At 34.5% G+C, this 144,179-nt stretch overlaps 6 protein-coding genes across 7 annotated transcripts in view; 3 read left to right on the plus strand and 3 right to left on the minus strand.

The window, feature by feature from the left end:
• The first annotated feature begins 1,906 nt into the window (after nucleotides 1-1,906).
• On the plus strand, nucleotides 1,907-12,770 carry LOC110100406 (probable serine acetyltransferase 2). Its single transcript, XM_020827899.2, has 8 exons — nucleotides 1,907-2,312; nucleotides 2,803-3,000; nucleotides 3,122-3,181; nucleotides 3,706-3,801; nucleotides 3,906-3,930; nucleotides 5,796-5,890; nucleotides 10,023-10,189; nucleotides 12,558-12,770. The coding sequence occupies exons 1-8, from the start codon at nucleotides 2,211-2,213 to the stop codon at nucleotides 12,646-12,648; spliced, it is 834 nt and encodes a 277-aa protein (XP_020683558.1). The 5' UTR covers nucleotides 1,907-2,210; the 3' UTR covers nucleotides 12,649-12,770.
• A 1,082-nt stretch (nucleotides 12,771-13,852) lies between these two features.
• On the minus strand, nucleotides 13,853-19,056 carry LOC110100407 (small nuclear ribonucleoprotein SmD3b-like). The gene is made up of 5 exons (XM_020827901.2): nucleotides 18,822-19,056; nucleotides 17,860-17,912; nucleotides 17,724-17,790; nucleotides 17,495-17,551; nucleotides 13,853-13,987 (listed from the first exon to the last, which is right to left on the minus strand). Exons 1-5 carry the CDS (start codon nucleotides 18,978-18,980, stop codon nucleotides 13,928-13,930), a joined length of 396 nt encoding a protein of 131 aa, XP_020683560.1. The 5' UTR covers nucleotides 18,981-19,056; the 3' UTR covers nucleotides 13,853-13,927.
• Nucleotides 19,057-26,759: 7,703 nt separating this feature from the next.
• On the plus strand, nucleotides 26,760-101,303 carry LOC110100400 (phosphoinositide phosphatase SAC7). The gene is made up of 21 exons (XM_020827890.2): nucleotides 26,760-27,064; nucleotides 32,651-32,818; nucleotides 37,588-37,671; nucleotides 37,897-38,024; nucleotides 38,110-38,201; nucleotides 46,356-46,410; nucleotides 55,397-55,453; nucleotides 55,537-55,570; nucleotides 55,662-55,742; nucleotides 55,917-56,023; nucleotides 63,329-63,415; nucleotides 63,540-63,617; nucleotides 64,105-64,175; nucleotides 64,252-64,350; nucleotides 72,084-72,183; nucleotides 79,623-79,731; nucleotides 79,861-79,933; nucleotides 96,598-96,691; nucleotides 98,459-98,551; nucleotides 99,075-99,141; nucleotides 100,861-101,303. The coding sequence occupies exons 2-21, from the start codon at nucleotides 32,659-32,661 to the stop codon at nucleotides 100,989-100,991; spliced, it is 1,800 nt and encodes a 599-aa protein (XP_020683549.1). The 5' UTR covers nucleotides 26,760-27,064; nucleotides 32,651-32,658; the 3' UTR covers nucleotides 100,992-101,303.
• Nucleotides 101,304-102,514: 1,211 nt separating this feature from the next.
• LOC110100416 (cancer-related nucleoside-triphosphatase homolog) lies at nucleotides 102,515-109,091 on the plus strand. 2 transcript variants are annotated; one of them, XM_020827913.2, is made up of 6 exons: nucleotides 102,515-102,666; nucleotides 102,807-102,894; nucleotides 102,968-103,058; nucleotides 107,214-107,298; nucleotides 107,392-107,548; nucleotides 108,631-109,091. In XM_020827913.2, the coding sequence occupies exons 1-6, from the start codon at nucleotides 102,622-102,624 to the stop codon at nucleotides 108,744-108,746; spliced, it is 582 nt and encodes a 193-aa protein (XP_020683572.1). In that variant the 5' UTR covers nucleotides 102,515-102,621; the 3' UTR covers nucleotides 108,747-109,091. The 2 variants fall into 2 exon arrangements, with proteins under 2 accessions (XP_020683572.1, XP_028554908.1); XM_028699075.1 differs by having other exon boundaries at nucleotides 102,554-102,666; nucleotides 102,788-102,894.
• A 5,470-nt stretch (nucleotides 109,092-114,561) lies between these two features.
• On the minus strand, nucleotides 114,562-115,758 carry LOC110100388 (protein EXORDIUM-like 5). The gene has a single exon (XM_020827866.2). The coding sequence runs from the start codon at nucleotides 115,699-115,701 to the stop codon at nucleotides 114,667-114,669; it is 1,035 nt and encodes a 344-aa protein (XP_020683525.1). The 5' UTR covers nucleotides 115,702-115,758; the 3' UTR covers nucleotides 114,562-114,666.
• Nucleotides 115,759-134,960: 19,202 nt separating this feature from the next.
• The window catches only part of LOC110100412 (SRSF protein kinase 2), a 16,402-nt gene continuing 7,183 nt past the window's right edge, over nucleotides 134,961-144,179 (minus strand). Inside the window, exons 3-4 of the mRNA XM_020827907.2 lie at nucleotides 135,837-135,884; nucleotides 134,961-135,761 (exon numbers count right to left, since the gene is read on the minus strand). Of these exons, the coding sequence (XP_020683566.1) occupies nucleotides 135,459-135,761; nucleotides 135,837-135,884 (351 nt within the window). The 3' untranslated portion in view covers nucleotides 134,961-135,458. The remainder of the gene's footprint in view (nucleotides 135,762-135,836; nucleotides 135,885-144,179) is intronic.

Consider the following 144,179-nt stretch of genomic DNA (forward strand, 5'->3'; position numbering starts at 1 on the left):
TTTAATTTCATGTTAAATATGAATAAAAATAAATTAAAAAAATATAACAAAAAATAAAAATTTAAGTGATCACAACTCGCAAGCAGCCCTTAAGGGCTCTCAAGTTCTGAAGCTTTCCTTCAAATGTTCACATTTATATAAGTGGATAGTTTTCAACGACTTAAGTTTTGTTTGAGAATCCTTTATTACTGATTTTTAAAATTATTTTTTATTATAAAATTAATTTTTTAATACTATAAAGTTATTTTTAAGTAGTAAAAAAGTGACCCCAAATGGAGCTTTAAATCACTCTTTTTGTATGGTGCAGCTTAATAAGGATCAAATGGCCTATTATTAGAATATCCAATTAAAAAAAATGTTTACAGGCCTGTCAACAGAATTATAAATATTAATAAGTTTAATGCTTAGCCAAAAATTAATCTCTAGTAATTATTGATCTTTGTAAAAATAGGAGAAAAGGGGCGGGTTGGGTCACACATGCTTGTATAAATGGGCGGAACCCCATTGGGGTCAGGGGGGGCAATTGCCCCCCCTCAAAAAAATTTTTTTTTTTAAATTATATGGTTTTTAGGTAATTTATTTCTCTTCATCCATTTTTTAGTCTTTATTACAAGGGTTTTTTTGGCAATTGCCCCCCCTAAAAATTTTAAAATACTATGGTATTTAGGTAATTGCCCCCAACAAAGTCGCGAGCTTTGTGAATATCTTTCTTACATCTGGATAAAGCTGACAACAGTGTACATGGCCGCAATGTCGGCTTCATTCATCCAACAGCCAGATCTCAACTGGGTCAATCGTGCCTTTCTTGTCTTACTCGTTTCCTTCCTCTCGTCCTTTTGTGAAAAAAATTAGAAGGCCGAAGGCTGATCATGCAATTATCTTACTGGCTTCATTAATTTATATAAGATTTCAATAGAATCTCTTCTGCTTTTTTGTCTTTGAATGGATGTTTGATTTAAAAAATATTCTGAAATTTATTCAAGCATTAATCTTAAAATAATTTTAATAAATTTTAAATTTATTTTCAAATAATTCATATAAAAATAATTTTAAATAATTTTTTAGATTTATTATAATCAAGAAAAATAAATTTATGAGTAATTAAAGAATATTTTTTTTTTTTGGGAATTTAATTAAAGAATATTTGGAAAGTAATGGACTAAAGATTATATTAAAGAAAAGTCAACATAATAGTTTTAAAGTTTATTGAGAAAAAAATGGATTTTATTAAGGAGTATGATGTTTAATTAAATTAGGAATACGAACATAGTATTAAAAAAATTTAAAAAGAAGCATTAGCCAAACAGAATGACGCATTCCATCAAATTTACCAAATTGTTTGACATATTTAAAATGCGTCAAATTGTTTGACTCATTGCTACAATATTTTTAAAATTTAATTCATCTGAATGGTCTAAATGCTTATAATGCACAATTTTGTTTGATTAGTTTGTTTCTTTTTAAAAAATTTTAAACACATAATCTTATTTCTAATTTAAATTAAACACTATGCTCCTATTTATAATATTCCGAAAAAAAAAATTGACAATTTATGTATATAAATTTAATGTCATAAATATACAATAAATGACTTAAATTTTTTGGATGAAATATAAGATATTATCTAATTTAATAATAAAGGAGTTTAAATAGTATTTCATAGTACAAATTATTTAATTAAAAATATTTATTTATTTAATATTTTTGATATATTTAAACATTTTATAATAAAAATCGTTTATGTAATATTTTTCAAATAAATCTTCATTCCCTATTTATTTATTTTTTTAATTATCAATGATAGCTGGAAACTGCTGGTGGGCCATCCTGCTAAATTATGGAGATTGTGGTCTCTTTTCAATGCCCCCACAAATTTTGCGTCTTCGAGTCTCCGCAGCTGTCGAGAGTCCAGACGACGAGCGTTTTGGTGCTGCGACGATCTCCTTTAGCTCTCTATCTCTCTAGCTCTTCAGTTCTTTTCGTCAATTGAAATCCTACTCTTCTCCTTCCCAAAACCCTAGAAATTTAAGAACGATGAGCAATAGTTTGTACTTGTGCCGTGTGATTCAATCTTGATTCTCTTGGTCATCCAAATTCCTTACAGACGTTACTTATATTCTTCAAGGTTTCAAGTGCGAGGGAACAGAATCGAGCCTTAGGGTTCTTCCTCTTTCTCTTCTTCTCTTCTTGCTCTTGTATTCTCATATTAAATGGCAACTTTGAACATCGACTCCTTGGGGAATTCAGATGATGTTGTGATGCCTGGCCGAGACCCCATTTGGGATTCCATTACAGCGGAAGCCATGTTGGAGGTTGCTGCTTCTGCTTTATTTTTTTTTTTCGTCTATTTCTCTCTCATTCTTCGATGGGGTACTCTAGTTACTGCACGTTAGAAAAGTCAAAGGGTTGGACTTCAATAAGCTAGATATGGTTGATTGAGAAAGAAAACGAAATTCTTTAAGAGTAAATTTCAAACCAGGCTTTTGAGGGTTTACATTGATTCTGGGTTATTGTAATTTTTGTCCTAAATGTTAGCTTGTTACCGAATGAAGCATCAATATGGTCTTCAAATGGCAGTCTGATTGCCGAGATTTCGCTCTCCTCCTATAGAGCGCAAACCAAGTGCTTTCGAATTTTCTACTCAACATTTCAAAAAATAAAAGGGAAAAAAAGTTCATCAACGGACAAAAGTTGTCTTGTGACTCCTTGAAATAATTTTTGAAGTTTTACATGCTACTTTGTAATTTACGATTCCGTTGATTTTCAGCTTTGTTACTTGCTATCTTCTCGTGAAATTGTCAGGCTGAGAAAGAACCGATATTGAGTAGCTTTCTGTATGCTAGTATTCTGTCTCATGACTGCTTAGAGCGAGCGTTGGGTTTTGTACTTGCTAATAGGCTCCATGACTCAACGCTGCTGGAAACGCAACTTATGGACATTTTCAACTATGCTATGATGAATGATAGTGGTTTTCAGCATGCAGTACGCCAAGATATTCAGGTTATTTGATTATAATATCAACATTTTTTTGTCTAGCTTATTCTGTATTAGCGCTGCTGAGGATAGATTGGCTTTAAGAATTATTATTTTTATCATTCGAAATGTTTTATTTCGTACGCAGGCCTTCAAAGATCGAGATCCTGCCTGTGCATCATACAGTTGGGCTTTATTGTACCTTAAGGTGCATTTTTTTATCACTTTGTTTATCCTCACCATCTCAAGTTTTGTCAGTTTGTGTTTTTTTCTTAGTTTCGTGTTTTGTGGGTGCAGATTCCGAACGTAGAGGATTGTCTGGAGGCTGCGTATGAACTGAATATGGACTACATATGGACTGTTTATTTATAAATGTGCAGAAAATACTCATTAAATACTCAGTAAATACTTTCAACTAATGATTGGCTTAGTATTTGCTTCATATCTATAAATACGCGGTCCATACTCAGTTCATACGCAGCATCCGGATGATCCTCTACACTCAGAATCCGCACATAATAAATTCTCGTTTCGTGAAGCTTTTTTTGGGCCTTCCATGGTTAATCCTTCTCTTATCTCATTTATCCTACATACCAACAGTTGCATATGGTGTTTACTTGAGCCGGGCATGTTATTTAGTTTGTATCTTTGTGCAGACTAGTAAAACTATTAAGTGATATGATAGCTGGCTAACACATAATTTGTACCCAATCGCTGCAAGTTTTATTTCAGGGATACCATTCTTTGGAATCATACCGTGTAGCCCATGCGTTATGGAATCAAGGACAAAAAGTTCTAGCACTGACACTGCAAAGTAGAATTAATGAGGTAATATATACTTGCAGAACTGGCGATGATGGTTCTTATTTAGGAAATATAATCACTTTCTTCTTTTTTTCTATTTCTTATTCTCTCGTACATGCATTTTATAGGTTTGGGCTGTGGACATACACCCAGGTAACATTCTATTTATTTTCTTACTGATCTTTTGTATTTGGTGGTACCAAATATAATGATTTGATTGAAATTAACTTGTTACCTATAATGGTTCTTTGTTCTCCGGTTGATCTTTGTGCTGGAATCATGTTCTTGTCAGCAGTAGCTATTTGATAATAAAGTTGAGAATTTAATGTAATTATTTGTATGACTATCAGTGGTTGGTAAGTTTCTGTAAAGGTTTTTAATGGTTACTGATATTCAGATCATGGGTAGTTTCATCAAGGTATTATGTCCGAATTCTTGGAGAGTAACATTCACTAGCTATCTTTCTAGCATGCCTGTAACGCTTTTATGTCTTTTATCTATTTTTGGTTCTAAATATGTTGATATATATATATATAATTAAATTGGGATTAAGGTGGATACAAGGTTTATTTATTATAGAAAGAGGTCTATAGATCAAGTAGGGTGTCTAGAGAGCTTCATTGTAAAATTGAGGGTGTTATTCTTTTGGTCTTTATTTATTTGATGTCTAGCTTTGAAATTTATGCATCCGTGTGTGCTCGCCTTCTCACTCATGCATCCTTTTGCTTGCTCGTGTACCCTTGCCTACTTTCCCACACGCTCTTTCCTGCTCACCTAGGTGCCCCATCTGCTAGTATACTATCCTTTTCAATCATGTGCTTTTACTAGTATACACCCATGTGCTTACTTTCCTACTCGCTTGCACACTCACATTATTTTCTATTCTTATTTGCTTAGTTGCTCGCCTAACATCTGTATATTACTTGCATAGTTCACGCAAGCCTAATCCTTTATGCACTCGCCTAGTTACTCTTGAACACTTGCCTAGTTTTCTATGTAAACTTGCCTGCTCGTTGTAATCTCTAATCTGCAAGCTAACCAATTTTGATCACCCAATTTTAACCCAAATTCAACCTATCACATCCTCAAGTTTTTAAGCGATTTGTAGGGCTTCATCATCCAAATTAGCCAAATTGAAAAAGGAATAGCTGAAACATACTTGCTTGTCTTTGTTGAGAGACCTTTGTTTCTTCTTATTAAGGAGTTATTAAATTGGAGAGAGAGGGCTCTTTTTTAACTTGCAATTAGTGGAACATTAGAATAATGAAGAAAATATTTGGAATATAAAGGGCTTGGAATTAGTAGATTAATTACTGCTATATGTTGTGTAATTTGTGTGTGATCTTAATAAATATCAATTATTATTATTATTATTATAAGTAAAGTGATACCTAGATGTCATTTTTTTTAGTATTTTTTATCTTTAATGTAGAAGAATAAGAATATAGTTGAGCACATATATAATTATGATTGGATTGTTAAAAAACATAAGTGCATAATAAGTATTACATTTGAAGAGCATAACTTTAACAGAAATTTTATTAAACTATAATCAAGTGATGATGTTGTATGGATATGAGGGACGAGCGGTAACTTTCGCTAAATTAAGCAATTTGTGGTCAATGTACACATCCTAAATAGCCTACGGTTTGTTCATTTTCACAGTAGTATGTTGAACAATTTTGTACTGTAACATCTTGCGTTCACTCACTTTGGGGGGAAATGCGTTTGGATTACCCATGCACTCTATCCTCATTGATGTGCTGCTTTAACAAAGAACTTGAGAATGCTGATGGGTAGAAATTAGAAAATAGGAAGGGGTTTGGAATGCAATATTCATTTGTTTAAATTAGAACCAAAACTTATTTCATTTAGTCCAACCAAAGCAAGGTGTTTGGGTAGAGATGGTGTAGTAATTCTTATGGAACCCCTTGGATTCTGTTATTATAATATTCATATCTAAAACTTACTTTCTTGTGTATGTCAGGGAAACTTCTTAGTTTTTTATTATTAAACAGCTGCAAAAATTGGAGAGGGAGTTCTTTTGGATCATGGAACTGGTTTAGTTATTGGTGAAACTGCTGTTGTGGAGAACAACGTTTGTTTAATGCAGGCAAGTATGCATCCACCTATTTTGATTCAGAGATTTGTCATATTTATTATGCCTTATGATTCTTGGAGTCTATTATCCACAAGTGCACTGAAATATTTGTCTGAAAAACAACATAATGCCTATCAAAATTATTACTTTTTCATTGTTTTGGGTATATCAAACTTCATGTTGTTTAAGATGGTCAGTTTGGTTAAAAAATGTTGGTATATAAATTTTTGTACTCTATAAAAATAGATCATCTGTGGTAAAATGAGTAGGTTAAAAAGGTTATTCTTGCAAATTAAAATGTGGAGAGAAGAGTAGAAAATGGCAGATTTTACACTTGATTTTTTTAATTACAGCAATAACAACAACATCAAGCCTTTGTCCTACCATGCGGGGTTGGCTACATTAATCATTTTTCTACATTGTGTATTATTAAGAGTCAAATTCTTATTTAAATCTAATTGTTGACCTCCACTCAAAGCAAAAAAGAGGAAAAATATACATATGTCGCAGCTCGCTCAAATCCTATGTAGCCGGCAGCCATCCCCTGCAAACGACGCCGAACTGCTCGTCTTTTTGCCCTGGATATCTTGCTCAAATCACACGGTCGTTCACTCTGCTCGCATTAATAAAACAAGAATGAAACCAGATGATAACAAAATGTGCATACAAATCTTTATCTATGTGCATACAAATTGTGTTAATATTCAATCGATGAAGAGGAATAAAATAACTCCACAACGGGCTGAAGATTTAGTTTATATTCATACAAATCTTTCTCTTCTATCAAGAAAGACCCCACTTTATATGATAAATGATAACAAAATGTGAGATGTTGCTGAAGATGGGTTTGAGTCCCTTGATGATATGAGAATATTGGAGATTGCAAATCTTTCTCTTGATGAATCAGAGTTGGAAGCAATGATATTCAATGATGATGATATTGAAGGTCAAAGACAAACCTCTGAAGCTAATCCTATCATTCCGTCTACTGAGTAGTTGAAGTTTGATGTTGTACTAAATAGTGTTTTGCTTATATTTTGTGACTGTACTAGATATTTTGTACTAAATATTTTATATTATAAGCTAAACAAGTTATCATGACATTAATTTATTATTGTTTGTCATTTCTAATATGATATTATCTTAATTTCTATATATTACATTACAAAAATTATTATGCCGCGTCCATGCCGCACCCGTATCCTATATTTAAAAAAAAAAACCTTGTCCTGAGTCCGTGTTGTGTTGTGTTTGTGTCATCGTGTCCATGTCCGTGCATCATAGGGCATAATGCACTCTGAGAATTGGCATGACACATTTGTATAAATGGCCCATAGTAAATTTGTGTGATAAGCATAATGCATCTACATGATGATTGGTGTATTTGTAGAATGTGTGTAATCCATTTGTATGACGCGTTTAAATAATGCACCTATAAATTTGAATGATGCATTTGCATGATTGATGTGTTGCATATTATGTTTGCACGGTACTTGATGCATTTGCATGACATACATATATACATTTCAGTATGTATATATAATGCACTTGCATATGATTCAATGTCTGTATGGTATACTTGCATGTGGTTTGATATGTTTGCATGACATTTGTATATTGTATGTGAGCATTTTGGATATTTGCATTTGCATTTATATATTGTTTATCATATGCGCATAATATACTTGTATTTGTATAATGCTGATAGGAAACACTTGGATTTACAAGTGTTTCTCACCAAAACCCAAAAGATCCAAGAGATAAAATTGTTGTCCTCTCAGTAAATACGGCAAAAACAGTAGAAAATGGGAACGATGGAAGAAATCGTAGGGAAAAATACTAGCAAACGATTGTATTCCCCTGTATGATGCAAGAAACAAGCAAGATAACTTTCCTTCGATTCGAGAGGAAGGAAATAACTCTCCAATCTCTAGCCGTAGTCTAGAGCCCAAAACAAGAAAACCACAAGAACTTCAAGAAACTTCAAAATGCAAGATAACCCTAATCCCTCGCTTCTCACTTTATTTAACCATAAAGGAGTTTTACAAAAGACCTCACTACCCCAAATATTTCAAAATATCTCTAAAAAAAGACTCCTAAAACGCCCTATCACGTCGCGCTCCTCCGCCTGTTTGCGCGCGGTTCCGTCGGGTGAAGACCTGGACCGGTCCAGGGTGGACCGGTCCAACCGGCTCCAATGCCGGCTTAACAAATGCACTGGTAGATAATGCATCTGCATGAATCTGGATGCACTTGCATGAATCTAATATATTTGCACAAGGCATTTGCGAATTTATATGATAGTTGATGCATTTGTATGATCAATAATATGCATGCATATTATGTAGTGCGCCCATATGATTGCCGGCTTACATGCATGCCACTTAGTGCTCGTAAACAACAACAATCCACAACAAAAATCCAAACGATAGTCTCCATCTCCCCTCAAATTTTGCCAATGACCTTCATCATCTCTCTATGCAGAGCCATGACCTCATCTCCTCTTTCATGAGTTAAACAACAAACCACAAACCACTACTACTCCATTTCTTCCCGTCTCTCTCTTTCTCTTGCTCATGCTAAGTCTCACAGCTCCCTCTCACTTGAACAACCTCTGCGGCTCTGTCATGCTTGTCGCTGTCTCACAGTGGATTCTCTCCATCTCCGATGACAACTTCATTGATCCTTATTGAACTCCAAGCCTCGACTACCTCGCACCACCGTGGCCTTGAACCTTTGTATCTCCTTCCCCTCTTATAGTCCTTATAGCGTCCCCAACTTAATATATATACTGGCTATGTATATTTTACTTGACTTGTGGTTTTGTTCCCAAAACAATGTGCCGCACTATAGAAAGGTTTTACCAGCCGATCCCCCTTTGTACTGTATTTTAGGATCACCAAATGAATGCTGGCATATATTACCATTATTCTAAACCTATATTGGCTGACAGCAATTCATTCCAAAAATATGTTGTCGATATAGTCATACATGCCTTCTTTAAAGTTATCTTCCTTAAATGGGAGTACCACGGGAGGTAATTATTTTTTATCTTCTTATTGGCTTAAAGGCTTCAGATGGGCTGAACAAAAGCTTTTCGTCAACTGGGAATATTCTTTGATTTAGTTATAGGATTCATCATTGTCTGCAGTGGACTTATCCCAACTAGTTGGCACCCTTTATAATCATCCTTTTAGTTAACTTCCTGTTGACTGCCACAAGCAGTGTTAATTCTAGTTTATTCGGCCATGGTTATTCAAACTAATTTGTACTTTGGATTGAGGTTTTAGATGTTCTACTCAAATAGAGTTTCTTAGGAATTCATTTAGCTCAAAAATAAAACAACATGAAGGCAATGGGAGCCGAATTGACAATCATAGTTGTGTTTGGAAGCTCATTTTCTATGGAGAAGTTGGCTGGGTAGGAGTTATTATATTTCTCATCATTGTCATTAACTTCACTACACTACCACCAATCCACCATCTTCGTCATCATGATTATATCTCTATTTGATAATATGCTTTATCTCCGGCTTTGATGCTACGTGAATAGTTAAAAGATTTATTATTGGCATATACTGATTTTTCAAATGATTGGTCAAGCAGGAAACTAACAGTATTGAAAACTGAATGTAAACGTAGCAAGTGTAATACCAATACATTTTTTATCTTGAACTTCACGGTGCATGCCGGGTGAAAATTTGACAGAAGGAAAGTGCTGTATTTACGATATTAAGGCTTCGTTTGGGACGGCTTTCTTACAGCTTCTTAAAGTAGTTTTCTAGTTTAAAAATTAAAAATTTTGAACAAGAAAACTACTTTAAGAAGCAGTAAGAAAATCGTTCCAAACGAAGCCTAATATTCTGTTAAATAATCACTTTGGGCAGGTGGGAGTCCCTCGGTTCACATGCTGATGGGTAGGTTAATCGAAAGAAGAAGGCATGCTCTCTTACAAACCAGCAGCTGATGTAATATATATAGCCTTCCACCTAGCGGATTGGCCTGTTAACTAATAAAGATGATGGTTTTTTTCTTCTATGTTATTATTATTTTTTTCTTTAGAAAACTTCATCAGGATTAATTTGCATGATTAATGGTGTGATGTCCTTGTCAAAGACAGTTTCTATTTCTGATATTTTTTACAGGGTGTTACATTAGGAGGAACAGGTAAGCAGACTGGATCTAGACATCCTAAAGTCGGACAAGGTGCTCATATTGGAGCTGGGGCCATAATCCTTGGAAATATAACAGTTGGTGAAGGAGCTATTGTTGCTGCTGGCTCACTTGTTTTAAAGGATGTGCCTCCTTTTAGGTTAGCTCCAATTATTTTTATCTTTATTGAGAACCGCTTACTTGGTATTGTGCTCCGTTTTTTGAAGTAAAATGTGATAAATGTATAATACCTAGTATTGCCAGCATGTTCACGTTTGAAAATTATCTACACTTCTTGTTCTTATAGGTTAAATTGTTATTGAATTGCAAAAGGTTTAGCTAAAGGTGGGTTATTTTTTTCTGATGATAACTGGCACTGCCTCGTTTAGTCGTTTTCCTTGGATTGTCTTAGCTTACCAACTTAACTTTTTTCTCATAAAAATTCTGCAACAAATTTCGAACTTTCCTTCATACTTGTGGTTTAGAAATAGTGATTTGCCTTGTGGATTTTTGTCCAAAGCTCATGATTTAGGAGCAATTTTTATGGTACTGCTAATGGCCGGATCATTTTGGGCAACATGGGCTGTTTCTAGGCAGGTCCATTGCTGATTAACAACTGCTATTGTTTAAAACCAGGCGGCCATCTTGAAGCTTGGCCTAGGTCAAAAACATGAGGACCAGGTTTACTGTTAGGGAATAAATCAAAGAGGGATCAGAATTGGCAATATACACTAGTGGTCAAACTCATTTTCAACCAAAAAGTTTAAGCTTATGGATATAGGCATTAACATTTTTTTATGTGGGACTATATTCAAAGCCTCAAGTGCCTTACAACATTTGTCTCATATGAGAGCTCTTCACATCGGCTATCACTCCCTCTTCAATGGAAGCTTTTCAATGTTGTTAAATATCATGCACCAAGAGCCCACTCAAGCATTGAATGTATCGTGCGAATCACCGGCTCTTAAACTTTGCTCAGTCATGATTGAAGGCATTAAGAACCTATGAGAACCACAAATAAAATGAATTACTTGATATCCCTACCAAATCTTTGACTTTGATACTGCTTGTTAGATAGTAAACCCAATGGGATTGATGTTGGGCTAAATGCATTGATGATGAAACTTATTTTCAACCCAAATTTTAACACATGAGTAAAGGTCAATCACTTTGCATTTCTAAACAAATATATTTTGCAATAATCTTATATGTGAGCTTAAACATTGAGTCTCACATGACTTAACATCTAATCTTTGAGAGCATGCTAGAAAAGTCCAGTCGTTCCTTGTTCATTTGAGAAACTTAAAAGATAGTTTTCAATTCTGACAAAAGATGACAGAACTATACATACATTTTTTTTTTGTTACACTAATATTTGAAGCTTAATCATCTTCATCCATTCAACATCAAGTATGGTCAGCTGTGGCACTATGTATAGGTTATCTCAATTTATTTGATTTAAATAGTAGATCCAACACAAATTTCTATATAATTTCTCGAAATTTGTTTTCTAAAAAGTTCATTCATATTGACAATGGCGTCTCAAACAAATATAATTTGATAGGATATAAATAGATCTTTTTATCGCCATTACCCTATTTGATCTTTCCTTCACTTTAGTAAAATTAGTAAAATGGATGAGTTTGCTGGATTTTTTTTTTATTTCGATCATCACTGCACCTCATATTGATCCGGGTTGCTAACTCAACGGTAGAGTACTCGGCTTTTAATTGCGACTATGATCTTTTACACATTTGGATGAAAGAATTCGTCTAGACTATTAGTAAGGTTTATAAGATTGCTACTGATCCTGGAAGGTAATGAATGGAAAGTACCTAATCTATGAAGGGTTTTTTTGGATAGTATATGGTTGGTAATCTAAAACCATTTGCATGCTTATACAGAAGTGTGGGTGCATTTGCTTATGGAAAAGCTTCTAGTAACAAGAGAGCTTTGAAATGAAATTTACATGGCTTTTTATTTTGATGGGAATTTATTCTATTTCCAGAAAACGTGAGTTCATGCAAACAGAAGAGCAATAATTTTCAAATTCCTCCACAAGCAAAGTTTTAGGGAGGAGAAAAAAATAGAACTGTGTTATCCACTCAGACTTCTCATATACATGAAAATCGTATAAATATTTATAATTTGCCCTTAATTGCTTAGATTCAAGCTTTATTTCATGTTTCAATCCAAGGTTTATATCTGCAATAATAGCTTCAGCCCCTTTTCCTGTAAAATGCATAGGTTCTTTATCTTGTTTAACGTCCTCTATCATGTACCAAAAAGTTAGACTTCCACTCTAAACTGCATTTTTCATTGGTGTAACACATCCACTGGAATGTTATTACAGCCAAAATACACAGCTTACGTGTATATTTATCTCGTTGTAAGCCTTTCATCGTTAGTGAATGAGCAAACTTATTATCTACCTGTTTACCTAATTTCCATTTTGTAACATTTTAGCAAACTATAATATATGCACCATCCCTTCTTATGAAGTGTTGATTTTTTTTTTCTCTATAAAGCATGGTAGAAGGAAATCCAGCGAAGATAGTTGGAAATCTAGAAGATGATGATCCTTCTACAACTATGAAGCATGGTCAGACTAAATTCTAGTTTTAGTACAAATTTCATTTAATTTTTAGATTGTATTCATTGCTACCTGAAGGTTTTGAAAACCACCTTAATATTTGTAAAACCTAAACACTGGGTACACTTTTAATCTAGAATGCCTATATCGTTCATACACTTTCTTTTTTCGTTATTTATATGTACTCTCTTAATATGTTAATGTTCTTCCACTCCAAGATGCCACGAAGGATTATTTTGAACAGCTGAGGGTGCACTATAAAGGATAGATGAGTAAGGGCTGTCTTTTTGTTATACCTTAATTTTGTCATGTAAAGTCTGACATTTATCTTGCAATTAGTATTTGACTTGATTGCTTTAGATTTGATCACTTGGTATAAGCATACAAGGCTTCAAAATTTGTAAGAACACAAAAATAGACATGCAAGACATGCTACTTAATGCAATTTGTTTCACCACCAGCAACTAATATTGACGCCTGCATATGTATGGAGAACTATGCAACCTTTGAGCCAAGAAAAAAAGATCTTGTCTTGAGAGAAGAAAATTATTCAACTTAAAAAATTCTGCTCATCACATCCGATTTCCGAACTCAATAATTTCTCCTTCATCGAGGCCGAAGTTGCTTGAGCTCCACCATTTTCTTTTCTCAGGCATATTTTTTTGAGTAGTTTGTGCATTGGAGCCATAACAGATTGCCGAATCTGAGGTAGAGAAAAGGATAGCGAAGGAGGAAGTATAGGGCGCATCAAACTTTATTTTAGGAACTTGCATTATCATTATGATATTTTGCAACTGATGACAGCAAGCAGCGAATTGGGTTTACAAAAAAAAAAAAAACGTATAAATTATTTTTTTAAAATTAATAAGCAGATATATTTTGTTTTATTATTAGTACATACGTGGGAAAACTTGAATTTTTTTATTTTATTATATAACAAATTATACTCATCATTCAATACAAATTCACAAATCTGATCGTTATTATTATTTTCTAAAGAATTTATGGAGCATATAAGATCAACAATCAATGATGATCTTATTTATTAGTTTTTACCACTTTGGTGAAATCATTTTTTTAACTTACTATTGTCAACATAAGGCAAAAGCTTTCAACACTCTACAGTCTACTACACTTCCCACTTTCTTACATCAATTCAAACAAATCCTTCATTGATATCGGTCTTCAGCACGAATAAAATCATAACTTCGTTGATATTTAGTTTAACTTAATCAGTACAGAAATGCTCGTTGGGCAACAGTCAAAATCTGATGAACAAACTTTTCATTCTCCTGCTAGAAATATTTACCTTCTTACTGGAGGCGCAGCACCTCGACCAGGGGCGCCTCGGCCAGCCGCTTGAGCCTAGATAAAGCCAAAACCATAAGAAGATCAATTCAGTTCTTCAAAGGGAAAAAACATCAAACTTCAACAATGATCCAACTTAAACGTTTAAAGAAACATGTAAAATACGTGAGAAAATGCATGAGCTTATGTAGAGGTAAAGGCTGAGCACCAGAAGCCAAGCAGTTCCTTACAACATTGATGACAGAATTGGGAAGTATTGAAACCTTCAACAATGCTACATTAGACTGTTAAAAGAGTAAGATATGGTTGAGTGAAATGATTGGGATGACCTTATGTCTTGTCATTGTGTAGTCAGTTATACTTGGATATAGAGCTTACCTTGTTCAAACTGCCTTTAATGTTCTAGGCATATTCATTTGAATATTATTATATCTCTAGCTAGCGAATCGGCAATGGGCGAAGGAGTGGATGAGGTGGGAGCAGCTCCGATTAAATTATGCGATTGCTTGTTTTGTGGGCCAAGAGAGCCAATGAATCATACTTTAACTTGAATCTTGCTTCTATGGTGTAGAACTTTTGCAACCATGTCTTGTTCTTTTTTTTTTTATTATTATTATTTTATTGAACTTTGCTTCAATCTTGTTTGTTTTTTAAATCATCACAGATCACTAGGCCTAACCATAACGCGCAAGGGGCTAGAATTTAAAATAAGCCAATGGAAATGGGGAATCGGCTATGTTTCCCCGTGGATGGACCATAGGTGCCATGGTAGCAATGTTGCTTTGACACAAAAAAGGAAAGAAATTTGAGAGACCTGGCGCAGAAGGTGAGGCAAGGAGATTATGAAAAATTAATGAGGAAGCTCCGTTGATGATCATAATTATGGCTTGCGGAATCTTGCAACTCTGTAGATTACAAGAGATCAATGGACTTGCTTTTTGCCATTTTGATTTGCTTTCAGTGTTGATTTGGTTTTTATCTTCTATAAAATAATAAGTAGGACAAGTAGAAGCAAACAATCCAAGGATGTTTAGTAATAATGAATGATCGACAGTTTTTAGTGTTAGATTTTTTTAATTTTTTTTTTTTTTATATGTTAGATGATAAATTATTATCCTTTTAGCTCATTCTGAATTTATAAGGTATGTAGGTTGAGTTAACTGTTTTTACTGCTTAAGAACTGGTTTTATGATGAAAATTATTTGTGTCCATTTAGTGTAGTTATTTGTGTCCATGTATAATCTTGTAAATTCTAATAAAAGAAAAAAGTATGATTATTAATCTAAACTCAATTAAATCAAAATCAAAACAAATCAACCAAACTATATCCTGTTTTGGTCGTACAAATAATTTTTTTGTTTGATTTCTGAATATTAGATTTTAAACTAATTGATTTAAGAAATTGTCAACCAATCCATTCAAACAAACCAAAAGCAAACTCATACTTATAGCATAGGTCTTTTCCTTTGTTTATGCACTCTAGGCACAAAATATCATTAGTCATGTTTAAGATGAAAGACTAGGAGCATCTTTTGATGCTGAGGCTAGCATAATTCATAGGAAAAGGTAACCCTTTAGAGGCTATAGTTTGGCTTATACATATTGAGAAGGCATTGGAAGGGATGGACTGCCGAGTCAAATAAAAGATTGCATTGGCAGCCTACATTCTAACATGAGATATCAAGCATTGGCGCAAGAAAGGCATATACTTAGGGATCATCCAAACATCATTTATTTCTTGGGAAGAATTTTTGGAAGTTTTTAACATGAAGTGCATGTTTAATGATGCAGCACTCGATGCAAATTGAGTTCAATTGACTAATTTAATGTGACATGATGATAACAGAGTACAAAGTCAAGTTCACAACAATGGCATGATGTGTTTCGCTAACGTCATCTTTTAAAAAAACTGGAGAGAATCCACTCGGCGTTTGTTAATACCAATACGATTGACAAGCTATGAGATGTTAGTGGAGAGAACAACACAAATAGAGAAAAGCAAAAGTTAGTGCAATCCAAGTCCTAATTTTGGCATATGTAGCCCAAGTGTGCGAGATGACATAGCAATAAATGGTACTTGGAGACATGAAAGCACTTTCAATGCAAGACATTAGGTAATTTTGCATGGGATTGTCTAAAAAATCATTTGACAGTATGTAATTATAATTTTATCTTTAAGGTTTTGCTTGGAGCAGTTGTAATTTTTAATAAAAGTGATTGCATAATTATTGTGAAAAAAAAATTGAAAGCTATTGTGGGTATCATATATATATGTTGATAACAGCTTTATAACTACTACTACACTACCATATATGGTTATAAAAAAATTTCCCGCCATAGAAATTTTTAGAAAGCCAATGAAAATAGTAACCAAATGAAATTATTACTACATTTTGAAAAGTATAGTCATGAAAAAGCTACCCCAAATAGCCCTAAATTTCCATGATACTTTCATCACATAACACACCAACGTCACTTCTCACCACCAAATGCAAATCTAGGAGTTAAAACCTCATCAACATCCCCGTTCTTCTATGCTGGGTACCACTTGATCTCCAAGAAGCATTGACTCATAATTATCAAATTCAAGCCCAGCAAAATTATATATCACATACTCAAATCTCTATTTTATTAATCCTAAGCCCCTTATTTAATGAATGCTTTATCAATTGTTTTCACTTTTCACTTATTTTAAGGTTTTAACAAAAGACTTACTAATTAGAATTATATCAAGGACTTTACATGAATTCTTCATAACATATTCAAATAGTGCTTACATATTTGTTTAATATACTACTAATAATTATCAATTGAGTAGTCCACCCACATCTACCTATATCCCAATATTAATTTTGTAGGGCTTACTCCAATCCAATGCAAACATAATCGTTAGCTATATTGATTGTAGTTGACAAATGATTTAATCAGTCAACTACTAATCATGATCACCTCCCTTTACATATGACATTTTATTTCTTGATCAATTATTCCCTAACCATCCTATGATTATTCCTTCCACAAAAAAGCTTAACATTTTCCCATGCCATTTTGTATTTTTACTTTTCACTTAATTTATTATTGTTTTATTTATTCTTCTTCATGAAAAAATGAAATCATGTCCACTAATTCTCAAGATTTTTCTTCCAAAATAAACAAATATCCTGAGTAAATGCAATCTTAATTTTGATTGGAAAAAATAAAAAGCATGTTTAGGAGTACTTAGGCAAATGGTTAACAAAAATCTATAAATCCTTAGTTTCTTAGAGTGGTAAAAAATGCAAAACATATGTAGGAGTAATTAGGCAAACTAATTAACAAAATTCTATAAATCCCTCACTCTGATTTAAGCTTAGCATGTCCCATATTTGAATAATAGAAAACATGCAAACTTTTCGACTATGAATGCAACATTAGAACAACCTTCTCCTTTTTCACAAAAATAAGATCACGATAAATATTTCGAAAAACTAAATTCATGCAAATAGTTTCAATAACAAGTCAATGATTGGAAAAACTCAATTCCTTCAGTTCTCCAGTAATTCAATCTTTTTAAACCAAACTTACTCTTGCACGCATAGCCACAGCACGACCACGACCAACACCAAGAGCCGAACCTTTGCCCTTCATCAAATAAATAGAATCAATGAGACTTCCTCTAGCTTAACGATAACATATATATATATATATATATATATATATATATATATTATTAGAGCTACGTGAAACTTACTCTAACTTAACAATAACATGTGTAAAATGACTAGAGCTAAGGAAACAAGAATTTATTGCATACCCTGATTCTTGCATCCAAACGTTTGAACATTGGAGCATTTTTTAGCATGTCAGGTATGACCATAAATCTGTAACAGTTCACAAATTCTTCAATCTTAAGAAAAAAAAATGTCACAAAAATTGACAAGAAAACTGACCTTACTTTGCTCCCCCTAATGAAAACATGCTCAAGTTGTGATACTTTGCCATCCTGCGAATCAGTAAACAATTTAATATTCAAAACATGAGCATCCATAAGAGGCAGGGACATCTTATACGAGATGCTGACATAGATTTAAAAGAAAGACATTAGTCCTAATAGATAGTGCAAAGGATGAGAAAGGTAAAATCACACAAACTAGTCATTTTCCTGACCATGTTTTAATTGTTAAAATTTTGAGATGACATAGGAAATCAAGCTTGATCAGTTAACTACAATGGAGGAATGCCAATCTTTTATCTAGATGAAAGGGCGAGCATAATAGATTGATAAAGCTTCTTACATTAAATAACATTTGATACAAAAACAACCTTGAAGCATGATTAGAGCAAAGAAGAAACTAACGAATATCTACAAACGAAGTATAATTTCACAACAGCAACCGCTGGATAAGCAGTAAAAAGCTCCGAGAAGGACAAAAGATTTTTGTATCAACAAAACCAACTCCACTGATGGGAAGACAAATGTCTCAAAACTCCTAAAATCTTACTGAACGACAATCTATGGAGCTATGTAAGGGAAGTGTATGAAAACATGTAGCAACTATCAAAAATATGGAAACTTTCTACTTACGTTCCTACAAAACTATCGTTCTCCAAAAATTATGTTCAAGTAAAACGCACCGAAAGTATCACAGAATAAAGATTGAGAGAATTTTTTACGTTTACTCAAACGTTGTAGCCCTCCTAAATCTAACGATAAGCGGTCGAAACTCGTCAAGATTACTTCTTACACCAAATTTGCAGCATCGCCCAGTAGAAACCACGAAACCTATTAATCAAACAGAGAATAACAAATTCGGTGGGGGGGAGGAAGGACAAAATAGAAACCCCACCCCCGCCCCGCATCCGATGCCAGAGCTCGAAGAAGAATTAGAGATGGGTGAAGAAGGAACAAAACCTTGGCGGTGTACGTGATGTTCTCAAGCTGGCAGTTCCAATTATCCTCGCATTCGATCATGCTGCCTCGATAGAGCTCACCGCTCTTCAGCTCCACCGTCACGATGTGGCCCGCTGCCTCGTGGAGAAGCTTCACCGGAATCCCTAGGCTCCGGCTCATTATTTGGTCACCTTCGCACAACCTGGTTCGGCCCTAGCCCCTTGGGACCGTAGTTATTTAAGCCGCCCTAAAAACCTAAGGATGTTTGGCCATAAGTGAATCCTATGAGGAACACAAGCTCATCTTGATATGTATGACTTAATATCGTACAGTACGAATAGTTAAATAAAAATTCAAGCCATAATTTGATTAACTATATTCTGGAGGAAAAAATATGTCAAATTGTATAGTACGTTTAGATATCGTATAGTACGATTAGTCCTAATAAAAATTTATCACTCTCCCCCTGTGTGCGAGTACGGTTACTCAATTACAATTACACTTGCTCAGACTCAAGAAATAAAAATAGAGATATACAAACTCTATTACATGAAATCTGATTCTATATTGTCTTAAAGTCTTCATCAATCTGGAGTAGTATATGATTTCCTAGAAATGTTAGTATACACATAAACAAACAAAAATATCTAATATATGCTAGGAGAAATAATAAAATTAGAATACTTATATTTTGTTATCAACAAAAAATCACAATCTCAATCTTGATTCCTGATTTGCAACAAGACGGTGGGATCACAACTCGCTCATCTTGCAATACTTTCTCCTACAATACTACTAGTGATGTTATGCTGGCCTCTTTCATGTTCTCGGAGAAGGAAACTTGGTCCCCTTTTACCCCCACCATTTAGGAGACATGCTTGTAGACCCAGATTGAGTAGGATTAGAAATACGATGGACGAAATAAGGTCAAACACAACCGAGCAATGAGTAGCTCATCGAACGTTTAGTTTGCTTGCAACTCTAACTTCTTCTAACAATGCTATCTTCCTAGGATGGTTAATGCATCTGCCTTGGTTCTGATCCCCAAAACAAGTCTTGCAAACTTTGTTTCTGACTAAATATCTATTTTCTTTTTACAATTTCTTTTATAAAATCATTGTTAGAATTCTGGCTAATAGACTAAATCCCCTAATGACCCTTCGTTTTCACTCCTAGTCAAGATGGGTTTATCAAAAAAAGAATTTCCACTTATAAGATCATATTAGCTGTTGATATCCTTAGTGAATTCAAGCCTCCTAAGGCTAAAAAGGCTATTTGTGCCAAACTTGATATATTTAAAGCTTTTGACATTATGTCTAAGGATTTTATTCTTAAAAGACTTGAACAAAAAGGTATTCCTATTATATTCATGTATTGGATTAGAGTTTGTATTGATGATATGCATTTGTCTATTTGCCTCAATGGTAGCCTCCAAGGTTTTCTTCAACTCCTCACCAGGTCTTAAGCAAGGATTCCCCTTATCTCTCTATCTATTTTGCTTTTTCATGGATGCCTTCTCTAATCTTTTAGAGGAAAATTTCCCTGCTCAATGCTTCCAAGGGATTTCAGTTGGTGGTCAGATTATTTCTCTTTTATTATATGCTGATGATGTGTTAGTCTTAGGTAAAACTTCTACTATAAATACGAACATTCTAAATTCTATTCTAGATAAGTTCTATAACTTCACTAAATTGAAAGTGAATAGGGAGAAAAGCTCTATTCTATTTGCTCCTCATTTTCAAAACTTAGAGGTGGTGGCTGATATTCTTAATATCCCTTTGGCTGGTGGTGTCATTACATTATCAGTCCTTCATATTTTTGTTAAATGTTTGCATATTTCTGACTTTCATCCAAAAAATCCCCTCTTTGCTTGAAGGTTGGAAAGCCAAACTTTTATCTTTTGCTTGGAGACTTCAATATCTAATGTTTACTATATGCAATTTTATCGCTTACTAGATTAGATGAGTGATGAGGACATCGGAGATCAACAACTACGATCTTGAGTTTATTTATTTATGTGTTTTATTTTATTTTGTTGTTTTTCCTTTTTACCCTTATGGGTGATCATGTAGTGTTGTAACCCGAAGGACATTTTAGTCTTTTATTTCTTTTCTCTTCATGTGGCCTTTTTATAGGCTACTTTCTTGTAATTGAGGATGATGATTATTGAAAATGAAATTCTTCTCTTTGTGTTCTCTTTGTGAGTTCATATTTTCTTGATCTCTTGGTGAGTTCAACTCTCCTAGATCTCTGTGTGAGTTCTATGGAAAGCCCAAGGTAAGGGCAAAAGCAATCCCCGCCAGTCGTTGGAAGCGCCCTCGACTCGTGGTTTATTTTATCTTATTGTTTTCTTCTCCAACTCTTGTTTTCCTCCTCCCCACGCCAAGCCCTACCTGAGATCCAATCATCCACCGCTTTATCCACTAGCTTCCTCCACTACAACTCAAGCTCCATCAAGAAACCCCCAAACCCGACGGCAAGCCCCCTCTTCCTCCTTTGGCCGTCGGCCACCACCTTGCCCCAAGCCATGATGAAGATGTCAATCATCATAATGACTCCTTGATTATGGTCTAGCAATAAACAAAGGAGTTACCGATTTTTTAATTTCAAAATTTAAAATTAAAAAACTTTCCATATTTGCAAAATTCCGAATAATGAAAGATTTTAAATTTGAATCCAATTCAAATTTCATTGGGAGTGGAGCTATTAGTTTCCCTCTTACTTGATCTCGCTTATTTGGAAAGCATTGAATCTCCCCCCTAACCCCTTTCCCTCCTCCTCATTGCCGCCGGCCACCTAAGGTTCCTCCCCATTAATGCCACTTTAATTCCCACTTTCTGTGCTTAGAAATAAATCCTCCTCATGCCAGCCGAAACTCTTAAAGCCAAAACCTTTAATTAAGTTTCCAAAATATGATAATTGGAATTAGTAAATACTCCCTAATTTCCTCCCAGCTTCCCGCCACCCCTTATTGAATTTTCCCAAAATCTGTCCACAGGACAGTACTCACCTTTGGGAAGATTTTTGAAGAGCAAACCTGGAGCTGGCCGAGACCTGCAAAGGCTCTTCTTCTTGCCCGAGAAAGCTCCCCGCTTCTTCTTTTGGAATCCTTTCAAACCTCCTTCAAAGTTCTCATTCACGCCTCCCTCCTCTTCCCGCGAAGCTCTTGTTTGCTGCCCACATTTCAACAAAGTGTTTTCTTTGCTGCCTTGCACGTTTTGAAGACTGCAGTTTGCTGTCCAGAATACTCCCAACACCTTATAGCTGCTGTCCAAGGTTTTCCCAAGCATCCGAGGTAGCTGTCAAGAAATTTCCAAGTGTCAACGCTACTGTCCAGCCATAGTAGCAATCTTGTATTGCTATTTTGCTGGCCTTAAAGTTCAGAGTTTTCCAAAGTGCCAAGACTGTTGTCCAAAGGATCCTGAACCTCTTATGCTGTCTTTCCAGCCGAACTGCTGTCCCCTTTCATTTCAACCTTCCAACGACGTACCCGGATCGCGCATCTCTCTTGGTTTTGGGTAAACTCCTCCCCCGACTTTTTTATCTTTGAATTGCTTCTCAATTGTGGTCTAGTAGATTCATGACGATCACATTAAGGCTTCTCCGCTAAAGCCTAATAATTAGAAGAGTTGTGTGAAGGATCTTCTTGTAGAGACTAATCTCACTGTTAGTTTAGGGATCCATCGTTGAAAACCAATCATGTACGCATCGTTAGATTAAATTGAATGTTTTACGATCTTAACTCCTTTGTATGTGATTTAGCCTAAGCTTTTCTTACCGCTCTGTGTGTTTTATTTTGTCGTTTAAAATCAAATATAAAAGATATAATTATTGTGGCTTCTAAAATTAAGCGTGCAAATTTTCTTAAGCAATTCATTCATGCAATTATGTTTCACATCAATGAGCTATTTTACCTAAGTCTTGCAAAAATTTTATTGATAACCTATGTGCAAAGTTTGTATATGGGGACATGAACTCGAAGAAGATTCACATAATTTCTTGGAAGAAAACTTGTCTTTTTAAAAAAATTGGAGAATTGGGCATTCCCTGTATCAACTACTTATATCATGCCTTTTGTTGCTCTCTTATAGGCAGGATTTATAATTTGAATGGTTTACTGGCTTCTTGGTATATAATGAAATATCATTCCCAATGGCAAATTCTCTCTAGGAAACTCATTGCTCACTAGAAATTGATTTGTATGGTTGTTGTGATTACCAAAAGGAGTTTCACTTTAACATTCATTCTCATTGAAGTGCTTCTCTCATCCAGGATCCATGATGTTCTAGTAGTTCACTTTATGACATTTTGGATGCTTCCTCTCTTTCCCTTATTCCTATTCAAAGCTCCTACAGATGATGCTTATGAAGGCTTGCAACATCCTATTTGGTATTCTTTTGTTTGGTTCATAAATTTTGCCCTCATATATTCAACATATACTGGCTCTTTTTAGTTGGTGGTCTTAAAACAGCATATACTTTATCTAAAAGAGGACTTAAATGCTTTTCTTATCTAATGCTAATAGTTTCTCACCTATTTTTTGAAGGTGATGTCTCGTATAATATCATTTGCTCTTTATTTAGTTTGGTGAATTGCTTTCTACTTAGGTCAAATCTGATGCAAACTTTTGACTAGGGTTTCTTTTGGGACGACTTTTTTATTGCTTCTTAAAACAACTTTTTAATACAAAATTTTTAATTTATGTACTAAATAGCAGCTTTAAGAAGCAATAAGAAAACCGTTCAAAACGAAACCTACATCTTTATCTCCTCACATTTTAGTGCCGCTCACAAAAAAGTTTTTTTATTTACCTAAATGTTGTTCACTATATCATATCGGGAGGGAAAGGAACTACATACTTTTTTATTTTCATTATCATAGCAATACTTCTATAGTTCTTAACATTAGAAAAGCTATTAAAGCAAAAACTGCCACTTAGAAAAATCATTAAGATACCTTACATTAGATTCTTTAAGTGCTACTTCTTTATTTTCTCCATTGTGGTTGGATTGTTTTGAAATTCAATTATGGATATTTGCTTTTTGTCTCCCTGCTTTGCCCAAAATTTCAAGGCATATGCACTTGCTCGATTACTTGGGAGTTTAATTACATACAAGTGCTTGGACAATTAAGAATACTTTATATCTGTTTGGTAAAACTTTTGTCAGTTGTTTTTCCTAGATGGACATCATGGTAGCTGTCACGACCCAACCCGACCGGGACGGATCCCGCTTGCATCGGGCCGCGACACAATCATTGAAAATCCAGGATCTAGCTTTGGAATTTGCTTCAGACTTTCTTCCAAATATTAAATAGACAGAAAAACACAGAGCTACTGTAAACATCCAAATACAGAACAGTTCATCTATCTTTTCTTTCATCAAAACAATTATATACAGATACATTGCATGGCTATAGATAGAAAGAACAGAACATAAAAGTCATGACTATACAAAATCAAAAGTACAAAATACCTAATCTCAGAGCAGACACAGAACTTCTAGTCCAAGACCTCCTTTTCTTTTCCAGAACCTAAAAACCACGTAGAAAACAAGGATGAGCTAACACAGCTCAGCATGACATCACTCACCAATCTAAATCATCAGAAATTCACATCAGAAAGTAGCCGTACGAAAATCATAGAACAGATACTTGATCAACAGAAATCAAACAACTGATACAGAAAACTGAAGTCATGTTGAATCGGAGTTCAGAACAGATATCATAAAGCTTTCAAGTCATAGAGCAGACAGAATCGTACGGAATAACCAGAATCATACAGAAACCAGAAATCAGATAAAATCACATTCATATCAGATAATTCTAATCATATAATTCATAAAACAGATCATATAAGTCACAGCATAGATTATCAGATATCAAACATCAGATTTCAGATAACATATCACATATCAAATTTCATATTCCCAGACCCTTACAGAATCTCTACGGATTCTGGCTCTTTATGCCTCCCTTCCCTGACACTTACAGAATCTCGACGGATTCTGGCCCCTTATGTCTCCCTTCCCTGACACTTACAGAATCTCGACGGATTATGGCTCCTTATGTCTTCCTTTGTGCTTATAGCACCAGAACAGAACAAATATTCGAAATTCCGGAACAACTTATTTTCAGATTTTAGAGCTCATATCAGATTTTCATGACACTTGCAGAATTTCAAAGGATCCTGGCCCATTATAACTCCCTTATGATAGCATACAAACACTTCAATTCATTCAATGTATCAATTCAGAAAAATCAGAATTCGTACGAAAAATCAGCGGCATAACGGCAGTAACAGAATTTACACAAAATTCACAGATTCAAGAATTTACCAAATTATCACAGAATATCCACAACAACATTATAAGACTTTTACTGTACTGAAGTAACATTTTCCAACATCCCGATAATTTGCAATTCAATTAAAACGCCGCAGAATCCAAAATATCCGATAAAAATCTTCCAGAAAATACTCAAAACGTGCACAATTATCATCTCAGAAACATACTAAAAGTTACGTGGTAAAACTTTTGTCAGAAGAAAATAATATCAGAAATTCGCTAACGGAAATAAAATCCGGAACAGAAAAGTCGTCAAAATTCTCGTTTCTGAAAATTGAGAAAGGCAGAATGTGCCTTACCTCGAGTCAGTCAACTTCTCCAACTACGGCGACGGACGAAAACGGATGGAAGTCGCCCTAAAATCCACTTTTCTTCTTTTCTCTTCGGTTTTCTCTCTCATGGACTTTCTCTCTCTTCAAAACGACTTAAATCGGATATTTATTAAGCAGGATCGTCCCGGACGATGTTCCCGATCGTCCCGGACGATGTTCCCGATCGTCCCTGGACGATCTCCTCTGGACCAGATCGTCTAGACGAAATTAATTGCCAATTTCGTCGTCCCGAGACGAAACTCTCGGGTTCAGTTCGTCCCGACGGTTCGTCCCGATTGTTCCAGGTTAGTACAGACGAACATGCAGATTTTTTCACAATCTGCACAGATCGTCCCGGGACGATCCACTTCGTCCCGGACGATCCTGGGAGGAAAACAGCCTTTACAGTAGCTAGGGTTTTTTTTTGTATGATAATTTCGACAACCAGGGTATGATTGAGTTTTGTGCGTCTCCCACGTCAAATTGCTCGTTTCGAGTCAAATGCTAGTGCCTTTTTTTTGGGAAATTATTTTGTGTGGACTCTGGATGTAGAGAATCGTTCGAATTGCTAAGTATTTGTTGTTTACTGCGTATTTGTAGATATGCAGTAAATACTCAACAAATTCTTAGTTGTGAGTATTTGGTGAGTACTTGATATGTTTTTATTACGTATTTAATGAGTATTTACTGCATTTTGCTGATTTGCTGCGTATTTGTTACTTATTTATTGTGTATTTTAAAATACACAATAAATAAATAACAAATACTCAACAATACGGACGATTCTTTACTTCAAGAATCTACACAGAATAATTTTTACCCGTTAATTTTACTCGTTATGTTTTGTTTTTTTTGCTCTTCATAGAGATAAATTATTCTGTCCGAACACCGGACGGGAGAATCGCTGGTTCACATTCAGGCACTGAGAGGTACCGAGTACCGAGTACTGAGTACGGCTCGGTATAAACTCGGTACCGGACGTGACACATTTTTATTGGGAGCGAGAATTCGGACAAAATAACTTTTCCTTGCTAGAGCATGCTTTTTGGGGTGCAGTCATTTTAATTTGTTATTTTTGAGCTGTATTCCTCTTTTTACCGGCTGTAACCTTTTTTAGTTAACAAAAAACTGGGCTAAGCCTATACTTCCCCCAACCTCCCACCCCGCGCTTTTTTTTTTAGGGACATTTAGGCCATTTAAAGCAAACTCACACACACAACGCATACACATGAACTCGAACCTTAAACCTCTTAGTTGGAAATCAAAGCTCTCAACCAATAGGCCAAGGGGAGTTGTGTACCCCGCGCTTCCAAAAAGCAAATCTACTTATGTTTTAAGGACCTAATAATCTCGCTCCGTAAGGTGGACTTCAACAGTCTGGCGCGGTGCGGCGCGGTTCCGTTGATTGCCGTACATCGTCCCGCATCACGCTCCTGGCCGTGCTCCCCGCGAAGCCCGCAGTCTCAGATCCCTCGTTCCCTGTCCATTTATACAACAGGAAATCGTCTATCTGCTCCCTCTCCCCGCCTCCGTTTCCCCTCTTCTTTGCCTGTTTGCTCCCACTGGCGGTGCACTTCCAGCTGCATCCAGTCGTCTTCTCTGCGATCAGGCAACACGTTCTCTCCATCTCCTTTATTCTACTCTTTCCATCTCTTCTCTATTGCTCGCTTTGGGAGTTGTTTTGTTGATTCATTTTTGTAATTGGAGATCGCGCACGTGTGTTTGTGATCGGAGATATTGAGGGGATGCCATTTTGTTTGATTGAAAGTATTAAACAATGCGTAAGTATCGTGACAGATGGGGCTAATCTTTTCGTTAGCCCCTCATCTCTGTGTCATCCCTGGGATTCGAGTTATCGGGATGTCCTTGAACACGACTTTTCCGTTGGATAGGGTTTGGTGGAGTTCTTGCAATCCCGTTATTATTCTTTCAACTTTAAATACATCTTATAGTGAGAATCTCATAAGCCTAACGAAAACGTTCTTGCAATTTTATGCAACACTAAGTAAACATGGAAGCATCTTTAATGAGAACTGGCATCAAAGAAAAAACTGTCATTTGGGTGCCACGACAATTGTTGCCTAATGTTTCTCATTTTTCCCCGCACCCGACACCGGTGCATTCTGGCACCAACGTAGAATGCACTGGCATCGAGTATCTGTCTCGTGCTGCATCTCTTCTTGCGCCTCTCTTTCATTGTTCTTTCTTTATACATATTTTTTTTTTTGTACTTGAAAATCTTTTCTGCCCTTTCCCTGTGCTGCGTTCGTCATCAAGTTGATCTCTCCCGTGAAGTTATTCGCACCTTTGTCCTCGATGTTATCTTCTACTATTCATGTAGTGAATGGTGATTCCATTAGCCCATCCTTGCTGTCTATGATTCCCATGTTCCAGTCAAATCAAAGACTCCACTTATATGAATATCATCAATAAGATAAACTTTAGGTTTGTCATCAAGAACACCGTAATGAAAGGAATATAGGAGTTTGTCGCTAGGTATTTGACTAAATATGATTGTCCAATCCCTATAGAAACTATCATTAGGGCTACACAGGCAATATGACCAAACGACTGATGGTTAATGGTGAGGTTTCGCTAGAATAAGTAATAATGCGATCTCCATTTTAAGAAATTATGCGGAACTTAGTACTAACATTGATCCACAAGAAGCTCAACAAACTCTTAAAATAGCTGAAGCAAACTTGAGTAGAACTAAGGTTAAGAGACGAGCAATATGTTAGATACCTATGACTCGATTGGTGAAATGTCTTTCTCCAAAGAGGATATATTTTTTTAATGGCACAAAAAATATTTTGTTGTGAATGAACAAGATATTGAGGAATTATCCATATGTAATATCATAATTATTAATACGGGTCTTTTACACATCAAAGGGAAATCTTTTGTTACAATAGAATCAAAACTATTCTTATTTATGTCAATGTCGTTCCTCATGCTCTGTTCACACTCTTTCCTAGAAGCTGTTAGTGTTAATGATTTTTTGCAACCATATTATTTTGACAGCTTTCTACTATTCTCTTAGTGAGGTCTAAACAGAAGTCACCATCTACCTTGCACAATAAATCTACTGTCATTTAATTTTTTGAGGCTAAGTTTAATGATTTGGAAACACTATTTTCTTTCACTTTAGTTGGTAAATTTGCCTTTGGTCTCTCTGATTTTGAAATTATTCATGGTTTTATGTATGATTTATATTTGATTGGTAATTTTTTTGTTGGGATTTTTGACCCTCTTCATGCACTAATTAATGGAATCGTTTTATTCTAAACTGTTTTTCTTAGGATATATTATGTGAATGGTCTTTCAATGCACATGGCGTAGTACTCTCCATATTTTGATACTGCTTAAGAATGTAATGTTACCCTTAGTATGGGTAATTCTCCCTTGTCTTCGTATTCACTTCATTAACCAATCAACAATATACTCATTTGGTTCTATTTTTGGCATACCATTAAAGTAGATGCTACTATCTCCAGGCTCTCCAGGTTGTCTATGGCTAGAGTTCTTATTGAAAGTAATGTTCTTGCTCCTTTTGAAAGGGAGATTTGGATTCACACCTAATTCTCTTTTAACTGGTAGAAAAAGTGAATTTTAGGGTTTTCACTCCTAATTTCTAGTCTTGTGAGAATGTTTGCCATGAATATTCTAATTTCTTCAAGGCTCATCTCGAATTAAGAAAGTATCCTATGGAGTACCCAATGCTCAAGAAAATGCTAATCTATGGTAAATACAAATGAATGTTTGTCATGATGTGGGATCGCAAGATTTTTCTTTGGTAAATACAAATGATCAAAATCACCATACAAACTTTGTTGATGATGTTCTCACCATCTTGCCTCCCTTGGATTATACTTAAGCTCTAGTTCTTTTTGTTGCTTTAAGCTGGTGGTTTGATGAATCTCAATATCTTTCTTTCACTTACAGATGTTAGGCTAGCTACATCTTAAAGAACTAAGTATGGGAAACTTAATTGCCAACCTAGTGCGGGTGTTACCTCTACTCCAAATGTTATTACTTTTTTTTTACTCCTAGTTGTGGCATCCCATGTTACTTATTATCATTCTGAATTGGAGAGTGATAGTGATTTAGGCAATTAGGCTTTGATAAATCACAATATTTTGCTTAAAGTTTTCCAAGTATTGAAAACTAAGTTGGTAAATGGTTTCAAGAAGAAAGCATTTGTTCATTCCAAAAATTATTGTTATTCTTATATTCTTCTTCTTGTTGTTGTTCTAATTTTTTTTGCATTTCAGTTATATCTCATCTTCTTCTCTCAAGTCCCTTCTCTTTGTCCCGCTCTCAACTTCACGCTTGCTAACGTTACATCATTTGGTGTCAGAGCCAATCAATCCTTACTTTCACTAATTATTTCGTTTTGCTTTATCTTGAATATTTTCCCCAATCAATAAACATTTTTCGGAGCCTTTCTAGTTTTCATGGAGCTACTACATCACTGATCAATTTCTTTCTTTGGATGTTTTGAATTTATGGCTAGTTATATTTTTGATGAGTGTGCCAAACAATACCAAAAGACTTATCATCATTGGCATTAACAATATGGTTATGATGAATATTAGAACCACAAGCATGTGAAATCTTCACAGTAGAGTTCACACACTTGATCTCATCAACATCAATATTCATATCAAATTCATGAATATTATTTATATATTGCTAATTATCCATCCCAATATACTTATAAGTTTCATGATAAATCAATTTTCACCGAAATTGAACAATTTTATGATTCACTTAAACATGTTTAATATTGTCATCAACAATTTCAACAACACATGCAAGTATCTCAATCTCAGTTGGTGATAATATTTCAAAGAAGCACATCAACATTCTAAATCATAAAGAAGCTTTTGCTTGTTTATATTTGGAAATTATTGAAGAAATAAATGAGAAAGATGTTGCAGATAAATTTGAAATTGATCCAATAGTTATGATTTCTATTGTTTGACCAAATCTTCTATAATGATTGATAATATATCTCCGAGTAAATTTGAGTCTATAGAGAGGTTATTGTAGTTTTGAGCTGCTTTAAATGTTTCTAAAGGAGGACCCGCAACTTCCAACTCTACTTTCATCTTCTTTAGCAGTCCTGATTTCTAGCGTGTTTTCTCTTCCACCACATGTGATGCATCCCGATATTACATCCTTCATTCCAAAACAAGGATTGTTCCTATTTGCTTGCACCTATTCTTATTCTTCGGTCCTTATCCCTACTACTTAGCTTTCCATTGAGTTTGTGCAACCAACATCTTCCATAGCAAAATTGATTTTTCTACTTTCATAGATAAGATGAATGCTTTGGCGCAATCGTCACTTAAATATCTAGATATTTGCCTTGAGGTACTTGCATATTCTCTTGCTGATTGTAAAGCTCTGAATAAATTAGTTCGACCTCTCCACAATCAGGATACTTCCAACTTTTCAGATATAAACTTCCTTAGACTCATATAAATGTAGGACAAATATGGCTGTTAGAATTCTCTTCCATATTAGTTTATAGGAATACATCCATTTAATATTGACATATTTTAAAAAAAAATTTATAATAATAATAAGGAAACATGAATAGTTTTTTTAAGTAGTTAATATATTATGAAAAAAGTATTAAATTATAATCCCTAAGTCGACACTTTTGATACTATATTAATGAATTGGATTATTGAATTTAAGGTTCATTTCTTGCTATTCTCCTATTCTTCTTCTTCTTGTGTTTTCAGTGGATTTCAATTATCTCCCCTCTTCCTTTGGGTCCATTCTTCCAACGCTCGTTCACCTTCCCTAATATTTGTGTTACATCAAAGATTTTTTTTAAGTTAAGTATGCATCTTTATATATTGATTATATAGAAGGATATTTATTGGGAGTAATATTAATAATGATCAATCAATATTGGTGGAAGATCTAGTGTGTTTTGGGTTTGTTTAACCGAGTAATTTGGGTATATATAAGTGTATAACTTCTATAATTGAGATTGAGTGTTTAAAATAGGATAATAGTTTATGAGTAATATGTGATAAGATAATATAATGGGGGCTTAAAAAGAAAGTTCATAATACCCGTATTAGATTGGCCAAGTGAAGGATGCTATCCAGTCGATTTAGAGTGAGTTAGGCTTTATGCGAACTTAAAATTTAAAATAAATACTTGTCACAAACTCAGCTTGAAAAGATTCACTTAAAATTGATTTTAATTATGAATATACATAAATATACATACTATATAATATGTTATAAATATTTTATATAAATGCTTGTTTCAAATTGAATTGAATGATATTCAAACTATTTAGAGCAAACCCAAAATTGATTTTGACTTCTAGTGGAGCTCAAAAGTCGAATCAATGTTATGTCAAGTCAAATTTCGAGCAATTTATGAGCCTGTTTTGGTCTTTTTAGTCTTAGACCCTACAATATGCATTTGAATGTTTAGCACTAAAGAAGCCATTAATAGTTATGTTGAATGGGACACAAATGAGAATGTTAAGATTAATGTGTGGTAAAATTTTTAAGTATAAATTAAGAATTGGTTTTATCATATAGATGGTGGGATTATCATCTATTGAATATAAGATATGGGATATAGATTTAGATGGTTATGCACAGTGAATTATAGAAGATGCACCATTAAGATGAGTAGCTAAGTTTAATGTGGAAGATTTTTGTAAGATAATGGGTAGACAAAAGTAATGTACCTAGAATAGGTTTAAACAAAATAGAGTAAAACTCGGTTGGTAGTTTTCTAACGGGGTTACTGATTGTGATGTTGACGCTTGCTTTTGAATTTTTTTTATTAGTTTGGTTGCTTCTTTGAAGATCTCACTTCTTTTTTCTTTAACCATGTAATTTTGATTTTTTTATTAGTGCTATTCCTGAGTTACATTACTTTTCTGGTTTACGCACACCCATGTCCGTTCTTTTCTTTGTACACGCCGTATAACTAGAGGTTTTAGTTTTCTGCTAGTTTATTGGATGCTAGGAGGAATGATGGATGCACATGCATCCTAAAAAAGTATTATGAGCTCAATTATTCGAAAACTGTACACTTTAGCTTTCATATCTTGAATAATTCCTAGTTTCAAAGTACTTGATTCTTTTTTTTGGGGGGGGATAAGCTGCAAGAACGATTTAGTATCAATCTCTTCTTTTCATTTCTGCAGAAGGTAAAATGATGGATGGAACGGAGAAAGGAAATTCTGATAAAAAACTGTATGCACGAATGCGCTTGTGGGAATTTGCAGACAAATATATCTTTGAACCAATTGATAATGCCATTGCTGATTCTTATTTATCAATCAGCCGGGCAGATGGATCAATGGCTTTAATTGGTTTGTATTGTTACACTTTTGCTTTACGCTTGAAACTGCAGTGACAATATATTTATGATGCACGTTGGTCATTTGCCTGAGTTTTGTTTCCTGCAGATTGGGTTACCGTAACAGTTTTTTTCACTTTTTCTACTATCTGGTCATGTCAATGATTTTTCTGTATGTATTTTTGTGCTGATGGGGTGGCTGCTAAATGATTGAAAAATAATTGAAACTTTTGTTCATCAACTAAGAAGAAATTTAAGCTGCTATAATTATTATATCAACAAGAAGACAAAGGATGTTGATTCAAGTTGGTTGTTTTAAATATGAAGCAAAACAGCTCTATGGGTTATGAGTTGGGAATCACTAAGTATATATAATCGTACACGCCATTAATTTATTTGATTGGGAAGTTCATTCGACATCTGGAATAAAGGGGAAATAAAATTTCCTGAAATTAATTTTTGGCGCTGGATATATTCTGCTTGTATGCCTCCTAAAACCGGAGATATAGAGAAGCATCTTAGGCAACCGCAACCACTGAAAATATGGTTTCTTTGTAGAAATTATTCTTGTTACTACCTTGAGATATTGCTGACACATTTCTAATTGATTTGGTGCCTAAAAATGTATATAATCTGTCATTATGCGGTCTAATGGTGTTTGAAGGTTCTTTCAGTAAGTAGTTAAGAATCACACACTTGCTGGTGCTATCACTGAAAATAAGTTTTTTTGGCTAGTACAAGCAAAAAAATCAGCTAAAGGCTGATTCTTTTCTGAAAGTGGTCGTAATTATGTTGGATATTTTGAACATGATCTGGATTAGTTATGAAGTATGAACTGTTTTGTTACGTTCTAAATGCATTATTATTTTATATCAAGGTTGCATCCCATGTAGTAAATTTTTCATGGTGACAAATTATATAATTCTATTTTGCTATGAATTTTAGACCTGAGATTCATTATAACTGAATTGGCGAAATTTTTAAAAGGAGCAGCTTAATAATTAGAATTAGTCACAGGAGCTGAGTGGGAGATTAATTTGAGGAGCAGAATCGTGATTGATTTTTTCAGTTTTAAGAAATGGTAAAATAGATTAACGATTTATATGAAACCGTGAAGGATAATTCCGGTTTGATTAGAAACTGGTTAGAAACCGAAAAAGTGATTTCCGATTTTGGTAGAAACTGGAAATTATTTCTCTGGCTTCTAATTACCAAAAATATTGAATTAATTGGCTTGTTATTAGGCATTGAGTTTGAGGGAATTTTTTTTTCAAGCAGTAAATGTGGACCGTGCAACGTGAAATGCTCCTTGGAAATTTCAGATTGATTTTTTTTGCATGTAATGCCAAGCATCCAATGTGAAAAGCAAAGTGAAAATTTTGGTCAGATTAGCCGACAATAGCTTGAATTATTGGTTTAAATATTGTTGTAGTTGATTGTGGAACAGTCAATAACTTAAATTATTGAAATTAAATGAGCTATAGCAGTCATTTTATGCTATAGCTAAATTTAATAATAATAGTCTTCTTTTAAAAATTTGGCCAAATTGGTACCGAACTAATGGTCTAGTATTCCAAACTACTAAATCTTAAGAGGTGAACGGAGTAGAATCGTAAAATTGAAATACAGTTTTAAGTGAAATCAGGAAAAACTTTTATGGTTTTAGTAAACCGGAAAAATATATTCGGGTTTCTAAGAAACCGGAAAGAAATGCTAGTTTCTTGAGAAACTGTATTTCCTTTCACGGTTTATTTATAAGCTGTAAACTAAACCATTATTTTGATACTTGTCTTTTCCAAATCTATGAAATTCTGTGCATAATCTATGTTATTTTAAATAATTATTATATTGTGGAATTGTTATCTTAGAATTGAAGAAAATTATATTATAAAAAAGACCCTTGGATAGATTACATGACCTTTACAACTTTGTGAATTAAAGCTTGAAGTCAAATTTCCTGTTATAGATGCTAAACACACTTGTATGGCATATTAGGATGGTCTTGTCTTCAATATTATGAAATTGCACCTTCCACCTTGTAGAGTGTTTCAAGTATATTTGATCTAGTTTTTTCTAGATAATACATATCGATAAAATTATTCCACTGAATTTTTTTTTCAAGAGGTGGTTAGATAACAATAAAAGGGTGAGGCAAAAAATTCTACACTTCAAAGATTAAAATTATAATAATATAACTTGCTATTATTATTATAAGTTAAATCTAATTTTGTTATTTATAACTTTATTATCAAACAACTAATATGATTAACTAAAATAAACATATTTTGACAGCTGCTAAAAAAGAATAATACATGGAAACACAATTTAAATTGATAAAACATAAAATGTTTTATGCCCAAAGAAATTTTTTTTTATTTTTTTGAAAATTATGAAAACTTTATAATCTTAAGTATTTAATTTAAGCAAATATAACCATATATATTTGGTCAATAGATCTTAGCAGATATCACATGATATTTTAATTCAACATTAAGATGCATAAAGGAGGTCCAAACACATTCCACAAATAATTTAAGACGTCGACATGGAATACTATATATATATACATATATTTTTAATTACAATGCTAATTATTAAGTGCATGAAAAATTTCCTACAAAAAATTAGTGATTGTCTAAATTAACCTTATCAGATATTCGCTTCTCCTCGAAATCTTTCGCACTCTTCCAATACTTCTGCATTGCTCTTGCAAACTTAGCTGTGGTTACTCTTCCCCATCAAACATCCTATTTATCATGTGGTTACTCTTCCCCATCAAATATCCTATTTATCATGATATAAAATGATTGCTATAGCTTATTTAATTTCAATGATTTAGTTAATAATTCAAGCTATTCAACGTTTCACAATCAACTACAAAAGTATTTGAACCAATAATTCAAGCTATTGTTGATCAATCTGACCGAAATTTTCACTTTGCTTTTCATGTTGGATGGTTGACAATGCATGCAGAAAAATCAATTTGAAATTTGCGGGGAGCATTTCACGTTGGAAAGTCTACACCTCCGGCATGAAAAAAAAAAAAATCCCTCAAACTTAGTGTCTGAATAACATGCCAATTAAATTAATTTTTTGGTAATTAGAAACTGGAGAAACGATTTCCGATTTCTAGAGAAAATGGAAAACGACTTTCAGGTTTGTACTGTAACCGGAAAACACTTTTTCGTTTTCTAACTGGTTTCTAATGAAGCCGGAATTATCCTTCATGTGATGCGGACATCCAACCGTCCATGCTTATCCGAGGAGCTGAAGATCGACGGCCGAGATCACTTTATTTCATTTCAGTTTATTAAGTGTATTTTTATTTAATTTTTGCAATTTCCCTTTTTACCCTCTTGTCTTATGTAAGCCCAAGGGGCAAATGTGTCTTTTAATTTCTTTTGAGGCCTATATATAGAGGCCCCTTCTCTTGTATTTGGATGATGAATTATTGATAATGAAAATTTTATGTTCTTGTTGATCTCTTAGTGAGTTCACTCTCCTCGATCTCTTAGTGAGTTCGTAGGAAAAACTAGATCTCTTTGTGAGTTCTAGGTTTCTTGTATTTCATTTCCTTTTAGTTCTCTTTGATCTATTCGTTGTTGTGGAGATCGAGTCTTGAAGATTAAAAGGGTGGTGGAATCAAAGCAACGAAAATCCTCAGATTTTCTCCTCTTCCCCTCCCCTCACCTTGCTGTCGCCGACCCCTTGGAACCATCCAGACCACCGGCTTACAAGGTCCAACCCGCCGGCCTTCAAGGCTCCTCCCGCCGGCCAATCCTCCACCAGCAGCCGCCGGCCAGCTCCAGCCCGCCGGTCCCCTCCCACCTTGCCGCCGCCTCCTTCTCCCCCTCTTCTTTTGAATTTCAAATATGAAATTTAGGAGTTTCATTAGCCATTAAATGTTTCCTAAATTGCCTCCTTAATTCAAGCAATCAAAATAAATTGAAATTGAATTTCGAATTTGAAATTCAAATTCAATCCAATTGATTGTTTTAATTTAGGAATCTTCCTTCCTTATTAAATCTGAAATTTTAATTTCAGATTTTGTAAAATCAAAATCTGAAATTAAAATGGTGGTCCCCACTCTCTCAAAACTCATCCCCTCTCTCCTCCTCATGTGGCCGGCCCCTTAATGGCCTCCCCTCCCTCTCCTAATCACATTAATGACTCCACAAAATCAGCCCAACTTTCTCCCAATTGAATGATTAATAATCCTCCTCTTTAATTTGGGAATTCAAAATTGGATTTCACTTAATTTTCCCTCCCAAATCACTTAATCTGAAATTTAATTTCAGATTTTCATTCTCTCCCCAAATTGATTTGGGATTTAATTAGTCTTGCCACCTAGGCAAGTAAATGGCGTTTCCGTTTCACATCATCATGGTTTCATATAAACCGTTAATCTGCTTTACGGTTTCTTAAAACCGGAAAAATCAATCACGATTCTGCTCCTTCTCAAATTAATCTCCCACTCAACTCCTGTGACTAATTCTAATTATTAAGCTGCTCCTTTTAAAAATTTCGTCATCTTAAGATTCAACTGTTGATATAGTGCAATGCTAACTATGCAGTTATATTTTACTGTTTCTTCAGTTTTAGGTCTGTTTTCTTAGTTTTATTTTACTTTTCGTATAAATGAATTGGCTTTTAGCATCTATATTGTTACAAGTTAGCATTTGACAGTTGCAGTAAAATTCAGCAATCTTTGGTTTAGAGTCAAGATTTTGAGCTGTAGGAAACATTATTATTATTATTATTATTATTATTTTTTTTTTGTAGGAGAGCTTCCACAGTGTGGACAAATGCAATCACCAAAGGTTCGCCTTGTTTTTGGTGTTATTGGAATGCTTAGGCTTATAGCAGGCAAGTGAGCTGTTTTCTTTATCCATGCTAAACCTTGATTTATGTACTATTTAATGGGAACCTGCGTTATTTGCTTTGCAGCGATTTGAGTTTTTTCTTGTAATAGCCGATTTCTTTGCTCTTGACAAGAATTTTACATTTCTGCATTCTGTTTATTGTATTAAATGTCTGTTTTCTCAATTCATGCCATCATCTGTTTTTTATATCCAATTTTTTAAACGGCAGGGGCTTATCTGTTTGTAATTACGAGTCGTGAATGTGTTGGAACTTACTTGGGTCACCCTATTTACAAAGTCTCAACCCTTGAAATTTTGCCTTGCAACATGTCTGTTGATAGTTCCTCTGTCGAACAGGTCAACGAAGTTGCTTATGAGCAGTTTTTATTCTGATTATTTATTATGTATGTTTAACTCTGCCTGATTATCCTAATTATGGCAGAAAAAGATGGAGGCTGAATTCTCAACCCTCTTATATGCTGCTGAAAAGACCCATGGTCTCTATTTCTCTTATGAAGTCAACTTGACTCTCTGGTTAGTAGTTATTGACCTTTTTTCTTTTGACTATTTATTTAATAGATGAAAGTCATCTCTCACTTGCATGACCTTACATTGTTCGGTAACTTATTGATACTTGATTACGTGAAATTAATTGGAAATGAGAAAAATATAAGGATATTGGTGAATGTTATATAAGTTATTGTATGTCGGAAAATGTAATGATAGGAATGAGTTAAGATAGTAATGGATAGGAAGTTGAAAATTAAAACCATTGAGGTGAAAAGGTTTTTGTTATTAAGATAATTATTAATGAAGACATTATGATTGTAGTTAGTGCTTATGTAATGCAAGATGGATTAGAAGATAATTTTGTAAAATTAATTTTGAGAAGACATGTATGAAATACTATAATATAGGGTTAGGAATAAATAATATTTATTTAAGGTGAGTTAGTTATAGTAGAATGGGCTATGAAAGAATTCATGGTGGGTTTGAATTAGGAGATAAAAATATAATATGAGAATCTATACTTAATTTCGTATTAGTCTATAATTCTGCAATACCAAACACATATTTAAAAAAATGAGAACACTTTGTTACTTACAAAAATGGAGCCAACAAATCATAAATAAAATTATTCTTACTTAGGAGGAAAGAAAATACTCTTATGAAGAGTGTTTGATCACCATTCACCAAATATATAGTAGTAGTTATGATCGTGTATATTAAAAAAAAAAAAAAGAATAGAAGACAAATGATTGTCCTAGGATATGAGATGGAAGTTGAAAGGTCAGAAATCACCAATCTTTCGTGATAGGTTGCTAAGAAAAGCAAATTAAAATTATTTAGTTGAGTCAAACATGTTGTGAGACTCTATAATTAGTTCTACTAAGAAAATTGTTGTAGAAGTTCCAGGAAAGTCTATAAATTGGTCTTACATTAATAAATAGAGCGAGCAGGTACACAAGCTTAATCAGGAAAAGAAATATGCTTTTAAAAATGACAAAAATTGAATAATATTAAGATTTATAATGATCATAAGAAATCTAGAAGTCTTGGTAAGAGTACAATTACAATATGAAAGCTAAATCTTTGGATGATTTATGTGTAAGTGTTGAATTAAAAAAAAAAAAGAATTAAAATGAATGAATGATGAATAATACGATTTATTCATACAATTGTTACATTGGGTCCAATTGATAATTAATACAACTACTATCAATCCTTTAAGCAGTCATATAACAGCTGTAATATAGCCATGGGCAACATTGAGTAATAGTAATGGGGTTGCAGGCAACAAATATTCGCCCCAACAAACAGCGGCTATCAATGTCCTCTATGATGGCAACAATTATAGATAATAGTCATTTACTTGGGTTAATAATTTCAAACTTCAAGTGATGACAAAGTATAAGAATAAATTGAAGTGTTCAGTTCAAGCTACAGTTCACACCCAACTGCTGACTTAATGCTAAGAGAAATAATATTTTTACATAAATAATAGTTCAATATATGTATAACTGCAAAACAGTTAAACGCCGGCAATAGAAGAAGGATAACGACATGTTCTCCTGCACGTCACACGTCTCCACGATTGCCAAGATAAATTGCCGGCTCCCGTATGAAATAGCAAAGAAACAAACGAGGAAGGTTTACGTGAAAGTATTCACTGGGCAATCGAGAAAAACCTCCCTGAGCTTTCCGACTCGAAGCCAATTGCAGCTCTGTGATCTCCCGTCGGCCTCCATCAATCACATCAAGCCGAGCCTTCTGATTGAATTTCTCCGCCGTATGTCTGCGCCCGGCTCAGCTTCGCCTGACACCTCTGACTCCTCCTGACCTCTCTCACGCGATCAAATCGCGATTGAATAAATTGATATGATTAAACATTAAAGCATAATTTAATAAAAAAATCAAAATTTAATCAACTAATTTAATTTAAAGTATAATTAAATAGTTAATTTTAAAATAAATAAAAAACATAAGATTAAATTCTAAATTCATCAATTTCTAAATGAAATTAAAATAGGATTAAAACTAAGATTTAATAAATAAAATCAATTGATTAAATCAAATTTCGAAATTAAATATCATTTAATTAAATCAAAACTTGAACTGATTTAAACTAAACCAACTTAATATTAATTTAATCAATTTTATCGATTTAATTAAGTAAGAGAAATCTAAATCATCAAATAATTAATTTTGAAATAAATATAAAATTTATTAAAATCAAAATTTTAATTAAATTAAAACTCAAAATTCAAAATTAAAACCTTTTAATCAATTGGATTAAATTGAGCAACCAATTTAATCGATTATATATCTTTTAAAAAAATAACATTTAAAATTTAAACACATCAAAATCAAATTGTGTAATAAATTTTAATTGAAACTATTTGAACAATCAATTTAAATAATTGAATAGTTTAAAAATACCTTCAACATTTAAAATTTACGAACTTAGCAAATTAAAAATTTAAATTAAGTTTAACTCTTAATTAATTAACGCAATTAATTTAAATAAAATCAAACATGAAAGAAAACATAAAACATAAAATGCAGGAAATAAATGTTTTCCACTATCCAACCATGTACAAACTACTAAACAACTCAAACAGATCTCCAACTGAGTAGCTCAAACAAGTAATTCTCCAACAAACTGCAAGCTCTAACAAAGCACTCAACACAATCTTTGGCACTTAAATCTCAACTGCAACTACCTGAAAGCTTTATAAACTGCTGGCTATGAGCATCTGCAAACAAGCAGATAAAAGTCAGTAGATCTTAAATAAAATTAATGCTGAAAAGAGTAAAGCTAACTACTGTAGGTAAAATAAAGTGCTGGAAAATGGGTAAAAAAACAAACAATAGTGTTAAAGTAGAGTGAAAACTACTGTAGTAGGAAAAACTACGAGCACAAAATAACAAGTCACTGATGCTGATGTCAAAATCCTAAACCGCTTAGAGTTTTTGGCTAATGTTTTTTGTACAGCTTTCCTTCTTAGAATAGTTGCCAAACATACCTTTTTGATTATTGGACCTTGGCAAACCTGGTTTAGGTTCGTAAGGCTTGTTTCTACTTGCATTTGGTGTAGAGACAACATGTAAAACAACATTGTCCCTAATTGATGCGGTTTCTAACATCAACACATCTCCTTTCTTCACTTCTAATGATAGAGAAGGTTTCATTTCATTTGGAATGGAATGCTTTTCCAAGTATTTGATTGCATACTTGGTTATTTTCAATATTTGGCTCTGTTAGAAATTCATAAATTCATCTCTTTATACAAAAATTTGTAGTGTTGCAACATATTCATTGCATCTCATTTTGATATGCTAATAGTAATTGAGTTCATGCCACATTTTTTCATTTTGTTATAGTATTCCGTAACCGAAGTGTATCTTGCTTAGTGATGTGAATTTTTTTTATAATCTTATAGACTAAGGCAGTATTACGCAGCTTGGAATATATTTATTTTATTGTGTTATTGGTATTCTTGGCTGTGTTAGGAACATATATGTTCTGCTGACTTCTTATATCATTGAACATCATGTTGAAGACATAATTAAGAAACCTTCCATATCCCATGTGGCAAAATTGAGATCATCTTCACTCAGCAATAAGGTGCTCCAACTTTTCCTTTTCCTTTTCCTTTGAGAAGGTTTTTTGCAATCTAGCATCAATTAAGTTAATCTCTTCCATTCGATTTGAATAAAGGTTGAAGGTTTTGGTACTCACCTAGAAAATTTCGATTCAAATCATTTGATTGGTCAACTACTTCTAATATGCAAGATATTTACCTTTAAAAGAAAAGAGGATATTATCTTAGCAGAGTGGGTGTCTTGCAGCGTTGGTTGGAGCTAGATTTCCAGCGGCAAATATTAGATTGTACAACACGATAGGTGATAGAGGGTATTTTGAACTAAAGATAGAACCAATAAAAAAAAAAAGGAAAACTTAGGACTCTTCCCGGATATTTGATACCATGAAGAGAGGATAACTGATTTGGATTTGTGTAGTTCATTGGTGTTTTACCGCTTTGGTTTGGGTTATAATTGTTAATTTCTATTTATGAAAAGTCCTAATTACATTGTAAATAAAAGAAAATACTCTATAGCTTTCACATTTATTTTCTTGGAAATATAAAGGGATTTTCTCTCTAAGGCCCATGAATTGCCAGTGATGGATGGTAAAATGGATGAAAAGCTTTGTAATTCCATATATTGCCAAGTTGGCTAATATTTATGCCAGCACAGAGTAATTATATTAGTTAAGATTTTACTGATACAAATCCTACCGAGGGCTTTCCGGTTTCAATCTAAAAAGCCTAATGAGGATCAGATCTTTGCGTTTCCAAGAAGCCAAGAAATACAATTTTTTAAAATCCAAAAAATCCACCCACACACTTTCCTTTTGACGTTTTCCTTCATGAGCTTCATCTTTATGAAACCCTTTTGGAGATGAACATCAGAATACAACTAGAAGAAGCAACATTCATCCCAGCTATAATGCTAATGGTGATGTTTCTTAAATTCTGCAATTGTGAAATCGATTCCAATTGCACCCACTTGTTTTCGTAAGGATCCAGAGTCTACTTTCTCTTTAGTGTTCTGATTTTTCCTTGATCTTGCTACACGAGGAAGACTGGTGGTGGTGAATGCACTAAGGTGATGAATCGCACCTTATTTTGATCCTATAAATCTTGCTCAGGCTCAGGCCATTGTTTGTAAAAGAGAACTATATATCCATTCTGCTTCTTTTGGATTGGGTTTCAATTTGATTTGAACCAAATCTAAGGGTCTTTTCTGCCGATTTCATCAAACTGTGGAGGTTTTGTCACTTGGGTGTAGCCAAATTTAAGATAGGACAAAGCTGCTTCATGCAAATTTTTTTTCCTCTACGTAGTAAGGGAATCAAACTCAGGTTTCAGTGTATCAATCAAAGGTCTTACCTCCATCCCAGGCGTCACTCTTTAATGGTTATAGAATAAAAAAATAATGTAGTAAATTAGGCTAGGATAGGCTATGCATTTTCTTTAGGGAATTTGCGTTTTAGAAATATTAAATAAACTCTTTTATAAGCAATAATATAATCATCTCCTTAGTACAATTCAAGACAATAATAAAATATTGAACACCTTAAAGTGTGTAATATTTTAGGTTTATCAATCTAAGATGCACATACACGACAACACGACACGGACACATGACACGATTATTTTTGAAAATATAGGATACAGGTACGGCGCGAACACGACATTACAAATTTTTTTATATAGTGTATATAAATTAATGTAACATCATATTAGAAATGACAAGTAAAATAAATCAATATCATAAAAAAATTGATGGAATGAAAGAAATAAAATCTTAGCAAATTGGGTGACATACTGTAAGATATTTAAAGGTTAACCCAATTGAGAACAAGCATTCATGATAATCATATAAAACATAAGCATTAGGCAACTATATGCAAATAAATATATTAACCTTGAACATAGTTTCAATCCAAAAAAACAAAGAACTTGCATGCATAACCTAATCTAACACACTCCTTCGAGCACCAATTGATCTCTTAAATTGAAATTTTATTTGTAGAACTTGCATGCGTAATAGAGAACTCATATATAATTGTAAAACTTGCGTGCACAACTGAAATTTTAATGTGATTTGAAAATTAATATATTATATAAATATATAAATTATTTACCTTTGAATAATAAATCCGACGCCCTCACTTGCTTGCGAAAATAAAGAAGCCAACATACTATACTCCAATTGAATGTATTTGCCTCACTCTCCCTCCTCTGCCTTCGAATCGAGAAGTTGCCTGCTCGGTTGGCCTCGCCTCTTCGTAGAATTGACAAAGCCTCGAAAACGAATGAATGGGGAAGACGGAGAAGATGAGGGAGCGGGGATGTATCGGGCTTCAATCAATCAGTAGCTCAATTGAGTGTATCTGCCTCACTCTTCCTCCTTTGCTTTCGATAGGGAAGACACAAGAGTTGGAATACTTTGATGCCTGGTTGCCTACGAAAATAAAGAAGATTAACGAGTTAGATGCCTCCACGCCAAAATGAAGAGAAGGATGAGGAAACTGCTTCAATAGAAACATATCGGGCTTCAAATCGAGACGTCGCCTGCTCGATTGACCTTGCCTCATCGTAGAATTGAAGAAGCTTCAAAAACAAATGAATGAAGAAGACGAAGAAGACGAGGGAACGACGATATACCAGGCTTCAATCGAACAGTAGCTCACTCGATCGGCTCGCCTCACTCACCTGGTCGTGTAAAGGAAGAAAACGAGGGAGACTTGATCGTGAAAATGAAAACCCTAGAGCATACGTGTATCACTAAGACGTGAATACCGGGATATACACATTTTATTTGATTAAAAGAATATTAAAATATAAAAAAATGTAATTTAAATAAATTTAATTATCAAATATTAGGGCACGCGTGTCCATTTTAATTTAAATATTATCTTAATCTGACACAGATCTGCCGTGCTCAACACGTGTCCCAGCCATGTTGGGCACGTGTCTCTGTCCGACGCTGCATTTCCCTCTTACGAAGGAGTGTCGGTGCATCATAGTTATCAATACAAACAATTATTGTTAAAATGGTATGCTACATTTTCTTTTTATGTTGAATAGATATTTCGTTTCCATCATTCAAAAAATAATGATGAATCGAATGATAATTTGAAGTTAATGATAATAAATGATTTAGATTTTGTAATAAATACTTTAGAAATGACATATATATATATATATATATATATATATATATATACAACTGTAAGTAGGAAGACTTGTTGATTATCTATCAGCCCAAAAGTATTAATACATATGATGCCACTGCCATGTAATTTAAGTATTATTAGAACTCATTAACAAATTGTAGGGATTAGGGGTGTAAGTGAGTCGAGTTGGCTCGAGTTTGACTCATTAATGAGCTCTCAAGTCAAGCTTATCAAGCCACAAGTTCGAGCTTGAGCCTTACTCAAGCTTGTATATTAAATGTGCTTGAGCTCAACTTGTCTTGGCTCAAAAGCTCTTTGAGCCCCTTGATTATCTTAAAATATATTTTAAAGCATTATACAATATTTTTTAATATTTTTAAATTAGTTCTATATTAAAAAAATAAATTCTAAAACAAAACTAAAATTTTTAATTTAAAACTAAAAAATCAAGTCAAAAATTTTAGTCAAGCTCGAACTTTTTAAACGAGCTTGGGCCTATAAATTTTTTAACAAGTTGAACTCGAGCTTAGTAAACGAGTTCTAGCTTGAGCTCAAGAATAACTAAACAAGCTTAGCTCGATTAGGCAGATACTGGACTCGACTCGACTCATTTATACCCTAGTAGGTGTACATAAATTTTGTTATTATCATAAAATTATTTTAATTTTGGAATTGATCAAAAGCTGAATATATATTTTTTTAAAATTATTAATGAAAATAATATTGACTTACATTGCATATAAAAGATATCATTTGTATGTAAGCAATGAAAGCTAGTTGTTAACATTATTATAATGAAAATGGATTGACTCTTAAAATATAATACTCTGCGCAGAGGGATTAGCTGATGGGCTTATAATGAATATGGATTGACTCTTAAATAAAAAGGTTGGTGGTGTAATCCTAATTGTAGCATGTAATTGATTGACTGAATTATATCGACAAGTAGAAAGTGACGACTCTTAAATGATTATTTAAAGCCACATATAAAAATAAGTAATAATATAAATAAATGAATTGAGCACAAAGCAATCAAACCCACCAAAATTACCTCCGAAACTTCTACATCCACGGCCTAAACTGAAACTGAAAAAGAGTTCGAACATTTCGTTGATTAGCATTTACGTGGTAGATGTGTTAAGAGGATTTAAGATGCCTATTAAAACTGTACGGTATGATTCAGCATAAATATGTCATATCTTCCATAAAACCCGAAAAACAGCCAGCTGAATAGCTCCCTTATGTCATCAGTGCATACCCTACATAGTAGTCTTATTTAATTATTCCGTTATCCTTGGAAGGTTGATACTTGAAAGAAAAATGGATTAGTTGAGTTTTCTTTGAATTTTGTGCTGAAGTTGCTGACAACAATCGTCACTTCATTTTTATCCTCATGTTATCTCTGTAGCTTATTGTAGTATCTGATGAATCTTATGCAGTGCTCAGAGGCTACATGAATTAGGTGGCGAGTCTAAGCTTCCGCTTTGGAGACAGGTTCCTGTTTTCACAATATTCTACTTGTATTTGTACTCATCAAATTGTTCTATATGTAGATTTTTTTTTGGTTTTTGAGGTTATTTGATAGAACCATATCTGCACTTGTCTATTTTATGGCATTTTGTAAGCTCATGTGTTTCGGTAGTATTTTGTTAGGCCGGTCCAACCTGGACCGGCCAAGCCGGTCCGGGTCTTCTCCAGGCGACAAAAAGTCGCGGGACAGCCAGCGATCGCGAGACAGCGGACGGGCGGAAGCGATGGGGAGCTCGGGAGTGGGGTCCACTTGGAATTCAAACAAAATTGAAGTATTTTTGGAGGGAGAAGGAAGGGTAGAGAGGTCCTTTTGCTTTTGTTTTGAATTAGAATGCATTAAGTAGGGAGAAAGAGAGGAATTAGGGTTATGTGATGTTTTGGTGAGAATTTCTTTTGTCTTCTTGGATAGTGAGGGCTCTAGATCGAAATCTAGAGATTGGGAGAGTGCGATCCTCCTCTCGAATAGAGGATCCTTGTATCTTTGCTATTTTCCTTGCGCCTACTAGTAAAATACAAGTTGTTTTTTTCATTTTTTTCTCAGATTTCCCCTGTTTTCTACTGTTTTTGGCTGTTTTACTGCTGTGGACAACAGTTTTCATCTTGGATCTATTTGATTTTGGTGAGAAACACTTGGAAATCCAAGTGTTTCCTATCATATTTACAGCTATATGTTACATCCATAACAGAACTGCCGTAACTATAGTGGGATTGCAGCCTATAATACACCAAAATTTAATTGAATTGGGCATATTTCAAGTGTTTGACAATTTCATGGATAATCACCAAGGTGATTGCATGATTCCATATAAGCATGCCTATTTTGCATGATTGATGATAGAGGAACCATTTAATTTTGTTACAAGTTACAGCTGTGCATTGATACTTATGCCAAACCTTTTCCAGCTTTATTCTTCAGTTAGATCAAACGCTTACCATTTATTGTTTTCATTTATTTAGTAGCAATGAATCGAAGCAGTTTTTTTGTCATTCATGCTATTTCAAGAATATAAGGTATCAATCATATTAGTATGAAACATATGTCGTTTCAAAACGTTGCAAAAAAAGGAGGTTCTCAAATAGCCAATTTAAAGTATAAGTAGTATAATTCCAAACTTGATCCAATTAAGAATCTAAATTCCATTGGGATTAGTCTTTAAAATTGAGATTGAAGGTATAAATTTCATATCTTTTGAGGCATACCAAAGAATCAGAGGAACTAATTCTTTTTCAGCCCCTATTTTAGGCATGAATTCTAGAAGATCTTTCTTGCTCATATCACGCCATGTCATTGCAGAAGAAAAAACTGCATGATCCCAACCAATTTCCCCATCATTAAAGTAATTAGTTAGCATGCTTTCTAACCTTATTTTTGAAGTTCAAGAATACATTGATTTATCAAATTATCTTGAACTGTAAAAAAAGGTTCAACTTAAGTCGAGCAAATCTATTATTTGTTTTACATCAAACAATACATGGATGTTTTTTTTTTTTAAATTGAAGGAATGTCGCAAACCCCTTCTCTTTAGTAAAAACAAAGATTGCTAAGAAAGGTAAAAAAATACAGAGAAGATTTCAACACAATGCAACTAAGCTATACTCGAGTTATATAGTTTCGCAAAATAAATCTAAAGGCTTATTTGGGAGGTAGGCTCCAATTCTTCTTAATGATAAGTTCCTTATTCCCCCTGTTGAGTTGAATAGTTCTACAAAATAAATCTAAAGGCTTACTGGGTGGTAGGCTCCAATTTCTTCTTAATGATAAGTTCCTTAGTTCCCCTGTAATCATCCATCCAAAAATAAACTTTGGAGATGATGTTAAACTACATTGTTTTTTTTGCCTTTTTTTATTAGCAAACATATGTTATTTACTTGTTGCCAAAAATTCCACATTAATGAGAGGAAGATGTCCTAGATATTCTTGGAAAAATTAGTAATGCTGGTCTCTTCGGAGAGAAATTTTTTAATGCTATCCACAAAATCAATGACTTCATAAAGAGAAAGAAGATTACTCCAAATATTGGAGAAAAACCTACATTTGAAGGAGATATAAATATATCCTTTGGTTGAGAATTGTTCATCTCACAAAGTCGTAGAAATGTACATGGCCATGTTTTTCAAATGAAATTTGCCTGGGATTTTACCCATATAGATGATCCATCCTAAAATAGCCACTTTCATTGGAACCGGAGCTTTCCAAATCCAGCTATAGCATGGAGCTTGAATATCAACATTCTTTTGGAAAAGATAAAAGGAGTTAACATTAAAAAGGCCATTACAAAGTTTATATTATGGCCCAAGCCAAGTATGTTAGACTTATGTAATTATGGCCCAAGCCAAGTATGACAAAGTTTATATTAAATTGGGTTCAAACTGATATATTGGTGTCGTTTGAAGATATAAACTTATATCTATTGATGATGGAAAGATTGAAAAGTGGGTCTTACTAATTTACCCTTTATTCAAGGTGACCCTGGGTGTAGGCCTCGATATTAAGGAAGTCTATAGGTCGGATTTATGATCTCAAATTGAGAAAGGTTATATGGTGGGTATCACGACCTCATTCTATAGGCAAGTCAACTTTGATTCGTTCATGTGTTGAATTATGTAGTTTGAGCTCGACAGGAGGCTAAGGCTTACAATACTACTTGTTGATATGGCTAGGAATGAGAATTATGACCTTTTAATTAGAGGTGACCTAATGACGAGTCTTATGACCTCACCCTAAGTTAAAACAGCTTGAATGGGAATTATTCATTGTAAATGACTTTGAAGGGCTTATGTAAGTGTGAAGCCAAATATCTTGGCGAATGTTGTGTTGTTGGGTTTCAAAGAGAACGAAAGTTGTGGTGTACTTCTCTACTATTGAATATGTAGAGGTTGGGATTTATAACCTCCGATACATGGATGTCCATGATGTGTCCATGATGTAGGTCTTATTACTATGATATTTGAGAAGCCTACATTTTGGACTTATTACCTCAGAATGAGGAAAATCCAACAACAACAACAACAACATCTATAACAACATCAAGTCTTTGTCCCACTATGTGGGCTCGGCTACACGAATCCTTTTTTCTCCATTGTGTTCTGTTAAAAGTCAAATTCTCTTTTAAATCTAATAAAGAAAGATCATTTCTAATATTTTCTAACCAAGTATTTTTAGGTCTACCTACCTTTCTTAACATAAGTCAAATCTAATACCTCTGCTTTCCTAATTGGGTCATGGTCATTGGAAGGCCGCCGTTTTATGTGACCAAACCATCCAAGGCGACTCTCTATAATCTTATCTTCCATTGGAGCTACTCCAACCTTTTCACGTATATGCTCATTTCGTATCCTATCTCTAAGGGTAAAGCCACTCATCCTCCTGAGCATACTCATCTCTGTACCACTTAACTTAGTATTATGCTTCTCTTTTAATGGCCAACGTTCGACACCATAACGCATTGCAGGTCTCACCCTCATCTTATAGAATTTTCCCTTAAGTTTGAGGGGGACTTTTCTATCACACAACAAGCCTGATGCATTCCTCCATTTCAACCATCCAACTTGAATTCTACTGATAATATCCCCATCTATTTCACTATCACTCTGAACAATAGATCCAAGATATCTAAAACGTGTACTCTTATTAATGACTTGATCGCCCAAAGTCACAATCCCTTCACTAGATCTATTACTACTAAAATTGTACTCTATATTCAGTTTTAGATCTACTCAAGCAAAAACCTTTAGACTCTAAGGTTGACCTCCATAATTCAAGTTTACTTTTAACTCCCTCTCTAGTCTTATCAACAAGAAGAATATCATTAGCAAAAAGCATACACCAAGGTACATCCTCTTGCAAATGTCTAGTAAGAACATCCATGACTAGAGCAAAAATATATGGGATTAAGGCGGATCCTTGATGTAATTCAACTGAAATAGGAAAATACTTGGTCAGACCACGTTGTGTTTGAACACAAGTAATAGCTCCTACATATATATCTTTAATGATTTGAATATAAACGTTATTAACTCATTTCTTTTCAAGAACTCTTCATAGCACGTCTCTTGGAACTTTATTATATGCTTTCTCTAAATCAATAAATATCATATGTAGATCCTCCTTATTCTCTCTATATTTCTCTATCAAACCTCTCAATGAATGAATGACTTCCATAGTAGACCTACCTGTCATCAATCCAAATTGATTTTGAGAAACATTAGTATCACGAACCTGCGCTCCATAACTCACTCCCAAAGTTTTAAAGTATGACACATTAACTTAATTCCTCTATAATTCGCACAATCTTGTGCATCACCTTTATTCTTAAAAATAGAAATTAATACACTCATTCTCCACTCATCTAACATATTTTTAGTCTTTAAAATAGTATTAAAAATTTTAGTAAGCTAAGAAATTCCTTCATCTCCTAAGCATTTCAACACCACTATTGGAATATCATCAGGTCCAACAGCTTTTCCACACTTCATTTTCTTGTAAAGTCTTTCTAACTTCGGTTTTACTAATACACCAATAAAAATAAAAATTTTTATTATAATTTAGGTTGCTAGGTCACTAAAGTCAATCATATTTTTACAATCTTCATTAAAAAGTTTAGCAAAATATCTCATCCACCTTTGTTGAATATCATCTTCCAAGAAAAGTATTTTTTGATCTTCATTCTTAATACATTTTACTTGAACTAAATTCTTACTACTCCTATCTCTTTGTTTAGCTAAATTATATATATATATATATATATTTTTCTTTCCTTAGTATTAATATATTATATTAATAATTAAAAGCTAAGATCTTTGCTTCGCATATTGCTTTTTTATATTCCTTACGTGCCTCTTTATATATATATATCCAAATTATTAGAATTTTTAATCTAAACCAATTTTTATAACATATCTTCTTATATTTCATCTTTTCTTATTCATTTGGACTCCACCATCAACTATTTTTACTATTAGAAGCTTTTCCTTTTAATGCTCCAAGCACACATCTTTTGCAATAATCTTAATATCATTAGTCATTTTTTCCACATCACATTAGCATCCTCAAGCACAGACAAAATCTTAAGAGCTAAAATCTTGCTTAGAAAAATATTTTTGTTAATATTATTTAAATGCCCCATCTAATCCTAGACTATCATTTAATTTTATTTTTTATTTTTTGCCCCTTTATCTTAAAGTCTAAAACTAATAATCAATGTTGGGTACATAAATTTTCATTCGGAATAACTTTACAATATTTGCAGTCTAAAAGAATTTAATTTTCTTATATGAAAATAATCATTTTGAGTTTTACTATGTCCATTTTTATAAGTGATGAGATGCTCATCTTTTTTCTTAAATAAGGTATTAGCAATTAAAAAATCATAAGCTAAAAAAAATCTAATATGGTTTTACCACATTCATTTGTCGTTCCAAACCCTTGGCCACCATGAATGTTTTTAAAATCATCTACCTCTCTACCAACATGTTCATTTAAATCTCCTTCTATAAATTTTTTTTTATAGGAGTTATCTTTTGTAATAATTCTTTTATGTCATTCCAAAATTTTAATTTTGAACTCATATCCAAACTTACTTGAGGAGCATAAGCACTTATAATATTATCAATCTTAATATCAAGAACAATCTTTAAAGTTATAATTCTATATCTAATTCTATTAATTTTTATAACATTTTTTTTTTCAAACTCTTATCTATAATCACACCTACATTATTTTTAGTATGACTCCTACCCAAATACTATAGTTTAAAACCTAAACTATCAATCTCCTTAGTCTTTTCTCCAACTTATTTTGTTTCCTGAATGCAAATTCTATTTATCTTTCTATAAATCATAATATATGTTAAATCTATTAATTTTTCTATAAGCGAACTTATATTATAAGTTCCTATCCTAATTTTAGTTTCATGGACTAGCTTATTTGCCCACATTCGTCCTTGATGTGGGAGCCATTGCCTATTTAACACTGCACCCGGGCGCCGGTGCAGCAGCCCTTGCACACTTGTCGCTGTATTCGGGCCATACATCACATCACTTCCAGGGGACGTCCTAACATTAACATAATTTTTTAAAGGATTCTTGTCATGATTATTCGACAAGTTTTATGCTGGCTGTCGACTACTTGACGTAACCCTCCACGCTTCTCATCCAAGACTTGGGACCTGACAACGACAATTTTAGAATGAGGAAAGTCCAATAATGAATTTTATGACCATTTCTAATAAGCGGGTCAACATGAATTAATTATTTGCTATAAATGACTTTAAAGATTTTTTTTTTGCAAATGTAAAGCTGAACATCTTGGCGAATCTTGCTTCAATGGATCACCAGGCACATTATGTATGTCGTTATGTATGTGGATGCTCCCTTAAAGGATTGATTTTAGTTGCCCATTTATACCTATCAAGACACGTGGGTAGTTATGTTGATTACATGCATTTATCTTTGAAAAACTTGTCGAGTTGACTTAGATGATATTGTAAGAGAGTTCATTATATTATCTTATGATGCCTAGACCTCATATGCACTAAAGGAATTTAAGATCCTCATTGTGTGTGTTTGATAATCTTGGGTATTATAAAAGATTTGTATAGTTTATTTCTTTGAGGTGATCTGACTTGAGTTTCGGGGGCCCACCATAGTGGAGTAAACGTTCCATACCCTTAAGCAACCATAAATCATGAATTTTGTTGATGATTGTTATTTGCAGTTGGAGGACGTTTATGTAAGACCATGAATTTTGTTGATGATTTTTTACATTTCTTCCTTGTCAGCCCCACTAGGGGCTAGTGGAATTATTCTACCTGCAATGTCGAAAAATCACTTTGGGCCAGATGCAAAAAACACAACCTATCAAATCCATCTTATCAAACAAATAAAAGTGCTTAGAGGCATCCCGACACCCAAATGAAGGTGCTTAGGGGTATTTAATAGTATCTATAAATCCGTCCTACCACATTAATAAAGGTGTGTGAGGCTATTGGGGGATACTTGTAGTTGAGAAACACTATTGATATAAATATGATGTGCCATTGTATTGCCCCATGTCACATCATATGCCTCTTTTATGTGTAGAGGATTCTCAATTAATTGTGTATTCTAACGTGTGAGAAAGACTAAAAAAATTTTAGCTTTTGATTGTGCCTTTACCATTGGAAAATTTCTCTTATATTCTAATTTATTCACATTTTCTATATTCGTATTTCAATTTCTATTCATGCTCATAAAAAGTTAAAATATATTATAAATGTAACGCTCAAAATCAAATTTGAAAGAATTATCTATTTTATATTTTTAATTAATCAATCAGAGCTTCTAAATAATAAATCTGTATATTCAATGAAAACAACTAACATTCACATACCTCAAAATATTGTACTATATTCATTCTCCCAAAATTATTATACAATAGCCAGGAGATCAGTACAATCACTAATCTATCACAAACTCCTTACTAAAAAAAAGAAAAAGAAAATATGAGGAATTCTGGCAATCTTAGTCCAACTGGTCTTGACCTGAAATCATTAAAATCCACTTAGTGAGCTAAAAAACCCAGCAATAATCCAAAACTCATTAAAGCTTTAACGCAAGGACTAAAGAATTAATATAAAATGCTTAGTTTAATACAATCAATAATAGTCAATGTAGTTAATAACCAAATACTATGGATAAAATTTAAAATGATCAATAATAAAAGCAAATAATCATTACAATAAATCTAAAAATCAATAATTGGTATGAAATTTGATAAAACAACAGTGCAGAAATCATTCATAAATCACTAAAATAATCTATTTTATCTATTCATATGCATCATCTATTTATGAAAATAAAATAATCTATCACAAACTCCTTACTAAAAAAAAAAGAAAAAGAAAATATGAGGAATTCTGGCAATCTTAGTCCAACTGGTCTTGACCTGAAATCATTAAAATCCACTTAATGAACTAAAAAACCCAGCAATAATCCAAAACTCATTAAAGCTTTAATGCAAGGACTAAAGAATTAATATAAAATGCTTAGTTTAATACAATCAATAATAGTCAATGTAGTTAATAACCAAATACTATGGATAAAATTTAAAATGATCAATAATAAAAGCAGATAATCATTACAATAAATCTAAAAATCAATAATTGGTATGAAATTTGATAAAACAACGGTGCAGAAATCATTCATAAATCAGTAAAATAATCTATTTTATCTATTCATATGCATCATCTATTTATGTACTATCAATACATCTAATGCTGTCAATGTCATCAGTACTATCATTGTATGCATGCATCAATGTATGATTTAGTAAGGCATGCCATTCAATTGTAACGTGGTGTTTTTAAATTATCATTACATGTGACTTCATTAAATCAATAAATAGTCGTCACTCTCTACCCGTCGGCATAATTGATCATCTGTTACATGTTACAACTGAGATAACACCACAAATCATCTTTATAGGAAAGCCCGTCGGCCCACTCTATTGCGCATAGTATTATGTTTTAACAACTAACCCATTTTATAGTGTTAATAGCCAACCTTTCTTGCTTATGCGAATGCCACAATCAAAATGCAGTAGGAAATAATCAATTTTGTTCCATACAAAAAAATCTATATAATAATCAAAATAATTGAAAATTAAAATGAGATTTGAGTTACTTACAACAAATAGAAGAAATTTCTAAACAAAATTGATGGATGAAAAAGCTACGAACAACCTTCTCTTTCTTCCCTCTCTCTTCTTCGATAAAGCACAACATTGAAATTCAAAATTTTCATTTAAAAAAATAATTTCAAAAAAATCAAATTATTACTATAAATGCCCTAAATCCTTCCACTTTTTTTTCTTTTCTAATTCTAGGGAGCTAAATTATGGTTTCTTCTTACTGGAACATCCTAATTTCTATGCCATGTCATGGTCATTACTTTGAATATTTTAATTTTACAGGCCGACCCCAGATTTCTTTGGAATGGTTACATGTTGGAAGCACTCATTGATAACAACGTTAGATAAGCTTCTGGGCATCTTTAATTATTTATGAATTTTTTCTTTCTTGACATGCTTATTGCTTGTATTACATGTTGCAGTTAGATCCATACCTACTTCCTGTCATGCAAGGAAATATCCTTTGTTTCTTTTTGGTTTTGACACTTTAAATTTTGCCTTTGGCTCTTAGTATTTCTTGTTTCCGTTAAGCCTTAACTAATAGCACGTTATCAGCATTTTGAAGCAGCTCTCGGTACAAATATCATTGATGTATCCCTTATTGCACGCAGATGTACAAGGAGGACAGGTTATGGTCATTTAGTTCTTGCTTTTATTAATTAAATTCTTCAATTTCTTACAGATCAGACTTAATGAAACTGGAACTACTTTATTTTTGAACAAATATTACTTATTATTCCTATCCACTTATTTCCCCCAACTAATTATGCAATTAATGAATGAAACTTCAAACTACTTATAGGTACCCGTATGTGGAGAAGAGGAGCTGATTTAGAAGGTTATGTTGCAAACTTTGTTGAAACTGAACAGATTTTGCAGGCTAATGGGTTCACAGCATCCTTTTTGCAAGTAATCCGTTCCTTACCTAACCTACTAACTGTTATGCAAAACTTCAGCAATAGTTTGTCAAATATAAGTTGGCTGCTGGTGGTGGTGTTGATAACTGTAGATGATAAATGGGCGGCTTTTTCTCCTTTTTTCTTGTTTGCAACCCTGCGTGCAACCTGGATTATTAGGCTGTCCATTTTGTTATTTATCCATCCCTCATATATTATAAAATCTCCATGGCATTTAATAATTAAGTTTTATTAAACCTGTAATGTTTGATTAGCTCGAATAGTTTATCAGTTTCTGTTTATATCATATTTAAGTATGGTAATCCAACTATTAACATGTTGATGTAGTGTTGTTTTCATAAATTTCTACATGTTAGTGCTCAAAGGATTCTTTAGAGTATTCAAAACAAGAGGGATGAAAAATAGTAAGGTCATTAGAATGCAATATCTCCATGGCAGTTTTACATTTTCTTGTTGTTTAGTTTAATTTCTTGGGACTAATCTAATGATGTAATTTCTTGGGGCCAATCTAATGACGTCGAATGAAGGAAAATTCGATGATGAGCATATGTTTCTTGTTAGGGGACATTTTAACTAGATATTACAATACTTTTTTCTTTTCATTCTGTTATGTGACAGTGTATATAGAGTTACAAGTATATGTTGACCTCTGTACATATTCCACGATCAATCGAGTGCATCGAGGAATATGACTAATAGATATGTCGCTTATCAGGAGCATCGGGACATCTCGATCGCTATCAAAATGACTCAAAATTTTATCCGATCATGATATAGATCACATCGATGCATTAAGATATCGAATTTGCTAAGGAAGAGTCATTCTTGCGTTAACTAAAAAAATGACGACGAGCATGACTGTTGGCAAGCATGACATTGAACAAAATTACCCGAATGAAATGGACTGCATCGTTGTGTTTGGGATATCGATTTTACCTAAGGGGGACCCCTCACAATCGAATTGAGCGAAGGCGATCGAAATCGACAGACTATAGATGAAACCTGGTGCGACGTTGCTCAAATATTGTCCGTTCACAAAATGAACTTTGGCGTTGTGTCCGGAATGTCGAGAATACCCATGATGACTACCATATTGTATGGGTCCTTGCACGAGTGAAAACACGAGATTGGCACGAGTTTCAAAGCAACGACACGCAAAATGATGCTACACAACATTGCAAACATGACTTCAGATCATCAAACATAGTGTGTCAATGTGATAAGAGCATCATATTTACCAGAGGAGGGACCCCTTTCAATCAAATCGGGCGAAGGTGATCGAAATCGACAAACTACATACATAATATTGTGCAACGTTGGGTTTTCATCGTCCACTCGCAAAATAGGCTTTGCTGTTGTGTCAGGAACGTTGAAATCATATCGAAAAGACTATAATATTGCCTGTGTCATTGCATGAAAAAATTCACAATATTGGCACGAGTTTTGGGGCAATTATGACATGGAAATCGTGATGCATAATTAACAAGAATTAAATCATAGCTCTTTTGTTTATTTTAAATATTATTTTAGTTAAACTACATGTATATATTATCTATTTTATGTCAGCCGACTGAAATAAATGAACAAAATCTAAATAACCTATTCTATAATATGTCGCATCCCATTTTTAGCCCACTCCACTTCTCTCTCTCCCCCCTCTCTCTTCTATTTCCGCTCTAGTTGCTCCCTTAGACCCAACCCACCCCAACAGCAGCTCGTCTTTTCCATTCCTCCGCTCGTACAACCTCCCAACACAAGCCTACTGTCGGCTTGTAAGAGAGAGAGAGATGTAGTATGTAGCTTGGAGGTTTGCAAACTAAGAATGAGCTACTGAATTTTCTCTTCAATAAGGTGTAATCATCTACCCAAAATGGATTAGGTAAATGCAGGAGAGAGTGATATGTAAATGTGGATTACAAGTCACATGGGGATTCTTTGCACTTTTGGGTGTTCAAAGAGAGAAATTCACCCATCCGACTTGGGTTAGAAGGATGAAATGGAGATATAGTTTTGATTTCTATACTTGGGATGGAATCATTTGCTGATTTTGGCTGAACAAATAAATTGATTTGGGTGTATATTTGATTCACTCAATATTGAATGAATGCAATAGTCTCTTACAACCTTTGAGGTGTGAAGCAGTGAAGGAGAGAAGCGTACAACTTTGAATTGCAAACTCATGGATGCTCCTTGAACATTTGGTGTTCAAAGAGAGGTAAATAGGTGGAATGCTAAATATATATGAATGTACTGTACAACTTATGATTATCATAGAAATCCCCATATTATTTTTAATTGACTTCAAACATGTTTTTATTTCTTCTACCATGCTTGCATATTTTATTGAGTTTTAGCTCATTGGGTGTGATTGAATGGTAGGAAAGAGGAACGATTCAGTGAGGCATTAGGTAGGAAGGTTGACTGCCCTTTTTGTGTACAAACGTTTTGGGTGTATAGAGAGATCAGAGTAGAAGCTATACTGATAAAATTTTGGATATAGAAATATGATTGGATGTTTAGTAAGCTCTCTATTTTATGTGATGTGATGCTTCCAGTTATAGAATCTTTACTCCAATTGAGAATTGAAAAAAAAAAAAACTTTGATGTGGGGATAATCTGGATAGGCTATTTCCTACTCACTTGATCCTAATAGAAGCATTTCAGGATGGGTGTTAGTAAGAGATACGTCGCTCTAAATTCTTCTCCTCTGTTACACTCCAGGTTGACTGTAGAGAGGTCAAAATGGGGTGTTACACAAAATCATCTATTAGCTAAGTTTGACTTGAATTTGTCGCTTAAACAAACATTCACCCCAAGTCTACAAGGTACCATTGTACGAAATAACTCATGGCTGCCGACAAGGATCATTCGGTCAGGATGGATCGACTATATCCTCTGACTAAGTAGACTAGGGACTATGATGACCTAAGATGATTAAACCATGGGATCTTGATCATGTTCATCATCATTCCCTTCACCATATGCTTTAAGTGCAAGGTAGTGAATTTTTGAATTTAAATATTAAATTTTACATCCAAAATTGCTGCTGCTATACGCTAGATACTAAGTATCTATTTAACGACTAGCCTTAATTGAAAGTTCTCTCTCATTATCGAGAGGGATAATCAACTAAAGGGGCTTGTGTTTATAGGAAATTAGAACATAGATGTTAAAGTCATTGTTAAGAGGGCGAAATCTCTGAGTAGTGTCTTTTTTTAATCTAGTATGCCTTTCAAAAATTTCCACCGGAATTTAATCCATTAAAACAATAATACCCAAAATTTTTAAAAATATAAAGCATGAAACCTATTTATTAAATTACTTAAATTACCTATTCACTAACACTTACCTGTAGCATGACCTAATCTACTAGCATAAGCATTCCACTAACCTAAGCAAATCCCATCAACTAATTGATGCATGCAACGGCTGATGGGAATCACATGGCTAGTATTAAAGGAATTAAGCTAGTGGAAATGTTAGTCTATTAAATTAATAGTCGATTTAAGCATTTGGCATTTTCTCCTTTGATTCCTCACCCGTCCATCATTCTGATTGCTGGAGGCAACTGAAGGCCGTGAGCAGGAGCAGGGAGATCCGTGTGGGCTTGCTGGAGCTGCTCCTGTAGGATGCTGTGGAGGGTTCCTAATCCTACCACTAGTTCAAGCAGGTCAGAAAACTTCAGCATACAATCTATAGTGATTTTGAAATGAATATTGTAGGCTGTTGTCTGCTGTGGAGGCTCCTAATCCTACACAGCTACCTGATCCTAGCATTAGAACTAATATATTAAGTGATTTTTGAAATGAATATTGGCTGAAATCTGTTGTTGCTAAAAGGATGGAATGGAATATTGTTTTTCCGAAATTTTGAATGGAATATTGTTTGTTGAATTTGTATTTTCTGAAATCTGTAATGGAATAATCTGTAGGTCGCTGAAAGTGTAATTGCTGAAATCATTGGGTACAGAAATCAATAAGTGTGGAATTCGGTTGGGAGAAAAGATAAGGCTGTCGTTAAGTTAGCTGAAATCTATGTTTGTGTGCTAAAATCAGTAAGGGGAGTGATCAAGACTTGTAAATTGCTGAAATCAGTGAGAAAAAGGTAGAGGAAAAGCTAAGAGCAGGTAAGCGCATTTTTGTTTGTTTATATCAGGTAATGGTGGTTGCTGAATTTTGCTAAAATGCTGCCGCAGTTGTTGAAAATAGTCGTTGAACACAGTAAGAAGACAAATTCAGTGGGTTGTTGACAAATTCAGTGGGTTGTTGTTGAATTCAGTTAAGGAAGATTGAATGAGGAGAGGTTTGGTAGAGGCGGTGTAAAAAAGGAAAGAAGGAAGGATCTAGGAGAACCAATTCCCAGAAAGATATCCAAATGATGCCATAGGAAATAGTAAAAAATTTATATAATTGCAAACCTCACATTTGATATAATTATGATAGCATTAAATTCCAGTTTCATCATGTATTTAGTTACTGAATCATCAAAATGTGAGATGTATTAGAAATGTGAGATAAGTCATATATGAGGGATAAACCAGTACAAGTAAATGTGAAATATCTGACTAGATAAGCCTACATTGTGTTTGTCCCAGAATCTAAATTGAAAGAATTATTCTTTTAATAAACAACTACCAGAGCTATCTAATACATCAATTAATAATAAATAATAAAATAAATTCTAATTTAAAACATCAATATACACATCTATATTCTTTCTCAAAAGTCATATACACTATTCAGGATCTACACAATCATCACATATCTATTATGTCATAAGTACAAAAGCATAATAAAAATAAAAAGAAACATAATCTGAAGAAGCCTAACCTGTTTCACACTCCTACTCCCCTGCCTTAACCTGAAATTATTTAACCACATATAATGAGTTTAAAAAGCCCAGCAGGTCACTAAAACCTACAACTGAATTCAAAACACGGTAAATGAGCAATATGCATGTTAATAGTCAAACCATAGTAGTTACATTCATATGATTATTGAATCCGTGCAATAGTAATAAAACTCAAATGTAGTAGCAGTAGAATCTGTAAACAATAAAATACTATAGTACGTAAGCTAACAAAATAGTAAATCAATAAGAGCATCAAATGTATAAAGCAATCGTCATATTCGTAATATCAATCAGTAAAGAAATTAGATAAAACATCAAATCAAAACATCAATAAAGAAAGTTAAAATTGTATCAATGTAGTAAAATCATATAAGAGCATTCACATGCTATCTAGTTATTACATATCAATATTAAATCAGTATCTCAATCTCAAGCTCAATATCTCAATCACTTGCTCAATAAATTATGTATATCACATGCTCATTATATTACATGCTTAATATCAATATAGTGAATCAGTAGTATCAGTATCTATATTATTAACAATCCAGTGGCAGGAGCAGTAGAATAATACAATAATAATAAATATGTAAAGTAATAATAAATCCGTACAGTAATAATAAAAAAATACTTCAAAACATGCATTTCAATAGTCACACTAAACAAGTAAGAAGTCCTGACTATTACGGTGTTTTTCAGTGTTAGTAAACCGTTGGTTCAGTAAATAGAGTCGTCACCCTTCTTCACTTTCAGATGTTTGGACATTATGTTGGTTGACTTTTAGATTAGCAAGAGTGTTAGCCATTTCATTCATTTGATTTTGCAAATTCGCTAACTGTTACATTATATTTTGCTAATCCCCCGAATTATTAGCCATCTTAGATTTCAAAAGAAAAAGACTCACCAACCAAGGATATTCTAACCTGCTTTGATACCAAACTTGATGCAAGCAAACTAGAAAAAAAAGCCAAGTTGGAGAACACAAGGATAATGAAAATCAAACTCGATTCAATTTAATTTGCAAACATCCAAACAAACATCTTGATAAACGAAAAGTCAAATCAAACAAAACAAAATTATAATATAAAAATACTATCCTCGGAACAACCGGCAAGCGGTTTCCTCACATGCAACGAGAAGTAGGAAAATATATGATAAAGTGCTTAGGCTTGCAAACCGAGGGTCTACCACCGCAAAATGATCCAACGTCCTACCAAACTCCTCCGGCAAATGCCTCCCAAAATCAACCAACAAACAACTTCCAAATGCTCAAGAAGAAGGATACAAGTGGAGTGGAACTTGCGTAGAGAAGAAGAGGTTAGAAGCCAAGACGAAATAGAGAGGAGGAAAGGGGGGTGGAACATGCTCTCAAGCTTTTCCAAGAGAAGAAACCCTCAGGTTTTGGTAGAGACTTTGCTTCAAATATTCAACAACCTTTCTCATTCCAAAACATCTCCAATTTATAAGCAGAAGAAAGAAGCCAAACAGCCATTCCACCTCCAACCAAAACCAATTAGGTTTGGGAAAATGAAAGGCCAAAGGTCAGCCACAAAGCAACCTAAAAAAACCAGCCAGAAACCGATTATAACATCCACGGGACAGCGGCCAGGAATAGAACCGGCAAACAGAGAAGAAGACCTAATGCAGCAGGAAACATAACCGGTAAAAAAGGAAATCCCAACGGGCAGCCAGGTAACAGAGGGCAATCAGCACAGCAAGGTTCGGGAATGAACCACACTTCGAAAATAGCACCAGAGGAGAAGAAACCAAAGGGGTAAAGAGAAGGGAAAGAGAATTAAGTCCACTCCACAATAATGAGCTATACAGAAGAATACCTTTATGCATTAATAAGCTAGGAAGTGTATTTATTCCACCAAATAATGAGCTAAACATCAGCTCAAGCATTAATGAGCTAGCATCAAGTAAATCTCAACATTTCAGCTCAAAACCAATGCAGCCAAAGCCCAACCCGAGAGCAGCCAAGGCCCAAACCGAGAAACTGTAAGCAGCCCAAAGGACAAAAGAGACCCAAATGCTAGAAAACCCAAGCCTTGCCATGCCCAAGCACATCCTACCATGATCATTGGATGATCTCCATCATTGGATAGCATAAAAAAAATATAAAACACAACTAAAATTGTTCAAATTACATCAAAATAAAAATAAGCTAAAATATAAATGCATCAAGATGATATTCTGCTGAAAATGTAGTTTCAAATTGACGGTCCACTGATTTGGTGTTGACGGTCATGTTCCTGATAACCTCTTGCAGCTGCTCTGTTGTCTGTAGACTAAAAAATGTTTCAGATTATAGATTTACTTGTATGAAGGCTTATGGTGTAACTTCTACATTATTTTGCTTTTGCATAATTCTTTTGCCTCAGATTTTTTTTTTTCTATAGAAAGAATTCTGAGAAAGTACCTGATTGTTCTTGCCCTTTTGTAGGTTCGGGGGTCCATACCTTTATTATGGGAACAGATTGTGGATCTCACATATAAGCCTCCATTTCAAATTGTGCAACCTGATGAGGGGGTGAGCATCTGCAGAATTTTTTTGGTTATTTCATTGGTGGAATTGTTTTATATTAAGTGTTGTATTATTCTGCTTCTTCAGTTCTGTGAATGTAACTAACTAAATGCTGTATCTGCATCCTCAGCCTCGTGTAGCTCGGCGCCACTTTATGGATCTTGTCAAAAGATATAATTCTGTCATAGCTGTTAATCTAGTAAATAAGGTAATTCCTGTAGTAGTATAGTTTCATCATCAATTACAGTTATCATCTACTGTTGAACTTATTACATACTAATTTAATTAATACAAATTAGGCATTGAATGATCACATGTACTTGTTTGTTCAATTTTGCTTGATTTTTTGCGCTATGTTTTAAGCGCCATTGGATCATTTTTTTGAGCGTAGTGTGTGCTCTGAACATGTCCATGCTTTACAGTATTGGCTTGTTATTTTTTATTTAAATTTAATGGAATAAGGCCGGCAAGGAGAAAATAGGGTTCATGCAATTGTTTCCACCTACAATAGCTCATTGACCAGTATGTAAAGTTGTAATTTTGTTGAGGAAGAATATTTGAACTGCCCAAGAACACTCTTCTAAACTTTTCATCGTGGAGCCTTCATATTAGTTTTGAGATGGGTTTGGATTTTTAGATTCCTTTTTTTGGTCTCTTATAATGTTCTGGTTATTCCTCTTTTTTTTCTTAATCAGCATGGTGGCGAGGGACGTCTAAGTGAAAGATTTGCACAAGCTATGGAGACTATTAGTAATGATATCATAAGGTAATACCTTTTTTATGCATGTATTTACTGCTTGAATATTTTTCTTGTGCTGTCTTAAGTTTTGTTATTGTTGTAGATATGTACATTTTGACTTTCATGCAATATGCGGACATATCCATTTTGAGCGGCTCTCTCTCCTTTATGATCAAATTGAGGATTTTTTGAAAAAAAATAGGTGTGTTCTTGCGATGCTTCATTTGACTTTATCCATGAAAACTTTCTATGTCTAGATATTAACTGATTATTGTTCTTATTTTTGCTTAGATTATTATTTTTTTGAAGTTTTTTACTGTTTCTTTCCTATTAACACCTGAAACCGATTTGTTTTTAAATGATGTTATTGCCTGTTTTTGATTCCTGGAGCCGTAGAATAGTTAATGTGGTTTTCAAATCCTGTTTTACTTGGTTATGTAGTGCCGCTTTTTCTTTAAGGGGTTGTTTGATTGGCTGAAAAAGAATGCAATATAAAAGAAATACAGTATAAAAAGAATATCTTAGAGTGGCTTAGTATAAAAAGAATGCATGAGATTACTATTTTGTATTAGCTTGAAGTAAGATGGATGTAGTATAAAGTCCAAAAAGGGTGATAGTCGATGGCCGACAGTGGCAGTGGTGGCAGGTAGTGAGAGGTGGCAGGTCACCGACGATGGCGGCGGCTAGTGAAGCTCGACAGTGGTGGGCGTCGATGGCCTGTAGTGGCAGCAGTGGTGATTGACGACGTCAGAGGTGTGAAGTGGCTGATGACGGTATTAGCCGATGGTGGAAGTGGCCGGTGGCTGATGATGGTGGTGGTAGCCTGCGACGATGACCAGAGATGGACAATGCTAGTGGGGGGCGGCGCAAATGGCGATGAATTTATGGTGTATTTGAAACTCGTCCAAATCTGAGGAATTTCAAATACATCAAAATTATGGTGAATTCCAAATGCACCAAAATTTTACACTACATTTTTTTACTTCATACTAAACACCGATATTCTCAAAACTCCTACATTTAAAACACTTTACACATGTGTTACTTCAAATCAAATAGCCTCTAAATAATATATTTTAGTGTTAGTAGGTAGTGGAAAAGGCATGTTTTTATGCTCATTGTAGGTTTACCCTCTGCCCCCATCATTGCCATGGTCATCAAATAATTTCATTCTTTAACAGCTAATTCTGCTTAGAGATGCATTTTGTGTGGATTATTTACTTAAATATGGATCTAGTTTCCTACGAAAGCAAATTACATAACTTACAAGTTAGTAGATATTATGATTCATATGAAGTTAAATATTTTTTGCATTCAGAAAATTAAATGGGTTGGAGAGAAGGCTAAGGAAATTGATAGTTTAGATTTTAAACTTTGGTATTCGGGTATGAGTCATATTAAAAATGGTGTAGGTGTTATTATAGATAAGAGTTTGAAAGATAATATTATAAAAATTAATAGAATTGGAGATAGAATTATAACTTTAAATATTGTTGTTGATGCTAAGATTGTTAATATTATTAGTGATTATGTTTCTCAAGTAAGTTTGAATATGAGTTTTAAATTAAATTTTTGGAATGACTTGGAAGAATTAATACAAAAGATACCTCTTGAAGAAAGAGTTTTTATTGGATGAGATTTAAATGGACATGTTGGTAGAGAGTTAGATGATTTTAAAAGCATTCATGGTGGCCATAAATTTGGAATGATAAATGAAAGTGGCAAGTCCATATTAGATTTTTGATTAGCTTATGATTTTTTTAATTGCTAATACCTTATTTAAGAAAAGGAATGAGCATTGCATCACTTATAAAAATTGATATAGTACAACTTAGATTGACTATTTCTTATAAGAAAATTAGATCGTTTAGATTGCAAACATTGTGAAGTTATTCCGAGTAAAAAATTATGTACCCAACATCGATTATTAATTTTGGATTTTAAGATAAAGAGACAGAAAATAAAAAAATAAAGTAAAATAATATTCTACGATTAAATGGGGGCATTTAAAAAATATTAAAAAAAATATTTTTGAGAGTAAGATTTTAGATCTTAAGATTTTGTTTGTGCATGAGGATGCTAATATTATGTGGGAAAAAGTGGCTAGTGATATTAAGAATATTGTAAAAGATGTACTTGAAGTATTAAAGGAAAAAACTCTTAATAGTAAAAATAGTTGGTGGTGGAATCCAAATGTGCAAGAAAAGTTTAGAAACAAGAAGATTTGTTATAAAAATTGGTTTAATTTTAAAAACTCTGATAAGTGAGAAAAATTTAAAGAGACTCGTAAATAATTTAAGAAAACACTATGCGATATAATTACCTTAGCTTTTATTGATTTATATAATAGATTATATACTAAGGAGGGAGAAAGATATATGTATAAGTTAGTCAAACAAATAGATAATAGTAAGGATTTAGTTCAAGTTAAGTGTATTAAGGATGGAGATTAAAAAATATTTTTCTTAGAAGATATTCAACAAAGGTGGATGCGATATTTTGCTAAATTTTTTAATGAAGATTGTGAAAATAAGATTGACTGTACTGACCTTAGCACCCTAAATGAAAATAAAATTTTTTGTTTTTATCGATGTTAGGGGTGTCAATTTTTGACACGACCCGAACCCGACCCGGAAAAATCCGGGTTCGGGTCAACCCAAACCCGAAACGGGTCGGGTTCGGGTTCAACAAATCAACCCGTTTTAAAAATTGGGTCGGGTTCGGGTTGACCCAGCAACCCGAAATTGACTCTAAATTGACACGAAAACTCTTATTTGACCCGAAAACCCGAGATTGACCCGTTTTGACCCGAAAATCAAATAGTAACCTGATTTTTGACCCGAAAACTAGCAATTTTGGGTCAACCCTGGGTCATTCGTGTCGGGTCGGGTTGACTCGGACTCGAATCAGGTCGGGTTCGGGTCCGGAAACCTGACCCGTTTTTAAAAACGGGTCGAGTTCGGGTTGACCCGAATAGTTACGGGTTCGACCCGAACCTGACCCGTTGACCCGAATTGACACGCCTAATCGATGTATTAGTAAAACCGAAGTTAGAGAGACTTTAAAGAAAATGAAGGGTGGAAAAGCTGTTGGACCTTATAATATTCCAATAGAGGTGTGGAAATATTTAGGAGATGAATGAATTTCTTGGTTTACTAAACTTTTTAATACTGTTTTGAAGACTAAAAAGATGCCATATGAATGGAGAATGATGGCATTAATTCCTATTTTTAAGAATAAAGGTGATGCACAAGATTGTGCGAATTATAGATGAATTAAGTTATTGTGTCATACTTCAAAACTATGGGAGCGAGTTATGGAGCATAGGTTGCGGCGTGAATCGTGATACTAATGTTTCTCAAAATCAATTTGGATTCATGCCGGGTAGGTCGACTATGGAAGCCATATATTTATTAAGAATTTTGATGGAGAAATATAGAGAAAATAAGGAGGATCTACATATGATAGTTATTGATTTAGAAAAAGCATATGATAAAGTTCCAAGAAAAGTGCTATGGAGAGTTCTTGAAAAGAAAGGAGCTAATAATGCTTATATTCAAATCATTAAAGATATGTATGCAGGAGCTATTACTTGTGTTCAAACACAAGGTGGTTTGACTAAGTATTTCCCTATTTTGGTTGGGTTACATCAAGGATCAGCCTTAAGCCCATATCTTTTTACTCTAGTCATGGATGTTCTCACTAGACATTTGCAAGAGGATGTACCTTGGTGTATGCTTTTTGTTGATGATATTCTTCTTGTTGATAAGACTAGATAGGGAGTTGAAGGTAAACTTGAATTATGGAGGTAAAGTTTTTCGCTTGAGTAGATCTAAAATGGAATAGATGGAGTGTAATTTTGATGCAATCAAAATTAAAGGAACACTAAGATTGCATAGAAACTAAGCGTCTTCTTTTAAAAATATTAAAAAAATACATATGACACATTGACACCTAAAGAAGCTTAAAAAAACATTTCAACGCCATACACCTCTCATGACAAACATAAAACTCCTAAAGAACATTTTCATTCATCGAGAAGAAAGATACAAATGGGGTGGTCACTTGCGGAGAGAAAAAGTAGATAAGAAGCCCGAGACGAAGTCTTAGATAGGAGAAGAAGAAGTGGATAAAGCTCGCAAGCTATCAAAGGAAAAACACTCAGGTTTTTAGATTCCAAAAATCACTCCATAATATCTCTTTTCTACTGCAAAACAACTCATATATATAGTTGAAAAGAGGAAGCCAAACAACCCCAATCACCTCCAGCCGAACCAACCTAAAAGGGGAGCCAAAAGACCAACAGGCAATGGCTGGATCAGCAGCCGAAGGGACCACACGGGGGACATGAATGGGCAACCACGTGAAACAGCAACAGCCAGCCACGAGATAGGAACCAGTCTCAGGACAGGAGCCAGCGGAGAAATCGAAAGGCCAACAGAGAGGGGGGAGAGGGGATGAACCTGGGAAGGCATTTATTACCTAATAATGAGCTGATTTTAGTAGAAGAAAATAACAGCTTGCTAATGGGGCAGCTAAACCTGAGACAACCAAGCCTAAACAAGGAACCAAATCAACCCAAAAGCAAGGCATGTCAATTGCCCCCTGCCTACATCAAATTCTTCCCCGTTTGAAAAGGGCTCATCTCTTGATAAGGATGCTTGAGTACGTTTCTGACAAGACAAAGGTGCCACATCCAGATCATGAATCAAAGCAGCATATTTCTTCAGGATAATTTCTCTTTCTTGCTAGAATTGGTCTTGCAGAAGTCTCTTTTTCTTCTCGTATTTTTCCGTGCACAAGCATATTTGATATTGAATTTTATACAACTCGTTCTATATCGGATATGTAGAACTTCCTTGCGGCGGGATTCATCGGCTCGTTGGAATTGGGACTTCAAGATCACTTGGCTGTTTTTTATTTTCCATTTTTTTAAAGACTAAAAAAAGAAAAGAAGACCCAACAAAACCCTAATCTGTGATACCAAAATTGATGTAATCAAAATTAAAGGAACACTAATATTGAATATAAACTAAGCATCTTCCTTTCAAAATATTAAGAAAATACATATGACACCTAAAGAAGCTTAAAAATAAAACATTTCAACACCATACAACTCTCATGACAAACATAAAGCACCTAAAAAACTTTTCACTCATCGAGAAGAAATATACAAATTGGGTGGTCACTTGCGGAGAGAAGAAGTAGATAAGAAGCTCGGGACGAAGTCTTAGATAGGAGAAGAAGAAGTGGATAAAGCTCCCAAGCTATCCAAGGAAAAACCCTCAGGTTTTTAGATTCCAAAAATTACTCCATAATCTCTCTTTTCTACTCCTAAACAACCCATATATATATATATATATAGTTCAAAAGAGTAAGCCAAACAGCCCCAATCACCTCCATCCGAGATGTGGGATGTTGCTGGAGATGGGTTCGAGTGCCCTGATGATATGGGATTATTGGAGGTTGCAAATCTTTCACTAGATGAACTAGAGTTGGAAGCAATGATATTCAATGATGATGATATTGAAGGCCAAAGACCAACATCTGAATCTATTTCTAACATTCCCTCTATTGAGTAGTTGGACCTTTATGTTGTTCTAAATGATTTTTTGCTTATATTTTTGTGGTTGTATTAGACATTTTGTACTAAATATCTTTATGTTATAAGCTAAATAAGTTATCATGAAATTGATTTATTATTGCTTGTCATTTTTACTATAATGTCACCTTAATTTCTATATATTATATTAAAAAATTATTATGCCGTGTCCACGTCGCACCCGTGTCCTATATTTTTAAAAATTGTTGTGTCCCGTGTCCGTGTCGTGTCGTGTCCATGTCGCCATGTCCGTGTCGGTGCATCATAGTGTATCACTTAGTACTAGAAATAAGTATGATAATTAATAATGCTGTCAATACTAGTATTAATAAAAATCAAACATATCATTCTAGAATGAAGTTGGAATGATCCTGCGCCAATAAATTATCTAACTAATACTATGAGTAAGGGTATCAATTCGTGTCAAAGGGTCGTGTTTAGGTCGAACTCGACTTGACCCGGCTGTAAACGGGTTGACACTAACCCAACTTGGTTTTGCAAATGGGCCAGGTTTGTCAACCCAGACCCAACTCGTGCTGGTTACCGGGTTGACACGACCTGACCCACGAACATCTACGGAGTCGAGCGAATCGGAGGGCCGAAGGCTGCGTGCCTGTTCCTGCGGAGCAGAGCGGGTCCGCGGAGTCGTCTTCCGTTGAGTGATCGAGGGTCGAGGCTGCGGAGGTGGAGCGGTGTGGGTCCGCCGAGTGCGGAGCAGCGAGTGCGACAACGGCAACTGAAGCGCGGTTGTGCGGGCTGGATGCGGGATTCCTGGACCGACGGGCAACGACGGCTTGTGACGCGGATGCGGCCTGTGACATGCATGGCAGACTCCACCTCACGCGGAGGCGATGTCATGAACTGACGCGAACGCGACCTGACAGTAGCGCGGACACGACCTTATGTGCGGGATGACGAAACGTGTCAAATCGGGTTGACCTGCAGGTTGTTGGGTCAACCTGAACCCGATCCGCTTTTCAAACGGGTCAGAAATCCGAACCCGGAACCGGCCCGTTTTGCAAACGGGTTGACCCAAATCCGGATTTTTCAAGGTCAGGTCCAGGTCGGGTTTCTGGTCGTGTCAGTGTCAAAGGTTGACACCCCTAGCTATGAGCAACATGGATGGTATTCGATTTTGCACTTGGGATTCCAAACTATCTGAAAGAGGTCTTTGAAAACAATAAATACATAAAGGAATGTTCAGAAGCCCTTTAATTTTCCTAAATCAAATTGTCATTAACTTTCCAGGAAACGTGAAGTAAGAAAGGCTAAATGGTTCTCCAGTTTACGTATATTTTCATGTCGACTCAGCCCGGATCGATTCATTTGCTAGATGCAAACATAATTTAAAAACCTGCCCTCTTTGAAAGATGTGCACACCTGTCTTCTTATTCAAATATTTGTTCGCATTGCTCACGAATGACTCTTTGTTATCTCATGTGAGCTTGACTAAGAAGTACAGAGCAGTCATATGGTATTTTCTGTGCACAAATTTCAAAAATGCAAAAAAATTAAGAATTATTCCTAAAACTTAAAAAGATTATTGGTTAAAAATATTTTAAAACCCCCGCTTCATAAATATATAAAAAAAGAAATATTAGGAAACAAGAAGAAAAAGGAAAATTCAAAGAAAAATGTAAAAAGATTTTTTGAAGTTTCATAAAAATTTAGCTAATTTTAGGAACCATGTTTAATTCCCCAACCTTTTTAGGATTGTCTTGAAGTGCGTGACCCCCTATTTTTCAGTTGATACAAAATCATTCCAGGACACTAAATTCTACAAAAAACAAAGAATTTGGCATAAATACCATCAAAATACATGGTCATTGCCTGATCTTTTGCATGTGAGTGGTGGAGTTGGCTGGGGCCCTAATCTAATTCATAAGGTGAACCATATAAATCTTAATATATGTGGCACACCAGTAGGGCTTGTACTCTGCAATGGAAAACATTAGAATTTCCTTCAAAATTCTTCATAATTAACCCCTATGCACAATTAAATAAATAGGCTGCACACACACAAAAGTACAGGTGACAAGATATGTACGGTGTATTAGGCTAATGTGGGAGTGATCAATTGTGAAGCACAATAAATATGATATTTTACGTAATTGTACTGGCACTCAACTTGTGTTCGAGCAAATCGACCTGCATGTTTAACATGATAAATGTATAATGGTGCAGTTTTTTGTTGTGTGAATTCCCATTTTAACTGGCCAAATTTTGAAAATTTGATTTTGTTTGCTCATGATTCTGCATAGATCCGTTTTTCTTACTATCGGTTATACTTGTAGGCAATAACTATGTCTTTACTTCATTATGCAACAATGCAGCTACTTTCTCTTAGATGTTGACGGTGAGAAGGTCCAGGAGCAATCTGGTGTTGTAAGAACAAATTGCATTGATTGTTTGGACCGGACAAATGTTACACAGGTATTATTGCGTGCTTTTGTGTTAAATTAATGCACATATTATTTTATTTTCTCCTAATTGCTCACATTGATGTAACTTTTCTTCACTCATTTAAGTATTTGGACAAATAAGGAGCATTGATCAGGTAAAGTACTGTTGTTACAGTAATAAATTTTTGTCTTTATATGTTAGATGGATGTTCATGCATTTGATATTGCAGTAAAGGTATGATTACATGTTATTCGTATATAGTGTTCTCCTAATAGGTGAGTTTGGAATTTGATCAACTGCAAAGTAAGGGTGATGAAGAGGTTAATAAAAACTAGGCTTGTAGCTATTGCAACAGGCACATTTTGTATTGCATTTTTCGCTAGTTCAGAAATGACTAGAGATAAAAATAGGTGCTAGGAGTTCGAGTTTTATCCAATCCGCCTTAGTACACATTTAAGATCCATAAAGTTGAAGAAGGTGGACAACTAAACTGACATTCATGTCAGGCTTTTCTGGTTGATTGGTTAACAGGTTCCCTTTAAGAACCATGAGCAACATGAAAGTCTTTCTTTGATGGCAAGGTGTAAGCTGCTCTTCTTCTTTTGGAGAACTACTGGAGCCAGTCTTGCTGAAGGCAAGGAATCGCTTGGTTCAGGATCTTTTGCTTCCCGTGAAGTGCTCTGCCTTGGAGCTGGACAATGCAAAGATTGTTGTAGAGCGATCGTGACTGCGGTTGGAGAAGTATCCAGAGTGGAATCACTTGACAGTGTAGATGCTATTGGAGAAACAATTGTGAACCTAAGTTCGGTTCATTAGACAAAGAGACTGAAATTTGAATATTTTCATCTATCCTATTTTTTAATTTAGTCCTCACATAGTGGGATAAAGGCTTATTGTTGTTCTTCTTGTCTGTTTATTTAGGTTTAGTTGGAGCATTTCTCTAAAAAATCTCTCATTCTCCCATTGGAATTTTGTCCTTAAGGTTAATTACATTATGGCCGATACTGAAGAATACTCTCAATAAGAAGAATTAAATTGGAGCTCGAAATTTATTCAATCGGTTTTTTCAAAGGATTATCACTAAAAAAAATCATAATTTAGGAGGACAACATCATGCTTCAAGGTGAGAGTTAGGCCATGAGATAAATGTTGAATCACTGTATCCAAGGGGAGGACAACCTATCCACATAGAAAATCCTACGAAATGATAATTATATCATCAAAGAAATGAATAAGCTTAAATGAGGTAATAAGTTTACATGAGAAATTAGGAGAAAGATAGACATAACCTAATTAGAATTTCATTGATATCTTGATGTAGAACGGAGGGGGTGAGGGGAAAATTTGAAAATTGAAATTAAAATTAAACGAGAAAAATGGGGTGGTTAATTAAATCCCATAATTGGATATCCAATTAAGGAATTAAATAACTAAGGGGGGAGGGGCTGGCGACATTAATAGGAGCTTAGGAGTTTATGGAGAGTGATGTAATATGAAGTTAATCCAGGACTTGCATTTAGAATTTTAACAAAAGATTATCCAAGTATGTTAATTTGCAAATTAAAGATTGTTCCCAATTTAAGCTCTCGGAAATCTTAGTTGTTAACTACGACTAGGCAAGCACTTACATGTAAATTAGCAAGACATTTAATCAAATACAATTCCAAATGGATTGGAATTTGATTTGAAGAACTTATCAAAAATAGATCTTGTCATTTAGGAAAGGTTTTGAATTCCAAACTAATTGAATTTGAATTCAAAATTCTTTACAAATTATTTTCAACCTAATTTAGGAAAACGAAGGGGAATGAAGGAGCGAAGAGGCTAGGGGTGAGGTGGTCGGCCGGCTATGAAGGTGGAGGGGTTTATGGTCAGCAGTTGATATGAATAAAGTGGAGGAGGCTTGTGGCTTTTGAGGGGTTTGTGGGAGAATCGGTCGGTGGCAAGTGGGGAATTTTGGACGGCGGTTAAGGGAGGAGGAGAAAAAGATTTAGAGAAAGAAAGATACAACCGTGAGTCCGGACATATCATGCAGCTGATGGGTAATATGTTGCCCTTCTCCAAGGGACTTCAAGCCATGAGCCCAGACCCATCCTGCGGCTGGTGGAAGCTCTGATTCCCTCCCATAGAAATCTCACCCAAGTTCTCTCCAAAGAACACAAGTGCAAACCTTTTTTTATTAATAATTCATCATTGATCTCTATAAGAGCAAAGACCTCTATATATATAGGCCTCAAAACAAAAGAAATTGAAAAGACAACTTTGTGCCTTAGGCTTACATAAGACAAGACTCTTAAATAAGGGTAAAAACAAGAAATGCAAAATTAAATCAAAATACAATTAATAAACTAAGATAAAAAAAAGGAGTGATATCGGTCGTTAATCTTCGTCTCTTCCATTGAGTAACGTCCACCGTTGGATGTTCGCATCATATCTCATCCAAGGTCATTAACTTGAGAATCACTTATCTGTGAAGGTATTCTACTCAATCTAACCTTGAGGCGCTTAGTCAACAATCATGAATTGCATCGTTCAGATGAATCTTTTAATCTCAAATCAAGGAAAGAAACAAAGATTCTTAGATAGATATTTTTGCTTAATCGATCTAGATGCTTTAGGGCTTACAATCCTGGAAATGTAAGGAAAATATGTACTCATAGAGGATAGGGAAAATTCAACTATGCGAGTTAAACTGTTCAAATTGGCTTTACAATTCAGTCTAGATTAGGACTATTATTAAATTATCTATTTCGTTCTAGACTGCCACTTAAGAGAGTTTAATTAAATAATTATTGTCAGTTTCGTGTAATGGAGCAAGTATATCTCATGGGATATAAATGATATAAAATTTGATGTGTTAACGTAGGAAGACTTGACTAAAATGCATAAGAGATCTATGTCATGCTTTTATGAATCAGCTTTGGTTTAGTACTCAGAGGCCATCAATATTCCTCGCTATAGATAGGTGGATTAGCTTATTCATTTCACCATTGAAGTTCTCGTTTGCCTCATAGTTTTATGTGTTCAAATAAATTTTTTGTGGCCGAGATGTTGTGTTTGTGTTTTTAGTTCAATGTTAATATATTTTTCTAATTTTCTCATTTTTATTTTGTTTTCAGTTTATTCCTTTAATTTCTTTTTTTTTTATAACATTAGTGGGTGACCTTTAAATGACTCATGTTCAATGTCACAACCATTGATCGACATTTTGGCAGAGATTGAATTGATCGCGAGTGATGCTTTCTTTGATGATTTCAATGTTTTGAAAGCGTTAGCGCAATCCGCTTGGTGAATGAGCTATGTTCGAATGACTTTGATTGCAGTCAAGGCATTTTGAATATGATTCATGTGGAATCACATTAGTTATCCTTCATTGATGTGGACATCGACCAAAGGTTCAGACATGTGTATCGCCGGAGACAACGCATATCGACGACCATGATTCAGAGTTTATATTTCTAGTTATTTATGTATTTCTTTAATGCATTTTCTTTTATTTCTTAGAATTTCCTATTGTACCCTTAGTATGAGCCGAGTCATGATTGTAGCCCCGAGGGCAATAGAGTCATTGTATTTTCTTTTGTGTTGGGACCTATATATAGGTCATTTCATGTTGTATTATGATTGATGAATGATTAATGAAATTTTTGAATTTTTTTTTGTCTTCTTGCTTGAGAGCTTGAGAGAAAAGAGAGAGGAGACCTAGGAGAGGCTCCACCCGCAATTCCCAACAGCCCACCACGGTGAGCTCTTGGTTTTCGTTGTATTGGATCGTTAGTTGCCTTCCTCCCTACCCAACCCTCACCGAACCCGGCCTTCCCCTTCTCCCATTTTCTGCAGCCGACCCCTCCCAATTCCTCCCAGACCGTCGATCTCCCCTCCCTCCCGTTCGGCCACCAACTCAAATCAACCCCCGGCCCACCCAGATCCCGCCGGCCACCTTTTGTCCAGCCCACCTCCTGTGGTGTCAACCTGCCGGTCTCCTTTTGCCCAAGCTATGATGATGAATTCAATCATCATAATGACCCCTTGATTGTTGCCTAGCATTAAAGAAAGGAGTTACAAGTTTTGAATTTCAGAATTTTGAAATTCAAAACTTTCCATTTTTGATTTCTCTAAAAAGGAAAGTGATAGGAAACACTTGAAATCAAGTATTTCCTATTCACCTTTACAGCAAAACTCTACGAAATACTACTGTCCGGAGCAGGAAAACAGTAAAAACAGCGGAAAAACTGAGAGAAATTCGTAGGAAAAACTTGTATTTTACTAGTAGAAGAAGAAAACAACAAAGATACAATTGATCCTCAATTCGAGAGGAGGATCGATCTCTCCCAAATCTCTAGACGCCGCTAGAGCCCAAAGAAAACCTAAATCTAAGAGATCTCAAATTTCAGCCAAATTCAAGATGCCCAAACCCTAGGAAAAACATCTATTTAATGCATACAAATCAAAATGAATTCCCTAAACAGTCCCTACATTCAAATTTCTCTCTGAAACCCCCCAAAAATCCTTCCTAAAACGCCCTATATGAGCTGTCGGGCCGCTCGTTCTGGCGGAATCTCCGCCTGTTTTGCGATTTTTCCTGTGAACCAATCCCGCTTGGACCGGCTGGACCGGTCCAGTGAACCGGTCTAATAGAAAGTTTCATTATTGATTCAATCCAAATCCCATGACATGTGAATTTATTAATTTTCATCCTAGGTGGCATCGATCCAATTGGAAAGAACATATCCCCTCCCTAATTTTCCTCTTCTCCTCCTCATCATGCTGCCGACCCTATAGGAGTTTCACCATTGATTATCCCTTTAATGCCTCTTTATATTTGAAACCTAATTGATTTCAAATAGAAATTCCCTCCAAATTTACTTAAATCTGAAGTTAATTTCAGAATTAAGTAAATCCCCTCTCCCTCTCATCTAACCTAGTGTTTCTCTTCCCAATCCCGCCGCTCCCCCTCTCCCCACCTTGGCCGTTCCTTCCTCTTCCCTTCTCGGTTGATTTTTGTTGTTCGTAGTACTTGGAATCAAGGGGAGAATACGTCGTCCTTCAACCGTCACCTCAATGTTGAATGGCGGATCCGGAGTTTGAGTGGGGATTAGTCTTCAACGCCGACGGAAGCATTAACATCCTACGATCTCCGTGCTTCGACGTAGGATTTGAAGGCGAAACCACCGTGGAAGAATATTTGGAGAGAGTCGTCCCGATCCTTGCAAGAATCTTCGACCGACGATTTTCAAAATCTAATTGGAGTCTCGAAAGTCAAGCATTCACGCCCTCCTCGTCACCGTCAACCTCTCCGTGGCTAAAGGTCATTTGTGTGACCACCATCTTCGTGGCATCGTTGAGTTTGCTAAAGGCCTTCTCCCGCTAAACCCGACTTGAGTGTGAGTGAGCAAGGTACTCGTTGTGAACTTTCTAAACATTAGCCGTGGGATTCTATTATTTTCCGCATTTGCTTTATTGTGTAACTTTTGAGATCCATCATTAATTGTGCCTAAACACTAGTTGTAACCGCTTATCATAACATTTCGTTAACTGAAAATTGCTTGAATCTTAACTTACAAAAGCTTAATCTTACGTTGGTAAACTTTGTGATTCTTAATGAAATTCATGTGCAATTCTTGAACGTATCACATCATTCATTCTCATCTTTCTTTCTCCAATCAATCACGAGATACGCACAGGGGTTAACAGTTGTCACATACTTTTCAAATAATTTTTGGCAAATTATTCTAGATTTTTCACTTGGCATTCATGTTATTTCAATGAGCCATTAATGTGTATGCTGAAGTAGACTCCATAGGTTGATGCTTCTAAGAAGCTATCTATTAATCCAATTTGATTTTTTTCATTCATCTTTGTGTCTACTATATTAATCAATCTACACTATTGCTTGAGTCTCACATCCGTTTGTGGCCCGTGTTATGTTCTTGTTGAGACAGACATTTTTGCCCTATTGGTTCGGGAGTTAGGTTTAGACGCCTTTTCATTTGGCTACTGGAAAACAATGGAATTTGAGTGTTTTACTCATATTGTTTGTGGCTAGTATAAATAGTAATGATCAAATGGCCCTACCTACTTATTAAGAGATGCTCCCACAGCCTTGCCCACCCCCCAGAATGTTCTCATGCTTGGATACTTATCCAAATTCTTCATGAGTTAGCACATTCTCTTACTACTGTTGATTTATTTGATATCAATATCCTCCCTGTTCCTTCCTCTCTAGGCTGATACATCAAGAGTCATGTATGGGAAACAGGGAAAGCAATATATCAGCTCATTGAGGGGCCTTCAATTACTCCTTTCTCTTCTCCCTTTGAAGTTAACAACTATGTTCCCCAATGCTACTTGTTGGAAGATTATAATAGAAGTTTACTACGTTTAGTGGATAAGAAGTTTCGGCTTGTGTTATCTCTTAGAGTCACAAATTGGAAAATATCTTTCTTCATCCTCCCAGGTTTGTTAAATTATAAGCTAGACGTGATAACTATACTGATGATTTTGGCATGCTGGACTCAAGTAGATGTCTAAATATGAGTTTGCTTCTCTCCTCTTGGGTGGATATTTCTCGCTCTACTTTTGAGTTAAACATGATCGAGTATATTCTATTTTTTTGTTTTTTTATGTTGGCAGTTTTTTATGAGTGGGTGGTCCCATAACATTTTCATTGATTGGTAGTAAAATTTCATTCCCATATAGTGGGATTAAGGTTTGATGTTGTTGTTGTAATGGTAATAAAATTTCATTTCCTTTATTAGAAAAAATACGCTCACTCCTAGTTCAGGGAAATTTAGATTGGTCTGAACCAATTTGCAGGACTGATGGTGGAGAGAGCTTGGCATGGTGATTTCTAAAGGCTGACGATTGAGAAAGAGGGATTGAAATAAGATAGAGGCTTATTTTTAAATGCGTTATCCAAATGAAAAGAAAATCTGTTGGCTGCAAAGCTGTGTAGATAGTATTAGAAATGGAGTGGCAGGAGATGATCAAACGTTAAGATCTATGGTTGAAAGAGGAAAAAAGAAGCTGGCCTAAGTGGAGGATAGATATGTCGTGAAAAGTGGTTTGTTTTATTGGTCGATGCAGCCAAAATGAGAGTATCTTTTGTTTTCTATGGTTGTTTGACACATTCTCAATGACCCTATGGTTTTGATTGATGGTCTCTTTGTGAGCTAGGGATAATATGGCGGAGATAGCTATAATGAGTTGCAGCATAGATCTTTCAATGGATCATGGGTGTATACTCTTGAGATTCTTCCATGTGTTTTTTACGAACTGAGTGTGTCATTGACAATCAATGTTCTTTATTTAGTTATTAGAATGTTGTTATAATGGCTAAAATCATGCTTTTATACTTATTGGAACTAGATATTGCTCCTATTTGTTGAAGAATTCACCGTGCTGATATATTATTGTTAAGCCATGTTGATATATTATTGCTAAGAAAAATTGTTATTTGTGATCTCTAGAGCATGATTGGTGGGAAGATGTTAGAAAGCCAGCTTAAACAAATTGGAATATTTGGTGATGCTGATGCTCTCAGTGCTTATTCTGTTATTGATACATGCTTTAAGAAAAGTAAGTATTTTTTTCTTGTTGAATTTGTTTAATTAGAACTGATTAATTCAGTTGTTCGAACTTTGTCATTAGATGTCAGCTATTTTCTTTATCTATATTTTTTTTCTTTTCTTCATGTTGATTCACTAGTGTGGGCTAATCATGGAGATGACATCAGCATCCAGTACTCTGGAACTTCTGCTTTGAAAGGAGACTTTGTCAGGTACATTCTTAGAAACAATTATCATTAGTTCAATGATAAAAACACTAGTGTTTTAGAAGCTATGAGCATTGTTTTCTCCAATCTTGATTTATGCAATGGCATCCTTAACTCGTTGGTGAAGACCTTTTAAGAATCTGATACTTGATTGGCAATCCTTGTCATTCCTTTATTAATAATACTTCTAGCATAAGTTGTCTGTATTCCTTTGACAAATTCATCATTCTTTTTGTTAGTTAATCTATCAATTGTTTTGGTAATAATGGATCTTACTTCGGGTCAATTTGACCACATATTCTGTGGTTGGTTATTATTCTCAAATTTTTGTGATTCATTATCTGTTGCTCAACAAACTCTCTATTTCACTCTATAGCTCATTGAGATTTGATATTACATGATGTGGGTCCTTCCCATTTTCATTCCTATAATGATGTAGGGCTTTGAGTTCTAGGCTTTTTTGTAAGATTAGAATGAGAAGAGGGGGGAACAGAAAGTGGGAGATTGTGCGTTTAAATTTTATTTCTTTATTCTAAGATAAGAAGCTCAAGTGAAGTGTATTAAGGATGAAGATCAAAAAGTACTTTTCTTAGAAGATGATATTCAACAAAGATGGATAAGATATTTTGCTAAACTTTTTGATGAAAATAGTGAAAATACGATTTATTTTAGTGACTTTAGCACCCTAAATAAAAATAAAGATTTTTGTTTTTATCCGCGTATTAGTAAAACCGAAGTTAGAGAGGCTTTAAAGAAAATGATGTGTGGAAAAGCTGTTGGACTTAATGATATTCTAAAAGAGATGTGGAAATGCTTAGGAGATGAAGGAATTTCTTGGCTTACTAAACTTGTTAATACTGTTTTGAAGACTAAAAAGATGTCAGATCAGTGGAAATTGAGTATGTTGATTCCTATTTTTAAGAATAAAGGTGATGTATAGGAGTGCGCGAATTATAGATGAATTAAGTTAATGTGTCATACTTTAAAACTATTGGAACGAGTTTTGGAGCGTAGGTTGCGGTGTGATACTAATGTTTCTCAAAATCAATTTGAATTCATGCCGGGTATGTCTACTATGGAAGCCATACATTTATTAAGAGGCTTAATGGAGAAATATAGAGAGAATAAGGAGTTCGTCTCTCCGCAAGTGCCACTCCATCTGTATCTTTCATCTATAAGTAAAGCATCTTTAGGTTGTCTTTGATTTTGAGTCAAAAGTTATAATCCGTCGTCATTTGTAATGTTTTTTAAAAATTTCTTCTTTTTAGTTTAATTTGAAATGTAAGAGTTTGTTCTTCCTCATCTTAGTCGCATCTTTCGTGATTTAGTGGGTCGTCGTTCAGTACTATCATTCGTGCGGGCGAGGGGTATAGGCTCCCCTATATTTCTTGCCCCCACTAATTTGGTATCATAACAAGTTAGGAAGTCCTAGGGTTTGGTTTCAAATTGAGCTGTTAAGTCTGAGTCTGTCAAGTTTTGTTTTAGTTTGTCAAGTTTTGTTTGTCAAGAAAAATCTTAGTGAATCATAACAGTTGTTGTGATTCTCGTGAGTCTTATTGTGAATCTAAGTTTAGGTTATGTTTTTTGAGTCTTTTTTGAGTCAATTTAAAAAATGGAAAATAACAAAAAATGGCTTCATTCATGGAGGAGATCAATCATGACAATCCTGATGTCCCACTTCCGTTGGACAGATGGATTCCTACAGATGGTGATTCAACGGATCCGCTTCAAGATCGACTGTACAAGCTTCAGTATCACATGTTTCTATGTGATCAAAAATTCAAAAAGTGGAAGAGATTTCTGCAAAGGCAATTCGAGAAGGAAAAGGAAGAAATTTTGAAGAAATTTGTTGAGAAACTCAAAGAGCTGGATGAACAGTATGCACCTCCTCAAGAGAAACCAAAGCTAACTCATTGGGAGATGAGTTCTTCAAGAAGGGGAGAATCTGATGTAGACAGGGGGGGGTCGACTCATGTCCAAAATAAATCAATTTTGGTTTCCCCCGAGTTTACAAGCTCAATCAAATTGAGCTGAAATTTTAGCTCATTTATGAGCTGGTCTTTAGTTCATTTATTGAACTAAGGGTTAGCTCATTATCAGCTAACATTTTAGTTCATATTTATATTTTATTAAATGTTATAGTTTTTATTATTATATGTTTTTAATTATGTTAGTCTCTTGGAATTCCAAAGCGGCTTTTGGAATTCCAAGATGTTTCATTTTCCCATTCGGTGGCTCTTTGGATTCCAACATGGGTTTTGTTTTTTGTGCCTTTGCCCATTGGGATTCCGGCCGGCTGCTGGTTTTCCGCGCCTGGGATGATTCCCGCAGCTGTGGCTCCTTGGTTCCGTGCGGCCTCCTTGTCTCCCGCGGCTGCTGCTTCGGTTCCTGGGCTTGGGCTGTTTTCCGTGCTCATGGTGCTTAGGTTCTTGTGCAAATTAATGTTATATGTCTTTTGATATTCCCTTTCATACCTATATATATGGGGGATTTGTAATGTTTTAAAAAAGTTGAATGATATGTGATTTTTGGAAATGTAAACCTGCGGGTTTCATTGGAAAAGTTTGCGAGCTTTGTCCGTCTTCTTTCTCATCCCCTCCGGAAATCTTGCAAGCTCTTTCCAACCTTTCGTCTCGGCTTCTAACCTCTTTCGTCTCTCCGCAAGTGCCACTTCATCTATATCTTTCGTCTCTAAGTAAAGCATCTTTAGGGTGTCTTTGATTTCGAGTCAAAAGTTGTAATCCGTCGTCGTTTGTAATGTTTTTTTAAAATTTCTTTTTTTAGTTTAATTTGAAATGTAAGAGTTTGTTCTTCCTCATCTTAGTCGCATCTTTCGTGATTTAGTGGGTCGTCAGTAGAGGAATAATCACTTGTGCGGGCGAGGAGTATAGGCTCCCCTATATTTCTTGCCCCCACCATTATTTATTTATTTTAAGATAAGAAGCTCAAATGAAGTGTATTAAGGATTTATTTCAAGTGAAGTGTATTAAGGATGAAGATCAAAAAGTATTTTTCTTAGAAGATGATATTCAACAAAGATGGATAAGATATTTTGCTAAACTTTTTGATGAAAATTGTGAAAATACGATTTACTTTAGTGACTTTAGTACCCTAAATGAAAATAAAGATTTTTGTTTTTATCGGCGTATTAGTAAAATTGTAGTTAGAGAGGCTTTAAAGAAAATGATGTGTGGAAACTGGAAAAGCTGTTGGACTTGATGATATTCCAAAAGAGATGTGGAAATGCTTAGGAGATGAAGGAATTTCTTGGCTTACTAAACTTTTTAATACTGTTTTGAAGACTAAAAAGATGTCAGATCAGTGGAGATTGAGTATGTTGATTCCTATTTTTAAGAATAAAGGTGATGCACATGAGTGCGCGAATTATAGAGGAATTAAGTTAATTTGTCATTCTTTAAAATTATGGGAGATAGTTTTGGAGCGTAGGTTGCGGTGTGATACTAATGTTTCTCAAAATCAATTTGAATTCATGTCGGGTATGTTTACTATGGAAGCCATACATTTATTAAGAGGCTTAATGGAGAAATATAGAGATAATAAGGAGGATCTACATATGATATTTATTGATTTGGAGAAAGCAAATGATAAAGTTCCAAGAGAAGTCCTATGGAGAATTCTTGAAAAGAAAGGAGTTAATAACGCTTTTATTCAAATCATTAAAGATATGTATGCAGGAGCAATTACTTGTGTTCAAACACAAGGTGGTTTGACCAAGTATTTTCCTATTTCGGTTGGATTACATCAAGGGTCAGCCTTAAGTCCATATCTTTTTTCTTTAGTCATGGATGTTCTCACTAGATATTTGCAAGAGAATGTACCCTGGTATATGCTTTTTGCTGATGATGTTATTCTTGTCGATAAGACTAGAGAGGGAGTTGAAGGTAAACTTGAATTATGGAGGTCAACCTTAGAGTCTAAAGGTTTTCGCTTGAGTAGATCTAAAACTAAATATATGTAGTGTAATTTTAGTAGCAATAGACCTAGTGAGAGGATTGTGACTTTGGGCGATCAAGTCATAAATAAGAGTACATTTTAGATATCTTGGATCTATTATTCAGAGTGATGGTGAAATAGATGTGGATATTATCAGCAGAATTCAAGTTGGATGATTGAAGTGGAGGAATGCTTCGGGCTTATTGTGCTATAGAAAAGTCTCCTTCAAACTTAAGGTAAAATTCTATAAGATGGTGGTGAGACCTGCAATGCTTTATGGTGTCGAATGCTGGCCATTAAAAGAGAAGGCATAATACTAAGTTAAGTGTTGCAGAGATGTGGATGCTTAGGTGGATGAGTGGCTTTACCCTTAAAGATAGGATACGAAATGAGCATATACGTGAAAAGGTTGGAGTAGCTCTAGTGGAAGATAAGATTAGAGAGAGTCGTTTTAGATGGTTTGGCCACATTAAACGGAGGCCTTCCGATGACCCTGTTAGGAAAGTTGAGGTATAAGATTTGAAATATGTTAAGAAAGCTAGAGGTAGACCTAAGAAGGCTTGGTTAGAAAATATTAGAAATGATCTTTCTTTATTAGATTTAACTTAGAATTTGACTTTTAACAGGACAAAATGGCGAAAAGGATTCATATAGCCGACCACATGTAGTGGGACAAAGGCTTGATGTTGTTGTTGTTGTTGCATTCTAAGATAAGAAGCTATACATAAGTATAAACAACTATCAAGGAAAGAAATAAATTGAGAATTAATGTTTAATTTTGAAATCTATAATTAATTATATAATAGAAATTGTATTATGTTTTCCATGAGCTGTCAGGTTGTTGTAGATGGAAAACTATTGTCCACTAATTATGGCTTGATTTTTACAATGTTCTTTGAATCAATAATTTAGTTCTTAAAATATTTTTAACCACATTCTTTTTTCAAATATCAAGTACTATTAGCCGAATATTATGATAGATGCAAGAGAGGTTGATGAATTTGCTCCCAACCCGTTGATACCTACCTTTATTAACGAGCATGCCGTTAGTGGTGACCCCAATTTTTGGTTGTATCCATTGGAGTTTTTTTGCTTAATCTGAGCATTCTTATTTCTTGAAGTTGATCAAAAATATAATTCTTTCAGAAAATAATAATAAGTAGGTTTGATTATGTCACTTCCATACTAAGAAATATTTTTAGGTTTCCCAAGTCTTTGACTTCAAATTCTCTTGCCAGAAATTCTTTGAATCTAATTTTCTCTTCCTCTAAGTCACCTGCCACTATAATTTCTACATACATGATCAACATCTTTTCTTTTTTTATTTTTGGTGAGCGCTTTATAAAGAGAGCATGATCAGCTTGATATTGAGTATACCAATAATTTCCAACATATTTAGAGAATTTGTCAAATTAGAAACGTAAAAATTATTTGAGGATATATAGAGCTTTTTTAGTCTATATACATTATTTATGTTTCTTTAACTTTTCAATCTAGGTGGGATTTCAATTTATAATTACTTCTCTACGTTTCCATTTAGAAAATTAATCTTAATATTAAGTTGATCTAGAGGCTAGTCTAAATTTTTTTGTCAAAAAAGAGCAAAACTCAAATTTATTGAGTTTGGAAAGTAGTGTTTTCTTATTTTCAATGCCATATGATTGGTTGTAACATTTTGCAGCTAATTATATTTTAAATTTATCCATATTCCCATATCATTTATATGTGGCTATACAGATCTAGTTACGACTAATCAATTTTTTCCTTATGAAAGTTCTGAAACTTCCGACGTACTATTTTTCTCTAATGCTTGGATTTATTTCAATTGCAATGTGGTTTTTGAAAGCTCTGTGAACATTATTTGGAATTTGTATGTTATTAAATAGAGTGGAAAAAAAAAAGCATAAAATTTGGATAAAAAGTATTTATAAGTCATGAAATCGTAGATTGGATATTTGGTTCCTGACCTTACCCATATTGCAATAGGAAGTGCAAATCAATATCATTTATGGATTGTTTTCACCACTTGTGAGGTTTTAATAGGTTGAATGTATTATTCAAGTGATGAGACAGTTTACAATTATGGTGAGGCTTCACTAAGTTGAATGTGGAGTAATGAGAAATGTTCCTTGTTTATGGGTTTAATGAGCGATGATTGTGGGTGATTAAATATACCCTTGATAGATTTAGGATCTCATTTGTGCGTTGAGAAGGAATGTGAACAAATATTGAACAATCAAAGATTTCTGAAAAATAGAAGACATGGCTTTGGTTTAGGGAAATGAATATAAAAGGATTTGAATAAGGGCTTGAAAGTTAAATATACTTGAGGGCATTTAATTAATGAGATATGTAGTTGTACTATTTCTCCTCGATGATACTCAGGAATATTTGTGCAGAATATTAGTGGTTGATCCACCTCTAAAAGATGACTATTTTTCCTTTCAATAATCTCATTTTATTGAGGGGTGTTCACACATGAGCTTTGGTGGATATTTCCTCAACTTAAGAGAAATTTTTTAAGACCAATTAAAAGTATTCTTTGGCCATATTAATTTTTAGGATTTTAATTTTGCATTGAGTTTGAGTATTTATAATTGTTTTGAAATATTTAAAAATTTACCTCACATTGAATTTTACTTTTATTTACAATACCCAAATATGCTGGGTATGATCACCGATGAAAGAAATAAATTATCTAGCTCCAAAGATATTTCTTATTTTATATGGTCCCACGCATCATTATGGACTTAAGTTAATGGTAGGGAAGATTTGTAGGTTTGATTATGATAGGAACTTGAGTGTTTATTAGATGAAAAATTTTAAACTAAAAGATTTGAATTATTGTTTGTGAGTATAAAGGGATTTTCTTTTAGGTAAGTAAAGTTCATGTGTCCTAGAAGATGGTGCCAAAGCCAAATATCACTATCATTATGAGAAGTGTGATTGAAATTTGAAGTGGGATTTTTGGTGGATGCACTATTTGTTGTTTGAGCGCATGCCTTGAGTAATTATTCTTTTGAAGGTAAAATCCTAGACACATCTCTCTTTGTTGGTAATTTGAAGTGGATTTTTTGGTGGATACATAACCAATTATTTTAGCTTGTACCTTAAGGCATTGTTTTTTTTGAAGGTAGAATCCTAAACACATTCCTCGAGTTCAAGTTTTAAAAGTGATGAAGATTAGATGAGAAATTAACAACACAATTTTTATCTTAATTGAGTTTGTTGATTGATGCGTTAAAGGATTTATTTTATGATTGTTTGATAAATTTTATGCTGGCTTTCAACTATTTAACTCAACCCTCCACTTAGAGATAGAATGCGTAACAAGGATATACGTGAAAAGGTTGTAGTAACTCCAGTGGTAGATAAGATTAGAGAAAGCCATCTTAGGTTTGGTCATCTAAAAGGCCGACCTTCTAATTAATTATCCTGTTAGGAGAGTAGATGTGTCATATCTTGACTGTTAAGAAATATAAAGATAAACCTAAAAAGGCTTGATTAGAAAGTATTAAAAATAGTCTTTTTTATTAGATTTAAATGAGAATTTAACTCCTAATAGAATATAATGGAGAAAAAAGATTCATGTAGTCGATCACGTTGTGAGATAAAAACTTGTTGTTGTTGAGTTTGTTGATTGATATCAAGTTATAATTTAGACCAAACACTTAAGAAATAGTACAAAGTTAAGTGTCTGATCTTTTGAGAGAGTAATAGTACCTTTTCTAACCATTTTTTATACTAGTCCATTTTCCCAAGTCTGTTATCTGAATAGTAGTTTATCTTGTTGTTTGTAATGAGGTCATCTAAGAATATCTTTTTGAGCAACAAAGCTTGTTCGATGATGTTTCGAAATAATCTTCTTGTAGAATAGTTACCTGTCTACAATTTAATTCTCAGATGGCCAAAAGAGGAAGGAAATAGCTGCTGTGAATTGTATTTGTTATTACTTCTCTTTTGAAATTTTAAGTGCAATATTTTAGCATGTTTTTTTAATATTTTGGATAAGAATTTTCTTTTTGAGGCTCATTTTCAATATTGAAGTTGCCAGTTGTTGACACCTTTTTATGTCCAGGATCGAACTGATTTGAACCTAGTTCAACTCTATCCAGCTTGATCAATTCAATTGAGCCCTGTCGGCTTCAAATCGGGTTTAATCGAACAAAAATTAAATCAAGTCGAATTTATTTGAGTCGATTACATAAAATTAATTCGATCAAAGCAAATTAAACTCAAATCAATTATAATCGACTTGATTTGAACTCAATTTAAGCCTAATTGACTCAATTGGAGCCTATGTTGCACCGATACGGATACGGCGATACGGATACGACACGATACGGATACGGGACACGCCAATTCTTAAAAATACAGGATACGGATACGGCGCGGATACAGCATTATAATATATAAATAATACATAAAATTAAGAAAATAATCAAAGTGTAATATTTGAAATGACAAAAAAATTTAAATAAAAGTAAGCATTAAACATTTAAATGTCTAGTACATCAACAAAAACAAGAAGATAAATTGTCCAACACATGAAATTTCAACTATTCAATAGAAGGAATGGTAGGATTAGCTTCTTCAGTGGTTTGTCTTTGAGTTTCTATATCATCTTCAATAAATATCATAGCTTCTAATTCAGGCTCATCAAGTGAAAGATTAGCAATTTCTAATATTCCCATATCCTCAAGAGATTCAAATCCATCTCCAGCAACATCCCACATCCTGTTGTCTCCTTCCATATAAGTTGGAGGTTTCCTTGAGAGAAGCCGAAGGTTTGTATGCACATAAACTAAATCTTCAGCCCGTTGTGGAGTAATTTTATTTCTCTTCATTGATTGGATGAATGAGTGTGTGCTCTAATTTCTTTCACAACAGGATGAGGATGAAACTTGAATAAGGGATTTAGTGAGTGAGCCAAGCAATGTAAAGGTGTATTACTTTTGCTCCACCTATCTTCTAGAATAGCATAAATAACATCCCAAATGCTTGAGTCTTCATGAAGTGTCTTCCTCTCATGTCCATATATAATTCAGTCATTTGTGATGAGCTTATCTTTGGGCAAACTTTAATTCCATGACCACTAATCTTCAACAAATGAGCTTTCACTCTATAATATGATCCTTTGTATGTTGCATTACAAAAATTGCATTTGAATGCAATATTGTCTCCTCCTTCTGATGTTTTACCTATTTTTGTAATATAACTCCATAGAGGTTTGTTATCTTCAATATTGATTTCTGATGGACCATCATCAGAACCAATTCCTACTCCACTAGAGCTCATTATCCTACAAAGGATTTATACAAATTAAAACATATGAATTTGAAACATGAAAAAATTTAAGTCGAAGTGTAGATATGTTGCGACTCTGCCGGGGGTCCAAGGGGGCGCTGCCCCCTGGCGGGGTTCGACCTGTAGGATAATGAGGTAGATACAAAGCGTGTTTTAGCTTCTCGGTGCCGCTTGGTACCATTCGTACCCCTCTATACTGAGCAATACCGAGCGGTACCGAGCAATACCGAGCGATACTGAGTTCCAATACCGAGCGATACTAAGTTCCAATACCGAGTAGTACCGAGTTCCAATATCGACCAGTACTGAGTTCCAATACCGCTCGGTACTGAGTAGTACCGAGCAATACCGAGTTATAGTACCGAGCAGTACTGAGTTCCAATACCGAGCGGTACCGAGTTCCAGTATCGCTCGATATCGAGCAGTACCGAGCAATACTGAGTTCCAGTACCGTTCGGTACCAAGCGATACCGAGTTTCGATACCGAACCTATGATTAAGAAAACGAAGAACGACGAAGAAAACAAACCTTCACTGCTCATGTCACCTTCACTATTCGCGTTGTCGAGCCGCTCCGTCGACGAAGGATGATCCTATCGATTTTAATGCTCGCGTCGTCAAGCCTCTTTGTCGACAAAGGATGATCCTGTTTGCTTCTATGCTCGCGTCATCGAGCCGCTCCTTCAACTATAATGAAGAAGATGAACACTTGTGTGGAAACGAAAAACCTATCTCTTTGAAATGTTTCAGCCGCATAAATGAATATGGATATTGAGCGGAAACGGTGGAAAGCCGAAAAGAATAGGGTAAATTGCGGCTCCGTGTTCTTTTTAATAGGACACGCGTATCCGATACGGGTGTCCAGTCAAATTTAAAAAGTATTTTAATGGGATACGGCAAAGCCGTATCCGTGCCGATCCGACACGTGTCCGATACAGCACGCCTCGTAAATAGGAGTATCCGTGCAACATAGATTGGAGCTCAAGTCTTCTTCCAAATCTAAGTAATTGCAATCAACGGTGACGATTGCCTCCAACCTTCAAACATGTGCCGTTGTCAAGCAGATTTGGGCGGCTTCGACCGAGACAGAGTGGCAAGTGCTCAAGTGTCTATCCAGGGAGAAATTATTCTGTGCGGAATCCGGTTATAGAGCTGTGTTCGGATGCCAGTAAAATCATTACGCGTGGCGTGCTTACGTGGAAAGTTAGAATATTCATTTGACTTTTTACCCGACCCGTTTGTCTTTTCGGACTTACTGCAGACGAAGAGAAATCCGCAACAAATAAGCAGTAATTAAACAGAAAATTCGTAACATATATGCAACAAATACTTAATAAATAAGCAATAAATATACAATAAAATACTCAATCAATATGCACATTTTATATAATGAATACATAATAAATACTAAATCAATATTCAAGTCAAATAAATATCGTGTGATTTTAACTTTCAGTTAAGCATCCAAACACAGCACCGGATTCCGGATTCCGCACAGAATAATTTCTCCGTCGAGGGCTGCACTCGTTTCTTCCATAAGAAACACTATTCAAGCGGTTTCTTCTTTCTGCATGAGTTCAGCCCAAGAGGAGCGGAGGATTGTCTCTCGCTTGCGTGCGTTTCTTCCGGATTAAGAGTGAGACAGAGCGGACGGCTCCTTTCGTGTGGCCTGTGCATTCGGGCAAATTATTGGGTCAGGTGACCGAAGCCATCTCTCCGTTCGATCGCCAATAAAAATGCGCCATCTGTCAGTCGTTTTTTTAATTTAATATTAACGCTTTATGTCTTGTCAGAGTTAGCGACCCGACCCGATAACGCTATTCATTTGAACTTTTAAGCTTTTGCCGCCCTATTTTTTCATTTTGAGACCCGCGAAAGACGCAAATATGTGCTGCTGTAGAAGAAAAAACGAGCCAGAAAATTGCAGAGAAGAAATGGACTGCTCTACAGCAGTCTTTATTTGCGTCTTTCGCGGCTTTCAAAATGAAAAAATAGGGCGGCAATTGCTCAAAAGTTTATCAGGTCGGGTCGCTAACTCTGACAAGACATAAAGCGTTAATATTAAATTAAAAAAACGACTGACAGATGGCGCATTTTTATTGGCGACCGAACGGAGAGATGGCTTCGGTCACCTGACCCAATAATTTGCCGTGCATTCGAGATGGAACGAAAGAGAGTCGAACCATGCTGCCAGGAGCTCCAGTGCGTGCGCCTAGGAGCTGATCGAGCGGGATCGTACACGCTTCTGCGTGCAATCAAAGGAGGCAATGTATCCTCTTCGTGCATCTGGACCAAGCCGAACGAGAGCGGGAGCAGCGTCTCTCCCATGCCGGTCTGTGCCGAACCGAGCGTGGAAGTGAGGGTTGTAAACGGCTTCTCTCGTGCCTTCTCTGCTTGCAGCTGAGGAAATCGAGAATAGATCCTCCGCTTCCTTCGACGTCTAGAAGAGATCAAGCGACCTAAGAGTAAAAGTCTTCGTCCTCTCAATTGATTTGGCTGAACCGATCAAGGAGAGGCTAACTGCTGTTTACTCTTCCTTATAAAACTCTGTGGATAGCAAGTGCAAGCAAAGAGATTCTTCCTCTTCAAAAACCTCTTCAACGTGCTCAGTGATAGCGGAAGTGACATCCGAAACAGTTTGGACAGCGAGGTCGTTGCTCATCCTTCTATTAACTCATCTTTTCAATTTGAGAGCATGTCGGCGAGGTAATGCCCCTAAACTTAGTTCCGAGCCTTATGGATGTGGTTGACGCTTTCGAGCTTTTAGGTTTCTAGAAACCCCACTTTACATTTTTCCAAACCCAAAATAATTCCTATGTTCATTGTCAGCTCTGCGAACCCATGAAAATTTTATGATTTTTCATGGGTTGCTGTCATGTGAGAGCCTGTAGGAGATGGCAACGTGCGCCGGACCGTTGGATTTGTATTCAACGACCCCCAAATGCATGAAATAGCATTCGTATTGTATTCCAATCCTTCACCTACGATCAAGCCTTAGGCTAAGAGTCGTTATTTGATCATAACTTGAGTAAAGGCGCGTAGATTTCATATTGATAGCTTGCATCAGTTTCCTAGCAAATCACAAGTTATATGTTTAACAATCATGGAGATTTACATTTAAAGGTTTAGGAGATTCGCATTGCTTAACAATCATGACATTCCCTAAATTTGTTATCAAGAATGAGATTCCATTAATTTTAAAAGCTTACAAGCAATTGGTGGTTTCTTTCATGAACTCTCATGTTTATGTTTCAAATATCATGATGAATATAATTGGTTGAATTTGCTTTTGACATTTCTCCAAATTTAGAGAAGTAGGACAAGTGATGAATAACTCCAATCCAAATGATCGCACACTTAATCAAACTAAGTTGCATGGTTTAAGTTGCATCACTCAATCCTTAGGAGAACGCATGTTGTAGGTTATTTGCTAATGTTGTTGTTTACCTAAAGTTTGCAAATTCACAAACATGCTCATTTAATTTTTAAGTGCTTGTAAAGCAAAGGTGGAGTATGCTATGACTTTCAAAAAGCCTATAGATTATATCCTACCATACATTGAAATTATCCAAGCATGTTTGTGCAGTTTGTAAATTCAAAGGTTGAAGGCAATAACAAGTAGCTTAAGCATTTGATAAATTCCTAAAATGATGAACCACTTAATGCATGCTTCTAATTTCTCTTAGATCATGCCAAAATTAATCTTAAAAGCTAGTTTAAAGGCACATCTAAATTATCACTCTTATTTAAAAATGTGGTTAAAACACTTAAAAAAAGAGTTCTCTTTCAAATGTCACTTTTCGTCATGCATGATATTTTGGAGCTTTCCTAAGATTTCAAATGTTTCATTGCATGAATCTTAGCATTTCTTAAGAGCTATCATCAAACTTCCCTATGTATGATGTTTTGGATTTCCTTAAAGTTCTAAACATATCATGCCATAAACTCTTGAATCTTAGGACCAAATCCTAAGTTCTTTTATTTCATTTGTTAAATTCAAAATTAACAAATGATCCCTTAGACATAAGACCAAAATCCTAGTCTTCCTCATTTGCTTTGCCCCAAATTGAGCGAATTAATACCTCTCTTCGAACACCAAAAGTTCAAAGAATCCTCTCAAATTTGTAACCCCTTAGTTGCATACTGCCTTGCATTTTCTATGAACCCAAAAGTTGTAGAAAATTCTCCTTCCTTAGCCTAAAATCTATAGGAAATACTTCTTCCTCTTTGCTTAGTGACCTACCCCAAACTCATATGAAAGTTTTGAAATGACTTTTAGAGAGTTGGGGAGAACATTAGATCCTTAGAGATCAAACTTACATCTGACCAATTCATTTGTTGAGTCAAAAATCAATAAATAATCTCATCTCAAACATAGGAATTAAAATCCAAACTCCATTTCATACTTTTAATCCAAGTTGGGTGAATGAACACCTCTCTTTGGACAGCCAAAGAACTCCTGATAATTTGTAGTCCAAAACTAAACATCATCCTCCTATTTATCAAATGTGTTTGCTTTATTCACATTAAGCAAATCAAACATCTCTCATTGAACACAATGTCAATGATTCCATTATGATTTGCAATCTCAAATATCACAAATCATCCAATCTCTATGCATTTAAAAGTCATAGAGATTTTCTCATTCTTCATTTAGCTCCCAAGCTATAAGGATCCCCCAACTCATTAGCCTCAAAGTCATGAGTTTTATTTATTTCTCCTTAGCTCCAAATGTAAAGAGAACTTTTCAATCTTTAGTACAAAAGCTATAGGTTGGACATTTTCCTTCCCTTTTGTAGCTTTAAAAGCCATAGAAACTCCTCCTAACCTTAATCAAAAGATTAAATGTTAGCTCATTTCTCATTTGTCCCAAAAGCTAAAGAGAAACCTCCGATACTTAGCCTAAAATCTATAGGTTCTATCATATCCCCTCAACCTCAAAGTTGTAGGGCTTCTTATTCAACTCTTAGCCCCAAAGCTATAGGTTTGATTCCATTCTCTTTTGTTCTAAAGTTAAAGAGAATTTTCCTCATCCCTTAGTCTAAATGCTACGTGATCCCTTCTACCTTTAGCTTCAAAGCTTTAGGTATTTCATCATCTTCCCTCTCATGATAATTAAAATGTAAGCTTCTAGAATTTCTTTTAGAGCATTTTTATGTTGAAATTTACCTTACCTAATTAGGTGAATTTCACTAATTCCTAAGTCAAATCTTTAGGCATGTTTACCTTACTCTATTAGATAAACATCTCTCTTTTATCCAAACACCAAGAAAACTCTAAAAAATACTTAAAAAATTATTTAGGTTTTTTTTTTTATGTAATGATAAGTCATTCCACCCCGGAAGGTAGAATGTCTATATTATTGGATCTTAGGATTCTTGGAATAATATTTTTTTTTCAAAGTAAGCAGTGGTTGCTCTATGAGTTATTCATAATCCTCCTAAATATAAAATCTTAAAAATCAAATAAAAACTATAAATTACAAATAAATTGAAGTGGAACCATTATGTATCAAAATTAAACATCTTCATTCCATAATAAAACAAGACACCACTTGTAGTGTGACATACCACATAGTTAGCACACACTTAGATGTACAACCCCTAAGCATGATAGGATTAGGATTTTTTTTTTCTTCTGCGCATATGATTGTTGTGTTTGGTGTGATGCTTATTGGATTATTTGTGTTGTGGGCATTTGCCCTTAAGTAGCTAAAATAAAGATATATGTATTTTTTTAAGGAGTCATGTCCAAAATGAGATAAATAATTCATAATTATAAAAAAATGCTTATTTACAAGTATTGCTTAAAACCTCTAAAGATGCATGACCAATAAGATAGAAATGGGGCTTCAAACTTTAAGTGCCAAACAATTCTGAGATGTTTCTCTTTTTTTTTTTTCATATATTACATGCTTCCAAACTCTCCTGCTTTGTAAGTTTGAGTCTTTTTTATTTTTCAAATGTATTTCATAGACTTAGAAAGTATTGTAGGCCTGTGGGATACAATTACAAGAAAGATGAATCAGAAGGATGAACCTCCTAGGTGAAGTCCTGGATGCATCTAGAAGCCAAAGCCTAAAGACCCACATGCTGAGTCTGTAAAAGAAAATGATTCCATAATCAAAGTTTACCTTCAACCCCTCTTTTGTATTATCAACAAGAAGAATATCATCAGCAAAAAACATACACTAGGGTACAACCTCTTGCAAATGTCTAGTGAGAACATCCATGACTAAAGGAAAAAAGATATGGGCCATTAAAAGAGAAATATAAAATTAAATTAGGTGTTTCAAAGATGAGGATGCTCAGGTGAATGAGTGGCTTTACACTTAGAGACATAATCCAAAACAAGTGTATACGTGAAAAAGTTGGATTAGCTCCAGTGGCAAATAAGATTAGAGAGAGTTGTCTTAGATGGTTTGGTCACATAAAGTGCTGGCCTTTTGATGACCAGGTTAGGAGAGTAGATGTTTTAGATCCGGCTTATGTTAAGAAAGGTAGAGGTAGATCTAAAAAGACTTAGTTAGAAAGTATTATAAATGACATTTGTTTATTAGATTTAAATGAGAATTTGACTCTTATTAAGACATAATGGAGAAAAAAGATTCATATAGCCGACCCCACGTAGTGGGATAAATATTTGTTATTGTTGTTGTTGTCTTCTATCTTTACATGTTTTCCACTCTACTAAAGCTAGTGCCTTGAGGTCTTCCGTTAAGTTCCTAAATGATGACATAGAGAGACTAGCAACTATTGCAGCTAAACGATAAGAACTATAGCTTTTCCAGCTTCCTGTGCATATGCCTTTTTGGTGCTACTGGCAGTTTTTTTGCCGTGCTTATCAAGATTGCAGTTATAAGATGGTTACCACTTTTGTGACACCTGTGGAATCTGCAATTTAGTCCGACTGATGTTAGCTGTTTAATGAGTTATTTTATTATCATAAAAAGTGGTCTAAGACATTTGCAAAAATCATTATCTTGATGGAAGCTTTGGTGATTTAAGGCCTATGCATGGGTCAAGTTTCATAGAGTTGAAAGCCTAATAGATGAGATGCTTATTAACCAATTGATGCTGGAGTACTTCCTTTTTTGGTGCTTATTATGAGGTTTAAGGCAAAGCCATTCAACCAAATGGATAGTGTTTACCTTTTTTTTTTTTTACTTATACTGGTTGAGGACTTCCAGTGTGGCTTTCTTGAGCTCCATTTATTTTTCAATTCTCAAGACCTCAACGAACATGTTTTCTAAATTGATATTCATTTTCTTTCTATGTGAATTTAATGCAGCATCACTTTTGTTCTAGCTATGTATGATATGGATTGCTCCATTTCCCTGTGATTTTTGCAAAAGATCATGCACTACTGTTGTCTACTCCACAGAACATTGATGTTTTGTTGGTTTTCCAGGTTTGGGAAAAGGACTATTGAAGGAATTGTTAAAGATGGTATTAATTCCTTAGTTCGGTATTACCTTAACAACTTCGCAGATGGGATTAAGCAGGTATGCAATTTGTTTTACTTCATTTCATTTCTTAAACAGCATGACGTTGCAGAATCAGACCAGAGATGCATTCATATGACATGGAGTTTTTCACTTAGTTTTGATGGTGTAATAAGATAATGCAATGAACCTAACAAAATATTTTAGTAAAAAAATGAAGTTCAACACACTAAGAAGATTCTAAGAAAACTTATTTACTCTTATGCCAAATATGATGTAAGAAGATAAATGTCTAACCAATGATTTCACTTAAGATTCTTAGAAAAGTTACTCAAGCTATTATAAATATTCTACCAGTGGATTGATTTAGCAACCTCTGATTTAATTAGGGATGAACCGTGATAATGCAAGAGATTGTGTTACCTAAACTAAGACTTCTAACCATATAATAGTAAAATAGACAGTAAACTTAAGGATACTGCACACTCCTTCGAGGGAGCCTAGTTGCTTGGAGGAGCTGGAAATAGAATGTGGTGGCAAGGTCTACTACAGAGTCAAAGTTCATAGCTATAACCTTAGGCATATATGAGCCATCATGGATCAAGATGATTCTAGAAGACCTAAGGATCAAGCGGGAAGGACCAATGAAACTACATTGTGATAACAAATCAGTAATTAGCATAGCTCACAATTCAGTTCAGCATGACATAACAAAGCACATAAAAAAAATGGACAAACATTTCATAAAGGATAAATTAGACATCAAACTTATTTGTATTTATCATGTCTTATCAAAAGATCAGCTTCTAGACATTTTTTTTTCTTACCAAGGGACTTGATAACTTTACCTTTCTTTAACTAATTACCAAGTTGAGAATGACAGATTTGTATTCCCCAGCTTGAGGGGGAGTGTTAAATCCCAGTCGTCCCTTGTCCTTGATCCCATGACCAGCATGGAGATCTGTGGGAGGCTCACTTAGATCACGCTAATCTCTTTCTAGATTTGGGTGGTTGATTTAGGATGGATTATATTAAGACAATTATGTATTATTTTGTAATTATTTGTTTCCTTATTAAGATATCTTGTATAGATCTATAAATAGGGATAACTTTATACAATAAAATTAAGCTTTTTTCCTCTTAAATTCTCTGAATTTAACACATGCCTGGAAATTCCACTTTTAACAGTTGGATGTGTTCTCCAGGATAATTCGCACCTTCATAAACCAGTGACACCCTTCATTTACTCAAAGTACTAATTAATGGATAATACATAAACATGCCTGACTGCAAATCACCCCCATAAGTTAACAACTTAAAATGATAACACAAGTAGCTTAAATTTCCTTCAATAGCTATAGACCTGAAACTTCGCATCACTTTGCCAACTACTAATGGAATGGTGTATAATGGTTGCATTGTCTCTTCATAGTTTGGGGCTGCATGATACCACATTTTTAAACCAGTGTAGCATTCGATGCACTGCTTCATGTGCAGTATATGGTCAAACTACTTCTGATTTTCTCTGGTTTCTATAGAAATTGATTTTTTATCATTAACTTTACGGCTATCTTTCATGTTTTTCTAAACACCTTTTTTACTATTGCTGAATGTGAAAATTTTTTTTGTTTGAAAAAAAATCTGTCATTGGATTACCTATGTTTGAGAATGGGGTATGATTTTCATGCATTTTGAATGGTTTATGCCATAATCTGATATATAAAATGCTTTTTTTATTTCGTATGATTTATCTCATTGTTAATATGTTAAACATTTCAATTGAGCGTGAATGTTCTTTATTAAACCTTTTCATGTCATTACTGTAAGGATTCCACCGATCTATTACAAGGACATTACATTTTGTCAACCAGTCGAGGTCTGGCTTCTCCATCACAGCCTGTTGGTCTGGGGGCCTTTGCGGTATGCATACTATTTCAAAGATAGCCTATCCAAGTTGTATCTTTTTTTCCTCCTTTTCTGAAGCTTTCCAAAAGTCTCAGTCTTTCATACAACTAATCTTTAATATTATTTTCAGCAATTGAATCCATCTTGCCATAACGTGAATTACTTATATTCCATGCTCATTTATGATTAGCTTGTTTACCACGAAGTACTATTTATCATAAAATGATATGGCTGATCAAAACTTCTCCAAATTGCCTATAACCTTTTTAGAATAATAGAAATGAAAAAGAAAAGGAAAGAGCGTGTGAACTGTTTCAGCATATGAAAATATAGCAGAGTTGATCTTCAACAAGTATTGTTTTAAACAGAAAATGAAATTATGATTAGCATTTTTATTAGTCGATTTGTTTTACACTCTAATTTTTAGGAGGCCCAACTCTAAACTCAGCATGCACTTTATTCTGTCAACTTGCGTTCTGATTGTTACTCTAATTAAATTTATACACAAAACTCTAAGCTAGTATTTCTTTATTTGCAGTCTATGAGAGTTGCTTCTGGAGTGGTTTTGGCCGGAGTTATGTTTGCCATGCTGTCAGTTAGACAAGGTGAGAAGCCGTAGCTCTCTTTTTTAAAGTTCTAGATTTGTACTGCTTACCAGCTTTATCTCAGATGAATCACTGATGGAAGCTGCATAATTTATTTCATGTTCAATGATCGAAACGCTTGTATACTGAATGGCAAGTTTTAAAATGAAACTGGTTGAAAATGTTGCCATGATATTACATTTATTATAACACCTTTTGATCATCATTTAGCTTTTTTTCCCGCAAGACTTTCATATCCTGCTATTCTGCAGATTTCTTAATGTTTTAATTTTTTTTTTCTTTCATTCACGGGCATATATGTTTAGCTTGTGCTGTTGAACAACTTTCCTTCTTATTTTCCTGCTTAAAACAAATAATAAGGCTCATTTGGACCCACAAGGAAGGTTGTTTATTACAAGTATACTTTCTTAATCTTTATGGATGTATTGCATACTGCTATTAGCATGCAATCCATTAGCCAACTAGAATGGCATACGTTCAGCTTTGGATTAGGTGCACCAAAAAACTAATCAGAACTGAGAACTTTTGATTTGCTGTGAGATATTCTTGATTAGGCCTATCTTTATTTTTGTAGGCCAAATCCAGTGCGATCTATTCTGGTTGTAGTTGTTGAGAGTGAATGTGACTGGGTAATACAGGAGGTTGGGTAGGGTAGAGAATGGGCAGAAGGGGAAATTTATTACGGCATTATGGGAGTGGAAGGAGAGTTGAGATGAATTTTAGTGGGACGGAGAGATCTGGCATACAAAGGAATATAGAATAATAAGATGTTTAGAGGTGTATAAAGGTGGAATGTAAAAGATTTCCTTACGGAATCTGAGAGAATGTGAGAAAAAAGGGGATGTGGGCTGCGAGTGAATGAAGAAACGTATTTGTTGGAAACTAGCTTAGAGTGCATGCATAATAGTGAGAAGAACAGGAGGAGATCTACCATAAAACTTTTACTGTTGTGCGCCCTTCTTGACGTGAACTTTTTAAAATTTTTATGGGAAGAATTGAGAAAAATTAGCAAGTTAAGGATGAGTCTTTCTAGTTTTGGCACATGATTAAATTTGGCTAGGTCAGCCAGTCCCGGAAATTATATATACATGGGCGGATTCACCTTAAGGCCCGGGGGGCAATTGTCCCTTCTGAAAAAATAAAAAAAAAAATCTTTATTATATGATTTTTTAGGTAATCGTTCTCCTATATGTATTTTTTAGTCTTTATTACAAGGGTTTTTAGGCAATTGCCCCCTAAAAGTTTTAAAATATTATAATCTTTAGGCAATTGCCCCAACATAATTAAACACATTGTGTAGAGATGTTATTTTTAGGGAACGATGAACCAAATACATGTCGAACCTCTCAAGGGGACGTTGCTTCCTTGGACCTCCGACATATCTGCGAAGCATACAACGATGAACAAATAGGGGTTGAGAGGCAGCGCCCTCGGAACAAATTTTGGTTGCAAGGATATTTATGAAAAAAAATTCTACACTTTTACTTATAAGTTTGCCCCCTTGAAAATATATAATAATAAACATATCTTCTGGACAATTATAGCTCAATTTCTGGAGCGCTTGTATATCTCTATAAGAGTAGCAGCGAGTTCATTTCTTACGAGTCAAATACTTTAAAAAAAATTTAACAAATTAAGAAGTAACCGTTCTCGCCTGCTAACTCCAATTCTGACAAAAGACTATCACTCCATCTGACCCTGTATTTTTTTGCCTGGCAGCTCAATATGATCGTCGACATCTTCTATACGCTCTATTCTGGGTAAGCCTTAGCATCGGAGCAGCGTCAGTTGTAAAAGCTTATGGCCGAATGTTCACAAACAAGCCTCGCCTATTCATTTCTCGTCATTAACAATAAAAGAATTGCAAAGCCGTGAACTTAAAGCTGCTGTCTCCAATCCTTCTTAGCCTCTTTCCACGCTCAATGAGGAACTCGGAGCATCCAGTAATTGTAACAATTTACAATTTCTTTTAACACTGATGTCTTTTTCGCTGCTTATTCATATATTATCTTCATTCTTTTAGTTTGAGAAAATGTTTTCTTGATTCTGTATGTCACGAGTTTTTTTTTTCAAATCAACCAGAAGTTGCGATTCTGTTGTTCTTTTTGGCCGTTTAATCACCCAATGAGAATAAATTACTGATCGTTGAAACGTGGTGATCACAGCAAATACGTATCAAACCTTCGTATTTTGTTTTAATCAGAGGCATTTACTATTCTTTTTAGAAAATTAGCTTATTGCATCGAACCTGAGTTTTGGTTGAGTTTATCGTTATAATTTAGGCTTCGTTTGGGATAATTTTTTTAGTACTTTTTAAAACTTTTTTTTAGTACCAAAATTTATTGAATTATAAAATTTAGTATTGAAAAATTGCATTAAAAACAGTAAGGAAGTTGTCCTAAAGATTTCATTTGGGACAGTTTTTTTATTACTTTCTAAAGCGGCTTTTTGATAATAAAAAGTTTTTAACTAAAGATTTTTGTACTAGGAATTTACTTTGGAAAGACATAAGAAAATCATCACAAACAAACCTTAGTCTCTAAGAGATAGGGGTGTGAATCAAGCCGTGAGTTAGATTGGATGTGAGTTGGGTTGTATTTGACTTAATAATCAAATAGCTCATTGTGAAAAATATTTTAATTTAAGCTTAGCTCATTGTATCAAACAATTTATTTTTTTTATTCATTTTATCAATTTATTTTTTTTAATTTTTTAAATCATAATCATTTTCTTTGTTTCAAAATAAATTAGAAGTAAGCTTCTGTTTAAGCTTAAATTTAATTAATTAAGAACAAATTATGGGTGACTTGAATTTGGCTTGAACCGTTTACTAGGACAGTTGGAGATTAATGTAACATTAAATATTCTCTAATTAGTGAATTAAGTTGGGCTAATTCATATTTAGTTGGACTAGTTAATTAATTTACAATTGAATCAAATAGGCTAATTACTAATTAGTTTCAATATGGCAAATAAATTCATTTTAAAAATAGGCACATCAAATGATTGATTGAATGTCTAGTTGGAACTGGCCTTTGATTTTACTTCCACATATATAATCAAATAGATTACATTGCCTTCATTTTAGGGATAACCAAATAGTCTCAAATATTTGTTTTATATTCTATTTATTTTACAGCCAATCAAATTATCCATAAGAGATTATTATTATTTATTGGGTTGGGAATATAATAAAATAATTGACCTCTCTGAAATAAGTTTCAAAAATCAAAATTGATTAAACATGTTTTGTACTTGGAAGAAAAAGTTTCATAAGAAAATGGTTGCAAGCATATGGAAATAATTTATATTACCGGAAAAATATAGCCTATAAGAATAGTGCAATAGAGAAATAAATAAATGAGAGAAAAAACTACATTAGTGAGGATTAACCAAACCTAAATACTATTTTAATGTCTCCTCCTCTGGTGATGGCCCATCAAGCAACTTGACTTACAGTTCAACCCCGCAGTCCTGTTCATGGCAGTCGTTACGGGTAAATGCTTCCTAGTCACCGGACCACCGGTGAGTTCTCTTGCCCTTCATTGTTCGTCTACCTATGGCTTTCTGTCTATTGAACCGAAACGAAAAGGATTCACTGATGCTTGATTTCTTCTTCTTCTTCTACTACTTTTCGCGACGGTGGGGATGCGGATGCGCCGCAGGGCGTGGGTAAAACGACGCTGGTGATGAGAGTAGTCGAGAGCCTTCGAGCTTCCCATCCAGAACTCAACATTCAAGGATTCTACACCCGTATGATTCCAAACCCCCCTTTTGTTTCCTTTCAATTTCTTAAAATTTGGATTGAAGTTGTATTGTGCTGTAGGAGAGATTAGGGAGGGCTCACAGAGAGCTGGGTTTGAAGTGGTGACGTTGGATGGTAGGCGCGGACCTCTGGCGTCGTCAACTGCGTCGAGGTTTGTGATCTTTTGATTTCCTTTTTTTTTTTTTTTTTAATGATGAAATCGGGCTAGACCTGGAAATTTTTGCTTCTTTGTGGTTTAGGGTTTTAAGCTTAAAGCTTGGCCTTTGATGTAAGTCTTGCAACTTTTGTTTGTTGCTGTGTAGAATGTGGTCTACGGATAAATGTTTGATTTTGATTGCTACATCTCATAAGCATGAAAATGTTTCACATTATTGTTTGGATTCTTAATTGCTACATCTCAGAAACATTCCATTGTGACAATTTCGATTGATTGACAACAAATTTCATTCACTACTGAATCATTAAATGCTGTGGCTCTGTTTTTCTTTCTGTGACTTGAGTAGCTGATAATGCTGGAAGATTTCGTATGGTTTGCAGTGTGAGCTTAAGATTAATAAACTGCTAATGTTGATGGTGTTTTTTTTGTCAGATTACATTGCTAATTCATCTTTGGTAAGCCTTGCTGACAATTATTTGTGAAAACTCGACTGATATCCCTGTATACTCTTAAATCTTTGCTTTTGTATGGTACTTTTGGGCGCATTTGAATGCACACTACTAGGCAATGTTCCTCAATTTTATACAATTTCTAAATGATGTAAACATTTTATGGTTATAGTTGTTAGAAATGCTGTATGTTTCATTGAGAAGAACAATTAAGAAACTAAACTTTATTTTCATTTGATACTCATGTCAGGATGTTCCCTTCAAGAATATGTTGTATTCTTTGATTTCGTGAGTTTGTTTCTGGCTCCATTCTCTATTACTTGAATTGGTTGACCCTACCTAGTTTAGTTCTTTGTTGATCCGGTTCTTTGTATCTGCTATTTATGGTTCCCGAGTTTGTGAAACTTATGTGATTCACATCTTGGGCTTTTGATGCTCCTTGTGGATTTGGCCTTGGGTCTTCGATGAGCAATATTCGTGCAAGTTCTGGATAAGCTTATGTTACGGTAATTCAGTAGTTCCTATTGATTTAGGAGGTGGTTGCTAATTCTATATTCTTATTATTTTTTACTTTGATTATAAGTTAAGTGAGCTTGGTGATTATAAATATAGTGTCTTAGTTATGTAAATAAACAGTCTACTTGATTTGTACTTTTGATTGAATGGATTTTTGGTTGGATGTAATTCCTTCTCATGATGTAATTGGAAATAGAAGATCAAGGTAAGTTATCTCCTCACTCTATTGAAGACCCAGTTTTTCTATTTGATGATCTCTGATATTCTTTCTGATCCTATAATTTTTAGTAGTTTGTATGATTGTGTGATTGAATTAGATCAAATTTGGTACATTATGATTTTTTATGTAATTTAACGTATAGTTTTCATTCTTTTAAATTTTTATGTGTTATTTTTATTAAATGACTATTTAATTATCATTTTTTCTTTTTATTTCAAATTTCATCTACATGAATGAGTAGCTATCTAAATTAAGAGTAATGAATTGCTAATTTGAATGTGAGAGCATGATTTTGAGTATCTCATCGTAGTAAACCGTATATATGGGATGTCCTACATTAAGTTTGGTATTGGAGCTTAAGGTATAGTCAAAATGCCAATTAGAAGGGCTCAATATCATGGTCATCTAACAGATCATTGAAGGGATTAGATTTTTTCTAACAAGTTCAAAATTAATTAGATGTATATTAAATAAGCAAAATTAACATGTGAGGATATAAATTGAGTTAAAGTGCTAATTTAAACTTTAGAAACTACCCATTTCAATCACATTAGCAAGATGTTGATTTTATTTATAATGATGAATTCAGCTCATCCATTTGGTGTTAATATTGCTAGGAGACTTGAAATTAATCTTGAAAGAAATTATCAAAATAGGCAGCATAGGTTATATGTTAATGAAGATTATAGTAATCATGGTCACCTAAAATATGAATTAGATGATAATATAATAGACAAGTTAAAAATTGATGCATTTACATTTTATCGGAGATTAGTTTTTTGGAATTTTTTTGGAAAATTTGATTTTATATGTCCCTTAACACAGATAATTTTAGAAATATCTCCAATGTTTATTTTCTTGGATAAAAATATTTGAAAGTTCATTTTGGATGAAGTTACCTCCCCTTGTATTCATCGATTGTTTATTGAAGTCCATTAATAAAGAATTTGGTTCTAACTAGTTCAAATTCAAATTTAACTTTGAATTTAGTTTGAATCAAGGTTGTTCATACTTCGTCGGTCATGCATTGCCTTTCCCAGCAAGTTCCATCTCACATTGCCTATCCCAAGATACCTTCCTCAGCAATCCCCATCATGTGAGATCATCTTCTCCTCAAACGCAATCAATCACATTGCACCTTTCCCATTGCACCTTTCCCAATGAGCTTCATCACATACCACTAGTCTTGCAATCCCCTCCCCAAAAAGCTCTTGCACGTGAACGATTGTCCTCACATTCATCTGGTCATGTTGTTGCTTCCCAATGAGCTTTTTCACATGCTAACAGCCCCATGATTCCTTCCCCAACAAGCTTCGTAGTGTGAACTCTTCTTCTACTCGCACACAATTGGTCACATCATTGCCTTCTCTAGCAAGTTCCATTGCACGTTGTCGATCCCATAATACCTTCCCCAACAGGCTCTTTCACGTCTATTTGCTCTACAATCTATCATGCGCGACACTCCCTAAAGAGGTTCAAATGATGGAGGTTCTAAGATGCCTTCCCTTGCAAATTTTTTTTTTTTTTTTTGAAGTGCTTTAATGAGCAGGTCATGAATATATGAGAGGTAATTTTGTCTGAAATAAACTTTTATGCATATTTCATCAAGAAAATAAATATTGAGGATATTTTCTAATTTTTTTACTATAAGCCATATAAAATCAAATTACCCATTTTTTTTTTACTTGGCTAGGGATAAATAATTTTTTGAAATCAATGCCAAGTGAATGCCAAGATTTGCTAAATTTAAATTAATTGAGTAATTTAAAATGTAATGGATGAGTGCGAAAAAAACAAAAGGAAATCCTTGGTGGAGAACCTAGAATTATTTGAGTTGAAATGACTGAGTTACTTAAAAAAAATGTCCCATTTTTTGAATGACAACTTAAGTTTTTTCTCCTCCTTCATTTTAAAATATAATATTTTAGTAGCTTAATTAACATTAATTTTATTTTTCTTATTCTATTATATTTTCCTATGATTTTTTTATATTTTTTAACAAAATAATTATTTTATTAACTTCATTTTAACAATCTATAATATCACAGGACTATTTTCTTTTCAATTGAATTTAAAGTATTCAATAAATTTAAATATATTTTATTTATAAACAATTGAAATGAATTTATTATTATATGAATTGATTTCTTTTTTATTTATTCATAATTATTATATTTTATATTTTTTTAAAATATACTATTATAATGTCTTGTCAAATTTATGTCCATGTCTCATGTCCCTAAAGATGCATCATAGAGAATGATTGATTTATCCTATAATAGCTATATAATTGAAGAATATTATGTTTGAATATATAAATATGCGTGAATATGTTAGTTAATTATTGTCTATAGAATTCTTTTAGTTGGGCTTTAACTAAGTTTTGTACATTGGGCTTTGATTGAACTGTTGGGCCTTTAGATGGACTTGCACAGTTGAGTTTTTGTGAAAGCTAATTGCAATGGTTCTGTTCCTCCAATTTGTGTTAGCTGTTACAGTCCTTTACACGTGCTTCTATTGCATTGTTCAACTTTCTGATTGTGATCATCAATGATCTTATTCACGTCTGAGTGCAGGTGATATGCAGTCTGGTCCTTCACAACCAACGGCTTATTCAATTCAAATCTTCGGCCTTATAAAGATTACTAATTCTAAAATATTTTATTACAAGAGTTTTATGAGTATAAGGCTTCGTTTAGGGTGGCTTTTTTACTGCTGCTTAAAATGGCTTCTAGTATAAAATTTTTTATTTTTGTACTAAAAAGCCGCTTTTAAAAAGCAATAAAAAAGTCATCCCAAACGAAACCTAAATATTGGTACCTGAGCATGTTTAAAGGAAGTTCTAATAACAATTCCCTTCAAATATTATGTATCCCTTCTAAGGGGTAGTCGTTGGATGCTTTCTAGCATTGTTCATATTTTAATTATGAGATGATATTCTTCCTTTTTTCCCTCAACATGCAGTAGGGAATCCCTCAGGTGGCCTTGCGTTGGAAAATACAAAGTAGATTTGGCATCTTTTGAGGCAATAGCTTTGCCTGAATTAGAAGTAAGCCGGGTTGTGAGGCTTTATTCACCACTTTATCCTAGTCACAGGTAAATTAAATGCTGAAGTTCATTACTATATTTGTCGTGTTTGAAGGTTAAAGAAGGCACAGATCTTTTCATCATAGATGAAGTGGGCAAAATGGAGCTTTTCAGTTCTTTATTTTTTCCTGCTGTTTTGAAAGTTCTTGAATCCAATATCCCGATTCTGGCCACTATACCCATACCCAAGTCTGGTCGTGACATCACTGAAGGTATTTACCAAGATAACAATTAACATAATTAAATTTCATTGAACTATCAACATCGTGATTAATGATTAATTCCCCTTTTTTCCATCTAGTGATCTTGCTTGTTTCTTTTTTCAATCTTCATGTTCTATTGTTTCCTTTCAATGGACATACTACCTCATGTGAATAATTTTGGAGAACTAGTTTATCTCCACCAATTTTTAGAGGATTTTGCAGTATTTGACTCTTGCTATTGTGCATCACATGGGACAATAATTCGAAACTTTTAAAAGAAGTTTGGTTCCTTTTAAGGCTTCAGAAAAGGAAGTTTTAAAACTGTTGTTTGAGATAACGGAGTTTTCTAATGGAAAAATTAAATCAAAAGCTTTTGAGAACAGTACCAAAAAAGGGTATTCTAAACAAGTTTAAGAAAATAATTTTTTCAAACAAATAAATTTTTTCTACTTTACCATTGCCAGACGGAAAAAGCATTAAAAACGGACAAACAAACTAGCCCTAATTGTGTTTGTCTATACAACTCTCTCTTTATTTTATTATCATGAGGATCCAGATATCTTCTTCTAGGAGGAAGTACGTTGAGCCTAAACCACTTGAGTGAAGGTTTTCTTTTAAGCGGCTGTGTTACTATCCTTCTGCATGCCGCAGACCCAAAATGAGTTCTAAGTGAAGCACTGGACCTTAAGACATGTCGTACAGCGATTTGTTCACTTCCAGGAATTCAGCTATAGCCCTCTAGAGTTATTTGAGTTATCGCACTTGGTAGCTTAAGCCCAGATGTCACATCAGGAGAAAAACAAAACTATACATTGAGCTTGTGAGAAAGTTAGTTCACACTAGATTTATTTATTTGCAAATTATGTTATTTGACATTCTTGTAATTTACGCTTACTGAATTTCTTTGTAAGCCAGTTATCTTATCTTTCCTTTCTTCCTCGTGTTCTCTCTCTTCCTCTCTCTCTTCTTCTCTTCCCCCTCTTCTTTAATCTTTAACTGTTTACCTCATCTTTTGTTGATCCATCCATCTATTTCATTCCTTTCTTCATCAGTTCTGCTTGATTAAAAGCACATATACTTGTACTATGCAGTTTCTAGGTTACGAAATCATCCAGTGGCTGCAGTAAGCACACTCAATACCGGGAATAGAGATGCCATTAGAGAGACCATATACACTCAGATTGTCAGCTTACTGCAAAAACACTGAGGTTCCATTCTGGACGATACACGCTTCAGAAATTAAGCAGAGGGACCATTCGGACGACAAACTTGCTGCTATAACGGTACAGTCTCCTTTGTGCAATTTTTTTTTTTTTTCGTTGGCTGTGCTCTATTGTTCAAATATGTTGAGACAATGTTACCGTTGGGATGATCTAGTTGGCTCATCAAAATTCGGGCTAATTGGGGAGGTTGATGATAGTGTGATGGTGATAGCAACCAATAATGTACTTGCTGAGTGCTTTGAATGTAAAATTTTGTGTATCTCAATGCCATGAGTGCGTTAGTGGCAATAAGTTTAAGTTTTTGTAGTCAAATTGAAGAGTTCCATATATACTCGCATGTCTTACAGATCTATCAAGTGATTGGTAGGTTATGAGGAGAGGACTTGCATCCAATGGGCCTCGCAGAGGAACTCAACTAAGAAACATCAAGCCAGCTCGCCCGACGGGATTTGAAGGATCTCATCAATGAGAAATAATTACATGCGGAGTCTAGATGTACCTCTACATCCGGAGTACACACTGTGTAAGCTCACGTGTCACGATTTCATTGGAGTCCGAATGTAGAGATATATACAGACTATGCATGTTATAATTTCTCCTCATCAACAAACTACATAGAAAATAGTCCTATTTTCTCAAAATGAATAACTATAACATTTTTAAAAATACAACTAAGAATAATTTTAAGCAAGAAATAAATAAATGTTTTTGAAATTATATACATTTGCCATATTTTTAAATTATTCTTTAAATTCTGACCTGTTAACTAATATCATACATACATGAGAAAGTATGCACCCCTCCGAATTTCATTATCTATCACAGCTTTCAAAATTTAAATAGTTCTTTTAAGTGAATTAATTCAAGAAAAATAAAATCCTGTCTATAACTGTAGAGCTATGTCCAAACTATGTACGTTATAATTTCTCCTCATCAACAAACTACATAGAAAATAGTACTATTTTCTCAAAATGAATAACTATAACATTTTTAAAAATACAACTAAGAATAATTTTAAGCAAGAAATAAATAAGTATTGGATATCTCTCAGTATGGCTGGGTATTGTTGGTGCACCCCTACTTATTTATATGTCTATGTGATGGATATTTTACACAGCTATGATACTAAACTTTATATCTCTACTGCCACAAATATTTCAAAACCCTAAACTTTAAAAAGAAATAAAAAATTTATCCCAAACAAAGTGAAGTCTCCCTCAATTTGAATGAAATTTCAGTCAGCATTACATATCAGGATCTAGCGTTGTTGAGATATATTATTGTAAAACTACTTCTTTATGATTTGTTGTTTCCTATGACCAAGCGTTAAGCGAACGTTAGAAAGTATCATAGAACTCCTTACTATTTCAGAAGTTCTCATTTTCAAATTTACTTCCATGAAAGATTATTATGCCATGATATAGAATGAGCGGGGCTACGGTTCATCAACAAAGTATTTGCATCTCTTTTCACCCTTGATTTATGAGCTTTAGCTCTCACAAGTCGAAAATAATAATAATTAAAGAAAATATTAATACAGTTCATCTTAATCTGTTAATTAGATTTTTATTATTAATAAAGAAGTATTGAATTCGAAGCTTCCTTCTATGATGTGCTTATCAAATTAAAGAAAAAATAGTAAATGGACATTAAAGATGGGATATGGATGCGACATTGCAGCTGAGCTGAGAGCTCGGAAATGCCAATCTGCCATGAAATTCAGCTTCATATGATTGTGACTTATAAATTGAAATAGCTGTCATATGTGCTTCTGTCCTTCACATTATTTAATTCGTCTTTTTATAACTAATTATTCTACTTCATTTCATCTTTTTTAGATTTTTTTTTTCATGTGCTACTGAGATAATTCCATCTATTTTTAGGCCAACAGGCTGTTCTTTAGAGATCAAGCAACACCTAATTGCCTTATCTTTTTTCTTTTTTTTTTTGGAATTCTGAAATTATTTAGTTTGGAAAATATTTTATTTGGAAATAAATTATAATTAATTGGAAATTTTAAATTTACATTTTATTCTTTTTACATTATCTCCCTCAGCAATCCACCCAAATCTCTAAAGTGATCATTGTATTTTATCTAATTTGTTTATTAACATTTGAATTCTCTTTGTAATAGATTATAGATATAGAGGCTAACAATGTATAAATGAAGATTTAGATTTCATTTGTGATAGCTTTTTTATTGCTTTATGAGGCAGTTTTTTATTAGAAAATTTTCAAATTCAAAAGAATTTTGTATTAAAAAATTGTTTCATAAAATAGTAAGAAATATAACTCAAAAGAAATCTTAGACATTAAAAAACTGCTTCATATAGCACTATATTAATAATGATACATAATCAATGATGAATCATATATGATCATTAGTAAGTCATTAGCGAAAAATTAATCAATCATTTGTTAAACTTTATTATTTATTGATTATTTGTTAGTCGATCGAAATTGTCCAATATTTAATTTTTTATAGGTGATACTATACAAACTTGCAATCCACCCATCCTCAAAATAGTCATTTAGTGATTAGCACATTATCGTTTATTCGATATTCTTCATGTTAACACTCTATTATCATTTCTACATTTTGCTGGTAATAAAAATCATTAGCCTTTTTTAATTTGAGTGACAATGCAAAAGGCATACATAATTATATAAAAATAAGTTTCTGTTCCAAACTGAAAATTGCATTAAAAAATGTTTAATTAGACAATTTGACATAATCGACCAATTTGACATAATGCGCAAATTTGAGCGACATTGTAGCAGAGCTCAACATTGGGTACCCATATTTACACCCACCCACGTACCCAACTATATGCAATGGACATGGCTGGGTATGGCTACGCCCATGACTTCGTGATTGGGTATGGGTGGGTACTCAACATCATGGGATGAACCGATTTACATTGTTAATCACCGTACGCAATATATTACAGTAATCGTCACTATGCAGTGTGTAGCACTTAATCGCACTGCGACCACGATAAATTTTGATACGCGGTTTGAAAGTTTGTAGTCAAAGCAAATGGCAATAAGTCTCAAGGCCATTAGTTCGGTTCGTGGCGGGCTACATTCAAAATGCTTGGAAAGTGCGTGGTATGTGTGGGTCGGCATCCCAAAAGTTAACATGGGTGGACGAAGCCTGCCCGTGCGGAGTATGGGTACCCAACCAGGACCCCATGTAGGACTTTGGATCCTAGTGCTTGCTTATCAGCTGTTCCTGCAGCTGGGAAAATCTAGGCCAAACACCTCCCCATTTATACAATTGATTATCACAAATAAGGACAATAAATCCACTTTATGATAGTTTAAACAAAAGCCAGCTTTGTTGGTCCTCTCAAATTTTCTATTATAAATTATTGGGAATCAAACAAAATCTCTAATCTAATTTTTATTTTATTCTAAAAGACTCCCTATTCTTTGATAATTAACTGATGGAATCCAATCTGAGACCTTGATGGTATATTGGGGGTTATGACTGTATTAAAAATTAATTAAAATAAGAAATAAAATTATTAAATTTATTTTAAAATTAATATAATACAAAGATAATCAATCAGAATTTATATTATACTCTCCTTAAAAAAATTAAAAAAATTAAATCACATCATGAACAAAACTTTGATGGGAATTTTTGTCTCATTTTATTTTTTTTCCATTAACCATTATATTATTTACAATAAATTCAATATCATTCATTCATACGAATCGAATGATTGAGATGAAATAAATGCAGACATATAGTTATCATAATATAATTGCAATGATAACTATTGATTAAGGGGGATGCCAATTCATTAAAAAAATACTTAAATATTAGCTGAAAGATTCTCCACTTTTTTTTAATGTTTACAATAGAGACCAATCAAGTTTCTTTCCCATTAAGTCGCTTATTTCTTTTGTAATAATTTATATGATAGCGAAATAATTTATTTGATTGAGGACTCATTAGAGCTGTGAACGGGTCGAGTTTAGTAAATTTTTTTATTTAATTGAGCGAAGCTCATTTAATCTATATAGAGCATAGCTCGAGTTTATTTGTTGAGCTCGATTTCAACTCGAATGGAAATATAATGCTCGAGCTCTACTCAAATACTCGAGCATTATGAGAAGCTTCTAGATTGACTTGCTTTGATATTCGATTTCTTATTTTTAATCGGAGAAAAAAGTTTAATTAAGCTAATATAAATTTTGATGCATTAATTAATTTTAATTGAGCTGGTTTGACAAGCCAACAAGTCAAATTCTAGCTCGAGTACATGTTATATATGAGCTTAAATTTAAACTCGAACTTAAACTTGTGACTTGAGAAACTAAAATTAAGAGCTCATGAGTCAAGTTCAAACCGGCTCACAAGCACTCTCTCACTAACGAGAAATTATTTTGTGCAGAGTCCGGTCGGGAAGAACTCGTCCGAACTACGAGTATATACATTGTGTATACACAATGTGTATAAAAATTTGATACACATTAGATATACGCAAATAATAATTTTTTCTAACTTACACCCTTAAGCCTTACAGAATATGGGAATATTAACTTATATAGGAGAAATGATATAAATATTAAATTCGACATCTGACATAATAATAATTTTTATTTAAATGTTGTTATGAGTATCGACAATACGATAAATGTATTATTATTATTTTTTTTAATCAAGCCAGAGTGGGCAGGCAAATTTAGATCTAATTTTATTAATTAAATAAACGTTAATTTTTGACAAGCGGTGAATGGTGATTTACTAATTAATAATTATTTTACAACCATAACTGGAATCAGTTAAAGCTCTTTCCGGCGGCAAATTATTGCGTCCGGTGTCCTGATTCGTCCAACGTCAATCCGGTGTCGCCACGTCACCTAAATACATCGGAACCTAACGTATTTAAATGACGTGACAATCACCAAATTGAATGTCCGAACATCCGGTGACCGGACACAATAATTCGCCCTTTCCGGCAGGCACCAGACAAAGTTTGTAAGTACTTCAACGAAATAAACAAATGAGTGGGCTTGTTAATGATAAACCTTTTTTTTTAGTAAAAAGTAATAGTCAAAATTGAATAATAAGCACTTTTTGCCTATTATAAATTTAACATCAAATTAGTTTAGGATAACGAAATAAGAAATAATAATACATTAGAATATGCGAATTATTTCTGTGGTTAGATTTTAAATTAATTTATTTTCAAAAATATTTTAAAAAATATTATTTTTAAAATTATCATTAATCATTATATATCCAATGTTTTTCAACTCCACAGGATAACCTTTCCTTTTATTGTTTTTTGTATTATTTTGGATGTGATAAGTATTCTTAATGAAGAATTATTTAGAAAAGGTTATATTAAAAAAGGAAAATATAAACTATAAATATGTTTTTAAATCGTTGATAATAAATCTATTTGTAATAGAAATAAAAATAAGCATATTATGGATGCCTCAAAAAATTGGAAAATTGAATAGAATAATTAATTATAAAAATTAAAAAGACCAATTTTTAGAAAATATTTAAAAATAATATTTTTATATTAGATTTATTTAAAAATAATCTTTTTTTATAAAAAAATTTGATCTCACCAAACTGTTTTTTGGAACAATTTTTTAAAACAACTTTCTTAAATAAATTTTTTTTGAAAGCAATAACAAAATTTTATCCCAAAAAATCCTTAATCTAATAAACTGTGAAATTTTGAAAAATACATAAAAAATAAAAACATTTAATTATTCAAACATCATAATATATACACAAAACGAAAAAAAAAAATCACAAAGAAAATAAACTAAATCAAAAGTTCACTCTATCTAATTCCCTATAAAGCCATAAAGGATGACAACTTAACAGAATTCTCAAATTATCAATATAGACAAATAATAATCATTATCATCCTAATTAACGGCATTAGGGCCAGCACATGCCCTAAGCACCGGGCTCCAAACCCACTGTATCAAAAACTTTCTTCCCTTCCTCCCATTCACATTAAACTGCCTGCCGGCGCCATCGCTCGCCACCTGGCCGGTGTACCCTCCGCCACCCCCACTTCCATAAACCCCCTCGCAAAGATCGGCGATCTCCGTCGGGGAGGTTGGATCATCGCCGGCATACCACGCGTTCACAAGCGGATTCGTGGATAGTTCAGCAAGCTCGTGAGCAATCACACTCACCATTCCATCAACCCCAACATCGCCATTAGGCGGACGCATCGCCGCCGTGGCGCGACCCATGTACGCCGGAATAGCGAACGGGTAGGCGCAAACATCTGGGCACTGGCGAGCGCTATAACCGATCCAGGCGTACGGCAAAGTGTGGCCAACCATGGAAGGGAAGGTGAAGTAATGGAAGCCACATACCGCGCGGCAGAAATCCTGGACATCGACGCCGGCGGCTGTGAGGACGAGGTAGACGCCGTTGCGGTGGTCTGCGGGGAGGCCGGATCGGATGGAATCGGAGATGACTTGCTGAATGGAGAGGCGTGTGAGCGAGGTGCCGCGAGAGAGGGAGAGGTTGGAAGATTCGCCGCCGATGGTGAGGGATCGGGTGACATTGGCGCCGGTTTGGTCGGCGTAGAGGGAGACGGTCGACCACCATTCGGAAACGGAGGGCGATGGAGAGGATGAGTCGGAGATCGAGAGGAGGAAGTCCCGGATTGTGGATTGTTGAGAAGGAGCCCATCGGCCGTACCATATCAGATAGAGCTTGATAGAGGATGAGAGAACGGGACCCATGTGGTATCGGAGGTTGACAAGATCAGAGGACCCCTCATAACGCTTCGATTCGCCGAGGGTGTCGCCGGAGGGTTTGACGCCGGCGAGGGGAATGTGGATTTTGTTGGAGTGGTAAGGAAAGGGAGAGGCGGCGATAATAAATGAGGGGAGGAGGAGAAGGAAGACGAGGAGTAGGGAAGGAGATGAGCTGCTGCCCATTTTGTTTGATCGGATGGTGAGAATGTTGGAGTAAGATAAGATTAGAAGGTACGCCGAGGGTGCAAGTTAAGCGGTGGGAGGGAGAAGGCTTTTATAGGGAAGAGAGGAGACTTGCAGCGTGGGCTGGCATGAGTGAGTGTGAGAGCTGGAGACAGCTGCGTGGTGGGCTCCACCGTACTCCATTTTCAAAATATATATAATATAATATTTAAAAAAGCGGATATGATGAGGAAGATAAAAGGAGAAATGGTGTTGCGTACTTACCCACCCTCCCCCGTGCTTTCATGTTTGCCACGTGTCAGAGGGTGATCTAGTTTCAATGAATTTGGCTTTCGGATTATTAAAAAAAAAGCTCCAAATTCACCAAGCTCACCAGGATTATCGGAAGGTGGGCCCAAGAAGTGGAAGTGTGGGCCGTCGGGCCTAAAGGGAGTCCCAAGGTCCTTCCTTGGTTTGAATTTTTTTAGATTTGAAACAAAGTAAAGCTTTGAAGCAGGTGAGTCTCCTAAAATAGGAATATTAAATATTATATTTTCGGGTTTCATCTTTTAAATGAAAAAGGCTTTGGCCTCGACTTGAGGCTTTGGATTGAAGACTTTAAATACGTCTTTTTTCTGTTGGTTAGGAGCTTAGACTATCAGCTAAATGATCTTGGGTTCGAGTCTTATGTATGCGATGTGAGTGTGAATCTGTCTTCAATGGCAAAACTGTCCAAAAAAAAAAATCACTCCATACCCTCCAAAAATTAATTCATCATTCATGATAAGTCTTTCCCAACTTAGAGTGATTTTTTTGTTTTGTTTGCATCTATGGACCCTTTCTTTGATTGGTGACCTCATATTCGTCATGTCTACACCTATTATTTGTTAAGTCCCAACAAAAGGCTCATATTTCAACTAAAAAATTAGCTTCTAAATGCTAATTTATAATTGATGTCCAACGCCGCTCATGTCAATGGCTTTTGCCCTTGTTGCCCATGAGTTGATTCCTTATTAAGTCTCCAAACTCTTTTAGAGCCAACATTCCGCTTAAAAGTAATCCTTAAATATTATATCAATACTTATTGTAATATACTAAATTTAACATTTTTATGCATTATTAAGAAATCATCTCTGTGTTTTTATCAGGCACATTATAGTCCTGTGGAAACTCTTTTTTTTTTTTTTCTTAGGAGAGTGTCTCTTTTTCTCAATACATGAGCACGTCTTTAGATGTTGTGTGTTAGTCACTTGACTTGAGTTCTTTACTATTCATCTTAATGCAATCAGTCTAATATTTCACTTAACAATATTTGCAACTCATGAGAATTTATAATATTCTTTAGCTATTGCATCATATTTATTGCTCTTATCAATAAATTATAATCTCCAATGTCATTTTCTTTCTTTCAATATGTTATCTCAATGGTAGAAAATTTGTATCATTAAAGATATGCTTGTATCCCTTGAACTGCCATCATGACTATAATTTTCATTTAGGAGCTATAAATATCTCGTAAAAAATGCATTCAAAAAAGAGAAAACTTCAAGAGCTTGAGGTCACCATTTAGCTTGATGGTGTAAAAGAATTATCTTTATTTCTCTTCTATATTTTTTTATTTACTTAAATAAATTAAAATTTATTATTTCTCTTGTACCTATTTCCATTGAAGTTCTCTTTTTTAATTATTTTCATTTCTAATAGTAAATTTGTCTCATTGCCCCTCCAAAAAAAAAATTGTCTCATTGCCCCTAAAAAAAAAAAAAAAAAAATTGTATAGAAGCACTTTTTTATTATAATCAACATCAACACTTTTAGAATCTTGTACCCCCTTGCTTCACCACAAATAGAAGACTTTCTCTCTAGATTAAACTTTAACATTAAATTGATTTATTTTCTTTCTACTTCAGAGAAGGGCAATTAATTACAATTGAAGTACAAAAAATTTTAATTTGAATTTTTTTTTTTCAAAATTTTCAAATAATTACAATAAATATCGTTTTAAAAAACAGTAATAAAAGATATCCCAAATGATACTTAAGACAATTTCTTTCAAAATTTACAAATAAAAAATAAATTGGTCGTGAAAATCATCATTCGAAACTAATGTATTAAACTCACCTGGTCTCTACTAACACAACTTCGATTAAAAAATTATTATTATTATTGTTGTTCTCGTCCTGGAATATTCACGGCAGTGGAGTGGTATAAAGTTTAATGTCTTAGCTTTATAGATCTAGCACACAAACATATGAAATATCTAGGTGTAGCATTTATAAGATATGCCAGAGTTTTTACATAGAAATCACCCCTAAAAAGGAGGGAAAATCACAGAGATTGGCCCAATTTGAATGAATCCACAAGTGTTTGTAGTTGATAACAAATGAGGTCCTCCATTGGGGGAAGGCGTTAGCTTGATGTAGCAAATATATATCATATAGAGTGCATTACATGGTGGGAGTTGGAAGAATCAGTATTAACATGTTCGTTTGATCGGCAGGACTATAGTCGATGGGCAATAAAGGTAAAAAAGACAGTAGTTGGGTGACAATGGTCGGAAGGACCATAGTCGGTAGGCGACAGAAGTTGGAAAGATCGTAATCGGGTGATAGTGGTTGAAATAACCATAGTCAGCGGGCAATGGAGGTCTGAAAAATCATATTCGAGTTAAGGAGGTCAAAAGGATAGTAAGAGGCGGGCAATGATGATAAAAAAAGACCGTCGTCAAGCAACAGATGTCGAAATGATCATAATCGGCGAGTGATGATGCTCATAAAGATCATTGTTAGGCCACGATGGTTAGAAAGATCATAGTCTTGCGACTGAGGTCAGAAGGACCATAGTTGGCGATGGCTAGAAAGGCCGTTGTCAGACGACGGAAGTCGGAAGGACCGTAGTCGATGGTGACGGTGGTAAAAAAGATTGTGGTCAGACAATGGAGATTGGAAGAACAATAGTTCGGCGGGCTACGGTTGTCAGAAAGGTTGTAGTCTAGCCATCGAGGTCGGAAGGACCATAGTTAGATGACGGTGGTCGGAAGAAAATTCGACAACAGTCGGTGACCAGGCAGTGGTTGAGTATAAGCTTGGTGGCAAAGAGATCTCAAATTTCTCCTCTCCTCCCCTATTTCTCTTTCTATCTCCCCTTTGTGAAGAATGAGAGATTTATTTATAATTTTTTGTGAGTGACGTGACCAATAAATAAAGAGAAGATCTAGAGCGCGTTGGGAATGGTTTGAATTGACGGTTGATATTGATTCCCTTGATCATGGACAGTTTATCGAGTATTTAAGTTTCTTAATGGTGTCAGAATTCTTTGATCTTGGGTTCATTGGATTCATCTCGTCAAGCCGCTCAATTCAACTATACGCATGTCACATTTAAAAATCATTTTATTATAATATTTATGATTTGAACCTTTCAAATGCAGATCGGGTCCTTGATTTGAACATATTTGGGCTCATATAGGAACGAATTCGGTGTTCTTGGATTCATCTTTTCGAGACTTTCAGTTCAACTATAAATTTGCTTAAATCGGAGTTGGATGCTCCCGAATATAATTTCAAAGTTTCCAATGCAAATTGGTCTTGAGATTCGTGCTCGATCAGGATTTTTTTTTTATGATATATCAATTATCATATATAATTATCAGTTATTACTCGATCAACGATTCTCTTAATATAAAATTAAGCTCATATAATGATTTATTTGTATCATTTCTGAAGATTAATGTGGATCACGCATTTTGGCAACCTAACGTTTGTCAGGATTAAAGCCAATGATTTTTATGATCTTTTTATTCAACATTATCTCTAAATTATATATAAATTAAATCATTAATCTTCCAAAGTTTCACTTTATTGAAGTGTTTGAATTGTCAGGATTAGTTCATCTGATTCGTGCATTTATTCCAGCACGGTGTGAATTGTCTCAATCCAATTCTCAACTTGGATTACGAATCACAGGCGGATCCACGTAGGTCTGAGGGTGGGCAATTGCCCACCCTAAAACCGGAGAAATGAATAAGAAGGGAGGCCATTTTGGACTTTTGCCCACCCTAAAATTAATATTTTAGCCCTAATACAACACATTGCCCAACTCGAAGCCTATACCGACGTGATCTCCCTCTCGTTCATCCTCCACAATGGGGTCCCCGGCCTCCAGGCCTTCAAGAACGGCTTCGGCTGGGTCACATCTCACCTCATCCCTAACTCCATCATCGTCCACGTCGGTACGCGCTCGAGATCATCACTAATGGGAGGTACCACAGCGTCCTTCACCGCGGGCTTGTTAATAAAGAAAACAATACAAATATATATTTTCGGACTTATAGAGCTTTGATGTCCGAAAATAAGGGGACAACTGATATATCAGTAAAAAATTATGTTGACCAGGCACGAATCTCAAAGCAAAATTGAGTTGAAATCTTTCAAAATTAAATCAAAGACTATATGAACTATGTTTTCAACAAACTTATAGTCAAGCTGAACGTCTCTGAAAGACGAACCCATTGACACCAAATTCGCCTCAATCCGAGCCCAAATGGGTCCAAATCAAGAGTCCGGAGCATTGTTGGAGGTTTCAAACCACAATTTGGATTACCAAATAGTTTCCAAACATGACATGCTTATAGTCGAATCATGCGGCTCGACAAGCGAATCCAACGAGCCCAAGATCACTGAATTCTGATATCATTAAGGCTTTCAATTGACCAATAAACGGTCCATGATTAAGGGGATCAATATCAGTCGTCCATTCAAACACTCCCATTTTGACCTTGATCCTCCACATATTTACAAGCCATGTCACTCTCAAAAATCTATAAATAGACCCTCATTCTTCACATGGAGAGGAGGGGAAGAGGAAGAAGAAGAGAAGGAAGGGAGGAATTTGGTAGCTCTCTTGTCACCGACCACCGCCGGAGTTCCTATCGACCACCGTCGGAGTTCCTGCCGACCACCGCCGGAGTTCATGCCGACCACCGCAGGAGTTCATCCCGACCACCGACGGAGTTCATCCCGACCGCCGTCAGAGTTCTTCCCAACCACCGTCGGAGTTCCTCCTGACAACCGCCGGAGTTCCTCCCGACCAACGTCAGAGTTCATCCAAACCACCGACGGACTTCTGCCAATCCATCGACAGCCGCCAGACTTCCGCCCGTCGGCCGACCGCAGCCAGACTTCCCCGAATTTGTCGACCGCCGCCAGACTTCTACCAGTTCGTCGACCGCTATTGGACTTCTGCCAGTCCGTCGACCCCCATCGAAATTCCACCAATTCGCCAACTGCTGTCGGACTTCTAGCAGTTTGCCGACTATGGTCTGACTTCTGCTCGTCCGTCGATCATCGCTGGAATTCTTCCTGACCGCATCCAAAGTTCTTTCTGGGCATCGATGAACAACCGCCAATCTGCAGAACACCGCAGGACTTCCGCTAGTCCGCCAACTATAGTCCTCCAACCACCGTCATCCAACTACTGTCCTTCCGACCTCCATCACCCGCTGACTATGGTTCTTTCGACCTACATCGTTGCCGACTATGGTTCTGCCGCCCCAAACAAACATGTCAACATTGATTCTTCCAACTCCCACCGTGTAATATACTATGCATGATGCATATTTGCCACACCAAGCCATGACCTTCCTCTTAAGGAAGGGCCCTATTTCTAATGGACTGCAAGCACTAGTGGATTCATTCAAACTGGGCTAGGCCCCGTGGTTTCTACGCGAGCGTGCGCGAGAGCTCCGATCAATAGTTCTTCCTCTTGATTATTTAAATAGTAATAAAAAGCCTATCTTACTCCTTTCCTTATTAATTTATGTCCAGGTTAGATCTCTAGTCAATAATATTGTACTCATCATTGGACCGCCTGATCTGGACCGCTCATTATCCATTGTCAAAAATATATATATATTGAAGAAAATTTTTTTTGTTAAAATTTATTAAGAGTATTATAGTTTTTATATTCAAAATAAATAAGATAAAAATTTTCTTATAAATATTATATTCCTGGAGCTTAATTAGACAGAAAAAAAAATTCACCTGAAATTGTTCTTAAAAAAGTTAAATAGAATTATTGCAATTATCTGTTAAATAAAAATTTAAAAAATGTCAAATATATAGACACGAAGGCTTTGTTTGGAGTGCTTCTTAGAAAGGATCCTTTTGGGACTGTTTTAGCTTTTTATAACGATTGTTGCATCCATGACTATTCACGGTAGTTGATTCAGTACGCAAACAGATGAATGATAGGAGTGCCGCATTAATAAGAGACACTAGAGTTTTTACGTAGAAATTTCTTAAATAGGGAAAAATATCACGGGACCTTATCTAGTTTAAATGAATCAATTAGTATTTGCAGTTGATTACAAATCAGACCTTACTTCCGGGGGAAGGCCTTGGCTCGATGTACCAATATACATATATATAGTGCATTACATGGTGGGAGTTGGAAGAATCAGTATTGACATGTTCCTTTGGTTAGAAGGGCCATAGTCGGATGACGAAGGTCTAAAAGATAGTAGTTGGACGACGGTGGTCGAAAGAATCATAATAGCGGACGTCAGAGGTCGGAAAGACAAAATATTATCGAAAGCAATGAAAAGAGCTTTCCAGTATAAAATATTATCGAAACCAGCTAAAAGTTAGTGGACAAATAAAATTTATAATTATGATCTTAAAAATAAGCATAAAAAAGCTGTCCCAAATAAGTCTAAGAGAAAGATAGAAAATAGAAGAGATATTATATAATTAATATACTAATTATTAGGTTGTAGATCGGGGAATTTTATTTGGTCCGGTTGACCGAATGCAAGAAACATCCGGTTGTAGGCAAAAACGCGCCTATACCGAGGTGTACCGAGTTTTTCGGTATAGGCGCGTTTTTTCCTACAACCGGATGTTCCTCTGCATCCGATCGGAGGACGTAATAATTGTTCGTAGATCGGACAGTGCAGCACTACTCGGCCAAAGAGTTTTTAGAATTAATCCACTGTGCCTTTCTGCGAAGGTACACTTTGTTAGCTGTCAATAAACAACACGTTAACAGCATCACCTGCATAGGCAGATGTTGACGCTACCTTAAGGGTGGGCTGCTTTTGCTTTGGTTAATAAGCCAAATTTTCTTTAGATTCATCTACTCATTAATTAGCACGTTGGAACCATCTAAATTTATTTGTTATCTAAATTTCATTAAATGTTAATTACTCGAAGCATCCCTCTATTATTAGCTTCTTTTACTTTATTTTTTTTCTCTTTTTATCACACATTTATTTTAATATTTTTATCCCTTACATTTTTGTTACTACTCCATATTCTAACTCGAACGATATGATCAGACTGATTATATTTTTGTAAAATTTATCATTAAAGTTTTATTTGTGACAATTTTTTTTATTATTTTTTAAAGCAATTTTCTTGTATAATTTTTTTATTATAACATTATACAAAAAAATTATTTTAAGAAACTGTAAGAAAACAGTCACAAACGAAACATAAATCTCTAATTAGTTATGATTTGTAATTATGAGAAAATAATTCAAATCGGCTTCTTCACCGAACTATGTACCTCTAAGTCTAAAAATTATCTTCTCTATGTATTATCAAAGATAATGAAAGCTATAATATATTGGTAATCAATTGAACTTAAAATATATTAATGAATGATTATCAACATGGGCATCCACTAAAATTATATATATCTATTTAGGGGTATGATCTAAAAGTGACAACAAAATAGCCTAGTGCATTATTGCCTAATGTGAGAGAAAATCAATTCTCTTACACGCGTCATTGCTAAATATTTTAAATTTATATAATAATTGATTAGATTAAGGGTATATTTGAGATAGCTATAACTTTTTATAAAGTTAATTAAAAAGTTACGGAGGGAAAAGCAACTTAATTACATTGTTTGTAGGAAAATAACTTTCTACCACAAAAAATAATAAGACATCAATAGTTAATGAAATTATGATTGATATTTAAAAAGTAACACAACAAGAAATCTATCGCAAGGGGATTGGTTAGTTGATGGTGATGCATCAGCTAACTAGGAGGCTGAGGAGGAAGTTGATGAGCATGGGCCGGGATGGATTCTTGGAAAATTTATGACTTAAATGATATTCAAATTGATGAGGAATATTCTTTTAAGAAGTTGATAAACAAAAACGGAGGAAATCGAAAAAGAAATCATTTTCCTTTTGCTTGTTTTTTTTTTCTGGTTCTATTGTTGGGTCTTGTTTGTCTTGGGTTGTTGTTTGTTTTTCTCTTCACTCTTGTGATGTTCTTCAGTTTGCTTGGGGTGTGTTGGTGCTATGTTGCTTTGGTAGTTCTTTGCTTCTGCTTGGGTTGGGGTCTCTTCTCCTGTTGGTTCTATTATGGTAGGATGGGGTTGTCGACTGTGTGGTTGTTTGGCTGGTCTAGACTTGTAGTGTAATTGGGCTGAGGGTGGTTGTGTTTTCTGCTATTGACTGTGTCGCTTTATTATAACACAAAAAATTGTTATTAAATTAAAAACATGAATTAAAAAAAATTAATGCTTCATTTGGAACAGCTTTTTTATTGCTTTTTAAAATAACTTTTTAATACTAAAAAATTGTCTTACAAAGCATTAAAAAAGCCGTCCCAAACGAAGCGTTTGGGACGGCTTTTTTATTGATTTTTAAAACGGAGTTTTATTACAAAAATAAAAAAAATTATACTAAAACGGAAAAGTAGTAAAAAAGCCGTCCCAAACGAAGCCTAAATCTACAGGAATTTCTATCCACCACAAAAAGTGTTATTTTAATTTTCATAAATTTAATAATTGCAACATCTTTTACATGTGTGAAGCATCTGCCAACTCATGCTGACTAAGCAAATAGCAAGACTACAAGAGTGACATGTCGTACACTTCGGATTCTTGAAATGCTTGGCTTCCTCATCCACCTATTAGTTACATTGATTTAAATTATAAAGTAAGTCTATTTATAAAAAAAAAAAAACTAATAATCATATTTCTTTTTAACTATTGGAATCATGTATTTACATATAATTTCATCAACTCATAAAAAATTTGACCAAAATAAAAAAAAAAATTTAAATATGTGAAAGGGAGGAAGAGGATCGACTAAGTAAAAAAATAATAATAAATAGGGTACAAGCCCATTGTCTACATGATACTTTTTCACTCTCTTAATTTATAATCCGGCGGTGTCTATTTACATGGATTTGAGTTAATCTCTTTGAAATCTTCAATAATAAGAGTATTTATAAATATTGGATAGGTTGAATGAGATCTTCTATGACACAGGGCGGTAAAAGTCTCTTGGAATAATATTCACTAGTCATAATGGAACACGTTTCACAATCTAACCCGATATGAATTACAGATAGACAGTTCATACCATGTTAAATTAGGATAGTAAGTTATAGGAGGCTAATCATATATTTTTTATTAATTTATATTGAACACAGAGCTTATAATTGTTCAATAGACTGAATAAAATAATTTCATTCTCATTTTTTTTTTTATTTCATAAAAATGTATATATAACTGACACGTCATCAAAAAATTATTTTGATCGGGCACGAATCTCGATGCAAAATCAAGTTGGAAACTTCCAAAATTAAAATTGGGACCATCTGAACTCCGATTTCAGCAAACTTATAGTCAAACTGAACGTCTTGAAAATACGAAGCCAACAACACCAAATTCGACTCAATCTGTGGCCAAATGGGTCCAAATCAAGGACCGAAAGCGTTGTTGGAAGGTTCGAACCACAATTTGGATTACCAAACGATTTCCGAACATTACGTGCTTATAGTCGAATCGAGCGACTCGACGAGACAAATTCAACAAGCCCAAGATCCGAAGATCGCCAAATTACAACATCATTAAGAGTTTCAAATGTCTTACAAACGGTCCATGATCAAGGGATTCAATATCGGCCGTCCATCCAACCACTCCCCATTTACCCTTGATCTCTCACCTATTTATGAGCCATATCATTTTAGAAATATATAAATAGACCCCTCCTTTCTCTTGAAAAGGGGGCTGGAAGCAAGAGAGAAAGAAAGAGATCGGTGATCGCTCTTGCCTCCTCGCTCCTCATCGACCACCGCCTGAGTTTCGCCTGACCACCGCTTGATGTCGTTGTTCCGTCGGACCACCACTTGAGGCCCTCACATCCGCCAGACCACCACTTAAGGCCCTCCCCTCCGCCGGACCACCACTTGAGGCCCTCACATCCGCCGAACCACCACTTGAGGCTCTCACATCCGTCGGAGCACCACTTGATGCCCTCACATATGTCAGACCACTACATGAGGACCAAAGTTCTACCGGACCACCACCTGACGCCCGGACTTCTGCCAGACCACCAATTGAAGCCTAAACTTCTGTCGGACCACCACCTGAGGCCCAGACTTCTGCCGGACCACCACCTGAGGCCCGAACTTCTACCAGACCACCACTTGAGGCCTGAACTTCTACCGGACCACCACCCGATAACTAGACTTTTGCCAGGCCACCACCTGATGCCCAGAGTTTTACTAGAGTATCGCCCTACTAAAACAGCCTTTCGGACCCCTGTCTCCTGCCGACTATGGTCTTTTCAACCTCCGTTCCCTACTATGATCCTTCCAACCTTCATTACCAGACAATGGCCTTTCTTACCCCTATCTCCTGGCGACTATGGTCTTTTCAACCTTCATTGCGTATTACGGTCCTTCCGACCTCCATTGACAGACAATGGCCTTTCTGACCCCTGTCTCCTGCCAACTACGGTCATTCCGACCTCCGTCGCCTACTACGATCTTTCCAACCTCTATCCTATCGACCATGGTCCTACCGAACAAACAAACATGTCTATGCTGATTATTGTAACTACCACCATGTAATGTGCTCTATATGATGTAAATTTTTGACATCAAGTCAAGGCCTTCTCCCAAGGAAGGGCCTCATTTGTAATCAACTGCAAATACTAGTAGATTCATTCAAACTAGGCCAAGCCCCATGGTATTTTCTCCTTTTTAGGGGTTTTCATGTAAAAACTATAGTGTCTCTTATAAACGCTACACCCTCTATCTAATATGCTTGTGTGCTGGATCTTAGTATAATGCTAAGATGTTAAACTATATATTTCTTTACCGTCACGAATACTCCATGACGCAACAACGACGTTTACAATACAGTACATGACTACACATATCCAAAATAGATAAATAAAATAAATAGACATGACTGTACATAAATAAGGGAAACATTTATATAGATTCAAACAAATCAGATCATGAACGCTCATCTACTCAACTAGTTTTTTTTTTTTTTCATTTCCCTTGCTTTAGGTAGGAGCCAGAACATGTGTGCTAACACAACTAATAAGTCACATCCAACAATCTAAATTTCTAACCATTCATTTATTTAGCATGTAACTTGAATGTAAAAGCAATTCATAAGAAATGTATTGGATTAAACATAATATTAATTGCAAATATCTAAAAGAAACATATTGTGCATTAAAAGTAAATAACAGTCACTTCACTTCATATATCATAACATAAAATAACATATTTTCTCACATTCTTATGCTGGCATTTTAAAATTAGACCCTTATAATTCTCTATATCCAACACATCAAAATTCAAAGATTCAGACATTTATGACTCATTGTGCATTTAGCATCAGAACAGAATTTCAAAACTTCCATCACACATCAGATCTGCTTAGAATCACATAACTCAAACAGAAAAACATATATACCATTGCATTGCAATTAAAGAAATATAAATAATTTGGTTTCGAATTTTCATTGTTGGTATACTTCAACGATAGATAGACAACAAATCTATCTACTTAAAAGAATTTTTATAATTTCAAAATATCATCAGATTACCAGTAATTATTCTTAATACTATTTTGAAATTTGAATTGTATTTCAATATTATTTTTTGGGATCAGAATTTTTGTACAGATAAATAAAATAGATTATTATTTAAACTACAAGCCAAATTTTCTTTAGAGAAAAACCTAAATGTTTGAAAGTGACATATCTATAACATATAGAAAATTACATAGAGAAAAATTTATAAACACAAAATTATTTTAATTTTTCCCTAATGGAATTATTATTTAAATTAGGAAAATCTTAAAATTTTTTATTTTTGAAAATTGAGATAGGTGGAATATAACCTACGTCAAACCAGATAGCTTTCAGAAAATAGATCGGAGACAACTTTCAAAACTTTGTGTGTTGTTCTTCGATTTACTTGAGGTGTGTTGGTGCTATATTGCTTTGGTAGTTCTTTGCTTGTGCTTGGGGTGGGATCTCTTCTCCTGTTAGTTCTGTTTTCGTGGGGTGGGATTGTCGGCTATGTGATTGTTTGTCTGGTCCAGTCTTTTATTGTTAATGGGTTGGGGGTGGTTGTGTTTTCTACGGTAAACTAGTTAGCGAACTCAAATTTAAAGGAGATCATGAAACCAAAAAAAATTCCATTAAATGTATAATATGCTTACATGTTAGGTTGTGAATGAGTCAAGCCAGACTGGGCTCAACTCGATAAATAGCTTGTGAGCCCAGCTTAATAAGCTAATGAGTCAAGCTTGAGTCATCCTTGACTTGACTCGTTAGTCCTGACCCGGCTAAATTAAAATATATTAGCATTCAGTATTTTTAAGGATAAAGTACTTAAAAATATTTAAAACTAAATCACACTCTCTTATATTAATTGATTTTTTAAAATTATTTTTCATGTAATTTCTCATTCTTTTTACCATTTTATTTTAATAATAATTTGATTAATAATCATTTTTTATCTTTCTTTACAACCAAGGTGGCTTGAATTCATAAAATAAAGCTCTAGCTTGAGCTCAAATTTGATTAATTAGTCAAGCTCAACTCTGTTGGGGATGACGAGTAAACACGGCCACAATGACGAAACAAACAATAAAGTAAAATCAACGGAAAAATAAATGACAACAAGATTTAACATTGAAAAACCCAAACTAGGGAAAAAAAGTACGGATCCACGCCACACCGGAGAAATAAGTGTAGATCTCTCCTCTCTCACTTTCTGCTTTTTTTTTTCTCGCATGCACCATTCTCTATGTTTACTGCTAAGAAATACATGAGAAAACCAAGTTAAATAATCTCAACGGATGCAGCCCTTTGGAAAAACGAGAAAGAAAATCATACAGTCGCCTCGCAGCATTGTGGCCCCAATTTGGAGCGCTACGGAGTTTGAACCTCTGTCTTGATCCGCTGCAGCGTCGTATCTAGACAGTTGCCGTGCTTCGTTCTCTGCATTCAATGCTGGGGCGCTCTAGCACACAACATTGGGGAGTTGTACGAGAAAAAAAATCTTGTGCAAAGCAACCAAACCCAAGTGGGGACCAGGGCTGCAAATGAACCGAGCCGAGCCGAGTATGTGAGTGTTCATGTTTGTGTTCATTTAATATCAGGTTGTTCAAGTTTGGTTCATGTTTGTTCGAGCTTTATTGTTTGTGTTCATGTTTGGTTCATTTAAATTAATGAGTGTTCATGTTCGGTTCATGTTTAGTTCATATTCGTTCGTTTAGTATTTATCGAGCTTTAAACAAACAAACATGAACGAGTTATAAATGAGCTCTACTTTTCGATGTTCATTAACTTAACAAACGAGTTCTATCGAGCTTCCTAACAAACGATTACATCGAGCATGTTCGCGAACTTAATGTCAAGCTCTATTTATATTATTTATATTTATTAATTATATAATCAAATATTAATTATTTTTTATCAAGCTTATTCACGAGTTCAAAATCGAACACAAATCGAGCTTCTTATCGAGCTTAATGTCGAGATTGTTCACGAACTTCAAATGATATTGTTCGCGAACATAAATGAGCCGAACGCATTAGTGTTCAAGCTTGTTTATTTTAGAATCGAGTATTTAAAATATTGTTCAAGTTTGTTTGTGTAGTTAATTAAACAATCACGAATGAGCTTTAATCGAACCGAACAACGAGTAGCTCGTCGAACATTTGGTTCGCTTGCAGCCCTAAGTGGGGGTACCCTCGGCAAGCATGACAAATTTGATGTCCGAGACAACGGAACAAGGATATTTAAATTGGAAGAATACAAATATGTATGTCATACATAACAGAAAAATATTCTAAATTTAGGGAGACGGAGGGGGCCACTCACAGTCCTCTAAATTATATCATTGCTGTACTTCACCTATAAGACTATTGATCTACAATAATTTGATTCACATGATCAAATTATTCTCTAAGGGATGCATCTGATGTTAGGGTTCTGTGCTCTTTTTCCCCCATATATTGCCTTCAAATTCAATGAGTAGATAAATAATTTATTTTTTTTATCATATTTAATTTCAAACACATTTTTAATTTTTAATTTTATTTTAGTCAAATTTTAATCAAGATATTCTCACCACAACTTTTTTATTCTTAAAAAAATTAAGCTAAATATCCTAAATGAAATTTAAGCATAATAAATTTTAAAATTCTTGAATTTACGTTAGAAAATTTAAAATTTTATCTTGATTTCCTTGCTTTTTTTTTTTTTTTTCATTTCTAATTAATGTAGTATGGCATTTTCATTGACTCGTGTTAATGAATATTCATGCGTGGGATTTTTTTTTTTTTTGCTCAAAATAAGTTTATTTAACATAAAATATAGTATAATTCTTCATAGATCATTTAATTTTTTTTTATTTAAAAATACATTTTTTTTCTTATATTCATATATAATTTATTAAATGTATACTGAGGATAGCAACAAGATAGTAATCAAATGAAATTGTAGTTGCTATCTGAAAAGTAAATAAGAAAAAATATTTGTCCCATCCGTATGCGTCTACGCCCGCCTGTCGCCGGCCATCCCGAGCGCTCGATGTCCGCCGTCCCACCACCGCCAGATGTCAAACCGTGTCAGGTCGGGTCAACCCGCCAACCCGACGGGTCGGGTCCGGATACGAGTTTTCGACCCATTTACATACCCGAGTCGGGTTAGTATCGACCCGTTTGAACCCGGGTCAGTTACTAATTCGACCCGAACCTGACCCGTGACTTGAAATTGATACCCCTATAGCGGATGTTGAACAAAAGAAGGCGGTGGATATTGGGCATTAAAATTAGTCGCGATGGGTTGTTGCGGTCATGGGAGTCGCATTGTTCAAGATCGTCAATTTCTATGGTGCGAAAAGGCAACCAAAGTAGATCTTATACTAGTAGAGAAGGCCAAATGGCAAAGATAGTAGCCCCAGCCATCAGTATGAAAAAGATGGTTGTTTAGAGCTTCCAAATGGGGTTGATATCTCAAGATTCTCCTACAAATCTAGGGTTTCTAAAATGCGTAAAATAATGCCCATTTTTTAGATTTTTGTTGGAGTAATTTTGTGTCTTTCATCAATATCTACTTAATCTCATCTCTTCTTTTAGATTTCGTTTGAGACAACTTTTTAATATTTTTAAAGCAAATTTTCATTACAAAAATTCTAATTTTGTTCTAGAAAATTGCTTTATGAAACAGTAAAAAAGTTGACCCAAAAGAAACCTTAAGCTTCGTTTGGAATTTGCTTTCTAAAGCAGCTTTTTCAATAATGCTTAAAAACTAATAATTAAGCAATTAATAGCTACGATTCATCTTGTGAATCACTAACACACAAAGAAAATAATGGAAGGAAATAAAAGCATTAGCGACTGCCAGCCTATGACAACGATCAAAAGGTCTTCTATGGAAGCCTACAAATAAACAGTTGGAGCACTTAATTAGTACAAAGACAAATATCAAATTAATTGCATCTTCTTAATCATTTTTTTTTTAAATATCGAGTCAAAAAATTTTCTTTTTTATTTAGGAAATTGCAAAACTTTTATAATAATATTATAGCAGACATTCATGTATTATAAATATTTAATGATTTACATGTCATCATTGTTGATTATATTCTAATTATTTAGGCTTTATTTAGAACAACTTTTTTATTATTTTATTTTTCAGATCTTAATCATAGTTTTTACTTGGTCATCATTTTTTCGTTGTTTCAAAAAGTTCTTTACTAAAAATTTTTATAAAAATTTTAAAAAAATATTTTCTCAAAAGTAATTTTACACAGTCGTAAGAAAGCTGTCACAAACGATGCTGAATATTTTAAGGCATTTTGATTGTTAAATTTAATCTTCAAATATCATGTTTTGCTCAATAATTTCTATCATATTAACTTAATTTTTATTTTGTATGCTTAATCATTCAATCATTATTCTTTAACGAATATAAGAATTTTTATTGATTATTTTTATCATTTTCTCTCCCTTCATTTAATTTTTTTAATAAAAATAGTGTCAGAAATCCATTTTTCAGCAATCATATACTAAGATTTTTCTTTTTATATATATATAAAAAATCATCAATATTGGGCGTGGGCCTCGTAGCCATGGGCCCATGGCCACCATTGAAGCCCTGCAGAACTGTCAGCAAGATGGGCTGACGGAAGCGTCAACGTTGGTCTTTTAACGCATTAAACCATAACACGCTTGAAAGCAAGTGAATGGCTATGACAACCATTGACCATGAATAATATAAAATTTATTTGATGTGAATATAATACAAGAAAATAAAAATTTGTCAAAATATTTTAATATATATTTTTATCAGAATTATATTAATTTTATTGTACTTATTCATAAAATTACATGATAATTTACTCTTTTTATGATTTTATATAATTATATTGGTTCTCAGATATTTTAAATTATGAAAAATTTTGTGCTTATATAATTTATATTTATTTATTAGTCAACAGATGCTGAGAAACTTTATTTATAAATTTTATATAATTATGCAGTCATTAAGCAAATTTCTTCTAGAGATTTTTATGTCGTATTTTTTCTTGATAAGTTTCTAATAATTTAATTATATTTATTTTTAAAATTAATTTTATTATTTAATAATTTAATTATATTGAGAGATACAAAAATTAATCACAAGTGTGAGATATCCTTTCAAAAAAAATTCCTAGGTTAAAACATAGCCACCGAGAAAGAAAAAAATTTGGAAAATTTAAAATGATCAAGGGGTTAATAACATGATAATTAATAACCATCAAAAAATATTTAATAATATTTAAATAAAAATATACCTATAAAATAAAAAAGGCATTCACTAATTTCCATCATTTTCTTTAATTTTTTTTTTTTTTTGGAACTTGGAATCCACCCGCTGCCACCCCTGAAAGGCGCTTGGCGGCGTGACTAATCCTCGGCTGACCGAGAAGAGGCACCCACCCCAGAAATCTCTTGACCAGCACTTGATTGGGCCCAACTTAAGGAACAATTATTACTTCCTCTGACCGGACGTAAAGCTACGTCGGCCGCCAATAACATGTCGCCACGTGCTCTTACTCTTTACCGCGCAGCCCGACGACTTGACCCAGACCAGAACCCAGGAATGCTATATTCGCGTATTGCGAGATATTACTCGGTATTGCTCGGCATTACTCGGTATTTGCTCGGTGTTTCCTCGATATTGGTTATTGCCAAGCAAAATCGACCAATACCTAGCAATACCGAGCAATAGCTAGCAAAATCGAGAAATATTGAGTCATCCTGGGTCCGTTCCGGGTCGGGTTGTCGGAGCGCGCGGTAAATAGTAAGCACGCGTGGAGCGATTCTACTGGCGGCCGAACGTAGAGCTACGTCCTTTGACCGGACAAAATAAAAATTCTAACTTAAGAGATATTGCCGCTTGAGAGAAATCAAACACAAATTGGAGGTTCCCAATTATACTCTCCCACCAACCAAGCTTAAATAACTGTGGGTCTTTAGTTCAAAATTTCAAATTCTGTATCTCTCTTTTTTTTTTTTTTTTTTTTTTTTTTTTTTTTTTTTTTTTTTTTTTTTTTTTTTTTTTTTTTTTTGGGTTCGTTATAAAAAAATAGTTTCAGAACATTCATCTACAGAAGTCACGTCAGGTGCATCTGTTTCTTAAATAAATAATAAATAAAATATCTGCATCGTTCTTATGACGATGGGCTCCATTAAAGCTTTCTAGCATTAATATCAGCAAGATGGGTTGACGGAAGCATCAATGGTGGTATTTGAAAGCATTAACACGCTAAAAAGCAAGTGGATGGCTGGCTATGACCTTGACTCTCAATAAATCAATGACTGAAAATATCTATGAGATGGTTTCGGCTCATGATCAATAGCTGTCTCATAATGAGTTAATGAGAATTAGCTGCAGCATTTTGCCTTCCTATTTTCAGGCTTAAGCCATGGATTTGACTGAGAGTTATAACTGAGAATGACATTCACCTGAATGATATTCCGGAGTCGGTTCTCCATCTGGATTGCAAGTCTCTATAACTAGCTGTTATAAAGCTACCGCGTGGCAAAATATTTCACATATAATAAATAGTTTATATATATTAGGGGTGTTAATATTTGACACCACACGAAAATCCGACTCTAATCCCACCCAAAAATTTTGAGTTAACGTCAAGCCGTTTGTGAAACTAGTCGGTTTAGGTTCAAAAAACCGACCCATTTCAAAAATCGGGTCGGGTTGAACCAAAAACCCGAAATGACCAAACTACATGCACTGCTCGCAACTTCTCTGCCTGCGTTACCGCTGCGCATTTGCCCGCGTGGCCGCGCCGCCCGCACTTCCCGCTGCGCCTCTGCCCCACATGATTGCGCTACCCGTGTGATCGCACTACCAACTATGCATCTGTCCTCGTGACTGCGCAACTTCGCATCTGCTAGTTGCCTATGTCAAGTCACCCCGCGCTCTCACCATCGAAGCATCCTTCCATCCCGCATCCCCGCCGTCGACGCAATCCATAATGGCCTCACCTGGCGCCGTCCTACCGTCGACTCAATCTAGGTTTACAAAATCATGTCAGGTTTAGGTCAGCCCATTTCACCATGTTTTAATTCCGAGTTCAACCCGAAACCCGATTTTGACACCACTATATATATATATATAATCAAAATATAATTAATTATCACATAATTGAACACTTAACAAGAATAAAAGGATCATAAGAATCCATAAAGTTGTGATAGAGCATAAATAACTTTCGCTATTTTATTGCAACATAAAAATTGAGATCATTTCCATGAGATTTGTCTTTTTTTTTTATTCCACTAAACCTTGCAAGGAAGACAGTCATACACAAACACCCATTAAATGATTAGTTTATTCAACTAAACCTTGCCCAAGCCAATAATTAGATGGCTAAAGAGCATATACATAAACGGTAAATATGCTTAACATAACTTGCAAAATCAAAAAAAGAAAAAACAATAAGAATTTGATGTCTTTGTGGCTGTTGATTTATCAACATAGTCAGTAATACAAAGAATACTTTGGGTATCATATTTTCATCACAAACACTGCTCAAAATTGAATATAATCGCACAGAAGAGGAGAAAGGATACACAAAAGACCCGAAAATATATGATTTTTTCTCTGATGGGAAGTCATCCTTTAAAAGCCCAGTCATTGTTATCTCTAATTTGATACTCGAATATTCTTCTTCCAGCCACACTTTTCCATCTATATATCATATTGTAATGAGAAAAAGTAATGAAATATTTTGTGTTAGAAAGGAGGAATTCAGAAGACCATAACGCCAACCCATTATCCGCTCACTTAAAAGGCAAATTATTAGGTCCAGTCACCGCACCTATTTCTAGGTCCGGACATCCAATAAAAACTTGCCACGTGGAATGGTAAAGCGCAGTCCACGTGGCAAGTTTTTATTGGATGTCCGGACCTAATAATTTGCCCACTTACAACTGAAGTTTACCCGTCGCCATCGCCAACTTGTCTACACCTTTGGTTTCAGCATTGGTGTTCGAACCACTTTTATTAAGCCATGGGTGTTGGAGGCACTGCGCTGCTGTTGGCCGCTTCTCCGGAGTAAAATCAAGAAGCGGCGCAAGGAAGTCAAAAAACTCCCGAGCGTCAGATTCGGAGAATTTATATTTGTCAACCAGAAGCCTATCAATGGGCCAGAACTTCAACCTGCGGATTCTTTTCAAATCTCCATGTCTATCAAAGTAGTCCTTTGATCGAGATCCTGAAATAGCAATCTAAGAAAGGAGTAGAAGTTTCAGAACCATGAGATGATTGACAGGAGAGAATAAAGGATGAGAAAATATTCACACCTTCTTGGGCATCTTTCCAAGGAGTTCCATCATCAGAGCCAAGTGATCCTGAAAAAGTTAAATTTTTAGCAAGAAGAGATCCGTGGAGGAGGTTCGATGGATAAAAGAGTGTATATCTTTTCATTTTTCTTTGAATAACTAGCAACAGTAATCAGTAAAAAGTGGTCATTTCATATTTAGCAGGATTCACAACCTGAATAATCCTAAAATCATCAAGCTGGTTATTCCTTAACCTCCACAACCAAATCAAAAGGATCCAACTCTGGAGGTCTAGCAACCACTGTAGAGGAGTTAGGTAATTTAATAGGAACAAGGTACGACCTTACTATCTCTTTTATCTTGGCCAAACACAAATAGCAAAAATTATGCCAGCAGTGTACGATCTAGGTCACCACTCAATCTTCACAATAATATTAATAAGATTGATCCCCAGCAATCTACCTTCCTCATATAAGAGGCAATATCAAGCCAGAATGGTACAACGAAGATTATCTCTCAATCTCCAACAACCATCAAGATTCAAACATGGCAATCAAGCATCCTAAGGGGGTGAGGAGGGATGAAATAAAAGGAAATTCCCAAAAGTGTCCTTGGACTAATCATTTATGACCAATTTAGTCTCAGAGTATCACGTTACACCAATTTAGTCCCTCAACTATACCAAAAATAGTCCCTCACGTTGAAATTGCAATATAAAATTGATCTCAATTTACTCCCGCGTCTCTATAAAATTGATCCCACTTTAATCTTTTGAATTTATAAAATTGATCCCAACTTAGTCCCAAATGGGCCATCTTGGATTAATTTTGTCGAGTCGGTGAACTAAATTAGAGAAACGTTATACTCTTGAACTAAAATGACCATATACGAATAATTAAAAGAATATTTTGAAATTTAACACGATAAAATAATTTAAAAAGGTTATAATCACAGCCATCCATTAATCCTTCCATCAAGAGTCCCTCAATAAAGTCAATAAAATGTGTCATAGACCATATGTGGCAAATGCAACAAACAAATCATAATATCTACAATTTCCAATAAAGGCAATCATGTTTAGAAAGCAAAACATGTCCCTGATCATTCTCACATCCTCAATAAAGTTTAAAAAAACTAATAATGGCCTCAACCATACCTAAACTCTCAACTTTATATTTCCCCCAAGCAAAACAAGTTTGTAAGTCCCAGTCTAATTCAATTTGCAGTCCTAACGCTGTGCAATTAATGAGAAGTAGCTTCAACATCTCACTACCTCCGATTAAACAAACTGCACAATATTTATCTTAAAAAACCAGAGTAAACCAACAAAGTTCAACACCAATCATCCTCAAAATAAAATAAAAGAAACTAGAACATCACCTTAGGGGCATAACCAAATCAAGCCGACTTGTGAGCCAACTCTAGCTTATAGCTCAATTAATGGCCTACAAGTGCTCAAAGAGCTAATGAACTAAGCATGAGTCAATCCCCATTCAACTCGTCAACTCATTTAAAAAATATTGACATAGCATACACTTATAAAAATTAGAATTCAATGGTTTAAGTACAAACGCATCAAAAAAATATAGCTCTTCTACTTGTCTCAACTAATTTCTTATTACTTATTATGAAATTTCTTATTTTTAATCATTTTCTTAGACAAACTACAAACATGAAAATCAGCTTCTGTTCCACAACAATCAAGTCGGTTCAAATAAGTAGAATTGAGATGGAATTTGATGAATTTGACAACAAGCATGCATGAAGCATTCACCCACATAATTTCTTTATCCAAATCTAGCTTCATGAAATGAACTAGTTCATTATGGCTCGCTCACCAAAGCTATTCAAACAGACATGTCTACATCTGAATAGGACATCATTTGGCGTGTGTCAAGGGCTTAATTGGATAATTATCGATATATATGTGTATAATCATTCTCCCCCTCCTCTCTTTCTCTAATTTTCTCTCTCCTATCATTGAATTTAAAATAAATGTTTTCTTTTTTTTTGTTTAAGTTGGATTCTCTCACAAAACAAAAATATTTTTTTTTTACTTTTTTCACAATTTTGGCCAGCTTTTTCCCCACTCCAAACAAATATATATATATATTCTTTTTCTCTCTTTGCATTTTTGGTTCACCAAAAAGGCAACTCCTACCACTCCAAATTTCAATAATCCCTTCACAAAAAAGTAGAACGCATGCTTTCCATTCATCACACACGTCACACATAGCTCTCAGATTCCTTTTCTTCCTTCTAAGATTCATGCCACTCCATAAGTTGCACCCCTTGCTCACATGAAGCCAACCGACCACTTTATACCATGCTTCTCATGATTTGCCACATTATTGGCAGCTGCACGCCTGCGTATCCTCTTAGTTGCCTCCCATCCGAACTCTGCACAACTGGCATGCCACTTACAAATGATGCATGAGCAACCCACACCCTACGATCCCACCTCTCGCTTGTCTCTATACATGGCCTCGCCATCGTTTGTGTTGCACTTTGTAACAATGCACCTACACCAAAGCTCCGCTATCGCCTTGTGACTCAATCCCCTTCATCATTCATCCCTTCACATGGGAATATTTTTCGATCAAAATTGATTATTAGTATTATTATTATTTATATATTCATTAAAAATTATCTATTAATCTCACATGCAGACAAAGCTTGTATGCTAAGATGGCATGTTAAATATCCATATGCTTTAGAAATAATCTCTTCCATACATGACATTGAGAGCATATAGTTTTATCAAAGTGGGATATTTGATTGCTGATTTTCATCACCTAAGTGTTCAAAAATGCATTGAGTTTGATTCATTGGAGAGTTTTGATTGAGCCATTTTTTTTATTTTGCGTGCGTACATTGTATAAAAATTTAATGGTGTCATGCTTGCAAATCTTTAGTGTCAAATTAAAACATTTTATTTATGTTTTTAATCAATTAAATATCATTATGTTTGTTGAATGATTTTTTGGACATTTAAAAAGTGTTTTAATAAATTTTTTATCTTTGATTTTGGTAAGTTTAAGAATATTGTGATTCAATTGTTTTATTATTCCTTGCATTCAAAAGGATAGTGCATCATTGATTTCATTTAAAAAGGTTATAATTGATAAAGTCTTTTAAAAAAATTATGCTTTTCATTTCCTGCAAATTTTCTTATGCATAATGTTGCGATGACAACTCTTTTTCGTATGAATTATTTCCATGGGTTTTCCTACAATGAGCTTGACATAGTGCCTTTATAGTGAACCCACTTAGAATAGATTTATGTGACAGTGTAGCTTGGCACCCACTCATGTAGAGTTCATTTCTAAATCTCAATTTACATGATAGAAGACTTTGACGAGTTTCATCGAATTTTACTCATATCTCATCAATTGATCTATGATGCATATTGCATGGAATAGTGATCAAATTGCATTGATTCCTACACCACATGATTTCATACATAGCGACGCCAACAATTGTAGTTATCTCTCTTTTTCATGTGACTCGAGCAATTGGTTACAACACCAATTGAGATATATTTATTGTGCCCTAGCCCATTCTTTGTGTTTGATCAATGGCAACACACAATAACAACTTGTATTTACTTTATACTCATATAGGTCATTTAGGCGTGAGCTCTTTGAGCTTTTGGGCCACCACATTTGGTGAGGTGAAAATCTTTTAATGTGCCCATCATCGCACACACAATTTGAGCCATTCAATCTTTGATCAAATTGTCACAATTAACCCTTGATAAAAATAGTCATGGGACTTGTCAAATCCCACCATTGCCCGCTATTGGGCTACCATATATGATCATATCATTTCATGTCGCATGTGTCATGTCACATGCTCTTGTTGTCCATAGAATACTATAGCCCCTACATTTCTTAGTATGCGCCTTTGAACTTTGAACTTTGACCCTTGACCCATCAATGTTGCTCTAGATAGTTTAGTGGCTAATTAAGGTTTGCTGCATTAACCCTAAGATGGCCTATTTACCCTAAGAAACCCTAGGTATATCCCTTTTGGACCCTTGAATCTAATTTAGGTTAGTTGACTCTAAGTCTCTAAGTGACTAAATTGACACCTTAACTTACTAGATTATCTAGTGGATTGTCCACAGTGGTCTTAGATGATTCTAAGTCACTAAATATATAGCTCAAGTAACCCTTAGTCAACCCTAAGTGTGCTAGTGTCCCTGATTCTAGTTTCCCCTAAGTTAACCCTAAGTGGACAAATGATTAGATCCTTCAAGTACTCTAGTGATCCTAGATGGTCTAATGTACCCCATTCTTTTAGACTTTAGCTTTGTCCTAGTTAATCTAAAGTGGTCAAGCTATCTACTCGAATCAGATCTAGTTGACCTTAACCTTATATCAATTAGTAGCCCATCATATTAATCTTATACGATCTTAAGGTTGCTTACTGAATAGAATAACTTTGGTTAACCCCATAAAATTTTAATGCTACATTAAACCCTAGGTGGAGTGTCTACATATCAAATCCAATGACCATAGAATGGCATGATCCACCTTAAGGTGGACAACGCCCATTCTTCTAATCTCTTAAAATCCTTAACAACCTAAACCATAGAAACATAGATTTTAGGAATGGGCTCTTTTAGGAATGAGTCCTCTCTCATTCCTTCATTCTAGATCCCTTGACCCTTAGATTTAGGATATAGAATCTTGGAGTGGATTAACTTTCATTAAACTAACACCTTATCATAAATCCTAAGCCCTTGGATTTCAGATCTAGGAATTGGATATGAGGAATGAGTTTTCTCATCTCCTTGTTCTTTAAAACATCAAACACTTTAAAACATAAGTTTTAGGATATTGTCATAACACAAGGCCCATCTTAGGATAGATTATGCTCATCACTTTTGGGTTCTCAATAAACCTTAATGAAGAAGCCCTCAGATCACAAAAGGTGTTAAAAAATATTTCAACTCATTAATAATTTAAATTGAAAGCATCCTTTGGTAATGAACTTGAACATTCTCTAATCAAACTTTTAACTGGAACATTACATTAATAATTAGATGGTCACTAGCTTGAACATCACTAGTTTGCCAAGCATTGGATGTTTGTGATATTCTAGGCATCCTAGTATTAGTGTGCACTTCTTCTTAGATTGCTAAGTGAGGTATTGATGGGTTAACAATGCTATTTGGATTACAATTATGTTTACTATGATAAAGATATCTTTCTTTACAAGTGCTTATTGTGTATTTCCCTTAAAGGCACTATAGGCTTATTTGGCACAATGTTGTGCAGCGCCAATAATAAGTTCAAAGAACAATTATGTATATGCAAAAATGACTATTGTACTTTTGCTTTCACAATGTATTTTTAGACTAAGAAAGCTTTATAGACATATAGAATGACCGAAATGGTGGAACCGTGGAAGCCAAAATGATAATCAAGGTAGAGTCCAATAGAAGACCGCACATGTTATCTCTTATTATGCATATACCATAGGATTCAATATATGTTATAGATCTTAGCTGCATTATTATTCTTTCTTTCTGGGATGTATAGTAGAATCTAGCCACACATTGAACATTTATACCGTCATTCATTTTTTGCAATTATTATGTTCGCTTTACTTAATATGCCTAAGCAATTGCAAGTTTTTTTCCTATACTTCTTAATTTTAATGAAATTGGCCTGAAATCATTATCTTTAGGCTCCTAAAATGTAACATTTTTATCTTGACATTTAAATAAGATAAAATCAATCATAGGTAATTAATTTTTTAATCTAATACATAATTTCTCTCTAAGCTGAAATGAATTAATCATAGCCCTTTAATGGATTATTAAATGTGCAACCAATGTTTGATTGATTGTCTTATCCACTAGGAGATGTGCTAAATATAGATCGACAAATTACCATTTGGCCAAAAAATACATTTGTAAGTTCTTTGAGTCTATATAATAGATTTATTTTATCTCATATTAAAAACTAAATAGTTAATCAAAATCTTTATAGTGCAATTTTATATCATGCTCTTATGGTCGAGTAAATTCTACTTCGGTGGCAAGATTATAAACCTCATTCTTAATAATAACAAGATGACCATATCCTACATTTTGCATCGAAACTTTAACATTATGAATTTAAAGGGCTTAGGTGGGCTTAAATAGTTCTCTCTTCTAGGTAGGATCATAAGATCATATTTCAAACTTATGTAGTCTCCTGAGACATTCAAGTTATAAGTTTGATGCTAGCATCGCTTCTGATGTCCTTGTCCTCTCTTTATACTGTCTACGGATACAATCACCATTGTTTGTGACTTGTGACATAGTAAGTCTCACTTTTTAATAAAATGATCAACTAGAATATAAATTCAATAAGATCGTCATCTCAAATTATAAAGCCTGACATAAGTTTAAATCCTTTCTAGGGAATTTAAGCTTCTCAAGGTTGCATGCCGCTAGCATTATCTTTCTTTGGGATTCCTTAGTCATATTTCCACATTTAAGCTTATCATTATTTTGATATTCTAGAAAATCCAAACCCCTAAATAAATACATTTGTTATTATATGCTATGGCCATGATTTTAATCAAGAGTATTCTTAAAGTTTACCTGCTCTAAGATGTAATTAACATTAAAAATCTTGCTCTTATAAGAAACTTGACCCTAAAATTAAAAAAATATATCATGTAATTCTGCTTTATACAAGATAATAGAAATCTTTGGGACATAGGTTATTGGTACATATATATTTATCTTTTGAATCTGTGGAATAATTTGTCTTTCTTTCTCTTAATATAATATAATCTTCCCTGTATGAAATATTGAAAAGATAAATGTATTTGTAATTCATTTGACCAATATTATACCCATGAGGAGGGTCGGTTTTTACTCTTGAGATTATATGTTCTCTTTCATCCTCTCGATGCATCTATCAAAGCACACATGATGAAATGAGCTAATAGTCAAACTAAAGATATCACCCCAACTTATCGAGCGTCCAAGAAAAAATTTGGACTTGTCAATAATCTATTAAATCTCTTGCTAGATTACTAACATATCCGTGAGTTCACCATGCATAAAGAAAAGACCGAAGGATTGTCGCTTAAAAGGCTTTCCATCAACTACTTTGTGGTTGAGTTCTTTAAATATCAACAATACACTAAATTTGGATGTTGACATAGCCACGTGACTGAATTGGTACAACCACAAGTGACATGGCATGATCCCGTACAAGTAAGCATTCCCTCACGACCTCACAATTTTGATGGATTTATCACAACCTCGAGTAAATCAACACATTGACCTAATGTAACCCAATATAGTCTAATTTATGACATCTTGATCAACCTAACCCTACGCTAATCCATTGGGTTAGTCTTGATTAGCCAACATTGTTCTAAAAAATCCGCTAAGGTTTCTCTCTCCATCTTGATTAGTTACATGCACTATAGTAGCAAATAAATTACAATAAAAATTAAAAGACAAAATTTATGAAAACCTTTAAATCCTTTTGGTATCGTGAAACTTTAAATTATAATACTCACAAGTTATTCTTCCGGGTATAGCTTAGAATAGTTATGATAATTATATGGAACCTGTTCCCTATTATATTTTTGCATTTTGAAAAGTGAAGAATAACATATCTAACATTGCTTATTAATGCCCATCTTTCATTCATGTAGAATGTACTTATAAAATATCTCGTTCACTGTATAACTAGGATGAGGGGACCATATCCGTCTTGCCAATATCGTTATGTAGATACTAGAGCTGATGGCGCTTCTATCCAGTTCAAGGCCATGTTATGAGGCATCAATCCCATAAATTGAAACACTCGATTGCAAATATCTATAAAATCTTGTTTTATAGTTACAAAAGGCCTTCAAAGCCATTAATAATAAATAGTTATTTTCAAAATACAAATAATCAGGCTTGTTGCAATTTTCAGGCCCAATCCTCTGCGTTGGGTAGAGTTGACAAGGTCTTTCATGCAATTAATGTCTAAATAAACTCAAGTGATATATAATCATGAACCCGATTTTTTTTTTTTTTCTTCTTTCTTAAGTTCAGGTCTCCAAATGACCTTAAATGACACTCAAATCACAAACTTAATTCTATAAAAGCAGGCTATAGGATCTAGAAGGTTTGAAGCAAGGAAGTTCAATCAAATACCCCTATGCTCGGTGTAGTTAATATACATATTAATCAAATGGGTTCATCCCAAAAAACAAGCTCTTAAATTATCAAGACAAGTGTATTTAAACATCATTCTTTGATGGCAACCACACTGATGGAAAATATAAAACAAAGATAATCTTATTTTTAAAATACCTCCAAATCTCAAAGAAACCCACTTTGGGCCCAAATATCTT

The sequence above is a fragment of the Dendrobium catenatum genome, unplaced genomic scaffold, assembly GCF_001605985.2.
Source record: "Dendrobium catenatum unplaced genomic scaffold, ASM160598v2 fragScaff_scaffold_1220, whole genome shotgun sequence".
Classification (NCBI taxonomy): Eukaryota; Viridiplantae; Streptophyta; class Magnoliopsida; order Asparagales; family Orchidaceae; genus Dendrobium; species Dendrobium catenatum.

Bases quoted from the DNA above. Each gene is read 5' to 3' on its own strand.
- LOC110100406 (XM_020827899.2), top strand. From the start codon at position 2,211: ATGGCAACTTTGAACATCGACTCCTTGGGGAATTCAGATGATGTTGTG. The intron at 3,931-5,795 runs GTAACATTCTAT...ATTATTAAACAG, and splicing joins GGCTGTGGACATACACCCAG to CTGCAAAAATTGGAGAGGGA. The intron at 10,190-12,557 runs GTTAGCTCCAAT...TTCTCTATAAAG, and splicing joins AAGGATGTGCCTCCTTTTAG to CATGGTAGAAGGAAATCCAG.
- LOC110100407 (XM_020827901.2), bottom strand. From the start codon at position 18,980: ATGAGCCGGAGCCTAGGGATTCCGGTGAAGCTTCTCCACGAGGCAGCG. The intron at 17,913-18,821 runs GTTTTGTTCCTT...ACTGATTCGCAG, and splicing joins ACATCACGTACACCGCCAAG to GATGGCAAAGTATCACAACT. The intron at 13,988-17,494 runs GTAAGTTTGGTT...GGCTTTATCTAG, and splicing joins CTGTGGCTATGCGTGCAAGA to GCTCAAGCGGCTGGCCGAGG.
- LOC110100400 (XM_020827890.2), top strand. From the start codon at position 32,659: ATGATGGATGGAACGGAGAAAGGAAATTCTGATAAAAAACTGTATGCA. The intron at 55,454-55,536 runs GTTAGATAAGCT...TACATGTTGCAG, and splicing joins AAGCACTCATTGATAACAAC to TTAGATCCATACCTACTTCC. The intron at 56,024-63,328 runs GTAATCCGTTCC...GCCCTTTTGTAG, and splicing joins TCACAGCATCCTTTTTGCAA to GTTCGGGGGTCCATACCTTT.
- LOC110100416 (XM_020827913.2), top strand. From the start codon at position 102,622: ATGGCAGTCGTTACGGGTAAATGCTTCCTAGTCACCGGACCACCG. The intron at 103,059-107,213 runs GTTTGTGATCTT...CTCAACATGCAG, and splicing joins GCGTCGTCAACTGCGTCGAG to TAGGGAATCCCTCAGGTGGC. The intron at 107,299-107,391 runs GTAAGCCGGGTT...TCGTGTTTGAAG, and splicing joins TAGCTTTGCCTGAATTAGAA to GTTAAAGAAGGCACAGATCT.
- LOC110100388 (XM_020827866.2), bottom strand. From the start codon at position 115,701: ATGGGCAGCAGCTCATCTCCTTCCCTACTCCTCGTCTTCCTTCTCCTC.